Here is a 121896-nt window from a genome sequence, read left to right as displayed (position 1 = left end):
GTTTTCGTGTCACTCGATACTTGGAAGTCGAAGGGAAAGAAGAATGATCCTATCTATGGCTGGTAATGGAGGCTGTTACTTTGTTCCTCAGTTAACGCTGGACTTATTTTTAATAGTGATCGTAAAAAATTGCAACCTTAAATTAGGGGACGTAAAGTGCAGAGTTACCATCGCGGTCACCCCAGGAAACTATTGGCTCATAAACCCGCGTTGGGGGTTGAAATCGATGTACGTCGATGGTTAGTGGGTCGAAAATCGGCGTATTTAAACTCTTGACAGTCGAAAAGATCAAAGATACACCCGAGGATTTTCACCGGTCTCCAATGTTTCCACAAAATATCCCATACGACTGACCTCCCAGACGTATTATTATTATTATCTTATGCATTAGATGGCTATCCCATCTTTTTGTAATTGAGGTTCTGATCATAAGATATCGCAACAATTTAACTTCGGTCTGATACCGGTTTGAAATTGTAGCGGATCTAATGAATTATAGCTTTGTCACGTGTTTTAGAAACAGCTTGAGTTCAGATTGTGATATAAACGTCTTGATGTTTTTGTAGTTGACAAAATAAAGTTCGCTTTGATCAAATTACTTTCACTGTACAGATTTCGTTAATAATCATGAACCTGTCCCTCCGATGTCTTCGAATCCACTTCCAACATTTTGGTACAAAGTGTTGTAGGTATTCCGTTGCAGAAAATATCGAGCCACTTGAATCAAGCGGTTAAAAATTTCCAGTACATTATGTCTTGACGCGAACTATGCTAATGGAATCTTCTCTGATCGGCGTATCAATCTTTCTTCTCACTGCTTCTCGTCACCGTGAACACTGTTTGCTCTGTCGTAGACTTGTCCTCTCATAAAGCGTCCATTATTAGAAACTCCCGCCTGCTCGAGAGTATGTGTGTTTGATGTAGTACATGCCCGGCTCCGTCCGTCCGTAAGTAAACGCTACCATCAAAGTATTTTAAGTATACTTGTAGACCTCCATGTGGTAGCCAGTTGCAGCGTGAACGCGAACGGAGGAAGTGTAGCTTTGTGTAATTAACAGTGAATTGAAAATACGGCTTAACTTCAACGGCACATAACGTGTCGGTTGGATCATATCAAAAAAGTTTGATCGTTCGTAAATCGTTCTAGCAAAGTCGTTCGAATAATCGGTAAGATTGTAATTACTTCCAACTTCGCAAATGGGGCACGTAAATTACATCCACATTATTTTCATCTTCTGGTCGTTTGACAGTTTAAAATCGCAAAATCTCGACGATTTTTTAACGTCCATCGACCACATCCAGTCGTATAAAATCGTTTATCCAATAATTGAATCGCCGGAGGGACCGCGGGTAAAAAGGTCGAGTGTAGAGGCGAAGTCGTTGAGAATTTCCCTCGACGATTGGACTCTGGAGACGTCGTTAAACGAGCTCCTGATCATCTCACCCAGTTTTGTGGCACGGCGAATCCTTCCCCGCGGGAAGTTTCAAGGGCGACGAGACGCCGTCGACGAGGATCCGTTATCCTGCCAGGTCCGTCGTGGGTTTGTTATCGACCAGCCGGAGTCCCTGGTTGCGATAACCGTCTGCAATGGTCCCTGGATTTACGGCATCGTCAACGTGACTGGCGGGACGTTTTTCCTCCAACCGCTGTCAGACGGACGTCATCTTATTTACGAGTCAAGGAAGACTTTGAATATGGATTCGGCGAAGACGCATCCCTTCAATTCCACCGAAGGTATCGAGCCACTAAACAATGGCCTCGAGCATCTGCCTCGCGACGACTATCTTCGACCGAAAAATTTCAATACATCCAGTGCAAATGACATTTTCCTCGCCGCCTCGAGGCTCTCAGAGGCGGTGTGGTCCGGACCCGATTCAAGGTACAGGAGGGACGAAAAATTTTACATAAATTCAAACATGGAGCTCCCTCAGCCGAGAAACTCCTCATCCTCTTACCCCTCCGGCGTCAAGGAACGAGTCAAACGAAATTTGATGATCTGCAATACCCAGGAGTTCCATAATCTGACCGGGGATGTTATCGACCTTGAACCGAGGCTGCGGGCCGCTCAAGAACGGGATGATGAAAACTTTCAACTCCCTGTCGAGAAGGACTCGGAACATGTTGAATACTTCTACGACCGGGCCTGGGAGCGGAATAAATTGCCTAGTGAGTATCTTCGTAACACCGCCAAGTTATCATTGTGTTCCATTTCCGAATATTTTCTATTCACAAGTATCCGTTTTTATCTCTCTTAGAAAGAAAACCGATAACTAGGGAACCGCGTTCGCGATGGCTAGAGATTGGCATTGCTGCGGATTATTCGGTGATCGAATTCCATGGCTCAAGGGTTCAACAATACATTTTGGCTCTCTTCAATATCGTACGTATTCGTCCCACGCCATTGAGTAAATGAAATATCTGTAGATTGATATTTCTTATAGAGACTTTAATGTACATAAAAACAATCAAGTTTATAACGAACGAATGTTTTTGCAGTGATGTGCGACATGGCGCATTATATTCTATGTGATAATCTGAATAGAGTCGCTAAGTAATGAGCAAAGTTAAGCTAACTATAATATTTGGTCTTACTTTACTGGATCGCCACGAGCTCGCTTGATAATTAAACCGCCTTTAAAATTGTTCAACATGGGCGTAAAAACCGCGGTCACAAAATATTTCGCGGTCACTACCCTGAGCACTTATAATTTAACTCGTGTGTGACGAAGTAAATGTTTCGAACGTAGAAGCTTATGTTTAGACATCGAATAGTCGGTGATAAAATGACATCCTCCTTAATGGAAGCTCGTACGCTAATTTTCCTTCCAGTATCTCACTCTTTGTGTGTTCAGGTGAGCGCGATTTATAGAGATCCATCGTTGGAATCAAACATGAAGCTGGTGATAGTCCGCATGGTTTTGTACGCTGATAAGAAAGACGGTATGGTGAGTATATTTTGTAGTCGTTAGATGTTTTTCCTTAATCGAGTTACTATTCCATCTCGTCAGTTGGTATCCCGTTCGGTTCGTATTACAGGTTCGTCGAGGAAACGCTCGAAGGTCCTTGGAGAACGTGAATCGTTGGAATAGGAAATTTTTATTATCCTCAAAGAAGAGTCACGACGTCGCGGTTTGGCTGACACGTCTCGATCTTGGCGGTCCATCCGGCTACGCGCCTGTTTCCGGTGTGTGTGATCCTGCGAGATCTTGCGCGTTGAATCGTGACGAAGGTTTGACCAGCGCGTTCATAATTGCTCACGAGCTAGCGCACGTGTAAGTACTTTACTTCGGAACAATGATACTAGTAACAATCAGCCTGGTAACGACTGCCTCCTCAAAGTCATATTTTGTATATAAACAGCACCCACCTGTGCAATTACGGCAGTCATTACAGGCCCATATTACGACGACTCTTGTCCCAACTTGAACTGTTTGATTCGACGAGAGTTATAAATCAATCATGACGTTTAACACCCACGCATTTACATTATAACCGCATGTCGATTCATTTCTCACAGGCTGGGCTTAACTCACGACGGAGATGAGGCTGTAGGAAATTCTTGCGGAGATGAGGCCTGGAACGGAAGTGTCATGGCGCCCATGGTTGCGGCTACCTTCCACAGATTTCACTGGTCAACTTGTTCGAAGAAGGAATTCCATCACAGAGTCAAGTGAGTAACCTTTTAAAGTTGATATGAAACACAAGGTGGTCATGTTTGAAAAACGTTGTAGGCAATGGGAGTGCCTGCTGAACCAGCCCGACGACCACAACGCTACTCTCCTCAGAGCCACCATTCAGACGACGTTTACAATGGACGAGCAATGCAGAATGGAGTTTGGAGACGGGTAAAAAAAAAAAAAAAACTCCCGCAACAACAACCAGCGATCAATCACTATCAAACACTTCACCTTTTCCTTAATTTTTTTTCCAGCTACAGTCTTTGCAGGTCCCTTGACCTGCCCGAGCCGTGTTCTCATCTCTGGTGCGGTTACGGTAACACTTCCCAAATTTGCAAGACGAAAAAGGGTCCCCCTCTCGAAGGAACCGAGTGCGGTGAAGACAAGGTGAGGGTTGGGTCGACACTAGAGAAAAGTGAAATCGTTCAACGCTAACTTTCCCAAGCTCTCATCCTTCTTCCTTTAGTGGTGCATCAACGGCTACTGCGAACTCGTTGATCGACGACGTTTTGGCCTCGGTCCAGTTATCCACAACGTCAGAGACGGCGGCTGGAGCGGCTGGGGTCCCTGGGGGAAGTGTTCGAGGTCCTGCGGTGTCGGCGTTCAGTTTCGTTCGAGGAAATGTAGCGATCCAACGTGGGTCCAGTTGAAGGGGATGTTTAGCCCTTGTGTTTCTTTTTAAATTAAGAGAGAGAAAAAAAGATTCTGTAGCTTGCACAGCTTGATTGAACTACCCGACTGACCGGTTTGTGAACGCCCTTTGAACCGTGCATTCTGTTTTCCGTCACAGTCAAATCCAGTTTTTGGTAAAAGCGAGTTTTTCACCCTGCAAGCATAATTCTGTCAGTCTCAGACTCAGAGCTTTTTTAAATTTTTTAATTCGCAGTCCTGCCTACGGCGGTGCGGACTGCGAGGGGGACAGCGAGGAGTTCAAAATCTGTGAAATTATCCAGTGTTCAGAGCGGATTGACCTCAGAGCCCAACAGTGTGCTCGACTTGGTATACTTATGGGATTTCCGGTGCGCTCGCTGATGTACAATTCAACCTGGCTACCCTACGAACCCGAAGAGGATCACCTCAAGTGCCAATTAGTATGTCGAAGTCGGCAGACCGGGGAGATCTATTTCAGCGGTGAAAATCTTGTCGACGGAACACCCTGCACCTACGGAAGCTCAGATATTTGCGTCCAGGTAAACGTAATCAAAGTACGCGTAAAGTAACTTTTAAAAACGAAATGAGAATACGCGAACGAAGAAAAAACCGCGGGGAATTGTGATAAGCCAATTACAGCAGGAAAGTTCGTAGAAACAATTAAAGAATTTTAACGAGATGTTGATACTTCCTGCGCCCGAACGAATGTCAGCATCGTAATTGCCCAAGTCTTTGGCTAAAGACGTAGACTACTAAATAGTGAAGTTGATTCGTTAAATAGGCCCGAGGTGATTGATTTTGGTTCATAAAAATTGACATTTAGTCTACTCTTACACGGTACAAAAGAAATTAAATCGGAGAAATCGTCCTGGGATACCTTCCTTGTCACTGGCTGAATGATTTTAAAAAACGTGTCGTTATCATTTGTCCAGGGAAATTGCAGCAAAATGGGATGCGACAACGTGATGAACTCGACCGCACTGATCGATAATTGTGGCGAATGCGGGGGCCGGAACGAGAACTGCATCAACGTGACCAGCGGCTATCAGCGCAAGCTGCGAAGAGGTTTAAAGCCCATATCCGATAATCCGTTAATAACTGCCACGAGCATACATGCACTTCGGCACGATTACACCCCACACCCCAATAATCTCCCCAGGGATGACTCGGCTTGCGGTAATTCCTCGGTCAGCATACAACGTCAGGGTCGAGCTGACTCTCCCTCCCCTTGCTGTCGGGCAGCTCATCGACGTCGTGATAACGATACGCGACAGACGTCGACGGCGCAACGACATCGGGACCTTTGACACCTCGGGACGGGCCGACGTCCTCGTGGTAGAGGGCGCAGCTTTCCACCCCCAAAAGCTCGGCGACACTTACACGATATGGTCACGAGGCCCAGTTTTCACCGAGATCGTTATATCCGTAGGTCTTGTCAGACAAATCTCGTCTTGTCATATCCGAATTTCGCGCTTTCTTTCGCCCCCGAAACTCACCTCAATGGTACGCTTTCAGCTCGGCGTTCCCGACGATCTCCTTCGCCTTGGCCTCTCGCTTTTCATCTCTTCTCAGTACTTCGTCAATCGCCACGAGCAGAACGCCACCGTCGGATACTCTTGGCTTCCTGGAGGATGGGGTCCGTGCTCGGCGAGTTGCGGGGGCGGCACTCGCCATAAGACTATCGCCTGCAGGGACGATGTCACGGGGAAAATTGTCCCCAGGAGGAAGTGTTCCTTGACCGTCAAACCCTCGCTTGAAAGCGAAAGGTGCAACCTTCTCAGGTGATTTGCTTTTTATCAATCGGTATAACTGGAGTGAACATCGTTCATTAATCAACGTTTCAACATTTTCCTGAGACAAGGATGACTGTTCAGTTACCCGGTGTTCTCGTTTCTTCTAACGTTCATGCATCCGTGCGTCCAAGTTAACTTTTTCTTGTACAATCGCTGACTTAGAATTCGAATTAAGTTCTAAAAAGTACCAAGAACGAGATCGAATTAAGAAAGAAAACACATGTTTTTCAGATTGTTTGAACAGTCCACAACTTACGAACGAACTCTGTTATGCAAAGTCGGGAGAGAAATTAAAATACGGATTGAATCTCGGTACATTTCATTCCCGAGTTGTAGTTTATAACAAAGAAACATTGAAGAAAGGGTGTCGATGGTTCCTGACTCGGTATTTCCAAAAGCACAAAAGTAACTTGAGTAAATGGTGCCTAGTCTGACTTCTTTTGATACGAAAACCGTTCCGCTTCATTCAACGATATCAACGTTGAAAATGTTTTCAACATTTCAGCTGCGAGTTCAAATGGATTTCCGGTGAATGGGAAGAGTGTACAGCGACGTGCGGTTTGACCGGCATCCAACACAGGCAACTGTACTGCGTCCATGTGTCCGTGGACGTGACTACAGTCTCGAACGACACGGCGGCAATTATTTACAGGGATATGTTACCTCCGGATCGATGTGGACCACCACCCCAGGCGGAGAGGGAATGCAACAGAGTTCCGTGTCAGGGTCGCTGGCTTTTCAGCGCCGATTGGTCACCTGTAAGTCGTCAAAGCATAAGCAGGAAATTAGATCCAACGGTGTTATGACCTACCATAGAACGGAACATTTTGCGCTCTTTTATTCAGAAATTCATCATTAAATAGCGCTCTAATGGTAACTTGACACCAAAATTTGTCTCACAGTGATATTAATTTATTTACTTAACTGCGGGTAATCGATGCCGTTCAATTTTTTTTTCTTATTCTTCTTGTATTCTTCGATCTTGTTTTCACGTTCTTTTCACTTTCCAGTGTTCTCAGAGCTGTGGCCGTGGCATACAGACCCGTTTAGCTCGATGCGGACCAGATGAGCCGACGGATTCTTTGTTCGATTGCGGAATCGTAGCACCGTACGAATTTCGACCGTGTAAAACGCTCGACAAGCGGAATCCGATTTGTTTGGAGTCTTGCACAAGTGACAGTAGCGAGCACTGCTCACTTTCGGTTCTTCGTCGCTATTGCGAGGTCCCGGACTTCAAACGGAGATGCTGCTTAAGCTGTCAGCAGACGTGATTGAAGGTTACGGCACTGCGGGCAACAATTATTCGATTCAACAATACGATGTTAAACTTTGTACATTTTACAAATACATCTTTGATCGGATTTGAGATTGCTTGAATTTGTTGCTTCCAGTGTGAGCGATGAGTTTTTTCTTTTTTTTTTCTATTCTTCTTATAACTTAGCTATTAGCTTGATTATCAAACGAATGCCAGCTAGTTGTTTCACTGTAAAATTAATACCTGATATCAACTGTATAGACTAGGATTTTATTTTTATGTCAAGTGTACAGCGCATATTATTTTCAGATGTCATTATAGCGGTAATTAATAACAATACAATTGATAATATTATTGAATAAAACAATATTATATAAATTATTATTAAACATGCCAGGAGCCGAGTAGCGGAGACGGTGAATTTGTAAACAATACAAGGTGAAGTATTATTGCATATGTAAGCGTGTTCAAATTCAAATTTGATTACTTTCTGAAACAGAGGTGTTTTGTTTCCTGCTATCTCATGATTAACACACAATGCGATCACGTTAATAAATTGATTTTTCCTACTCCTCTGGTTAAAAAATTTAAACTGACGTGACGACGCGACTGGATGTGATTTATATTTTCTTTTAACTTCGATATGTTTCGAATTTATTTATATATTCGGCCTTTAAGCCAGTACGGTATTTAATCTACCGACTATAAGCAATTTCGTCTCGAAAATTTGTACAAGATTTACCGTATAAATGTAAGTTGGTACTTTATTATAGCCGTCCGATGCAGAGATCGTGATGAAATATGCACTTAGATGCAAATATTTCTCAACAACGTTGTAAACATGTATCTCCTTTTTATTCATATTACGTTTTTCGTTATCTTCATAGTATTGTCTTATTTTGAACTGGGTCGTTTTTTTTTTTTTTTTAATCTTTTTTTTTTCACCTACAACTTCTACATATATATATTCATACATCATATATAAATGTTTATACGTGTAAGAATGAGAATAATTTTCAACTGCGTTCGTGTTTCTATCATACCTATATTACACTGTCCGTATATTTTTTATGACTATATTATTATTGTAATAATTCGTAATTTAAGGTCATGTGATTTTCTTTTTTTTTTTTTACAATATAACATTGTGTGTGTGTGTTTTTTTAAACGACGTTAAGCGTGGGAAACTTGTTATTGTTCGTTCTACATATTTTGAAAGGTCACATTTTTCATTCATCTTATCGCTATTGTACGGATATATTACTACTAATATAAATCCGCGCCTAAAAATCTATATCATTATTGGTTTTTTTTTCTTCTTATTTCTTTTCTTCTGTCCTACGTCATGCAGTTGTTAAGTATATACTATATACTATATATATATATATATATATATATATATAGTATACATATTATACTCATTAGATATAAATAATTTTTACAAAAATATGTATTTTCGAAAGGTAAATTTTCAATCATATCGTGATATACAACATTTACCCTAAACTATCTATATTCAAGTAACGAAGACAGGCTTTAATTTCAACGTACAGATTAGAAAAATTTCAACTCAAGTTATTCTGCTATATATATTTGTTATTTATTCGCATATATTATTCATTTTCTCAAGCATTTCCGGAAACAGTTTCATTGAATGATCCTGATACCGTTAGCATAAAAACCGTGACAAAATGTCGTCGAATCGAACGAATTTATTGACAACGTTTTGTTAATCTTATTTCCTTATTTTTTAGTCTTGAGTTTTTTTTTTTTTTTATATGCTATCATAAATCTACGCGTGTCGGTAAACCTACGAATTTTTAATTCATCTGCAAAATTTTATTTCACCTGAACGATTGTTGTGATTAAATTTTTAATAATCAGGTAGGTGTAAAGGAATTACGTTTACGCTTATATTACGTATAAATTATCTTATCTCTTCGATAAAACAACTTTACAATAAGTATATTCATCGGTGCATATTTCATTTCAAAATAGGCTAATTTATTTCGATGGAAAATCTGTATATACGTGTATATTTGTAATATAATATACTCTCAGCGGTTTGATTAACGAGTGCTACGAACGTGTATAGTTTAATCTATCTTATCAGCGACTCTTCGAAAGCTCATAGGCATGATGTCCTATAACATACGTGTTTGTTACGCGTGAACTGGTTCAACGGAGTCGTACGTGATTATCATTACATCGTTAATAAATTTTTTTTAATAGTTACGCCGTCGTTATAGATTCCTGGCTATCGCTTTAATAAGTGTAATATATGTATGTATATACATATGACACTTGGGAATAACAACATTTATCGTGATGGGGTTACGCATTTATGTTCTTCAAAATATTGAACGACGCTTCGTCGACATAACTGTTTAATTCATTATTCCGACAGTAGACATAGCTTATATATAACGTATAAATATTTGATTTTTTCTTTTTTCTCAATAGATTTCTTTTTGTTCAACGGAAATAATTCTTTTAACATAGTGATTCAACACCTCGATCTCTGTTATAATTATGTATTTCGTATATTAATAAATTACTATCGTTATCATATACACTACTTACACGTTAAATTATAGCTTACACTTGGATATTTGCTTAAGAATACGTTATTTTTGGTAGATGCAAATTCTATTTGTGACGTTATACCCATTATTAGAATTCTGTAAACGTGTATAATAATCACGATGGTTTTCTATCGTCTTGTGATATTACACGATTATCGAGTATTCGTGTGTATTCGCTAGTATGTATAATATTATATTCATATGTATATATTACACTTATATAATATGCAATGATTGTTATATACATTATAGTGTTACTATAATATATATATATATATGGATATATTTATACGCGAATACGTGAACGATTTTGGGGAAGACTAATCATCGTCAAGATTTAATATAATGTATATGTATATAGATTTCTTATATTAATTCCATTATATCTATACATGTGTATGTGTATATTTGTATTTTTCTCTTACGATATTTTTTCTCTCAAGCGCACGCGATTTTTATTTCATAGAAGAAAAGAATTGAAGAAGAATAAATACCAAAATATAGATTGCAACAGGCGTTTGATTTTCATAAATTATACATTATAACTGGCACGGATCTAATCTTGCCACGAATTTTTCTTCTTTTTTGTCTGCAGTAAACGTCGCAATTGTGTTTTATTCATTGATCAAATCTGATTTACAGACGTACGACTCTTTATTTTTCATTTCGCGATAACGTTGACTTCGGTTTTCACAACCGCTCTACGTAGTTTCCGGGAAAGGTACCGAAGCATCCAGTTCTTTGACTCGATCCAACAAACCAACCGTCGTCACATTTCTCCATAACGTAAACCGTGTCTCCCTCCTTTAACTCTAATTCGTCGTCGTTTTGCGGCCTGTAATTGTACAGAGCCCGATATCTGTAAGAAGGGAAAAGGGTGCCGGTTGAAAATTAGCCAAGTCTCTTTTGTTTTTCTTCGCATTTTTTACTACCAATTTTCCAACGACTTTTAACCCTTACTCACCGAAGGGGTTCCGAATGGGTGTCAATATGAAGAGTTTCGTTGACCGGCGCCACGTGCAACTTCGATCCCCCCACGCGTGGCTGAAAACAAGGATATTTTCCGGTTGAAAGACGGGCCGAAAAGCTCACTTACATCCCTCATCTACCGTTGGTTGAATGACTCGATAAATAATCATAGAAACGGATATAAATCGTACAAATCGGTAAAGCCATGACTATTATACCTTTTTCCTGCTGGTAGCAAATTCACAAGAATTAATGGTTCTTGATAAGATCATAATTTTTATCGGATTATTATAATGTTTTGTTTGAAGAAACCATAAATTCCGATAAAAAAAAAAATCTTTCGAACAGAAATCCGATCGAAGTTGATAGAAAATGTTATCAATCGGTTTGAATTATTTTTTTTGTTATTTTTGTTCAATCAGGGAAGGGTATATCAATTTTTTTTTTAATTCTAATATCTCAGATTTAAATCAGAGACACTTTACCAACGAGTTGTAATGGGACTGTGACGCGTTCGTGTTCGTTGGCATAGACGGGGTGTAATGGTGAGGACCCATGCTGAGTTTTCCTCCAGCCGAACCATTTGATAATAGACTGTGCGCAGCCGGTGCGGCGACTGGTTTATTCTGAGCTGGCGTTTCTGCGGAGTGAAAGATTGCGCGGTTATTGCCATATAAAATTAGCGGCGTGAATTCGACGTTTTTTTTTTTTGGAAAACGGTTACCGATCAGCCTGCGGAACTGTTCAACAGTGAGTAAAATTGAAATCTTATTTCTCGATCTACCGCAATCGGTAGCGATCACTGACTTATATAAATTACCTGATCTTATTCCTGGCTCGACGAGAACTTCCACATAGGAAATTGGGAATATTCCTTTTCTATTCCCTATGCGACCCTCGTACCAATTCTCGTCCACTCTTCGCGTCAGAACCACCAAATCGCCTAAAAAACGTTTTTTCCGACGTTGTCAAATATCGTGGTATTGTTGTAAAATATCGTACGATTTAACAACGATGTTACCTTTTAGTAACGACAATTCGTGCGTTGTTTGTGCAACAAAGTTGAATTTAGCTCTGGCCTGTCCTTCGTACGGTTTCTTCGGTGTTGTGGTCGTCCTTATTCCATCGTATGGAAGAATCTGCAACGAGTCGTTAAATTTTGCCATCTTTCATTTTGATTACAAGTAAAGAGGAAGATCTGAGAATATGTTTTACTCTATTCTTTTTTCTATTTCATTTTTTACAACTATCAAAAAATTCTAGTAATATAGGTAACTTTGAATTTTTTGGTTATTACCTGGTTTGCTTAGGTTACAAATTTTATTCAGTAGAATAAGTTCATCGTTGCGCCGACATTGAATTATCGCGAAAAAATCGTACGAGTGATCATAATCATAAAAGATAGTGACCGATGCTAGATCTTTTGGTTACAAGTTTTATGCAATGTCATCCTCATTTTTCGGTTACAGTAAAAATTGATAATAAATTAAGACCGTACAGCAGCAATAATTGGAGGAGAGAATCAGAGGCGACTGAAAGTGTCGTTAAAAAAATAGTAATTATGCAGCGAAGAAAAAAGAGTTTTTCTCTTAATTTCTGACCGCAGACACTTTGGAAATGTCTCGCGACGAAGCGACTTTTAATTCCTCACCTCGACGTAGTTGAACGGAAATAGTCCGATCATGGCGTTGTGCTCACCCTCGTACCAATTCTTGTCGACCTGACGACGCACGAAAATAATGTCACCACGACGGAAAGTCAACTCCCGCGACGATTGCCCGACGAAATTATAAAGCGCCTTTGCAACGAGACGCGGCTCTGGCGTTTGTTCTTGCGAACGGCTTCTGTGGCTGAGATCGTCGACGAAATCATCGTATCGGTTCAACGGGATCGGTGACTTTTGGGAGGGCCTGTAAAAGGATTAGTGAAGTAAATATGTAATAAACACCTTTCGTCAAAATGAAGTCAAATATTATTTTTCTACTATTTCCTTAATTCTGCGTATCATAATTCAAATTTACTTGTCTGCATCATTTATGGGAAATCTTCGAACACGCGTTTGTGATTAAAATTGTTGGGAGATTTGGGATGGGGTTGATATTCCGAATTTTTCAGTGACAAAACTTAAAGTCGAGAAGTTAAACTTTGACGAAACATCAAATCCGTAAGGGAAAATTGCCGAAGGGGCGTAACTCCGACAAGTTAAAGTTCGGAAAGTGCGAAAATGAGAAAATTTGAAAATCTGAGACACCGAAATTCCGAATGATCGAGGACTTTCAGCTCTGCGAATTTCTGGCTTGGTGAAATTTCACCACTTTGATCTTTCTTTGTTTTGGATTGTCGATATTTGTACGCTCGGAATCCTGGTCATTCCGATTTTCAGTGTTTTGATTTTTTACGCCCACCCGTTGAGTAAACTACGCTGTGCGAGTATATTTCAATTTTTGGAATTTTCCACTAACGAAACTTTATTTTTCGTAATTTTTATCCGTCGGACTTCCGACCATTCGAAAATTTGTCGTTTCTTCAAAGTCTGATTTCTTTGCTTCAAGTTTCGCCACCAAATAATGCGGAATTAGGCGCTATCGGAACCCTTCAAATTCGGGTCTCCAACCCCGCCCCCAGATTTGAATCGAACGCAACAATGACGATTTACTATTTCCTGCACATATCAGTCAACAATTTATTCTGGCCACTGAACGATGTCGGTTTTAGGTTGGATAGCTCAAGTAACCAGCGCTATTGTCTATTTCCAGCGTTTGTGCCATCGTCACTGTTGAATTAATGTATGGTGCTCAGGTTGCGTGACACGAGAATCGCATCTACCTAGTTCGGACTTTTGTCGGGTCACAGAAGTGCACGTGTACCGTTGCACATCGGTATTATAAATTAAAAGAAAAAAAAAACTGGCGAGAAAAAAAACGACAAAACAAACGTGATATCAAGTTTAGAAAAAAAATGCCAAAACGTTCACGCGATACATCAGACAGAACAATTTATTCAAACTTTTAATTTTCTCCAAATGAAATGAGAAGCAACGATATGAGAAAAAAAAAAATTAACAAATTTACTAGAAAAACTGTAATTGGTAGATAATTGTGTAAAATAATGACCTGATATTTTACATCTCACCCTGCGCTAAATCGCATCGATCGTTGACATTATGAAACGACTGACATTTGAGGAGGATTAGTGGCTTTGACCTACTCAAGCCACGAGTGTTTTAGGTACCTAGAGAAGGAACTTCTGGTTTTCACATCTTTTCGGCAACTATAGAGGTATAGAAATGAACTTTCGAAGAAGATGTTGATTTTCTCGTGACTTTCAACACCGTTGGCACATTACGAATTATCGACATTCAATTCCCAAACATCTTACGTGAAATTATCGGTGTGACGACGCGAGTCGATGTCATGCAATTCCTGGAGATATTTCCGTCGACGTTCCTCCTGATAAACCCGGCGCATGTTTTCGGCGCTTCTTCGCGCCAATTCCGCCTCGCTAAGAACTTCTTTGGCCTCAGTGCGAACCGGGGAACGATAATGGATGGTCACCTCACCCTCCACATATCGCCTCGGCGACTCTGTCGAAAGAATCAAAATCAAACGTCAATTAATTAGTCGAATTGCCACGAAATCATTGCCTCGCGGTGTAAGTGACGAGAAAATTAGTAAAATGTTTTTTTTTTTTTTTAATAAAATAGATATAAAAGAAAAAACAAACAAAGCCTCTGATTAGCAAAGTTCGTAAGCCCAGTTTATTGACGTATCGGTGTGACATGTATTAGGGTCTTCGCTCTGCCGGTTAGATAATATGTCAATATACAATTAGGTATGTTTGTGTGTAATCATTATTGTTATTATTATTTCCTTTATCGTTGCCTTCGATTAATTACAGCATTAGCTAGTTAGACATAAGCACGCGAGCGATAGTCCGGGACAGATTGCGTGTTGTTAAAATTCATTCAGTCGAATAGACAGCGTACCGAATATCATGTATAGGTATAATATACACGTGTATACATGGTTGAGTGGCATACTTTAACGTGAAAACAGGAAATTTGTACTCGAGTTCATTCGCATCCGGGGTGATTAGCGGTGGGAAACCTTGACGAGACGTTGGTCGATTGTTCGTTATTAAAACAAAAAGAAAATGAATGAATAAAAAAAAAAAAAAAAAAAACAATAACACATTTACTTTGTGCGATGTTGTTGGACTGGAAACGGTTTAATCTTTCCGCGCACAGTTTTTAGATGAGTTTTTTTTCGTGAGATTCGATTCCGTTACGACCAGTCGGATTGTTATCTATAAAATTATTACACAAAGCCACGTGGGTGATCTGATAATTCTTATCGAATTTTAAGACACGACTTATTCAACGGGGATAAAGTTCACAAAGGCAATGATTCAAAAGTTTGCTGATGACGTATGATATGATTGATTGAATGAAAAGCAATTTGTAATTTTATTTCTACACGTACGTATAACTATTCCAGACACGTCGGAGTGAAAATGCGATCTCCGAAATCTTAGATCGACGGATTATTCACAATTTTTATCTGCGACATAGCTTTCACTCGATTTTTTTCGCTGCATGTTCGGGAAAAAGATAATGAGAAACGAACCAACTTATAGGAGAACGAATGTATAATTAATACACAGCAATAAGCGGGGGGAAAGATAATTGACTGCGCTCGTAATTAAACCCGAAATACACGCAAGATCGTTGCGCAACGTTCTGTCTCTATCTAGATCTAAACGCAATCTGATATTTGAAAGTGAAATTGAAAGCAAAAAAAAAAAAAAAAAAAATGATAAAAAACAAACAGGCATCTAACGTGAGTAATTTCCGGTTGTCGAAAGCGAAACAACTTTGTAAGAAAGATAAGTTTTATAAGCAATTTAGAAATTTTTCTTTTTAAAAAACGAGTCGGTGAACATATACATATAGCCTATGCAAAATATGCCGGGATGAATATTTTCAGACGTACAACAATTAGTTCGCATCTATAATTAACGCGTATTTGCGTCTGTTATCAATTTTGAGTTAAATCAGTTCACGAAGATTCCGAACTTTTGACCAACACAGATTCAACATGTAAACTCGGATGAAATTTATTGAGAAAAACAGAAAAGTAACTGAAATGAAAAATTGAATGAATTCGGCGAGTAGATGTTTATTCGAATAATTTTTATCGACTATTAGCAGAATGGAAACTCGATGTCGAATTTTTCCACCGCGAAGAACTGTCCGAAAATACAATCGAATCAATGCGTTATTCGCCACAACGACAAAACGCATAACTGTGACCGATTAATGAGATTCGTCCTACATTCCGTGCAGCTCGCACTTATTCGATTCATTCGACGTGAATTCTTATACGGCTTCGCGTTCGCTGCAATTTCACATCGCGTTCTTTTTCTTTAATTTAGTATCTAGGTGGGAAATATTCCGTATTCGAATCACTTCGCACCTTACGAACGTGTACCTCGTTTTTAGTAATTCCAACAATATTCGAACAGGTTTTTTAACGATACCTGTTTCACTCAATTTTTATAGTTACTGTAACAAATGAAATTTTTTTCAGTGTAATTTTATTTTATATAAATATCTTGCAAATTCTTACTTTTCTTTTTATAGGCCTTCTGGTATTCACTTCACCGAGCTGGTTGAGTATTGAAAATAAACATATTATGTGAGTCATTCGCGGATTGTTGCGCAACGAATCGTGATTATATGTATAGCTTTGGTATAAAATTACGCATCTCCCACCGGTCGAAATCGTCTTATTTTGCCGTTCATAACAAAATACTGGTTCTGTGTTTACTCTTTTCATCTCAAATTTTTTCTCTCTGCTATTAAATTCAGACCGGATTAAATATATTAAGAATTTCTTCGTCCCGGTAATTTAATTACTGTTTTTATGGGTCAGCGTTGTTTAGTTTAAAAAAAAAAAAAATTTTTTTTCTTGCACTTAATAACACAGAAAACTAATGTATAACAATTTTTCTTGCTGGTATATTAATAGAAACACAGATAGATTTTCATGAACCTTAATTGACGTTCCAGATCTCCTTCTGTAGTCCGGTCATAATTGGGGTCAATTAAATAGCTTACCCAGCTTATTACGCGAAGCTGAATTTCACGACGAACCTTCAGTGACATATATATAATAATTACGATCAACAAATATCAGTAAAAAATATCATCAATATTCGCTTTAGGAAAAATCGATGAATATTGTGAGGAAATATGGGAGAAGAAAAAAGAAAACACTGATAGACAAAAATTGCAAATATCTCGTAGATCGAACGCCTGATATTTTTCGTCACGTTTCAATTAAGATTTCAATCTTTTTATAGTATTAAGCCTCTATAGAGCTGCAGGTAGCGTTGGAAAAAATAATTAGATTGCGTGCGGTTATCGCATTAGGAACGATTGTACGCGTGAGTCGAATCAGCACGAGACACAGGTCTATAATATATGTTTGAAAATTAATTACGACGTACCGAAAATGTAAGAGCAAAAAAAGAAACGGCTCACAGGTAGCAGGTATAATTATAATCCAGTCGGAGACGAAGGTGGTTTTCCTCGCCACAGCGGAATAAAGTGGAAAAACTTGTGTCGAATGATGATACACGCGTAGCTGAGCGAAGATTCGACTGATACGAGAAATAGAGACCCGTAGGGACAGGAGGGGGAGGAAGAGGAGGAGGAGGAGGAGGAGGAGGAGGAGGAGGAGGAGGGACGTGACATGTCGGCGGGTGAATCCTGATTCGAATTAAAGCCGGGCGCATGCGTGGAACTCGTCGTAACTGAAAGCGAGGGAAACGAACCGAACGAGGCCGTTGTTCCAGTTTCACGGATCACGGGTGACGTATTTGTGCGCGAGTACGCGGATCATTTACACCGCGGTGTCGCGTCTTCATCGTCGATCGTCGAACCGCCGTTCCGCAATTTACACGTTCCGCGATTCCGAAATCACAGAGGGTGTTTCAGATTCCCTTGATTTTGGCGTTTCACGAAATCGAAACCCCTGAAGAGCTGAAATCGCTTTCTTAGCTACGGTCACTAGGATTAAAATAATCGATGCATCGATTAATCGAGTCGAAAAAAATAATCGAACACGACTTGATTCAATCGGTAAAAGTTAATCGATTATTTTGTATTTTTTTTTTAAACGGTGAATGTGAAACCAAAATTTCGTAAATTTCAGTATGTAGTCTTAGTAGCGAAAAAAGTATTTGGTAATTTATTGTTTCATTAAAAATTTTTTTCAGTTTCAGGTAAAGATATTCATTCATTTTTCGCTTGTTAAACGATATAGACAGTTAGTAAGTAAGACAATGATAGTAATTGATATTCTAATCACATGAATTGATATTGCATCGCGTCGTTCGCGGGAGTAAAAAACAGAAACTGATTGCGATTTATGGTCGTTCTTAGCTTTCTCAAAAGAGGAGCGCGACATCTAATTCTTTCACAAAAACTTTATCCCATATACCTAGTAATGATAAGTGGCCCGAGTAAAAGTTGGGGAATTCGACCCAAGCTGCAGTCGCAGTATTCGATTTTAGGCTGTGAAACGCGTTTCTTGTTTTCCGCCTCTGCTGACACAGTTTGACATCTCCGACAGAACGATGGTTCGAATTAACATAAAAAAAAAAGTAACCGGTTTTCTCGCAACTTTGCGAATAGAAAATTTTCCTTCACCCGTTGCTCTGAGATTGATATCTTCGCGTTTTTAGTACATATGTATTACCACGTGTAATTAGGCGAGGCTTAAACGTTGCACGCGTTGCGGAGCCGGATGGAACGGATTTGGCAACGCGTGAAAATCGTGCGCGGTACAACCTCGTGTATAATGCTCGAGATAAGAATATACGTACATACAGAGAGAGAGAGAGAGAGAGAGAGAGAGAGAGAGAGAGAGAGAGAGAGAGAGAGAGAGAGAGAGAGAAACGGATATCCCGGTGGAAAAATTACCACAATCTTTTTTAATTTTTTTTTTTTTTCTGTCACCGTAACGTCGTGTAACAGTGAAATTGGCAGGGACGACGCTTGTTAACGTCACCATGACTCTCCGGATGAGAGATGCGGATGATATAGATGCCGTATTTCTTTCGACGAAATTTTTACAAATTTAACCAAACGTCAAATTCACATTGCACTTTTCGATGTGAACAAAAATTGAAATTCGTCAAGAATATGCTGTTTCAAAGTATCGGATGTTTTTTTTTTTTACCGTAGTTTTATTTATATTAATGGTTTTGAATACATGTATAATGTATGTATATGCACGTGAAATAATAACGTGAATGCGTATCGAGCGATGTCGAAATTCTTTATTTTGTTTTTAAACGTCGCTGTGCTTTGGGTTCGAGTCACCAAATTTTCGTAACAATAACGGATAACGATTTTTCATTATCTTATCTCTGGCTAATCAGCCTTTCGACATTTAACGATCAAAAGTATTTGAACCACCTGCCACCGATATCGATAAAAACAGTCTTAATTCCAGTGCATGGAATTAAACTGAAGCCAAGAAAGAATTCCAATGATTCAAGATGAATCATAATCACTCTATCTTATCAAAATGACCGTGTTCAAAGTGTTTTTCCGAGCGCTCGAATCAAGCTATGGAAACTTTCCACCAACTTCAGCAATTTCACCGAGTTCGTATAATCTCGAAACCACCATATATTCGGTATTTCCGCAAATGAATTCTTTGCAACAACAAAGCCGAGACTCCCCCGGGAAAATTTCGAAACTTGTTTGATTATCTCACATTTTCTTTCGTCTCTCGATATGCTGAAAACGTTCTTTAAATCCCTCGAAGGAACAATGCTGCAATTACTTATCCAAACTCGTACTTACAATCCACAAAAACAAGCGTACGCACACACGAAACCCAGCGTATCGCGTTACCCATAAATCAGTCTCTGTACACCATTGAAATAGAAGAACAACAAGAACAACAAGAGTAATAACTCAACTCGAACATCTCCTACACGATGTAACAAAATCCGCCTATTAATAATAATACTGACTGTACGGTATCGGGGCGTAAACAGATGGAAAGACGTTTCCGGTTACGGGTCTGAGACTCCCGGTCGACTTCCGGTGTTCCAGGTTCATCCTCCTCGTCATCATCCGGTCGGTTTCCCGGTTCCCGAGGTCCTTGGCGGCGTCCTTTCCGTCACACCAGACAACAACGGAGCTCCTGAACCTGTTCGGTACCCCGGAAGAAGCTGTCGGACTAATTTCCTCGTCCTTCAGGATTTTCTCGGCACGAACGGGAACCGAAGGAGCGGAAGAACCGGCGTTCCGAGAATGGCCGATCAGGCTGGTAGCCGTTTCGAGGGTCGCTTGACCGGCCGAAGGTCGGGGCTTCCGAACCTCCGCACCCTCCATGACCGTCACCGTGCACTTGATCGGCTGCTGGTCGTTCAGCAACGGCGTCTCATCGAGGGAATAGTCCCTTAAAACGCGTCGGTCCCATCGCAGGTCTTCCCGTCTAAGGGCCTCGGAGACCTTGGAAAGGTCGAGAGGCGGCGGGATTCCCCGCCTCCGATCCCCGAGTCGGAGATTTTCAAGATCGACTCGAGTCGCCCGAATCTCCTCCGGTTCCCGACCGCGTTTCAAGGCCGCAGGACGAATCCTCTTATCGCTTAAATCGAGATCCATAGTCGAGCCGTTGATCGCAAGCCGCGAGATGGTCCCTGACTGTCGATTACTTCCGGTATGCGCGAGGTTAGGAAGGGACTTGTAGACTGTGTTGGACCGGCTAAAGATCGACGGTTGTTTCCGCTGCTCGATGCAGGCTTCGAATCTGTCCAGCATTTTCAGCCCCTCGGATTCCGGTTTGTATATCGATCGGTCGGCGTCGAATCTCCGACGATGAAAAGCCGACTGATCCGCGTCTTTTGACTCTCGAATCTCTAGCCGCTCTGGAGTATCCGGAAAATCACCGGAAATCAACGATTCATCCGCGGAAATAGAGGCGGGTGGTTCGGAGGTAGGCAGCGGAGGCGGCGGGCTATGATTTCCGTCGAAATCCAGACTTCCGTTACCAGAGGGCGTCGCGGCGCTGGATTCGAAGGCCTCGGATCGTCTCGTTCCGCGTCTAGGAAGACTGAAGTGTAGTTTTTCCCTCCGATCTCTAGCCGATCCCCCGAATTCCCGAAGACTCGAGGTCTGGTCGACGAGCGTCGCGTACTTTAAATTCCCGGTGTTCTTCCGCGCGGCCGCAGTCAGCTCAACGTTTCCACTTCCGGTCTCCGAGTGGTTGCTCTGGCTGGTGAGAGTTTCTACGCTGCCGTATCCGCTCCCAGCTTCCGGTTTTTCCTGCTTGAATTCAGGCAGCGGTACATCGGCGAAAAACTGCCGACGTAGATCCCGATTCCTGCGAAATATCTCGTGGAGTTTTTCCCGGCTTCCTCGATAAGCTTCCACCTCCTCGCAATCGCCTTTCCGCGTTCCGTTTCCCTCGCCTCGAGATCCGTAGCTCTCGTAGTTGTTATTGTCGTTGTCGTTGTTGTTGTTGTTATTGTTGTTGGAGTACAACAAGTAGCTCTTCTCCGAGGTTGAATTTCCCGCGCTGTCAGGCCTCCAGCTCCAACTATCGACGCTCTCGTCGTGGGAGTCCGAGCCGATGGGGAGGAAGTATTTCTCCGCATGGGTCCCGTAGTCCTCGGTATTCACGTCGACGTATATCATCGATGTCTGCTGGGGTTCCGGCATCGATCGCCGGTGCAGCATCCGCTTCCGGGGATCCGAGTCCTGCCGTTGCGTCCGCATCCTCGATCGCTCAAGGTCGTTTATGTCCGAGGCGAGACTCGTCCACTGCTGACTTCGTTCCAGGTCCGTCACCCTGGTAAGCCCGGGTGGGGAAATAACGCCTCCGATTCGCTCCATCGGGTTTCCGGATCGCGACGCGTACGCGCTTCTTCTTCTTTTCACCGACGTTCCGACAATGTGTGTATTTGCGTCTGTTTGTATACATAAACCTATGCAACGTGTAACAGCCGCAGGTTTTTATCCGCGTTCGTGTCGAGCTTCGCTTCCGCACTCCGGTCAGCCCCTCCGGATAATTCGTACACTTCTGATGGTTCTCGTGCTTCCGACACGCACCATAAGTCTTCTCCTTAAGCTCTGCAGATTCCCCTCCCCCGTATAAATCCCGTATCAAGTATATTTCACCTGTATCGTGGATATTGTTCGGAAACACGGTCACTAGCTGCAATGTATATCACCAAATTTATAATCGCGTTTATCATTTTTTCACTAGCGAGACGGTAAAAGCGACGATTAGAAGGCGGGAATCGCTCTCCGCGAGGAGAGACGCCGCCTCGCCTTCTTCGGTGACCCGACGCGCACTGCGGGGAACAGAGAGAATATGGAACACAATAAGGTCTACCGACTGGGGAACTTCTCCGCCGAGACGTCACGCTCCCTGACCTCGCACAGATTTCTTATCGTATCCCCATTCCAACGATCTTAATCGATGTGATTTCGTTTTTAATCCGTGGAATTCGATTCGGCGCTACCTGTTCGGTCACACGAGTAAAGCAATGTCTATCTTTTTTGAGAGAAATGAAAAAAATTTCCACGTCGTGGGTAAAAAAAAAAAAGAACAAACAAGTGCAGTTTTTATTCCTTTCAGCGATTCAGGTAGGCAATAATTACTTTTCATTCTCTGCGGTAAACCAAGTCGCTTGAAGTTGCGAACATATGTGTAAATACATATTGTTTTTATCGTTTTTAATAGTTAAATTCACGATTGGTAAAATTCGTTTCTTTTCTCTCCGACGTCTAGACACCGACTGTTATTAGATCGTATTTGGAGTGAAACCGAAACGTGGTAAATACGTCAAATGACGCAAGATCTACCCGTGTGTGTGGATAGCGGAATGAATTTGAATTGATATTTTCAACGGAGGAATTTGTTACAATTTGACTCGCGGCATCGTCGAGTCACGGGCGTTGACAATATCGATTCATAATCTGTTTTAATATCGTCGAACGAGCCGTATGAGTCATTGGAAAGATAACCGTGCAGCTACGTGTGGCATAGACGTTCGTTAAAAGAGTGTAAAAGTAGCGCACCTGTTACAGGGCTCAACACACATGCCTGCGAGTCCGATTGTAACGACTCTCTTGACTTTGCGTAGTTGAATTATCGCTGCGCGGTAGTCGCGAACTTAAAGACAATTAAGCCGTCTGATATTTTAACCGTGTATAATAAAATAATAAACAATTTTTACAGAAGTTTCGCGGAATTACGTAATCGCGGTCTCGGACATCGTTCGTATCACTGTATCCGTGACATATGACGTATTATCCTTCCGTGTGGATACGTGTGTGTGGATAAATTGATGCAGCTGTTACCGTCCAAGGTCAAACCGCGAATTGACCTTTGAAACCGAGTCCCACAATCAAGCGATCGCTCACCATTATATGTATACGGTAATTTTTTGGTCACGGTTCTGTGATCGGAAATCTTCGGTGGTCGCAGACATAAGCGTATGTGGGTTACGGTCTAATCGCGAGTTGAATATTATACGTAGAGCGATATCAATAAGCACGCTGGCGAACGAAGGCTAAGAGTTTACTGGAATCGATTTTCGATGAAACGGAACATCCAAACAATTCATTTCCAATTAAGTTAGAATCGTAAATTCAAAATTCCTGTTTAACTTTTACTTTTTTCCAAACACGTCTATCACTGAAAAAATAGTTTATTTACCGTTAACAAACGTGTATTTCAATTTGTTATTAAAATCAAATTTCCGTTCGGCCAAATAATGATCTATAGAATTTTGGCAATAATTAACAAAACGTATTTGGCTTGACTAAAGTTTCGTAATAATAACGAAACATTCATTTATACGCTATATTCAAGTATACATGTTTTAACGGTAAACAAACTATTTCCTCAATGCAGCGTTTTTCGATCGAGACTCGTCCGCGTCGCTCTTCACGCAAGCTCCGAAGCACCGCAGATATCGCGTGTTTTCAATATTTAGAATCCACGATTGAACGTCAACAGCTTTTGCGTAATATTTATTTAAAGCACACGCGACGCGAAACGTTATTCTCCCCCGCCCGCAAGCTTCTGCAATTCTCTGCACAATGTGTTAGCAAAATCCCCGGCAAAATTTATTCTGAAATTGTTAAAATAATGTGGTAAATTTCGGGGTCTGACGTCTTGCGGATCAGTTACGACAGCAGAGAGGAAACGCGTTTTCGTAAAAACTTTGCACATCCGTTACCGCCGAGCTTTCACTGCACTTTTCAATCCGCGAAAAAATCCGCACACACGAGTCGTTACCGGTGTTCCAACACCCGATATAGGCGAGTAGACGAAGCGTATAACGCGTTGATCGCGCACCAAGAGCATCGTCGAAACTGTCCGGACTCTCCGCCAATAAGTCAAGCCTGACTACGAGTTATCAGAGAGCACAGAGATTAGATAAAGGTTCGCGGCGTGAAAGACGTTGCACGATAATGGTTCTCCATTGTTCGCCAGGTTGCACTGCGGTGAAGACTTCGTCTTCGATTAGCGCAACCGCGAAAGCGCGGACATTCGGCATTTACCAATATTTGGATCAAGGTTGAGTCGGCGCTCACTCGTCTATTCGCCCTCTCTCCGATTCGCTGGTTTTTGGCGATCGCGAATCGCGGTGCGTTTCCCCCGCTTCTATCATTACGCTATCAAGGCTGCATCGTAGGCACGACGAGTGTTACGGCACGAGTAGATAGCTGGTTGAAAAGGATTGCCGAACGCTGCGTTGCGTGGAACTGAACTGACACTTAGTGAGCGCTTCGTTGTTATACACGGTAAATCGGCCGATTGCCGATTGCGCTGTAACGTCGGACCGAGCCAACCGTCATTCCCACAATCGCACAGCTCATCGGATTCGACGGAAAAACTTATCAGGAAGAGAAGACGAGGCTAGATTTCTAAGAGTCGCTTATCTTATTCAGGGGTCAAAAGTTGAGCGAACAGAATCCCCAAACAACAAAGTGTTTCATTTTGTTAATCAATTTTCTCGGAAATTAAAACCCTTCATTTTAACGATGATTGGAATTGCTTTCGAACTCGTACAACGAATTCCTTCATTAGCCTTTTTTTTTCATCCACATTTTATTTAGAAAATCGATGATGCGTTATTATTCATGCCGCCTGTATTAATCACCCGAATTTTAATATGAAATTATCTAGCCGCTGAGAAACGATGATGATTTCTGCACTCGGTTTAACCTCGACAAATTCAACTTACAAGTATTGTTTTTTCAGACGACATCACTGGACGAACGAAAATTGCATGGAGAAATATTGATTCAAGGTTATAACGAATAGTAAACGTGTATACGCTTCAACTATACATTAACACATTGTGAATTGATGAAATTGATGATGTGGAGTACGAATAAATAATCGAGATTGAAAAATGAGAACCGACGAAAAGACATCGGAAGCAAGCTTTGCACTAGCTGATTATTCACTAATACTAACGAACACGCGAATTGGATATATAAATGCAAACTTAATTTTTTACAAACAGAAGCACATATCAATATATTTAAAAATCCTAACCGTGCAGGCATTGACAGCGTATCATAACGTAGCCAGTCTACCATTTTGATATTCGAAAGTCATGCATCTGGTACTGCAATTTAGTGAGACAATTTAGTGTACATTATCATGACAAAGTAGATACAGCTGATGCGGCGTAAGCTATAATACATAAATCTATGCACTGTCAAGTAACACAAAGTAAAATACATGCAATTTTTGATGATGAAAATTTGTGTACTTGTATGCGTCCTTTTCTCTGAACAGACACGATTTTCGATTCCGTTTCTTGTCTTCATTTTTATACATTACATACAATATACATCTTCACGTTGAAGAGTGAAATTTGGGTAGTGAAAATTTTCCTCAGATATGATTGAGGCAGTTAAGGATTTGAGCTAGGCCTTAAATTATTGTTTTTTTTTTTTTTTTCGTTTCCCTCGGAATGTATACAGATACTATGTAATTATTATCAGCTAATAGCATTACCTTGGCGATCGCCTTTGTAGTGTGGAGCTTTTGGTGGCGGTGGGGGTGCAGTGGCGTACTCTATATTTCAGCGAAACAAAAATGAAAAGAAAGAAAGATAACAACAATGATAATTAGCCGAGCCGATCTATGGGTACTAACTAGAATATTAGAATGATCAAAGACAACATCCGTACAACGATAATGCAGTAAGATTATCTAATTCTGATTCAAACATACGTACGTGTGTATATAAATTACAAATATTAATCATACACATTGAAAAGCTTCGCTCTTTTCCTCTACCTAATCCGCGTGCCTTTGTTTATAAATCTATCGATATTGGTGCTGTGATATATTCGCAAGTCTCTGAACGGGCCAAGGAGGATCACTAGAACGAATTCAATAGCAGCCTCGCGTTATAGGATCGATCTCGGTGCTGCGTGCAAACGGTACTTCAAACTTGGGACGGTTTTATGCCTGAAAGTAGAAACCGTAGGTACACAAAAGACTGGTAAAACTAACGAAAATATCGCCGTGCAATTCGAGGATAGCGATCATCCTGGCCAGGGTAACTACAAGCCTCAGAGCGATGAAAATCTACAAGCTAGGTTCGGACAAAGATCGGACCAAATAGAGACCTTCGAAGGTGACGGTAGGCCGAGCAGTGTAGGTTGGAATCGGCGGCCACCAGGGAGTCGATTCCCTGTGGATGACTTTCGGCGGTGGCGGCTGGTACCTATACCTCGGCCTGTGTTTGCTGGGGTCAAAATGTTGGTTAGCGAAGGGATCCGTGGCGGTAAGCCTCGAGGACTGCTTCAATATCGAGGGTGGTCTGCGGGGTCGAACGGGCGACGAGGAGGTGGCGCGAGGTCTTCCGAAAGAGTTCCTCCCCGAATCCCCGCTGACCCGAGCAGGCCTCGTCGATGCTTTTTCTAACTCCGGCGAGGACAGCGAGCGCGCGTTGTCGCGACGGCTAGGAAACCTGTGCGCTACCCACTGACCGGCCAAATACGGTGCAATATCACGTAGCTCGTGAACGTTTGGTGCCGAAGTGAACATCTCACCTAGTATGGACACGTCGTCCACACCCTCCCTCTCGAATTTCTTTCGGATCCTCCCGACCGCCCGCCTAGCTTGGAGCTCGTCGGCCTCCGTCACCCTCGAGCGGCCCGTCGCGGAGGAAGCTCGCTGCCCCTTGAGCTCGGCGAGCTTACTGATCACGTGGATCCGCGGCATCCCCAAATCCTCCATGCGCAGAGGGACTCTCGGTATCGGTGGCGACGCTCCCCTCCTCCTGGCCCTCCCGGGTACCGGTTCGTACTTCCGTCGAAGCCAGTTGACGTCAGCGATTTCCTGCCCCTTGACCACCACCCTGTCGATCTCCCTCTTCAGCAAGTTCCTCGTCAGCTCCGGATCGCTCTGGAATCGCTTCGGAGCCGGTACTATCTTCACCCTTTCGCCGGTCAGTTCCTCGAGGCTTTCGTACTTTGCGCGAAGTCTCTTCACGGCCCCGCTTCGCACCAGCTTCAGGTAAGCTCGCCAGTACCTTTCCGGGTCCGGAGACTCGCTTCGCTTCCACAAGCTCTCGGTACTCGAGGCGTTTGACGTCGGTCGGTACGGACTGGCGCTCCTTGGTCGTTCCCGATCGTCGTCCTGAAATCGAGGGCGGCTTGACCGAGTTTTAACGTCTTCCGGAAGCACGGTGGGGCTTCTTCTAGGCGAAGTAGAACGCGGTCGTGACCCGTAGCTCGATGAGGTCCCGAACCTGGCGGATTCCGACTCGCCGAAGAGCTCTTTCAAGTCGGCGAAACTCTGCGAGAAGGTCGACCGTGCGTTCGAAGACCTTTGAAGACCATCGGGAGCAGAAGACTTGACATCCGTAATTCCGGTGTCTATCTTTTCGAAGAACTCAACTTTCCTGGAAACATCTTCCGCGCTTCCCTGTCCGATCACGGTCCTCACCGATGCCTCCGAGCTTTCGGTCGTGCTGTCAACCTCGCTGGTCGAACCGGGCCGTGGAGGCTTCCCCGTTTCGTCCGAAACGACCATCGCGATTTCCGGCTGCTTTTTCGACCACTGTTCAAGGACGTTTTCGACTCTGCGTTTGCTCTTTGGAGTTTCGTCGGTCGGCGTCAAGACCAGCAGGAAGTCGCTCTTGTCCTTTGACTTGGTTGTTCCCTCCTCGGACATCTCCAAAGAGTAGCAGGTCCGCGGTGAAGCGCTAGAAAAGCTCGGACTTGCGCTTGGCAAACTTGGCTTCGGCTGAGCCGAGGCGACGGCAATCGCGCCGCGAGTTTCGCGTGGAGAAATCGCCGTCTGCAGGGCCTTCTTCTGGGTGACTTTGTCCAGAACCTCCTTGCTCAGCGTCAAGGATAGCCGCTTCTTCTCGAGTTCGGACATCGGCGGGACGCCCGAAGACCTTTCGGACTGTGACCTTTCCACGCTTCTGCCCCGACTAATCGACCCGCTCCGCTTCAATGGCGACGTCTGCAGACGCTCTTCTTCGAGCTTGCTGTCCGCCTTTTCCGCCATTTTGCATATGTCGGGCGTCACCATGGAATGGCATCGTACGTGAAGCGTTTTGTTATCGTCCTGGAAATCCTCGCCGAACTCTTCCCGAGGCGGTACGACTATCTCGTAGTCTGTCTTCGACGTCGGCTTCGCTTTCTCGCTCTCCGGCTTTCCATTCTCGTTGCTGTATATTTCGTTCAGCTGGTTCTTCAACGCGTTCACCTGTTCCACGGACAAACTGCTCCAGAGCTTTCGACTGATGCCAAGGCTCTTCGAAGACTCAGGTCTTGCCGTACGATTCAGACTTTCGGACATCGTCGCTCGCTTGTCAAGCGTGTGAGCCACGCTGACTACCGAATTGCCACGCCAAAGTGGCTTGTAGACGTCCTTGCGAGCCGCCATATCTCGCCGACGTGCGGATTCCAGATCGCTCTCCTGGCTTTCGAGCCTTTGAAATTGTTCGCGGATATTCTCTACCGATTTTTCCTTGCACCTAAGACCGGAGTCTCCTTTCCACCTGAACTGCTCCACCTCCTTGGGTCGAAACAGGAAGTCCTTCTCTTTCTGTACGTTCTGCAATTTTCCATAAAGTACTTCAAGTTCCCGCTCGGCTCGCTCTTTGGATCGCACCTCCTTCCATCTATCGTAATCTATGATTTCCTCGTTTCGCAAGCGAGGTCTGAGATCACCGGTCGAAGTGGTTCGTTCCAATTCTCCCATTCGTTCCAAGCTCGCATAAAAATCGTGGAGGTCCTTGTACCTCTTCGATTTCCTCTTACAGTGCAACATCTCAAGAACGTACTGCTGGTACTCATCTCTGTCTATCTGCGAAAGATTAAGTGAGCTTGTACTTTTGCACAGAGACAAATTCGACCCCAATATCAGTTTTCTTCTCTGATCGACCTCCTCGGCACTTCTCGCTCTCGCCTTCCGCACTATCGTCATCCCTGGTGTGTCTTGTTGTCGTAGACTCTGTATCCTTCGACAAGCCGGAGATCTGATTGGCGACGGAGAAGCCGGTCTGGGTGGCACAACTCCATTCGTACAAATCTTTTCCTCATTCTCCGGAAGCACCTTCAACGGTGGTTCGCTGAGGCTTCTCTCTTTGTGACAGTCTCGGGTGATGTCAGGACTCCGTCCGCGGAACGATGAGACCGAGCCGAACTCCATGGCGTAATCGTCTATGCTCTGCAGGCTGTCAAATTTACTTATCTTTTGGTACACCGGACGACCCGGCCAGCTCACCCCGTAAGGGCTCGAACATCGGGAGGAAACGCTCTCGCGTTCCCAGTTCTTGAACTTTGAATTCGAAACCGGCTTCTTGCTTGTCAGGTAGATGTTCAAGGACCGAATCGACGGCTCCGACTTGAATGTGCCGCAGTTCTCGGCCTGGAATATCCTCGCTCTTTCCATCACCGAAGACGTCCTCATGACGCTGCTTTGAGACGGTGTCGGGGAGCCGGTGTTTCTCAGGAAGAGGTTCTGGAAGAACGTATCCGACTTCATGATCTCCTGATGCCGCTTTATTTGTTCTACCGTTAGTCTTTGGACGTTGGTTTGATCCCGATGATCCAGCTTCTTCAACTCCTTAGCGACCTCGTTTCCGGCGGCCTTGCCAAGCGCTTTTTTCGACCTCTTCTTCTCTCCGTCGTTCCGTTTACCGTTAGAAGACTTTTTGCTCTTCGAAGATTCGGAGTTTCTCTCTCTCCGCGATTTTCTCTTCTCCTCTCTCTTCTCCTTGCTGTCGGGATTCACGCAGATGGTTTCCGGCTTTCTAATCGGTGACTTTACGATCGTTTGCGGTCTTTCACGGGGCCGCTTCCTCTTATTATTTCCCTCGGCGGTTCCTGCGACCTCGGTATCAACGGTCGAAATCGACTTGACCGATTCCTTGCTCTCAAAAGACTTGGAGACCTTCGCCCTCGGACTCTCCACAGGCTCGGTAAAAGTCGTCTTACGACTGACAGTCGGCGAATTTTTACCTGAGGTCGAAGCCTCCGCAGTCCGACGCAGGAGTTCGCGACCCTTGGATGATATAGCAACGGTCACCTTGAGGGACTTGTCTTCCTGCGAACTCTGCTTCCCACCCCGAGCCGAGGAGTACAAGGTGGTCGAGCTCTTGACCACGGTTCCAGACGGCAGTAGTTTCGTTTGAACGTCCTTTTCGCGCTGCCTCTGAACGACTCTCCTCACTTCCTGCGGCGAAGCCAAGTCCGGTGACCTGCTCAATCTCTTGCACACTTCGTCCTGTTCCTTCCTCGTTCGCCTGGGTCTAGTCTGCTCCTTCCTCGTCGAAGCTTCCACGAGTTTCGACCGACTGCCGTGACTGCAGCTCCTTTCTGGGGAGTAAAGTCTGTCCACAGTTGACTCCCTCGAGCTGCAAGTTGACATCGGGCTCTTAGAAGGCACGCGTTTTATCGGCGGCTTATCCTCGAGCGGACGTTTGACTCCCAGGACCTTCTGCTCCTGGCCTCTGGATTGCCTGGACACTGGACTAGGCGACGTTAACGTTCTGGGTCTGTACCTGTCGGGCCCCGAACTGCTCCGAGTGATATTCCGTCCTGGAAAATCAGCTGTCACAGTTGAAGAGACCCTGGTCCTGGCCGCGACTGGGCTCGAAGAGAGTGTTCGGTGGATCCTGACTCTTTGCGCCTCCTCCTTGTCCCTCCGATGCTTTTCGAGGTTGCCGGAGAGCCTGTCCCGCAGGAAACGAATGTTGGACACACTGTCAGCGCTGAAGCATTGCTCGTGTCTTGGGTTTGTCGAGTGAGGGTTCTCCCCCACTTGCATCTTCGAGTACAGCCTGAGGGTCGTGTTGTTCCGGGATGACCTTCTTCGGGGTGGCGAAGGTGGCCGGCCGAAAGGAGACGTCACTCTGGAGGAAGGTCTTCCCGTCGCCGGTGACGGGACTCTAGACGACGTGGACTGCGAACGTCCGTCGAATACTGATCGGGACGACCTGGCTGGCAAAGTGGCCAGCGACGGAGCGGACCTTTTGTACTGGGAAAATATCATCGAGGGCGGAGGTGGTGGCGGAGGTTTTGGAATCGTGGACCGTGATCGAGGCAAAGAGTCTTTCGGTGCTGCGGTGGCGGAGGGGATCTTCTTGTGAACGCGAATTCGCGTCAAGGTCGGAGATATCGGGAAGTACTCGATCACCGAGCCGTCTTCGTCTGTGGACAGATTTTTTTCACACCCCCCCGATATTAGACGCTTTTAGAAATTCTTTTCACCCGATTTTGAACCCTTTCACCAAGGATATTGTAGAGATATATTGTTAAGCTGGTGGTCGCGTGTTTCAATTTCAGCGTGTAGTTTTTTTTTTTTTTTTTATACTTGTGTGGATTATGGTGGTAGTACTTGTCGCTTCCTCGACATCCGGTGCTCTTAAATTAGGTATACGTAGGTACATGAGATATAAATATAGAAACTTGTGCGAAGGCGGAGAAAACCTCTCGACTGCATTCCAATATCGATAGATTTCAAGGCAGCTGCTAGTGCGTAGAGCTTGAGAAAAAATATAATTGTAAAAAAAGTATTTTCTTACGTGCAAAGATTGTAATTTCTATATACTATATGTATATCGCTACTCTGTACTGTAGCTGCATAAATTCATACGCTTACTAATTTATTCATGCGCTATTCAATTTCTAAATATATTCGGATGCGAAAGCATGCTTGAGATAAACGAGAATGAAGGATTGCATATCAATGGGTTAGTTGTCGGTACCGCAAGCTCGATAATCTTGCGACTAATAAATTAATACGTATGCATAAATAAGTGCTAATTTAACGTGTGATAGATTTTTGCGCTTGGAATCCGTTTTTGAGTACCTATGAGTAAAAAAGGATTCCAAAGTAAAAAAAAACCAAACTTTTCCCCAATGTTACAACAGACTGATTATGGGTGGTGAAAAGTGAGGTGTAAGTTTATCGAAGGGTTAGAAAATCGAAGAAAATAGGGTGATTCGCGTGAGTGATTTATTCGCGAGCGAACAGCGAACGCATGAATACGAATATAAATGAAATAAGATAACGTGGTACGATAACGAAGGCTAGGTGAAAAAATGTTGAAAAAATATACGTGGAAGAAGGAGAATTTTGAAATTATCCCAAGAGCTTGACTCACCCTTTGGACGTTCTGGCGCTGGTTTGCGGAGGCCGTGAAGAGGGACGTCGCCTCCACGTTGGACAGTTTTATAGGCGAGCCTTTGCTCCAGGGGACTTAAAGGACTGGCGTCTTCGCGTCGACGGAAGACCAGAGTGGAGTCACTCTCGTAGCCGGACTCCTTCAGGGCACTGTGCGAGTAATTAATGGCTGTAATTGGCTATTATTGTTACCAATTGGTAATTCGAATGTGTATTAGATTACTTTTTAATTACGGTTTTCAGTTGTTCACGGAAGTGTGTTGCAAAAATAAATACTCACTGTGACATGTACGGTTTAGCTGTGTGGGTGCTGTGCTGCTCGAACGGCTGTAATCGAAATGATGAATTATTGTCCACCCGTAATTTGAAAAAACAGAATTTAAGTGAATTATTACGACAATCATAGACATGCGACGTGCATTGTTGTTATTTATATAGCATGGACTTCCGAAAAGACACACACACGTTTACGTATATATATATATTTTAGGCGTTATGAATACACAGATGGATCGGGTGAAGAGACAATTTCGGTTACTGTAATTAATTGTAATCGAATATACAATTGTCTTCTCCGCCCAGTATTATTATTGCACGTAATATGATGAGGTATACAGATGCACAAGGATGCTCGTATAGATTGATTGATTATAATTCCATTTATTATACTTGACAGAAGAATAGGAGAAAGAGAGACAGAGAGAAACGAAAATACCCATGCTTAACATCGAACTATAAGATATGAATGTGACACGTACGAACGGTGAACAATTAACCCATCGGGGTCGCACTTATTTGTCGTCCCATAATAAATACATGGTTTCTGGGGATCAGAATGACCCAGTGCAACCGGGAAGGGTTAAATGCACATGAAACAGATGAATGGTAAATGTATATTCGAGTATTGACGATGACGGATTTACCACAAAGCTACCGAACGTGAAAATGAGTAAAAGAAAAAAGTACGATGATGCCGGTCGAATCCAACGCACAGACGGGGAATCGTGAAAGCACCGCGTTCAACCATCACCCAAAAATACATCAACGGTATTATATTTCAGTGCGAAAACTGTTCGCTGGTTTCGTCCGGTCGCGAGAATACGGTGCTTGGGGTCGTAATGCATGGAATGATCTTGAAGGAAAAAACGTGAGTAGATGATCTGAGAGTAACGGATATAATAACAGAGAGATCGTGCCTAGGGAGACCGGTCTAACCCTCATTGTAAGTGCTGAAGAGGTGGTCTTAGCAGAAGAAGAAGAAGATGAAGAAGTTTGTGTCGGTGCCGCAGGTGGTCGAATGTTATGATTGGTGCCGAAGGTGGATCGACAGGGTGACGAGAGGCATTGCTGCAGGCGATGATTGTCAAGGCTTGTCATTTGCCGGTATTGGGAAGCGAACGTGACGCGATCGGACTTCTCGGCGTTACGAGCTAGTCGAGTCGGTCTTTTGGCGCGGACGGTCGGCACTGCGACATGATTGTCTCTGCTGCGTCGATCCGGGATGACGAAGCTCCTGGACTTTCCGTCCGGCAGGCTGTTCGTCCTTCCAAGGATGATCGAGTCCCCGCGACTCGCCGTTTCCACGTCGCTGAACGCCGAGGGTGAAATCTTTCCTACCTCGCGGTGATCGTCGTTCCTCGATGGATGAAACTTGGCGCGATTCAGATCGAGTACCGACCTGGACCTGGACTCTGGCCTGATCGTGTCCCGTTCGCGCCTCGGTTTGGCGGATGGCTCGACTCGCCGCGGCTTCGTCGCGTCCGTTTCGCAATAAATCACCGGCTGACTGTCGGCCCGGGCGAATCTCCCTAGCGAAAGTTTTTCGGGGCTCCTTCGGCGCGGCTTAGACGCGATTCCGGGACGTTTCGGACCTGAAGTACTTGCTGATGATAAGACTCTTACGCTTTGTTCGCTGCCGTCGTCCGGACGAAGCTTCGCCTCCATGTAGGACAGGCTTAACGGCTGACGCGAGGAGGACTCGGACAGCCGGCGATGATGAAGGCTCGATTTTTCCGACCAACAACGGTCCCGGGGCGCAGAGACGTTTTCGTCCAACCACTTCAGAGGCCGGCGTGCGAGGTATCGAGGATGACGAACGAGACGGCGGACGTCGAAAACGGGCGTCGCGACGCCCCCGCAACGAAACACGAGACCCACACACAAACGTCAAACATCGATCGAAATATACACATTTACAATTTTACAGCGAAGATTGTCATCTCACTGCTGCTTTTTATTTGCACTTGACGGAAGTCAGTGAAGTGGAAAAAATGAAAAGTGAAAGTGCGTCACGGTGCGGTGTGGCGGAGGTGGGGGGGGGGGCAAGTTACAAATTACTTTACTTTTTTGCCACCTTCTGCACACAACGGGAACACAGTGATCTAAGTATGCATTGATTCATTCGGTGATTTTACTTGGGGACGATTTACGTTATACGATCATCACATGACAGGCTGACAATGAAAGATTATTTTATATTATGCTGCATGAGAGGCGTGAGTTTGTATAACAGAGCCAATTAGTGAAATGCGTTTAAGACAATGTATAATAATTCGTTAGTCGATTCAGTATTATTCCCACCATCACCAAAATTATAAAACATCTAGACATATACTTATTGCTCAGTTTTGTTTTTCAACCGAACTGCGCAGCAGAATGCCGACGATGATCAGAGAAATGAAACAAAATTTAAATAGCGAGGCAAGGTAAGTATAATAAATTCACCCAAAACTTATAGACGTAAGGTGTGACGAGTTGTTAAACCCAGGAAAATTAACCTCGATCATTCACCCTAGTGTTCTACTTGTAGGAAGAATACCAGCGAATTTTATTTTCAATCTTTCGAATCAAGTGAACAACTGTTCTTCAATTTCAAACCTGTGGTTTTCCACTAAAGTATTCAGAGGGTGAACGATGACGTCTCGGAGGATAAGATTGAAAAGAAGTCTGAACAAAGGAGGGATCTTTTTTTTTGCCATTTTTTCTTGAGGATAGGCTTAATCTACGCTAATATAAAAATCTCGTACCCCGTCAAATATGTCCATGACCTCGTCCCACCACTAGAAAAATAGAATAAAAAAATAGCGTTATATGCCAGGCGTTTTAGGCGCGCTAATATGCGTGTACCTACCGCTCTGGAGGGTACATCAAGATATTGCGCTTTTTCACGGTATACAATAACATCGATATAATGACTATTTGTTGCGATTTTAATACGTGTAATACAAAAGGGCACACGATCTACTCGCGGTATACAAATATATGCATAAAATAAAAGTTATACATTCAGTCAGTTTCCGGCCGAACGCGTGCAAATGGAACAATTGATCGAACACGTTTGAATTCACCTTTATTCGAGGTTTGATTTTTTTCTTGTTTTTCATTTCGTTTAATCTGCAATCGTATCTATACAAAAACCGGCAAATTTCCGGTTACACTTAACGAACTACATGTTATCGCACTTTGTGCGATTAACCCATTTCCTATACGTTCGGGTGAAACGTAACGTGATTGTAATACAAAAATTATTCGAGGTATATTAATGGTAGAACGGGAATAACTACAAGCTGCACTACCGAAGCTGCTTAATGGAAATCGAAGGAGAGATAAAAACTAAAACAAAACGAAACGAAAGTTAAATAAATACCTATGAAATAAAAAAAAATTTAACTTATTTTTTTAATCGTGTATATGTATAGTATAGAGTGTGGATACGAATATAGCGACACTTTACGGCGATAGTAATTATACATGATAAATGAACGGTTAGGGAGTTGACTCGTGTATAAATATGCATAGTACAAACTGCGTAATATCTTGGACGAGGCAAATAATCTGCATTTTACTGCATAGATAATGAGATAATACAAAAATTGGCAAAGAAATTAAATTAACGATCAGTGATTTTGATATCATGTACTGGCAACATAAGTATAATAAATATTTGACGAATGTTTATATGTATATATATACATATATATATACACATATTGTATTGATATTTGAAACTCTTTAGGCGACGTATTAATTACCTTACGTCTTGTCCAAGTTACGTACGTTGGCTGGAATTAGCAAAGCTATTTCAATACAAACTATATCACGTTCGGTCACATGATGATATATGTTTGGGCATACCATATATAGAATTGAATCGTTAGAGGGAAGCTGATTCACAAACAATTGGGTAATTATTTTTGTACAATGTTGTTGTTGCTGTTATTTTTTTTCCTTCCTTTTTTTTTTTTTTTTTTTTCTCAACATCGTTTTGCAATTAGTGTAACATACAAACGTACATGTAGACGTAATGCCATATCGATATTATCCTACGGACAATCAAGATGCTGATTATTCGATTGTTATATCATATCGAGGCGGCTCTTGTTGCGTGTTAAGTATCGTTAATCTGGATACATATTATACGCGTACAAAAGTTACAGCTTGCAAATGCACGAACAGTGAAAAATCGGACAAAATATAACTATCCGAGTGATAGATATTAAGGCTCCCTTGTTTTTTCGCGGGTGATTCAAACAACCCTTCGACTGATGCGAACGAAGAAAACTTCATACTCGTGTATCAGGAATGTGAGAGAATAGAATTAACCCTGGTGACGCTAGTTTTCAGTTGGAAAATCGTTAGCCCAAGGATCGTTAACTCGCCTCGCTTTGATCCAGCTATGTTTTTTTTTTTTTTGTTTTTTATATTTCTTACTCGTGTCGCAGGCGTGTAAAAATCAACGGATGAGAATCAGAATGAAAGATAACGAAAAGCTGCCGAACTTACCTCCTTAGTTTCTTTGTCGGCTATCGAGGATCGGCCGGGTTCGTAATCCTCTATGCGTCCTGGCTGATTGCGATAAACTTCACCGGCGTGCTTGACTGTGGCTGGTCCGTTTCTGGAACGGATGTCACGATTTTTATTTATTCGTTATCGTCAAAATATTCGTCGAAACAAACTTTCGACACTTCGAGACCGATTGATTCTCACTTTCTGGGTATCGTTGATGTCGAAAAATCATTTTCCTTGTTCCTCTGTCTACGACGATTGTCCAACGTTGCACTTCGCTCGGTGTTACTTGCTCGCGGTTCCGGTTCGCTCAGATATCCACTCGCGCTTCCGTAACCATATCGGGTTCCTGAAATTTCATATGGATTTTTATTATAATTATTAGCCGTCACTTCTTCAGGCGTAGTTGTGATAGAAAATTTGATTTTTTAATTAGTCACAAACGATTTCGTTTTATTTATTTTTTTTCCAAATCGAGATTAGAAGTAATCGAGGGGTTAAACACTGTTGTAATCTGGCGTACACTGTTCATTGTAATCTCAAGTATTCTTTGTAATCTTATGCATTTTCTGTTATCTTTTAGCAATCTCTTTGTAATCCTTGTATTCTGCGGTAATCTTCCATAATCCCTGTAACCTTTTGAAATCCATGCAATTTTTATACATTTTTACGATCCTTGCATTTTCTGTAACTGTTTGTAATCTTACTGTAATCCCTGAAATGTTTTGTAATGCTTGTAATCTTTGCAGTCTCTGTAATCGATTGTAATCTTTGGTAATTCTACTGTAATTTTTGCAATCTTTCTGTAATCCCTGTAATCAGTTCGTGATCTTTGTAATTGTAAACAGTGTACACCATTTTTGCACCGTGATTAACCTCTCGGAAGTTATGTATTCGTGAGAAAATTAGTTAATTGAGTTGATGTGTTCTCGTGAAGGTAAAATCTTAACGCTTACGTTAATTGTTCATTTATTTATTTATTTCTTTTTTTTTTTTTTTTTGTTCAACATATTTCCGAAAAGCAACGCTTCGAAAGTTACCAGAGTCGAAAAATTGCTTGTAAATTCCAAGGAACCTTTCTTCGTGGTCTTGTTTTACGGTCAGTAAGGTTTTCGTTCACTTTTCGAGAGCACGGGAGCGGAAGTTGAATATCGATTCGTATTAAGGTTCAGGGTTTAATATGGAGGAAAGCAATAAGTTACGCAATAAAACCTAGAAATAAAAATCGATTAGTAATTGGTATTGTAGAGGAGGTTAGGAAATAAGTAATTACATGGACGGTGCACAGTAACCGGTTTCACACAGTAATTCGTTCAGATCTTTATTGTTAATTTAACGGTTGATCGAAGGGTTAATATATCGAACGATGAAGAGTGAACTTCCTCAAATTACAATTACGCGTAATGTTACGTATTTACAATATGAATATATTTGTACATCGTATGCTGGAAGAAATGTTTGTTAGATATTGATTATCATACGTACAAACTGTGTAAAGAAAACCAGTGAAAATAGAAATTATTTTTTCCTCAACCAATCAAACGACCTATTAGTCTTTTGTTAAAAAATTAAACAACAATCATCGTGCATGTCACAATAACTATCTTTAACAGCGTCTCGATCACTGCGAGTAAATAATCACCTCTTCGTGGTTTGTAGCGAATGGTAATATAGTCTTCTGAAATAAAAATTTTTGGCCCATGTTAATCGACATCAGATTTTATTTCTCATTGTGTGTATTATTTTCAAAATTTTATCACGGCTGGTAAGCCACTAAATTAGCCAACAAATATTTACAGATATAAATATAAGTATTAGGTAACTTTCGGGAAAACCGCTCCTGATTTGTAATCATTAAAAATTTGGGGGATTTGTAAATCGCTAATCAATGAATAAGCGGTTAGAATTAAGCTTCTGCATTTCGCTGCAGAAGTAATAACAGATGAATTATAATCAACGAACTAACCGTCATTCTCGGCGCGGTGAAGAGAATCGTACATTTTCTTATACCACTTAGCCTGATTGTTTTCCTTAACTTCCTGAAATGGAAATGTAATCTTTATATCCATACATAAATACACATATATTTTTCAATTAATACCACGGAAACTGTAATACGATAATTCAAGATCTTATTGTTGAATCATTCGCAAACATTGAACATTTATTAGATGCAGAAATTCACAGCTGAGCAGTGATTTCATCTTTTTCCGGAAAGTAACGAAATTTCAGAACGGCTTGAGCCGAGGCCAAAATCGTATTCCTCATTTTTCCATGGCATTACTGACTTACTGATCTCAAAACCAGCGGAATTCCCTCTTTGGTGATTGGTCCGATACCCTCGAATTTCCTGGGGCCAAGGTCCGCCATTTTTTTCGGCCGATCGTTCTCCGACTCCGGTTCACTCTCGTACTCTTTCTTAACTGTGTAAACTGGGCGAAGAATTGAAAACAGGCTTAGCAATCTCAGTGAATCCCATCGATCGATATCGTAAGTATAATATGTGTTGAGATATATTTATAAGGGTGAGTAACACTTACGATTAGACGCGTGAATCGATCCTCCGAGGTTTGTCGTAAAAGTACCTCGCGTTGAAAAAAACTTGTCAAAAAAACAATACATGTATGGATTCCGATTTTACTCCACCTCCGACTCGACATATCAACGGTGATAAAACGATCGTAAAAACCGCGTAAAAATTTGGTCAAGGAATTGGCTTGAATGGCCGGAAAGTGAGTAACGCAACGTGGATGCAGTCGATGAATTAAACTTGACTGTCATTTCACAATTCGACAAGCTCGTTCAGAGAAAAACGAAAAAGCTTCGCTTCGCCGGATAGCTTTGCAAATAACGACAAATATATTGAATCGTTATAGCTAATTAAGGGAATGAAAAATGTTTACAACCAGTTTATAATCCACTCACTTATTTCCCCCGGACTGATGACCGGCTTGTCGTCGTTTTTACTGGGTGGAGGGTGGTTGCCCTCTTCCAAATAAGCGGCCCCCTTGGGCAGTTGTCCCTCTGTAAAGAGAGCCTGAATTTGAGGAAACTGATCGTTGCAAGTATCATCGATCGATCGTGTTAGAAAGGATCGAGGAAAATCGGCAGTTCCTTTTTGCGGCCCGCGCCATTTTCATCCATCCCGGTAACATCGGTTATACTTCGTACCTCTGGCTTTCTGCAGCAAGGTGATTGTCGGATTTTGTGCCCGCGGTAAGCGTGGAAGACTGGCTAAGGTGTTCAACCCCTGACTCGGCGCCGAATGCGAATTCACGATACGCGTCGTTATCGTCTGCGACAGCACCTGGCTCGCCTCTTGTTTCTTGTACTCTTCACCCTCCCACGGGGGTGGCGCCTCCTCCGTCGAAGACTGCAATAAAGATGTAAAAAGTCCTTTCTTTACTCGAAAAAAACACCGATACGGAGAATAAACGTGAATATTAGACGGTGGGAATTTAGGGGTTGAAAAGTTCCGAAAGCGCCCAATACCGAATTATTCGCTCACCGTCGTTTTTCATTTTTTCTCGTTTTCTAACTTTTGACGCAGAAGAAGACGAGTCTCGTCGAACCTTAAAGCAGGGCTGCATCATCCGAGAAGAATTAGAAAAATTTTTAAAAACTCACCTGAGACTGAGGTTTGTTTTTTCGCCCTAAAACGGGGCTCTCGAAGGGTACAGGGCGAAATTCCTTTCGTTCAGCAACGGGGCTGGTGGTTGCACTGCTGGGAGTCCATACGGGAGGTATGCAAGCATCCTTGCCCGAGGTGGCGTCGGTTTCTTTGGTACGATCCGGGCTCGATTCCTTGTGAGGTTCGCTGCCGGGCGACCAAACTCCTGTCAGCAAAAGGAGGCAAGATTTTTTAGGATTCAGCTGGGGTATAATTCGCCCTTGGCGACGGTTCAAAGCATTGCTCAATAAGAGCTTGGCGAAGCTTTCTCTCTGTTTTTTTACCTTACGGTAGCGAGCCGTTGATTTATCACTGAAATTCGTTCATGGTTCTTATTGTTATTCCCCTAGGGGCAGGGAGAGAGAGAGAGAGAGAATTCTGTTTTGAAAAAATGACAGCACGAGCTGCGGGATATAAATGGTGGACAGCGGGAAAAGCACGATAATAAAAAAGAAAAGAAAGAAAATCACACTCGGTGATGAATTACGTGTATGTATAATAAACCCGCGGTATAACCGAGTGTCGGGATTTCCTGGCACAGAACTACTCAATGACTCACACCACACTCGTATTTCTCTCGCCTGCCAAATCAGGGTTACACATATAGGTACGTACAACCGGCCAGAGTAATACAATTATGTAATTCCACCTCACATTTACTAACCAAGCTGTAGGTATACATATTTGAATTTTTCTGTTACGTGACTGAACCAGAAGACTGAAGCTGTATTGGCGCAGAGTAGACGCAAACGGATGCAGTTAATGATACAAGTTCAAATTACACTGCTGGAAGACTGGCAAATTTGGTTGGACCAATCGACGAGCACCAAAGTTTGCAGACACAAAAGATGAACGGTACAATAGATTTGGAAGAGGCACAGAGTGACGCTGGTTAATTTTTATTTTGCCTCGAACGTCTTTCAAACCATGACAAAATTCAAGTTTTCAGAGTTAAATACGGGTAGATGAAATAACGGAGGACATATTTTCACACGTGCACCGGGAACGTCGCGGTATGTTTCAATGTTTACAAAGATGTTGCCTGCATGCATGTCTGACGAAACAAACACTGCTCGGTATTTAAGATATTGGAGAGACTGTATGTTAGACAGAGAAATAATTGAAAGAAATTTGGAAAAGATTGTAACAGGAGTCAGAAAAATTACAAATCCCGAGATCTCAGATTTTATTCAAGAATTACGTTGAAAGTGGAAGACCGTAAGTATTAGTTACGAATCAGTCACAGCCGTGTCTTAGTTAAGGCAAACATTTATATCGTATACTCGATTAGATTTACTTTATTACCCTTTTTTTTTATACACATGCAAACTTATACTCGGACTGATGCATTCTAGAAACATCGTCTTTTACACACTGCAGGGTGCAGGGTGTGGTTTAATTCGTGTCAAGAAAGATTTCAACAATCACAGCTGCTGTCTCTCAGCGTGAAGAGAACTGGAGAAAATATTTCCTTTAACTTTCTCCATCCAGACTACGATAAGTTTGAAATTGTTTTACAACCAACAATCGGTAATTTGTTGACAACAAAGTTGCTCTTCTGTTTTGTCTCAATAATCACGAGCAGAACATTTTCGCGAATCAGTGACTTTTGTACCATAACAATGAATTATATATCAGGTTTGAAAATTATTCTGCCAGAGTAAAAATTGGCGGCAAACGTAAAATTCATTGTAAGTCTCAGTGTGGAGTTGTGTAAAAATATTTTTTCAAGTCGCATGTTAATACAAAAAAAAAAAGTATTCATCGAGGACGTCACAAAGTTCACGTGACTATACGACGCGTTACAATATAAAAAATCGTATTATACGCATATGCCGTATAATGTGTACATAAAATAACAACATCGACACACTTCAAAAAAAAAGAAAAAAAAAAAAAAACACAAAGTACGCAGGATTTACCTGGTTTAGTTGCAGTCGCTTTAAACGAAGGTGCGAACATGTTGTTTTCTGTAACGACGAAATAAGCACTTTAAAAAATGCAGTTTTCTTTACACGTAATCGACTAACAAACAAAAAAAAAATAAAATGAAATAAAATAAAATATAAAACCTACTACTATAACACAACGTAGGCTGCAATTTATATTTAACTCTCAGAATCGGCGTCGTTTCGACGTATGTTTTTCTCTTTCTCTTTAGGCACACGTATGTATAATCGTATCGCAATATACAAGCGCGAATATGATTACTATACCTATTTAAAGATTTCCAAGGCAACGAAACGAGATGTTGTAAAAACAAGTCGGTGGAAAAGCGCGTTTATTTATTCAATCCAAACAATAGATGCAGAAGATCGCGCTCTTCGAATAAATTTTTTCTCAAAACATTTCTAATCTAAAATTATAGAGTCTGGCGAAATCGGTAGACCCACAAATCATAAATCGGGCGTTTCGCTATCAGATTATTTGTTGAAATCAATTGTTAATTGTTGAACCCCGTAGATTTGAGGGAAACTAAAATTGCGTGCGTGCAAAAAAACCACCGAAATTTCTCCCTTATTGCGGATATTTTGAGAAGCTGATACTTCAGAGAAAATCCGTGTCAGTTTTTCCTTTCGAAATTGCTCCCGCGGAGTTGAATAAACCGAAAGACTACGCGAGTCGAGGTCTTTCAAGACGTTGAAAAGAAAAATGAAAGAGGAAGTGGAAAAGGTTAGTAAAGACCGGAGGCAAAGCGCCGCTGCTGTTTGTAACACGCCGCTGTTTTCTGGTGTTCATTAATATAGAACCGTGGCTGATGAGGGCCGCAGCTCAGACGCGAGCTTTGCTAGGCTCGTTTTCTTACGTTAGTCATCAGATTTGGCCAGAGTTCCAGATCTCCGAGCCTAGAATACGAAAGCGAACAGGTGCCGCAGATGGAGACTCCGCGGGGAAATACGATCCGCATTTACAATTTAACCGGAAGCCGCCCGTTCCGTTGTGTATTTGCAAAATTAATTTCATACTCTTGCATATAATTACTCAGCTCTCACGGTAAATTGTTTACTCTTCGCTAGTTCCATACCTTTTTTTTTCCGCCAATTTCCTACATTGTATAATAAATAAAAATCACCAAATACGTGGTGCAAAAATTAATGAACATTTAATTTTAATTAACAAACTGCAATAGTTTAAGAGCTAGAACATCAAGTCTATTAATCAACGAAATATTTCTATTTCTTCGTGAAATTCAAAAAAATGAGACAATAATTGTGAAAATGAACTTCGAATCTTGTTTCTCATTTCCGAATAAAAAAACATTCTCACAGTACTTTGGAAATAATTTTTGCAATATTGATAGCATAGGTTTGCGACGATGATTTTGTTTTCCTTTTTTTTTCTTCCTCTTCTATAATTCTTTACGGCAACCACTCACTTTTGTTTTCCAACATAGTATCACGACTTTTAGATTTACTAAAATATTACGCCTAATTTCCAGGAAGTTTCGTGTTCACGTCGCGACGTCGGCTCGCTTGTGCAAGCTCAAAACATATCGCAAAGGCTGGTTCGTCGTCCGAACCGACCGATGGATGAGAACTGGGCGTCGCAACCGTGTTCCGCGCTTCTTGAACCCCACCGATTTCCACAACCGGAGCCAAAACCAACCACCTCGCTCATTTTTAGGAAGTAGCTTTCCGACCAAACTTCCGGACCAATTTCGCTTATGCTCCTGTGTCTCGAACTGGGGCAAAAATGCAGGAGAAGTTTTTAAAGTCAGACCTTGAAGTACCCGTATACTCGATTGATTTCATCAAACAAATTCATCTCTCTCCTGATTGATCAGCTAAAAGGAATCACCCTTTAGATATTTTATCTTCATTTCTCATCATTCACCAAAGCTGTGTTTAAAAAAAAATATTTCACGTTAAATTTTTATAACGGTGCTTTGATTTCCTTAACCTCTGCAAGTTCAGAAGTATATTACATGTATGAATATACATACATATTACGTATATATAAGTATATATATATATATGTCGACGGTACGTGATTTCTAGGCATCGCGTTATCAGGCCCCCTGCTACAAATTATTATGCAACGTGGCGTTATGGTCTCGTGTTTATGACTCGAGCACGCCAGGCTGCCATGCAGCTATACGGAGTAAATATATGTCGTTTATATACTATGCATTAAGATATACGTTTCTCGCTGAGGTAGGTAGCGAAAATAGAACGCTTCCTGATTTTGCGGTTGTTTATATTTTATTTCCTTATTTATTCTTTTGTTTTACTAATTGCTTAACATTAGGTAACACTTATGTACTGATAGAGTTACGTATTCGGCAAGTTCAGTATCGTTTCTGATAAGCGTATCTGAGTGTAAGAATAAAAAAAAGAAGAAAATAACAAGAACAACTTGATATCGTAAAAAGCCAAACCAAGTTACAACGAAACAGTTGTTTTAAAACGACACGCAATATACAAACCTGTAAATATTTTAAGTGGTAACCTTTTGTAATTCTCAGCTTGTAATTCGTTTAGATAATTTTCTGATGTTCCCTGAATTCTTCTGATGCAAACATGATTTATGGTTTGATGAAAGCACAACGCGCTAGTTTATCACCCTACAGGTAATTGCGTTAATTTATTTATTTATTTTTTTTTTTTTTTTTATTGAATAATCAGAAAATTATCGATCGTCGAATTATTACAAGATGGATCGATCCGAACGCACCTTCACCAAGCAGGAATCCTTTTCCAAATTTCAAAGCCTTATCAATCTCGTGCAGGAGGTCAGTCGCATTGTCTTTTCCTCGAGCTGCTGCAATACCATAGCCACACATTCGTTAACTACAAAGCATGCCCATAATGCGATAATAAATAACTCTGCCATGCATTATCTGCTAAGTGATGTTAGTCGTTAATTACAACCGAGTGCCGGTTGATTTGCAGTGGCTAAAAAATTAGAGGATGGTATAAAAAAAAACAAAAAAACAAGAAAACTAGTCTACGAGGTTATCTGGATAATGAAAAAGTTGTGTACATGTCAGTCGAATTAGTAACATGATCTGCTGTCGTCAATTATCGATAATTAATGAATAGAATGGCGTGAAGTGGAGACGGAATAGTTCGAATTTTATACATTCGTGAAACTGACAGTTTTGCGATAATGGCGGCCTGACGATAGACGCAAAAAGAAGAAACGGACTATGAATCGAAACAAAAACTTTATCGATACACTCCTGGTGTACGGAGTGCATGTAATATAATTTACATCGACACCAGCGGTCTTTTGCCTTAGATACGCCGTATCGTTTGCGTCGCGACGTCTGCAACGTCGGTGTTGCAACGCTCAGAAATAGCCGAATTGAAAGACGTCGACGACGACGGTGGCGGCATCGTAGCCGTTTCGTTGGTTATACGGGGTCTGCGGTGACGTCGGTTTGTTGGCCTATTTTTTTCCCTACCTCCGGAGGTTTAATTTTAGTCGAAAACTCTGCGTTATGAATCAGCATTCTAAACCAGCGGTAATTTTAAAATTACCAACAGTTACATGAAAATAAACTGAAATATACATAAATATATATGTAAATGTAGTTTTTTTCACACAGCTATATATGTGAATAAAATAGTGCAGTTGCCTGGCTACGATGATATCATCGGTGAAAAAGTTCACACTCGTTGCGCAATTCAAACGCAGAAAGCTTTAGCTTCTTTACTGCTAGAAGATGTAAACACAATAAAATTTTGAAGAATGACATATTTATGCATGATGTATGTGTATACCTAATACTGGATAATATGAATGAAGGAAACCGAGTTTATGCTAAAACGAAACAAACTTGACGCCGTATCTGCGTCGTTGATTTTTCCGCAAACTTAATTGGCGCAAAGTGCAGCGTTACGTTATGTAGCAATTATACGTGCGGGATATAATTGCGTTCTTTGCTCTTTCTTACAATTCATCTTCTTCTTTCTTTTCCATCACCTAAGCTCGTATACTTTAACTTGTCTATTATGCGGTTACCGCGAGTGGCCTAGACGTTCAAAAATATACGTGAAATTTATAAATAGTCCACACAGTATTTTTAGTCTTATTCTTAGCCGACGAGACGAGACAATGTTCACGTGTACCGAAAAAGTGATTAGACGCTTATTAACGGCAAGCTGATGCTGGATTAATTAGAAGAAGCTCAAGACGCATGCTTCGCATCCTCAAGAGGGCGGAGTAAATCTTTTCGCTCCTTGCAGTCCTGAGCTTCCGGTCGGAAGCTCGAAACTTAAAATTACACTCACAGTACATTCGGTTAGAGTGTGAAAGGGGTTCGTGAGTTTGGAATAGAAGAGTATAAAAGTATTTTTCAAGTTCCGAGTACTTTAACCCTTTGACTGCCATGTTTTAAAATATTTTCTTCAATTTCAATATAAAAATCCTGAAATAATTTGAAAAATAGTAACGCACTCTAAAGAAACTTTTCACCGAATAGTTTCATTTGAAAAATTATTTATGCATATATGAGATTTGGGAAACTCTATTTTGTTTGAGAAATATTTGAAGGTGTTGAGAGAAATTATTTTTTTCAACGAGAAAGAGGCTTTGCCGTAAAAGGGTTAAGGTCGAGTAGAATTGGGATTGACAAATTCGAAGAGCCACAACGATTCACAGACGTTGTTACACAGACAGACATCGACGTTACGCTAAATTAGGTATCAATTTGTTAACGAAACTCGCCAGTAAAATAGCCGTTGTTAAATTCTAAACATAAGTGTACGTTAGTAGGTACCAAGGTTGAAAAAACAATCTGAGCGCTAAACGTCCAATGAAATGAATAAATCTACGGTATACTTATGCACGGGGGCTTGATTAAACAGAACGTGATATTTAAACACGATAAAACAGTAAACGAACTGCGAAACACTAAAGAGCAAACGTCAATCCTCTCTCACACGACACGGACTCACCATCAGCATCCTCCTGGGAGGCTAGCCTCAAGAATTCCTGAAGATGTTTAGGCAACTTCTTGATATCGATAACCTCGTCACCGTCGATCACGTATCGGCTCGGTGTCTGATCGGCCCTGACCCTAGCTTCGCCAAAGTGACCTTCGGCCTCGGATTCGCTCTCGTCAAGCTTGATGCCAAATTTATCGAGTCTATTTTTCGCCCGTTCTATAAACTCGTTCTCTATGCTTCCGGCCCGGGCCCGATTCCCGCGTTCCTCGTCCCTCCTGGGTAGCTCCTTGTGGGAGCTTATCTTGACGACTTTGTGCTGCTTGCGTTCCTCCCGTTCCTGAACCTTGTTCACGTACTCGTTGTACATCTGTTCCCGAAACTTTTCACCACTCGTCGGTATCGCCGATATCGCGGATTTGGGCCGGTCCGTTTTCGCCGCGTTCTGAACCCGCGGTTGGACCCTCTCGACCACGTTCCCCGACCTCTTCGACAGGACGAACCTCTCCTCCCTGCTCTCAGAGCTCCTCGACTCTTCCTCGGTCCTGCACCCGTTCTCATTGGAGGTCTTCTTCGAGGCCTCAACGCGTCCGTCCTTCTTCATGAACTCCGACTTGTCCCGAGTCACGTTCTTCGACTCTTCGTGCCAGCTGTCCTTGTGCCTGTAACCGTTCTCGTCCTCCAGACGTTCCCTGGACATCCACGAGTCCGAACCGGAAGCCGACTGGCGATCGGTCAAGTTCACCGAAGGTCCGCCGATAACGCTGTGTGGTCTCGGCTTCATCCTGTCCACCTGCTGGACCACCTCCTCGAACGCCTTCTGCTCCTCCTCCTCGGCGATGATAACGTTCTTGAGCTGATCCTCGAGCTCCTCGATGTAGCTCAGCTGTCTGTCGAAGTATTCCTGTGGCAGAGAGAACCTCCGGCGATCGTCCATCTGCCGTTTCATGTCAGACTGAAGCTGCTTCAGGTTGTCCATGATCTCTATGGCGGTAAGTTTCTTCACCTTGTCTGCCTCCGGATGCCGTCGTTTCTCCAGGTGACTTCGCGGTGGGTTTTGGTCAAATATACTCGTGGTATCGATGCAGGATCGGTCGACGTTAACGGTCCTCTTCACCTTCGGCGGTACTTCCGGCTTGTCGTTTATCAGTGCCGAGTTCACGTTGTGCTTGGCGTCGTTTTTCCGCGGTACCGGCGTCCTCCTCTCGAACTCAAAGTTCGTCGCCGATTTGTCGATGATGGCACTGTTGCAAGATATCGGGTTCTTGCTGAACGGTGTGATCGGCCGGTCACGCGGCTTGTCTACATTCTCGATCAGCGCACTGTTAACCTGATGAACCGTGTCTCCGACTCCGGACTTCCGCGCCGTTCCCGGATTCGTCGTTTCGGAGCTTTTCACCGTGGTCACATTGCTCGTCGTTCTGTGTTCGACCCGCTCCTCTCTGGTGATATTAACCGACTTTGCACAGCCGCTGAAATTCCCCTCGGACGAACGTGGCGCGTTGTTAACAGCGTTCTTGTTTACTGCCCGCTGATCGCCGCCAACGCAGACGGGCTTATTATCAGTGGTTTCATGTTTACGCCTGGCGGATTCCTCTATTAATAAATTACCACTCATCTTCTGGGCGTTATTCGTATCATCGACCGAGTTTCGCCTCGCCAAGTTTAGCCAATCGGAAAGTCGCGTTGCTCTCAGCCTCTCCTGACTTTCTTCCAAAGAAGGAACCCGCGTCATTGTCTTGGCTGCTGTGCCCGATGCTGGACTCTTGTGACCTGCGACCGACCCGTTGCACTTGGCACCGTAGTAATTGTATATCGCGTCCCTGTTCCTCGGCACTATCGTCTCTTTTCCACGAGCTCCTGGACCGGCAACTGAGTTTTCCTTTATAATTTCCAACAGCCGATTGCCCGGCATCGGAATGTGCCAATCCCCACTCCAGCGCGTCGAGCAACCACCATTCCTGCCGTCATTCACACCCACGGACTCATAGGCCGAGCCAACAGTTTCGTTTTCACCGCGCACCTCGACGCCGCTTTGCCTCTTCGCACTCTTTCCATCCCTCTTATCGTCCTCGTGATAGCTTCGACGTTCGACAAACTTTCTGTGAAGGTCAAGCAAGTTATCGGCACTGACGTGGCTGCCTTTCGTCGTCTGCTGGGACGGCGAGAGACACACGAAAACCTGAGGGTTCTCCCTGGTTTGGACTCCTATCCAACTTCGCGGTCTCCGCTTGTCCATGTCCTCGGTCGTCGGATCCTCGACAGTTTTCGGTGCCTCGGGAACCTTTGGAATCGTATCCACGTCCTTCGCGTCGTTGACGGTGTCGTGAATGGTCTGTAAATTCTTGAATATATTGAATTTCGGAAGTGTTATCTCGTTGATGATATGTTCACCGTACGGTAGCGATAGAATTTTTCTGATGCACAAGTCCTTCAGTAGATCAGGTTTCGCATCCGTTAACCCTTCGGATTCTTCCACGTTCTTTCCAAACCGATCCGTCTGATAAAACTCCTCGACGGGAGAGTAGGGTATCGGTTGCGGGGAGTCCTGATCGTTCTTCGCGACTTCCTTGGGGTCTAGGTCCTCCTTGAGAAGCTTCAACTTCCGCTTTAATTGAGGTGAATTGTTGGAAGGATCTTCCGGATTCTCCTCGTCGCGAAGTATGGAGTTGATGTCGGTCAGCGATGACCTTTCAGGGTTGTATTTAGCCGTGCTCAGAGAAGCGGTGCTGCTCGACGAGTCCTGCTGAGTAAGAAATTCGGTAGGACTAAGAGCGCTCGAGGTGCACAAAGCCGTCTCAAACTCCTGTACCTCACTATTATTCCCACGCTTATCCGGCGCCGCTTCTGCAGCCTGAAGGTTATTCTTAGCCGCAAGTCGGGCAGCATCCACCGACGCGTCGATACAATCCGTCGTTGCTGTATGCGGTTTTTTTCCACCTCCTTCACCGCAAAAAGCTCCCTCGAACTCGTCCCCCGATTCCGCGACTCCGTTACCGACTTCCTCCGCCCGACCACCGTCCGCATACGAATGACTTTCACCCGACGAACGTTCGCCGTTCTCCTTCAACGTCGAATGACACGAGTTTGGCAATACCTTAGGAATTCCGTCACCTCGCTCATGCGCCGTTTCGGGGGTGGCGTCACCGCCGTCAGACCGCTGAGTAACAACAGCATTCTCGGAGTTTCGCGTCGCCTCGTTGCACTCGCTCTCGCTCGACGCCCTTGAACTGGGTTCCATAAGCTCGTCGATAATGTCCCTTATATTCTTCGGCAGCACCCCGAGATCGAACCCCTCAAGGAACCCCTGCACATCCTGATAAGTCGTGTTCCGCTGCGTAAGAACCGTCAGCAGCGTCTTTATGAAGTCGACGGTATTCTGCTCCGTCTTGACGTTCGACTGGCATACCCGCACCTTGTTTTTACCCGTCCTCGACTGCAGGCCGCAGGTGCTCCGCGTTAAGTTAACGTTTTCGTATATCGAGTCGGCGATGCAATCCTGGGAATGCCCGTCGTCGTTATCCCGCGATTTCGGCACGGGAGGTCGTTCCGGGATGACGATCGTCTCGTTCTCTTCGGCAAAGTGTACACTTTTCCTCCGCGCCGGTGGTGTCGGCGGTACTTTCGGCGCGGAATCAACGCTGACCGGCAGCGGCGGAACCACCGGTAGGTTCTCCGGGTAATCGACTTCCGGCGGAGTTGGTGGCCGCTGAGGAGCCGCTTCCGGCTCGCTGTTAAAACTCGACGATCTCTTGGGGGGGTTCGGTGCTCGCCTGGTTTCGACGTCGGGGTCGTTTACATGATTACCAGAGGTCGTGAAGGTCGGGGACTTTTGTGCGGGATTCTTCAGGTCCTCTACGACCGGCAATTCCCTAACGGTAGCGGTAACCTTGACGATTTCCGGTCGCTTGAATTCGACGTTCTCGTAGACGTTGTCGCTCTCCTTAGCCGTCGGAGAGTCTGGACCGTCATTGAGAAAGACGATCTCAGGAGCTTCGATCTTCACCTTGGTCTGACCCTCCCGAAATTCCTCAATATTTTCCCTCTGCCTGCGTTCCTCTCGCCTGTACTTGCTTATCTCCTCGTTAATGAAGTCTCTGATGTGCTGCTCGTCGTCTTCCGACAATTTTTCACCCTCCTCCTGTATAATACCGAGGAACCTGTTCGCTGCCTGGGTCTGAGCGAAATAGGATTCCAGGATCGCCCTCTTCCTCGCCTTCTTCGCAGCCTTGCTTTCCGCCGTCGTTTTCTCATCCTCGGCAAGCTGACACTCGTCCCTGGCCTCTTCCGGCGACGAGGGTAGATTCAGACCCTCGATAAAGGACCTCAGCTTCTCCTCGACGTCCTTCGACATCGGTGGTTCAGGCTTAAGGAGTTCCTCCTCCTCGGCGGTAAGCGGTGCCGGTGTCTCAACACCTTCCGCATCCTGTTTCAGACCGTCGTAGTACTTCTCGAGGCTCATATGCTCCTCGACACCGTCCACCGTTTTCACTTCCGGTATATTTTCGATCTGGACAATCTCACCGACCGGTTCCTTCTCGACGTCGGATTCCGCCTCTATCACTACGACCCTGCTGTTGTCGGGCTCGATGTCGCTGTCGCTGACCTCGTGAATGTCGAGGCTGTTGTTCTTCGCTAGTAGGGCCAGAGCGAAGTTGCGCTCACCAAGGGTGTTAACCTTCGACGTTACCGCCGAGGAGAGCGGTTCGATCGGCTCGACGACGGTCATGACGGGCTCGACGCCCTTCGTTATTCCCGTTTCGAGGATCCCGACGCCGGGAATGTGGTCGACCTTGGCCTCGCAGGGCGTGTTCCTGACGGTGGTGATCTCGCATATCCTGGTCCCGGTGTCCAGCGATCGTTTCTCGATTCGGCACCGATTCTTCGGCTTCTTCACAGAGAAATTCAAGTTTTCGTAAACGACGTCATCCTTCTCCGAGTCGACGTTTTCCGGCGTCGACCTGCCGTTCACCGTCGCGACTTCCGATTCATCATCACCGGCGGGCTTTTCGTCGATAATTGTTTCGTGCGTAGGCGGAGCGACATCCGAGGAGGCTTCGATGTCCGAGGTGCATTTCCCCCCGGTCGACGTTTGGTACCGTTTACGGTTCCTGTTTCTACGGTTCTTCCGCGATCGCGAATTGTTCGGCATTCTGCCGTAAGCTTCTTCCGCGTCTGTTGCGTAATCCAATTCCTCAAAATGATCCTCTATTCCTAAAGATTGTACATACAGCACCGGGTGAACGCGTTTCATCTAGCAAATAAATCGACCGAACGACTGACCGAAGCGGGCTTATTTTTATTTTATTTTACTTTCTTTGTTACTTTTTTTTTTTTTTTGTTTTTTGCAAAAGACGACGAAAGTTTGGTTAAATTCTTAAATCTACGGTCACTCGGCACAAAAATTCATTACGTAACACACTTGTACGTATGCGTGTCCATTTCTGATCCCATTATATCGTGTATATTCACGACGTCGTTGAATACAAACAATGCAAAACATACACACTTTTGCTAATAAAATTTATATCAATAATTACGATCGAATTCCGGTCATTTTAATCAGCGATTCGGTAGATTAATCACGAATGAGTGCGTAATCGATGTAAAAATGACGTGATAAGACGTCGCACGATTGCACGATCAGGATGAATAATGAACACGAGGTCGTAACAATTCATATTACGTGTATACGTATATCTATATATAGTTTAGGTATACATATAATGCAAAACATATTCACAAGCCACAGTTATTACAATTTCCACGAGCTATTAACGAGTTACATGTATATTTATTATTAATGTACGATCATGCCTCTGGCCACTCCGGTTTGAATCCAAACTGATCTCATCTGCACGCGAGAGCGATAAGTGAAATAATGGGGTATAGATGAGAATTGCGAAGTATAACGAAAAAAAAAAACAAACAAAAAGAGAAGAACAAAATAAACGCATAAAAAAATGTCGAAGGAAAAAGAACCGCAACAAACCGTCGTAAATCACTAACGAAAAAGATAGATCAAGTGGGAGGGAAAAAATGCGTCTCGCCATTCGCACACCGCCTCCAGCAACGACGAAGTCAGGCAAGTAACTGTCAAAACCGTGTGTAAAATTCACCAGCGCGGATCCACCTTGCGTTGATAAGAAACGATAAGAATGAGATCACGGGCAGCGTGTCGCGGAGCAACCGAGATGACAGCTGCGATCGTAACACCGATAATACAGGTGTGTATGTTCGATTAGAATACTACACGTATACCTGGCTTTATACGTGCATGCTAACATTGGTGGTCTTTATTGCTTGGGCGAGATAAAAGTTAAGTAGGTAAGTAACAGATATGTACTCCGGATTTTTCACTAACCACGTGACCCGAGAGTCATCGGTGCCTGTTGTACATGTCGCGTCGTGTCTCGCAATCAACCTGTTTGCGCGCGTGTGCGTGTGTGTGTTTTTTATGTCCGCAAACATTTGAGCAGCCGTGTTATCGCTTCGTGTACCTTGCGTAGCTGTACGAGGTAGAGGTGGGATAATATCTACGTGGTTGTAATTTGGGAGGTAAAAAAGCAGCCGGTACGTTTGCACGGATCCCGTTGTTGTTATTGGCGTCATGCAGTCTCTTCGTGCATCGATACGTTTTATATTACATCGAGAGAGTGATAAGTTCGGAGATGATTTTCGTTAGTATACAGTTTTTATATATCGGGGAAAAAAATTGTTAGATCTACCGCAATATTTTTGTGCAGGTTTTGTAATTAAGTCAAAGGGGGAAACTCACTTTTGACGTCACCGTTGCTCTGATTCGTCGATGTGTTCAGGCCACCGTTTTGATTGATATATACTTTGTCATTTTTCGTATCATCTGAAACATTGGGAAACAGAAATTGTACAAGTTTGGTAAAACGTCGATCGATTATGCATATTAATATAATAATAGCAATGCAGACGGTATCCGAGTTTTCGTCATTCATTTTGTTTGGAAATTTTTATGAAATTTCACCTCGCAAAGCTGCAATTCCATTCCCTAGTTTAATCGTCAGTCATTCAATACTTCCTGTCATAAACCAGACAAAAAAAAAGGTGATATTAAAGAAAAACCGAAATTAATAACCGGGGTTAAACATCGGTGCGTGAGCATTTTTGACCGAAGTATAACAATTTCGATCGTCGAAGCGATAACGCGAGCCGGAAGTTCATATTTGTACGCGAGTAACGCAATACGTTCGAAGTTGGGTTTTCGGCTCACCTGATGAAACCGCGCGATCCAAACGGCACTAGATCACTGAAACGCAGACTGAAATCGACACAATTTCCACCGAGTTCTTGCCGGCGATGAACGAAATGAATTCCGCACAATATTCCACGTAAATTTGAAGAAATTTTCTTATTACCGACGGCCCAATGTTACGCGTTTGAAGCCGACCCACCGAGTACCGAGTGTGGAAATGCACGCAAACCGAGGTGAGCTTTCCGCCGTGATTTTAGCCGCATCCCCACCTATGAGGCCCTCCGATCACGCATCGCGACATTTCCGAGCCCCACTTCCTTCCGTCTCTCTATATTCATCCCTCTTCGTCCATTTTCCCCTCTCGATACCTCCCGCTGCCTACTCGCTTCATTACGCCAGCATGCCTGATCATATTTTATCACACATATTCATGTATCGGTAAATTCACACGTAATCTGCACAAAGGACAGGAAAATCGGAATCGAGATAAACGACGGTCGGGGTTTCGTTAAACTTCGTTTTTAGGTCGATTTCGATATCGCTCCACAACATCTGAGGCTAATCGACCAGCCTAATTTTCTCCAATTAATTCAATACACCACGACCTATAACCTAGGACTTCGTGTACACGTTACCTTAATTTTTAGTCAATAATAATAGGTCAGAGATCTTCAATCAACTCTCACCTTAATCATTCTTTGTCTGTTATGTACTCCCAGTCTTATTTTACAGTAATTTGTTTAGTCGTTATAAGATTCTCTAACCAATTTTATACTATTCAGAAGCAAGTACACCGTTATTTTTCATAATAATAACTATTCATAACAAAATCAGGCTTTTGCATTTTTTTTTTTTTTTTTATTTATAACAAAAATGCGTAAATGAAAGATTCTAATTAGCTCTCGCAAGCGGCTCTCGAACTGAGTCTAAGAAATAGGCTTGAAAATAAAGTCTTGCGATATGGAAAAAAAAAAAAAAATGACCATTTTCTTCTCTACAGATAGACCGCGGTAGCATGATATTCTGATCGAGCGTGACAAAACGTAGAATTAGGTCGTAGGGTTGGATCGGATTGCATAATTGCATTACGCACAGACGCATATCATTCTCCTCAAATCTAAACGCGTTACACATATTTGACCGTGGCGCTAAAATGGGAGCGGAGCACAAAAAGGCGGCGGAAGGGGGGAAGAAAGGGAAGCGAAGAGGGGGGTGATAAAAGGGGCCCGGTGAACCGACCATGCGGAAGATGGATGACGACTTGCGGAAGCGAGGGCTTGGCGGATTTGGCCCGTGACGACGCACCCATCTGCATGACGGTGCCCCATGGAACCCCGTACGAATCTATGGGATACTCGGCGTAAAACGTTTTTATTGATATGCCGACGTGTCCGAGCGTTTAACATGCATTGGCCGATAATCGCGCTTATACAATAACGGGCGAATTACACAACGAATTGATATTTCGGTGGGAAATGGGTTTTCCAATTTTTCATGACATTCTTTTTTGACCACATTATTTTTCTTCTCTTTGGTAGCCAATCGAATTCTTGCAAACAAAACGTACACTGCACGCGTCAAATCGTCGTCACTTAAGTTTCTCGCAAACTTAATATATATATATGTATGTTAATATATATACACATATGTTATGCATATCGATCACGTCATTGGGATTGATCTATTCTTGGCATTTTTTACGCCGCTGATGATATCGATTTGAAATAACTACTGGTATCGGTTGCGTAAGTCGTACCTAATGTCCGGTGATCAATTGTCGAGTATTATAAACCTCGCGCCCACGGTGTTCGGAATTATGCACGGTCAAGTTGTACAATATTATCGAAATTATCATTATTATTACCAATTTGTTCTTTGTCTTCCTCGGATGATTTAGGAATATTTCTTGTACGATTTAGAATAGAATTTTCGAAAAAATGGAACGAAAATCGAAACTGATCTTACCGAACAATTTCATTGATTCAAGATCGTGTCTTAAAATCCATTGAAACGTTGAATTTGTCGCATTTTTCTCAATTGAAAAAAAAAATGTACAAGTCAATTGAAAGACTTTACTTTGAATCGGTGTATTTCACTTCGAACGAACGAATATAAAGATGAATTGACCCGAATGAAACACGATGCTTGACCCACGAGAATTCAGTCGGAAAGAAGGAAGGGCAATGAAAAGTTTGCGACCGAGATGAGATTACCGCAAAGTTTACGCGCTAATAAGTTCAGGATATGATAAAATTCCCGAGTCATTGTTGTCACATGATCCACTTTGACACAGGGATCCTTTGTAAAGCAAACTCGGATGCTACCCGAGTTACTTGATCGATAAAGGAACAATTTCCTGTATCGTTTCAAACGGTTGAAACGTAGGTACGCGACGGGCATAGAACGCGACGGAAAATAACAACAAGAGCAACAACAACGACAACAACGGAGATAGCTATTTCCGGGAAGCATTGTTCGACCGAGAATACTGTATAAATGCGCGCATCTCCGTAGGCAGAACGCTTTGATGAGCTTGACCGGTTGTCAGCCAGCGAGGTTTGGTGTGTCCTTTAGTCATTGCTCTCCATTAATCACTCGCTGATGTATTATTTCATCCGCGAAAGAAGGCGCGGCCGACCTGATACTTCGTAAGAATATAATTACCGTCGTAATCACGAGCGATAAGGGAAACAAATTATTGGTTCGTGAAAATTTCGTACTTCGGATCGATTGGAACAAATAAAATCCTTTTTCCTAATATCAGAATTTTTACCTCTCTTCTACCGGATTCTCAGTTACATCTTAGCTTTGTTCGACAAATGAAAGATTTTTGAAACGACGAAAGGACCTCTCCAATTTTTTTTTCCAAAGATCGACATTCCATTCCGTACAGAAATCAAGACCAAACCAGATCCAAGGATGATCGTTTCTCCCTGAATCGAGACCCGAGTACAAACACGTACCTATCAATGTTCTGACATCCAACGGACGGAGGATTTCGTTACATAAATCGATATCCGTAACCGCGATGAGATTATCGATACTCATGGACTTCTTGATGGCAATCGCCTTGTTCATATCCTCGGCTTCCCGTTGCACGTTCCGTAGACTATCGACAACGATTCTCTCGCACTCGTTATCCTGTTCCTCTTGTTCCTCCACCTGAACATTGAATCGTACAGACTTTCCCTCTCGTTTCGTGTTCGGGGACTGTTTCGTCTTATCGTACAGATTCCTCTTCAGAATCGATTCGTTGTTACCGAACAAGTTGATCATCGCTCTTTCGATCTTTACCTGTTCCTGTATCGTTTCGTCCAACGGTTCTAGGCAAAATTCGCTTGATATCCCGACGGTGTTCATTTTTCTGAAATCCAAGGTGCTCAGTTTGCTCTCGAATCCGCGGTTCGCATCGTTCGTTTTCTCATATTCCGGCACTGCGATCGTGTTCATCCGTTCGAGATCCTGTCCGTTAAGCCCGTCGTTAGCATAATCACTCGCATCCTTGTGATAATCCTTGAAACGGGGCGGTGGATCGATGAAAAATCTGAGAGCCTCTAAGTGCTTGTAATACTCGTCTTCGAGATCATTCACCTTCTCGTTTTTCCGCGCGGGATTTCCGCCGATCGTCTCCTCCGATCTCCGATTGTTCAAAATCTTGATCCTCTCGATATGCTCCGGCGACAAGGGCTCGAGATAAAATTTACTCGACTCGTCGCTGGATCTTTTCCAAGATTTATCATTCGGGTCGTTGTGTAATAAAACGCCTCCGGATTTTTCCCCCCTTAGCAGATCGCGCTTCTTTACCCTTCGCCGGGTTTCAACGAGTTTCTCCTTTGGCTTAGACTTCCTCGATTTCCACGGAGCTGCGAAAGCTCGAAATACTCTTGGCAGCGATCTTTTCGAAGGGAAGGACGACTTCTTCGGGGAATTCATAACAGGTCGCTTTGTTATTATCAACGGATTTGCGATCTCGTTTGAGCCGAGGCGTCGCGACGATCCCGGATGATCCTGATCGACGCTTGATAAGCACTGAGAACAGGCGAGCAGCTTCATTTCTTCCACCCAAGGTTCAAGCTTGATATTTGGCTCTTTTCTCCGACCGAAATTTTCATTACTGTTCAATAATTGCACAACGTTTAATCAGCTGTTTAAATTTCACATGAAATTTCATTTCCCTCATCTCGGATTTATTGTTCACGGATTTAGCGGGAAGGTAAAAAGCCTGTCGCTAGATCAGGCTCAATGTCAAATTTCACCGTTGACTAATTAACGTCCTCAATAAATGTCCGTGAGGATAATCGAGACGTCAAGGGGGGAACGGTGTGCAGGTTATTCTTTCATTTTTCGATTAGTTTCGATTTCTATTTGAAATCTTATCTCATGAAACGTTGTCAATGATTTTTTTATCGGCAAAGTTTGCACACCGCAGTTCGGCTCGACGCATCAATAATTAAAACACGTCCCGAAGTTTCACGTTGCATCGTGACGTCCCATGATTCAACACGTGGTTTGTCATATTATTTCCATATATACATACAGATATATATATGTGTATATAAAAACCCACATGCGTGAAACATAAAGTATTGAATTACATTTGAACGGCACCAAGCGTAATCAATAATTAAAACAATCCGAGGGTGAAATATTAATTAAACGTAATTTCACTTGTAAATTAGTAAAAAAAAAACGCGGTCAATTTCATATTTACTATTCGTATATTCACAGCACAAACTTCAGTAGGTACGTCACAATTATTACGAAGCAGAACGTCACGTGTTTAAAAGACACGTGCTGCTTGATCGATTCCTCTTTCGAATCCGTGCGAAATTCGAAGTGTGCAGATCGAGGAGAAAAATTTGTCACTACGAATAAACGAGACCGATCCGACAATCGGTTCGTCGAGAAGGTGAAAAAGATCGAATGAACGATGCGCGGGTCTTGGTAAAAGTGAAAGAAGTTCGTAAGTACGATCGCTTTGGCCGGTAGTCGGAGAACGTCTAGTATAAGCGAGAAAGGGTGCGCCAAGAGTATAACGATGGGAAACCACGGGTCCGTGACGTCGGGTAATTTCGTTCCTAAGATATCCGATCGTCCCAACTTCGCGTAGGCATTAAAAGAGAGAAGGAAGCACAACAAAGCCGGCCCAATTGGCAGCCGCCTATGGGACCAAGACAAAGTTTCGGGCCCCGCTTCGAAAGTCCACCGATCAACGATCGGGGATCCTCATTCGTTAGTTTCGAGGCATTCCGTTCTGTAATTTGGCAATTTTAAGCGTGGGCTGTCTCCTCGTCATCGTCGTCTTGCCTTTTTCGGGGAGACTGCACGCTTATATTTATTTATTTATTTTTGCTCGCTTGTCTTGGTATTCATTTTCTCCAACCGTTAGGTAAGTCTTGCCGGACGGCAATAGTGGCCAATCGTAATTTTGTGCCCATTGAGAAATCTATTGAAATCTTTCTCAGCCTTAATTCGTCTTGTAAACACAAGTACGTACGTTGCAAGTGTTCGTGAAATTTGATATTTTGCAACATTTTCGAATAGATTTATCTTCCACTAAATTTTACCCTGTTACGCACGAATTATTATAAAATCATAATGAAACGTGTTTATGACGATGTAACGATAAATTTTTGGACAGAGAGAAACAAGAGTATTAAAAATTTCCAAAATGAAATTGAAACTATTTACACAGCTCAGAAGCTGAGCTCGTATCGACAACATTGAGAACAAGTAATTATTGAAAAACGACCCACGTGTACGTTGAATGGTTGCAGCATTGAAAGGAGCCGCGCATAGAATAAGATTATAATTGAATTCTACGACCCGTCTGTAATGAACAGCCGTAATTTGATTTCAATTATTCAAGTACAATCAAACCAAGCTCCCCAATTGCGAAATCTGTAAGCTACAACCAATGGATTCAACCGAAATTGTTTTATCACCGAAATGCCCGAGCAATTTCTGGGCCTGATAGATTTTCGACTTTATCTAAATTGCCACGGGAGTTTCGGGACTCTATGTAATATAATACATCGGACGGAACGATGCAGAGTACGTAGATTTGAAGGAAATCAGAGATAACAAGGACCGACGATCAGCATAATTTATTCAAAATCGGTCCAAGCTCACCTTTCCGCCCCTCGCGGAATTCCGGTTATCGGAGAAAAGGGGCCTTTGTCGAAATAAATATCGGCTTTCGATTACCACTGAGTTTCGCTCGAGTTCAACACTCTAACTCGAGTTTAAGGAAACTCACCCTCGACTATAATCGGTTGATGGTATTTCTAATTCAACCTCTGACTGCGCCTAATTCGTTTTAGCCTTGAAGTTAAACAGCTCGACCCGCGAATTTTCGCACTGCAGAAACTCGTAGGGAAATTTATTAATATCACTCACCCGATCGGTTGGTCTTGACTTCCGATGTAAGTAGCCGGGTGTTTGAACTGATTGTCTTGGTTGTGATCCCTAGAATACAAAATTTCAAAATATTACCTAAATCTTGTGAAAGTCAAATTGTTGATCAGTGTAATTATATTGATTAAATCAGTTTAAGAAATTTTTATTGCTGAAAAAAAATATTTGACAGAAAAAAACATATCACATCATGAAACAAAATGCATGGATTGGAAAGTCTTGATTCGTATAATCGTTACTTTGTTTCGTTATTTGTTTTAAAAAAAATTAATTATACTCCAAATAAAATAAAGAAAATTTCACAACGTTATGAACAAATTATTATTTCGTTACTACTTACGCTTCAAAGTCTCCGTGGACGTGTTTTCCTGCAGACTGCTCTTGTATATCCGCCGTTTGGGCGAGCTAGTGCCTTCTCTGTAAGACGAAAGAAAAAAACAAATAACAATCTTAAATTGATTCAATGAAATGAAAATTAAATTAAAACGTTGCGCAAGGCTTGGACTTGTATAAATGCACCAAATGTTATCTTTACTTCACAGAGTAAGAATATTAGTTAAAAATTATTTGCTCCTTGAATATACGCTGCACAAATGCACGATTAAAAGACTGCAGTCGCACGATTAAATTGATCAAATTCGGCATGCGGGATGATCAGAATATCTAACGCGGAGTCAGTCGATGACTACATGTCGAACAGTGATTATACCGATAGATATTGTACAGAGACGAGAATGAATAATCCATTGAATACAATTGAAAATACAAGTGTACCGAAAAAGAACGAAGGAAAGAGAGAGAGAGAGAGAGAGAGAGGGAACAAAAAAAAAAGAAAAGAAATAAAGGGGGAAAAAAGAAAAACGGCGCTCCCCTCTGACGTCACGTGACCTCACTGTCTGTCGGCGTGTTTCCGGCTTCCATCAGTCTATCTGTGCCCATTGTGCGACACTTTTATTATGGTAGGCATACGACATTTTATTCCTCTTGAGATCCTCGCATGGATCTCAACTCGGATTTACAAATTTCATCTCTTTTTCGTCTGCGCGTTCACTTATTTATTTTTATTCTTCATTCGCGATTTCATAAGTATATCCTCTTTTTGGAATCTCCAATAGTTTTTGGGGATATTTAAAGATGGTAAGAAACTGTAATTATAGCCAATATCTCTTTGTTAAAATTACGCTACAAATGTTCACAGACGTATCGGGCGATTTGTCGATATTGGGAGAAATTGGCAAATAATTGTAGAATACAACTAATGATAAATTGAACCACTTCTGTACACTGATTTATAACGTAATTCGTAATTTAAACTCGAAGTGATTATATACACCGCAAATGCGGAAAGCTTTTTCACGTAAAATCACGATTCAACAAACAGCATCGTAATATCAACGCAAACACGCAGCGATGTTTTGTGCGTTACAAGTGCTAATCTTTTTAATTGCGTATCTGCACCAGCCGTTCGTGAATCATCGACGATTAGCGAACAAGCTCTTATTGTTGAAATTAACGGTGAAACTGTATCCCTGTCACATACATGCATGCGTACATATCCAAGTCCAGTTTGAGCGAAATATGCAATTGAAATAATCACTGTTCCTGTTCAGGGCTTGTGCAAGACTTATTTTCCGACAACACTCCGTGATGCGATTTCATGGAACACCCGGATTTAATATCATTGATAAGAGACGAGAAATTCTGTCTGCACGATGTATAATTATAATATGGGTAGAATGCCTTACCGAGAGAAAAGAGAGAAGAAAAAACAACTTTCAAACGTACAGAGAAAATGTAGTTTATTTAACAGGTTTAACTTGCTGCATGGGAAAAAATAGCTGCAAATCGTGTATTCGCGCAATTTCGCGAGGAAGTTTTGAATCGATAATCCATTAGGACTGCCATGATGTTTGATTACGCACAAGATCGAGGTGATGGAAAAAATGTCGCGGCTTATACGATTTATGCGGTAGGTGTTGAAGAAAATTTTTTGAGTTATCGGAGAACGGACGTTGAATTCGAGACAAGAATGAAACCGAGAGAGAAAACTTGCATAGGTGCTCAGAAGTGTGATGATAATGAGGAAAATCTTATTTGAAGAAACTTAATAAACAATGCAATTTCGCGGATTACGCGGTCTTGAATTATGATGAATCTTACTCTTGGGATTAAAAAACTTTATGTACATAAAGAGGAAGAGAGGGAGAGAGAGATTGCAAATCACTCGTAGGCGTATTTTTCGCGGTGTAATTCGTTTATCGCATCGTCTGGCACTGACTCGTACAAAATTATCGCCAGTCGCGTTTCACGGCTTATTTGAATTTCTTTCCCTGAATATTTCTCTTCGTCGGGTTTAAAATTCAATGTGAAAGGAAAGGAATAAAAAAGAAAAAAAAAAAAAGAATCAAGAGCATAGATTTCAAGCCTCGAATAAACACATATAAATACACACGTGATAAAAAATACAAATAATAAAATAAACGTTGAACATTTTTTACGGCAAATACTCACTGGTTTAAACCGAGGGTCAGTTGCTCCCCGGTGCTTCGAAGTAGATCGTGAGATTCGCTGTTTGTGAGATTTCGCGTCAGTTTACCGTTTATGCTGCTTATCAAATCGCCCTCTCGAACGCCTTGCTGCGCAGCTTTGCTGCCTGGATTTACCTGTAACAAAAAATACCTTTCAATACGAACCGAGCCGGGAGAGATTCTGCGCAACGTTGAAAAGTTTCGTGAAATTACGCGGAACGAATATATACTTGTAGCGAAAAATGATCACTGTAAAAAGTCGAAAACCTGATAAAACACAGCTATTGCAGTTACCATCGCGTTCTTCTCCGATGCCGCGTGATCGATAATGCATGTCATTAAAGGTATCGCAGCCCCTCGTATATTATACATATATATGCACTTAACAGCTACGGTAAATTACGATGCGGGGATAAAAAGTGGATCAAAAGTTTCATAGACACGCGATGCTTCGATGCATTTATACATGTTACACAGATGTGAGAATCGGGAAGCGCGGTTTAAATTACAATTCCTGTTTAACGTTTTTTAATAACATTATGTCGACAGAATTCCAGGGGTACAAGTATTTTTTTTTGTACATGGTTATGATAACTATCCCTGTACGGAAAATTTGAACTTGAATTACAATTATCGAGTTGATAAAGAATGAAAATAATTTTAAAAAAGATAACATTTTTTCGCAGACGATCGACTATTCAAAATTCTATGAAAGACTGATTGATTGATTAATTTCATCCAATTGAATAAGATTTCGTTTCGAAGATTGAGTTGTACCGTGATTTTTTCCGACTTTGGTTTATTTTTGTGTCGCGGTTTGTTTAAATACCGTGATTATTTGTCGACGGCAACTAAACACGACGATTAGGTCACTTCACGCCTGTCGAACCGCCACCGAGTATACACGAATGTTAGCCGGGCTGCGTTCTCCAGTTTACACTAAGCTCTAATATTAGATAGCGCCTTGGCTGCTTTTCTGCTATCGACACGTGGCCCGCTATATGTATACGCGTACGATATCGTAAAAGTGTTGCAACAAATTTGTAGGTCGAACTTTTCCACGTTCGTACGGTAAGAAGTGGTAGAAAAATTATCACCACAGTTATAAACATTCGTGCATGCAGGCAACGTACCGAATAAATCGGTACCATTAAAACGGATACGAAGTGAAGCGGGAAAATCGAACTCGTTCGATAACGACGCTGGTATTAAGGGAGCTTTCCAGTGTGAAATTTTCAAAAAATCGATTTTTTTTTTTTTGCTTTATCGAATAGTATACACTCTTCCGAATATTCCCTGAAATTTTCATGCCGAAATTCAGATTATTTCGGTTACTGTACAGCATTTTTTGGAAGAAGGCAACGGAGCGCTACAGCTGCCGCGTCGGCCGTCTGCCCGTGCGACTGTTATTTCTATTGTCTCGTTCCTACCTGCACGTACATGAACTTGGCTCGCCAATTGTCGAAAATGTGAATTCGGACTATTGCATAATTTGCCGTTAATTAGCCGTAAATTAGTCGCGCGACTTATTTTTTTGTCGCACTCAATTTTCAAAAAAAAAGCGGATCGCGTGCTAATTTTTCAAAAACTCAGCCCCAAAGCACGTATTCTGCGGCAAGCAGATAGTAGAAATCGCTACGCAGTGTGCTGTGTGCACCTTCAATGAAGGTTACGACCCAATTTTAAAAATTTTGAAGACGATGTGATGCACGATAGGGCCGAGCGCCGCAGATTTCGCCGCTAAGTACAAGAATGCGCGCATCATCCAAGCAAACCGCCGGGCGTCCCTGGATAGCGAAGAGGCGAGGACAGCTCGTCGGACTAAACAATCCATTGAGCACGATCTTTTCGAAGAAGCAGAAGGGATATTGTACGGACCTGGCATCGCTGATTGACCGTAAGTAAACGATTTACCTAAAATTTCCTCACTTGAAACTTTGAACGCGTTTTTCTCGAAACAGCATTTTTCAAAACGGTGTCCAACTTGGAGGGCAGAGTTTTAAAGCTATCGAGTTGAATTTTTTACACAATATTCTTAACGTCATTGTTTATCGTGCTATGGAAGCTTTTTTTTTTTTTTTGACATCTTCCTATTTTTTTGTAAAAAAAACTGCCAAAAAAAAATGCTAAAATCTATACTTTTTGTTCAAACCGGCGCCATTTTTGCAAAAAAAAAAAAAAAGAAAAAAGCCTCCATAGCACGAAAGCCAATTATATACCGATCAATAATCTTTTTGTGTTTTTTGTTTCAGATCAAAATTGTGACCCCCAACGTGGACACCACATCCAAGTGCATTTTCTGCAACAATTGTTTCATCATTTTTATAGATATTAATTAATAAATAAATCGATCTTTAAAAAATTGTTTTGCATTCTTCAATACCCAATTAATATACAAAAAAAAACCAGACCGATTAGATTATTTTTTCTTTAAAAAAAAAAATCGCGAAAAACGGCGATTTTTCGGGCTGTCACACTGGAAAGCTCCCTTAAATGATGATGAAAATTTAATATTCTCAACTAATTCTCACCGTTGCGTTACGCCGCCGTCCGCTGGGTGAGCAAAATTTCAACATCTCGATAACTTGGGAAATTTTTCGTATTAGTTCGGTTAAAATGTAATCACTGTTCAATCAAATTTTAAATATATCTTCGTCTTAGCGAGAAGCTACAACGAAAAACATACGAATGAAAAACCTCAACAACAAATAGAATCCACTCAATTATGTGAAATATTTTCTACACTGCACTGCGATATTTGCACTTCTTCACTTCAACCTTGTTTTCTTCAACGTTAAATAAATTGTTATCGAAATTGGCGGTGTCGGTGTTTTTATCGTTTCGTATCGTTTAGCAAAAATCATGAAACTCGAAGAAAAATAAGCTTTTGCCAAATTGTAACAATGTTTACCGCACTTTGTGCATATACTGCATTGGACTGTGGAAATACTGCCGGCGACCCACTTCGCCTCGAGATAGATTAAAACGTACGTATCTCGATTCGGTGCCAGTGAATTCAGAGATCAAAGTGTCATCTGATTTCTCGTTTTAAATCGCCTCAGTTCACTCTCTGCATCTTCAGCAGAGTAATAGGTGCAGGCGCATCAAATATCCAGTTAATTTCTAAACAAAAATTCAACAACGTCACAATCAGGCATTTTTTCTCTCAGTATAAATAAAAATTAATTTTCCAAAAACTCTACCATCTTCGAATTCTGATAAATTATTCCATTTAGGTACAATAGAACCGACACCGAATTTCGATACCGTTTTCTGAATTCTTCACCGCTCACCGATCACCCCGCAGTAATTATTACAAGTCGTCAAAAATTCGGATTAAAAAAAAACTGTCACCGTGTCACGGAGAGTGATTAAAAAACCAACAAATACGACGGTTTCGTTGAAGCTAGCGAGTAGAAAAATCAAAGAAATTTCGGAAAAACCCTGGCGGCGGTTTATAATTCGACAACTGAATAATTCCGTGCAAATAACCTCCTTGATCAGTCGTAACAAACAGTCGTGATGACCGTATTGGATTCGAATAAAAATCCCCGAGTCCCTAGACTGCACGACCCGCGCCTAAGTAGGTGAACGAGAGGACTGAAGTCCGACGGAATTCCCTGGCCATAGAGATGGCGCAAGGCCTGGGGGTGCATCTCCCATCTCTAGAGAATGACTCAACACGCAAGTCTTTCTAGGTGATCCACCCTCCGAGTCCCCTCGGCTCGACCGCGTTCCACGTTGGCTCTTATACGTAAACCGGAAGTGATTTCCGTACAACAATATCGCTGTTATCGTTCGTTGTAAGAACCTCGACCCGCCCTCGCGTTATTTATTTTTTTTCTTATCAAAATTTCCTCGAACGAAAAAAAAAAAGAAATCTCGCTCACTGCGGACCGTTGGAATAAATTTTCATCCGAGGCTATGGACGATTTCCTTTCACGTATTTTTTTTTTTTTTCTTATTTTCACTCAGACTCCTGTCCCCCGATTTACGAAAGAGAAAAAAAAAATGGTCAAAGATGAAGTCGAAACGTGGATGAAATTTTTATGAGCTCCGGCACCTCGGCGTTTCCGTATTTTTTAGCTTTCAGGGAAAAATACCGAGACCTAAATTCCCAATTCCTTTTCCACCCTGCAGCAGCTTTTCCGAGCCCGAGTCTCCTGGCTGTTTGTTCTCTCGACCGGACTCGACGCCGTCTCCCCCGAGTCTTACAACAACTAGAGCCGGCTCTCGGCTTGTCTCCTCTGGCTTTCAGCGATGCGATCAATGCGGGTGTTCCTTCAAGACTGACCCTGAGTCAGCTCCCACTATGCGGTTCTACCTGGGCGCGGTGAAATCATTAAATAGCCATGAGTGACCCCGCATCCGGCGTGCAGGAGTAAAAAATTTTAATCCCTGATTTTTCACCACCGAGTCCACAAACCCCGTGACGACTATATATTGCTTTCGACTTTCGGGCTAGGTGCATCCGTTTGCTGCAGCGAGCCGTGCAGTGCAGGTATAATAGACGCGAGATAAAAAGCTGCATTCCTTTCAGGAATTCCAGGCAGGTAAACGTGCAGGCTTCGGGTTGACACGAAATCCTTTACCGAATTTCAATTCGATGAAAGCGATGTGCGGAATGCCTTTATGAAAAATTAGAATCTCTGCATTTTTCTGCAATCATTTACAAAATTTTATTCCACAATTTTGCGAGTGACACAGAGAGTGAGGAGAAAATAATTTAGCGAATTAACAATGAAGATGATACCGTGACGGGAGTAGAAGAATATTTTACTCAAAAAGAATAAATGATTCTAATGGAAAAATTCTCTCTGATGTGAAAATTGAGAAAAAAAAATATTACGTAATGGATATTATCTTCGTGGAAAACGAAACGGATGTCATTTACGAGTAAACTTATTCCACAACCAGCCGTAGAGTCGACAACCCTGGAGGTACCTACTGGAGGCGTAATTGTTATTCAATTCACGGCCTTGCCTCATCCTTCTGTTCGCCTCGCTGTATACGAAACGAAAATCTTGCGAGGGAGTCGTGAAAGAAAGTGGATAATTTATAATACCAAGGAAACGACAAAGTTTACGTATACATCTAGCAGCACTCAATATTATAATAAACGTTTGGAATAATTCATGAAGCCGATTGATGGTTTTGATTTAACGCAGCGTTTAGCGCTCGAAGAGCGTAAAATCATATCGTAATCAAGTTCGGCTACGATGACACTGCGGATAATATAGGTTCGAGGGGCGAATTGTTTGATGGTATTGTAAGTTTTCGAACAACTTGTCTTTAGGTGATCCCAGATCTTTGGCAGCTTTCGCGCTTTATTAGCCGGCTGCAAAACGTTCCAAAAAAATCCCAGAATCGTTGATAAAAAGGTATAAAATTCTAATGAAACGAGCACAGCGTGATTGTTAAATTATGAAAAAAGAAAGAGGCCTTTTGCGCTATGGCAAAAACCGCGCGGAATGCTTACGTGCAAAGTTGAGTAATTTTGCGATCCGCGCAATGGACCAGAAGCCGGTAAAGATCGCGTGAGATTGCGGTGAAGAAAAAAGAATACAGAGAGTTGATTATAGGTACGGGGACGAAAAAATGCATGCAGAAAACATTTTATTCCAGCGGGAGCGTGGAAGCACAGGTGAAAAATTGAAGTCGCATGCCGCCACTGGCAATCTTCTAGCCGCACAAAAGCCATCAATCATCATTAAAGCTCTGTCAATGATTATTATATTGAAAAAAAAAATCTGCAACACTATTCAGCACGCGCCGGGCATTAAACCAATTATCGAATTACACGAAACTGGGGCTTTACAGAGCTTTATATCCACGATCAACTTTTCAAGAGGAAATGTTTCCTCCTGTTTTCCGCCCAGCCGCGCAGCGAATTTCCACTTGAAAGCTGGCTGTCTAGACCCCTAAACTCATAGACTCACAGAAAAGGAGGTTGTAGGTGAGATGAAAAGTGAGCGGAAACTGTAACCGAGTGTTTTACCGTTTATACATCTTTGAAACCGCGTTACGCAGAAATGATAGTTGTAGTAAAAATAGAAGATGATTAGAAAATAGGGTTTCATCAAAGCGTCTTCAAAATGAAGAAATAGTTCAATTTATAGAATGACGAAATTGGATAAGAACATATCTATCAATCGCCAAGATTAATTTTCTGTTATATTCTGACGTTTCTACATTTTAAATTTCGATTATTTCTACACTTTTAAATGCTACGAAACAGATTATCTCGTCTTTGTAAAAATTCCATATTGCCCCCCTTCCATCTTCTTATCTATTTACATTTTTACTCGCATCCCGCGGCAAAAACGTTTCCTGGATCGTTTACCTGTACGTACAAACCGCAGCAGAAGCCACCGTCGACTTTTCGCGATACGTATGTACGTATAAGCGGCACTTTGCACTCAGCATTTGTTAGCCAAGGCACCTTGCGGGTTTCTCTATGCTTCGCCTGCAGTTGACGACAGGTAGGTAAAGCCGGCGTTACAGCCTAGTAAACTATTACATGTATACTCGTCGGGTCATTGTTCCGGTGATAAAATTTTTACGTTGCTTGAGAAAATAAACTGCTACAAGAAGCTGCATTTTTTCTTCACCGCATTTCCTCGCGGCGAGGAAATGTGCGAAACGTTTAGACTTTCGGGAATAATTTGTCCACCCTGAAATTAAGCTTCGCGATTTGTATAAAGCATACAATATTATTATCGGCTTGTTCAACACTTGATTAAAACTTTCTTCGAACGTTGCGAAATCGAACAATCGGTGAAAAAAAAAAGTACGGAAACCGTATAACGAGGTTCATTTTAACCATGGAAAACTACATTCGTTCCAACGATAAACCACAATTATCTAAATCATTTTTGATGAAGTCAAAATTGAGCGTTCCAACCACGTAGTATAACCTTGCGATAGGCGTAAGTACGCGATCATTTTGACCCAGTTGTAACACGTAGGTACTTGGGAAGATCTATACGTTACAGTCCAGTTTAGTTTTACGGCTACAACGACGTAATGAGGCAAAATCGCTCCATCAATTAACTTCGCACGTTACATCTATACTGTACATTTATGTATTCGAGAGGGCAGATTGCGCGTGTTGAAGAGCCTGATGGAAAACGCCTACATAAGACCGGGTATATTCCATGCTGGATAAAAAGCGTTAACATCGTTGCAAGTTGCTTAGCTACATTAATCCGTTGGGTTTAGCTAAGCTAGTTATAGAGCGATGGTAATTATTAAGTCGGTCAAAAATTATTATATTTTTCTCGGGGATAGAAAATGGCGCTTTAAGTTTACGCGTACTTTCCGACCGAGAAATAATGGAAGTAGGTACGTAAATACGTACGGCAAGACGAACGTAACTTAGTACAGAACGGTACGTAACGAAGAGATGATATCGGTGCTCGGCTTTTTGCTGGTGAAAAATTGTTCGTTCCGCTATAAGTAAAAGCGGATGGTAACTGGAGCTCCTCTACGAGCAAGAAACAAGTGGGATGTTTCCTTTGACGGGTAACGCGGTATGTATGCGTCGACTAGTTGTGTGTTATGTACGTACGTATGGATATGGATATGGATACATGCAGGCGAGAAATCCGCGAAGCGTGAAAAGCCAACAACTTTTTTTGCTAAGCCGAACGCCTCGACTCGCCTTATCTCTCGAGTCTCTTGGATGCTCATCCTCGACTCGAGGAGATGATTTTCCACACTTCAATTCACTATTTAAATGTATTAGGAGTGCGCAAATAGTGTTCGAGTCGAATTTCTCAAACACATTACGAATATTTCGAATCATTCTGTTCAAATTTCGAATTCACAATTGTTTTTCCTGTTTTCAAAGTATTCGACTAATTGTCAGTCGTACCTACGAAAGGCAAAATACTTTTCGTCAAAAATTTTAATACACTTTTCGAAGATTCATAAGTAAACTTTAAGTTAGAGGATCGGTAAAATCTAACGGTTGCCAAATTTCATAAATCAGAGATACTGTGAAATAATAATCAACTCGATGGAACAGTAATTTAAAAAATCGCATATTTCAGATTCCGCTAGATTGATGTATTCGAAAGATATTTTGTCGCGATATTTAAAATACGGATCGTATGATTGAAAAAATTGCGATTATCCAAACTCGAATGAAATCGCTCGAAAAATTCAAGTTATCCGCAGACCCGTAAAAATGAGTGTTTGGATCCTTCGAGGATAAAGTATAAGTACAAATTCCAGGGAATATTAATTACGTAAAATCCAAAAGGAGGGGAAGAAAATTCGATTTCCCGAGGGTTGTTCCACCCCCGCAGCTGGGGCTAGTTATTAATTCACCGATCTTCGCTGCAATTAAAGATCGTCCCTCGTCTCGGCGCAGGACGTCGGTTAGGCAAGGATAATGCATAATGCAGCGGACGTCGGCAGGCTTCCACCCCCGCGTCCCGACGCCTCTCGGCACGTATAACGACGCCTGTTACATCCAACGACGTGTTCCTCGTCCCCCGTTGGGACAAGCGATCGTGCCACAACTCGGTAACGACGTACACACCGCCTAGATTTTCCTCCCTATTTTTATTTCTCAGCTCTCGCACGCCACTCGATTCAACGGTTTTACCGCCCCTGAAGACTCCGGGATTGCTGGCGACGAGAAACCCGCGAGTAGAAATTCCCAAATGAAAAGAGAAGGTACAGTTTAAATTTTCTTATTTCCTTATGATAAACACTGCATCAGAAATCGTACGTCAATTGCTTCAATTCTACTAATTTTTTCCTCTCCATTCACCAAATAATGATGCATATTTTCTCTTCGTATAATATTTTATAGCTTCGAACAAGTTTTGGAAGCAAACTCGGAAGGGAGATTTCTTCTTGCGTTAGTTAAAAATTAAGAATTCAAACTCGGGTATCAAGGGTTGATCAATCGTCGAAGGAAAGAACGTTTCAACCATCTGACGAAAAATCATCAAATCTCATGATTTGCGCCAACTGTAATTACATTCTTTAACCCGATATTCATTCTGAGACGTTGCGGGAGCCGAGAGTGAACAATGCCACCGCATTGTGAGGATCTTCTCATCCGTATTTGAAGAATCGATATATCTTGTCTGAGATAGTGAGAAAGAGAGAGAGAGAGAGAGAAAGAGGCGGTTTAATCCACGCGGAGTTATTTCAAGCCGACAATGGGTTGTGACGAAGGGTTACGTGCAGGCAATGAGATAAATCTCATGGAGCAAAGAGCTCGGATCGGTTAACGACGGTTGCTTTGGTCCCGGGAAGTTAATGTCGCGTCTCGAACTCCCGGATTCCTGTCTAAAAAAAGGGATGAAGTAGACGGCGATCATCATCCTGCGAATAGTTAGGCTTGAAAGCTGTTTTATTGTACCGAATTCGAGGGTTCGAAGTTGATCGGAAGATCCGCGTGGCAGCTGGCAAAGTAGGAGAAGAAACGGCAAGATTATAATTCTGCGAAGCAATCGGATCGAGATATTTGACAAAAATTTTCACACCCCGCACTGTAATACAATTTCTTTCTTTTTCCGACTTTTCACTCTCTGTTTGTACAGATCCCGCTTCCGTGATGCGCGGAGTTCACCACTGAACTGATCTTTCGAACGAGAAATTTCTGTTATCGTATATCAAACGAAACTCGACACTGAAACGCCCATCGATTTATCTCAAAGCCAACTGCATCACCGTTTTAAAATAATCAGAACTAAGGCTGTTTCATTAATTTTTTTATTCACGCTTTTGAACTTGGTTTATTTTTTTCAGTGTCGAATGTCTCGATATAGTTTATCAAAATCGAGGTAAAAGTACTCCCATATATTTATTTATTTATTTTTTTTGCTTAGCTTACAAGCTGAATGCGTAAGAGTTGAGTGTTATTTCGTTGCAGTCATAATTTGACTTATCTGTGCTTCTCGCAACGCGAGAAAATCTCGAGTGAAAAAGAGTGACTTTAAACACGCTTTTTACGATGTTGTTTTTTTTTTTTAATACGGAAAGCGCGTGTCTTATCAGCGACTGGGTTAGTCAGCTCGTAAAAAATGTTTTTTGCGGCGCGCGTGAATTTTCATCGGCCTAATTTTATTTTTATTCACATTTTCATTCGTTGCAGGTATTTTTTATTTTTTTTTTTTTATCAAGATCGAGGCATCGTCGCTATTTTCTCGACAGGAAGGCTTAAATGTCGCTGCAATGGCTCGGCGTCAACATTGGCGCTTCGGCAGGAAATGATGTAAAAATAACCCCAGACTGAAACCACTCGGTTACCGTTTGATTCTGCGCCGATCTGCTCTGCGATTATACGTTATATATGTCTCATTGGCGATGAGCACAAAATGCACGGCCGTAATGCAATTGTGTCAAATGCCTGAATCCGTGTATAAAATTTCCAATAGCCGAAGTACTTTCGACACCGCAAAAGCTCTCCAGATGTATTTTTATACAATAAAACCGCCCCGCTTTCGCTCAACTTGATTCCGATTCTGGGCCAAGGTGAGCCTGTATTAAAATCGAAACTCGATCGAAAAACAAACTTATAGCGTCCGAGTATCCATTCAGACGTTAACATCTCCGGGGTTAGAAAAAACCGGGATCAAGGGTTCGCCAATTCATTACTGCAGAAGCACGCGATACACTTTTGCTGGATAATTTGCTCATCGAGTTGCTCACGAAACCCGAACTTCACTTCGGAGATTACAAGAAATCCGGGAGAAATATCAGCGACGGGGGGTTGTTTTTTTTTTTTTTTATTCTTTCTCTTCCTCGATCGCGTGATCGAACTAACTGAAAAATCCCGTCCAGTTAAAGTAGATTTAGAACAGATCGGAGAATTGTAAGGTGCAAGTGTTCGAATATGTACCTTGCACGTAATGCGTGCAGTCAGAGAGATGAAGACTTTGAATAAGAAAAGAATATTGACTGACGGTGGCTGGTTATGTTATAAAAAAAAAAAAAAAAATTAATGTACGTGCAGGCTAAAACTAGTTATATAATTTGATAGTTTACGTTGAGTTTTCTGCAAAATAGAAGATGAGCTAAGACGCGTACGCCGAGAGAAGCTGGTGTAGGTATCTATAGGTAAGTGTATATTTAAAAATAAACCGGTTAAACCCCGCGCTGACTACCGTCATATTATCATGCTTGCGGAGCAGTATTATAATTTTCCGAGACCTCGTTGATTTCAATGAAACATTCTGACATCGCGGCTGCCGATTTGCTTCGCTTCCATACCGCATTGATGAATGAGAATCGCGAACAAAAACGGTCGCAGCGCTGATGGCGAATATTCGCGATGTCATTCGTGATTCAATATTTAAACGCTAGAATGATCCGATGATCCACAGGATCCTTGATCATGTTCAAATGCCAGCGTCCCAGGATGAGTGTTAAATTTTCGAAACGCGTCACCTTGGAGAAACGAAATTTATTCCCGCTGTAAGTTTTATTTGTCAGGGATAGCCGGTTTCCAGTGTATTTATTTATACATGCTGCGCACAAATATTGAGTAACAAGCAAAATAGCAGTGGAACAAATAATATGTAAGCGATAAAGTCACACTCGCACCTAGCTGAGATTAAAATCTCACAACACTGCGGAGACAAATATTAGGTATAAGTTATTTGTCAGGTAAAATCGATGGAATAATTTCTCTTCCACCGACTCCAAAACGTCAAATTGTAAAAATTCACATCGGACAAACTGAATGAGAATAACAGAAGCACGGCACGTAGTCACAAAAAATTTTCTAGATGCACGATGCGTTGTTCACTTGAATAAAACGAGCTATTTTGCACACTGTAGGTTATTGGAAATTAGAAACTTCAAAGGTGGCTGAAAGCTTATACGAGTCAAACTTACGATAGGAAATAATTCTCCCGAATTGCACTTTTGAATATGTATGTACGTTGAAATTAGGTTTCGACTCGTTGAATTCTGCTCCGGAACGACGCCTGGAGTTTTGTAGCCAGGTATTTTTCCATCGGTTTTTCAATGAACCCGTGAATTTCTCGCAGCACTTCAGGCGACCTGGCGGCGTTTCGACGGCCACTGTGCTGCCGGGTCGACCGGACCAGCGTCCACGCGAACATCGCCGGTCTGCCTAGGACAATATTAGACATCGTATGTGCATGCGTCGGTCTCATCGTCCGTTGGCACTTGGCACCGGGTCCGCGTGTCCGGGGGTATTTTTTAATAACGGTGAAAGCGAGTTTGAAAAATAAGAAAATTGTGCTCTTGCCTATATCTGCGATTTCGAAGTTGCATTCCGTCCATAGTTAAAAACGAGGGGCGAGGATTACTCCAAGTTTCGCCACCAAATAATTCGGGATCAGGCGTTTTCGAAGCTTGTAAAATTCGGAAAATCAACGTCGCCCTTAATAACGACTACAAATATGGTAAAATCTTGCGATAATCCTTCGAAACAGTTAATCCAAATCAGATGATAAATTTTCCCAAAGTATACAATTTGCAAGTTCACAAACTAAACCACTATCAATTTTTCCGCGAGCATGAAAGGCAATTTTTTTATTTTTTTTTTTTTTTCCTCCTTACAAGCGAAGCAGAGATCGTCGCGTTGATTTACGGTTGTTTCCAACTAATAGCCCGATGCATAGCTTAAGACACTGCAGGACGTTCGAGAAGAATCGCGGCAGTCCGAGTTGGTCGTTATTAATGAGCTGCGGCGTATATATGGTTCTGAAATTTCAGGCAAGGCGATTCCTCCGATTCTCGAGGACACGATGCGTACTGTAAAAATTGAAGTCTTAAGGTTGACCACAAGCATTCAGGCAAATAATCCATGGATCGAGCGGCGCAAAGATTGTGGGTCACGAATGTCGAATAATTGCCCGTAACGCCTCGCGGGCTGAAGTCATTATCATTTTATTAGCATAAACGTATACGCCGAAAGGTGAGCTGTTTATTCGGTACGCGATTCGAGTTTATACAGCTTGGCCCGCGTGTAAGAATTCATTCTTCCATTAAAATAATTCCCTCGCGGTCTTGTGTCAGCCTTAGAGTAGATCGAACGTTGGTCCGAAAGACGTGACACCCGCACGAATGGAGGGAATGATTAGAATGAAAATAAGAATAAATGAAGGAGCGGTAATGGGTCGCCCATTGTCCCCGCTTGTTGGCTATTTTTCTCTCCCACCCGAGTGTAGTTGAGTCGTTGAAATATACGATGATAAAACTGCCGTGACTCGTACACCTACTCTGCATATAACTGTATTGTCGTATAATATACCTTACATTGTTACAAGTTGCAAGGTAAAAGCGGAATGGGAAATATCATGTCCGAGCAACAACGATCCAGGTGATTGTCACAATTCGTTCGACGGAGTGCTTTACGACCGATGATTACGGTTCTGAGATACCGTCGATAATGACCAAAGGAATCTATTGGACTTCCGTTAACAACGAATCTTTCACGTCATCGGCCAAATGTATTACGAATCCGACGTAAACGCGGCGTGAAAATCACCTTTCTCCACCTTGACATAACCGCAATTACGTTCGTAATGTTGCACGGTCTATCAGCTGTCATCGATCAGGGAATGACGTCACGATCGGTATTATCTATCGTCGGATCGGTGACTGCGGCAATTATCAGCGTCAGGAATTCTGGCAGGCCGGTATGCGACATGAAATAGCGCCAGCTGTTGGAAGTACCTCACTTGATTCCAGAATTTGGAAAAAAAATCAAGCAGTGATCAACGTTGTCGATCAACGGAGATCAGCCGAACGCCGGTTACTCAGGGGGCATCGGACTCCGGACGGGAAATCAATTATACGTGCCACCGGCTGTATTGCCCGATCGCTAATTCCACCGATTCTCCATTACATGGATCATTTCGCGATCAAGGCGGTATTTCGAAAATGAAAGTCTTCGAGTTTGTTATTGCCTTGGCCTCGAGAATTCCGGGTACAAGAATGCCGAAGGAAATCCACCGTTTCGCCTTCAGATCCGTCATCGTGTTGCGAGAGAGTCCGACTGCACGGGGAACGATGAATTTTGCCTACTCGGGGCGAAAATCGTGGGCAAATAAAAACTGAAATCTAAATTTTCTAAAATATGGACGTTAATTGCTTCGAGAATTTTGTTTTTTTTTCGATCAGATATAATCTCCAAGAGCAGACTTTCGATAAATCACGAAGAAAGTTTATAAAATTTCTAAATTAGGTAGTATCCGTAAAAGCGATTCGAGCGTTTCGCGTCGAGTTTCAAGACGGAGAAACCAGAAATGAAATAACGTACCGCGCAGCTAAACCTTGCAGCTAGAGTTGAAACTGCATTGCCTGTTCCAGTCTCTCGAACACTGAGTAATAAACTTAAGTGCTTGGCAGTCTATAGCGTGTGGATAGGGCAAGTGAAACGAGGGCTGGAGGTCGAAGGGAACCGTTCCTTTCAACGAGTCAGAATCCACCGATTCAAGTTCGTTCGCCAAGGCAGCGGCGACAAGTTCGAAAGCGGTTTAAAATTCAGTGCTCAAAGTTATGCGGAAAACGAGAGCGGGAATCGTAAGTGCGATTAGCTTTTTACAAACCTTGTTCCGATAAGTGCTCGGCAAGCAAGCCCACTGCGCGTAGCTCATGTGGACCATGCTTGAGTCGACTTCCGGCCGAGGAGATGAAAATTGATAAAGCACTGCGAGCTTTTCGATTCACTTCACGCCGCACCAACCGCGGTTCGAAAAATCGAAACGCGTGTTTTATCGCGGTGCCAATGGTCCGGGCGTCGAAACCCGACTGACAGTTGAGTTAGACCTCAGTTTGCGTCTCTCCTTCGACTTAGCGACGTTTGTTGCTCGCCTTACGTAGGAAAACGAAACATGAATGTCGGGGCCTTATCGCGCGATTACGTGGCAAGGACTTTGCGTACGTTTTAAGCACGTTTTGTTAGACGGCTGTCAAGCCGGCCTGACAAACGGCCATGATAAGGATCCTCCGACACCGACGCGCGACTAGAAACGCTCTCGTCAAACTACAACCGCGCCTTTCGGACTACGACTTGACGCTCTTCACCCACCCAACTCGTCTACTGCATGCCCGGTGTATAACTGCTGCGAGAAATGACGCAGCCCAGCGACGAACCGATCCTAAGTGGTTGTGTATGAAAGAATGCCTGCACAGGGTACGACGCTCATGACACGGGGCTGCCAGGGGCGGAACGAAAACGCGGGTTCCACGACTTGTTAAACGCGCCGCAAGCTCCTCCAAGAGTGACTTGAAGTAACTAGACAAACAAATATGAAGACAGATACCGATCGTTTCGATACAATATTCTGAGAAAGTATTCTAACTCGAAATTGTTAGACCAGACTGATATTTTGTCGACAAGTTGACGGAAATCAATTCGACCGTACAGTTTTTTTTTTTTTTTTTTTTTTTTTTTTTAGGGTAAAAGTTCAATGAACATTGGAATATCTAAACGTGATCGATATTTACTTACTGGCTGGCTCGTCAGGACCTACAAGGTGATTTAAAAAAGGGTTCCTTGTTATTTGCGCTTGATCAATGAGATAAAAGAAGCTAGTAAAATTTAAAATAGATTTAAAATAGATTTAAAAAATCTTCTATTACGTAAGCGAGATAAGCCGCTTGCAGGAGACGATAAGGATCGCGATTCGTTGGACAGTTGAGAATAAAGCAGACACGATTTTTCGATAAGCGGTGTTTAAGCTGTTATCTGTGTAATACAAGATACATGTATTACACCTTTGTGGACGTTCGAGATTATTTTTAAATAAACAAGAGATGGAAGACGTTTCAAGTTCAATCTACACGTTCAATGTCGGATTGAGATAAGAGGAAGATGAGTTTCTGAAAAAGGCCCCCGGACTTCGAGGGGCGCACCTTCGACTTTCGTTACGTCCCTGTGCTCGGCGAAGCCTAATGCTTGTAAGCACTGGCTCGAACCACATGCTGTACAGTTGTATACTCTAGACTCATATGTGGGTCCCGGAGCAGGAACGCGGGCGTAAGTGAACGAAAGGGCTTGGGAATGCAGGCAGGGCTCGAAACGTGACTCCTCCCTCCTCCACTGGCACGGCCATGCACGTTATCGACTCGAGCAGTGCGTATTATCATCGTTGAGATAAAAAAAAAAAAAATTCAATCAGCCATGGACGAATTACAAAATAAATTTGTTCAATGGATGAATAAATATCAGTGTATGACGTGTGGAGATATTGGACTGAATTATTTTGATCGTATATTACAAAGGTCAGCTCAAATCTTGAGTCTTGGTTCTAGATGCGAAATTTTGATTTCTTCCACGTAATTAATAAAAGAACAAATACTTTTGTTTGATAAAGTTCGCTTTTTATTTCAACGTGCTGCGTATACTATCAACCAAAAACTTCAAGGCTTACTTATCAACGTAAAAAAGTAATAAATGATGATTTTGGTTATTATTCAATGCATAGAATCAAAATTTGTTCGTTTAAATATTCACTCGAAAAAAAAATAAATAAATTTCTGTTAACCTGAGTTATTTGTACATATTTGGAAGTGTTTTTGGTAATTGGTAAAAGGCTCGTTCTCTGTCATCGAACTCAACGCTGCGTTGTCGTTTGCCTGTGTGATTAAATTTTCGGAATCTTATTTCTGTCGAGCGTGATATGTGGCATGGTATCAGAATCGCGATTTCCTGTAACCAGAATCCCTCGTATCGCGTTGCGGTATTTCTTTTTTGGATGGGTGTACAAGTTGCCGCAACAGTTGAGTCTTACCATCTTGACGACCTCGAAGTGAGCGCGTGTTCGGGATATAAAGAAAGAATAAACAAGGTGTAATAATTATATCAGCTGATTCAGGCTAGCGAAACCACAGTTGGCAAATCCTGGCTCAATGGGATCTACGGTTACAAAGGCATGGATATATGTACATATATATATATTTATATTTGTAGACACTTCTAGCGTACGTGTCTAATGAAACACGATTCCACCCGCACATTGCAGACACTTCTCTCTGACCATGCTGAGTGAAAATAATGATAAAATAACGCAGGTGGAAGAAAACAGAGATGCTAAAATCGACGTTATAGAATTAGGGAGATTAAGATGAATTTGAATATTGGCAACGAGCGGTCTTTCGCTGAAAAAAGATTTGCCTTTTGTCGCGTGACAAATATTTTCTATGAGAAAACTCGCTTGTACAACTTGGATTAGAAATTGCGTAATAAGAATCGGCAATCGTTATCGATTTTACGGTTACCACATTCCGATGGAAATATGCAATTCTGTGCGACGCACAGGAAAATGTAGGGCGAGAAGCAGAGCAGCTTTTCTATGCATTTTTTATATTCCATACAGCAGACGCGATTTTGTCTAGTTACAATCCTACGCACGATTCGCAGCAGAGCATTGGAGCTCGGCCAATAACGGAAAAGCCTGTTTCTATGCAACCGGCAAAACATTTCTGTGTACTTAAACTCAGCTGACCAGGCGCTTATGGCGATTTCGGTACCAAAGAAAAACGTGATTAGTAAACTTTGGAAAGTTCGGAAAATTCAGACTTGCCTATGACGTGTGATTATTTCATGGTGCGGTTGATTTTCCGCTCCGGAAAAAATTTCATTGATTTCATTCGACAATTTCGAATCACTTTGTTCCATTGATTATCAGGAATTGACGATAATCTGCATGTGGAATGATTGAAATTTTCATTTTTCGACAAAATCTGACCAGCTGGTCTATGTTAAATTTTGCAAAAAATGAATAAATTTTTAATTCCAATCAATAATGACCGAACACAAATGCAATGACTTTTCCACAAGTTTAAGTCTCCTCCACCTATTCTGATTTTGTAAGAAAAACAATCACAGCTCGACTACGGTTTCCATTTGTCAAAATCAGTTCACGCTTGTACATTCCGAGCATGATCGATGACGAAAGAGAGAGAGAGAGAGAGAGAGCGAGCGAGAGAAGGAGGGAGGGAGAATTAATGACGTTTTTCAACTCAAGCATCCAGCCCGTCTGATTTCTTGTGTAAATTTTCATCGGGACAAAGATTCGTGGAGAAGAGGAGAATACCTCTTGTGTTCAAAGCTTTTCTTCGCGATCCACGGAACACCGGGGTTATCTTGAAGCCTGAAATAGGAAGATTGGCACCTCCGATATTATATCGTTAACGTCAGTAAGACGGCGGTACCAACAATAAACTGGTAGCAGCTTTTGTGGGAATGGTGGGCCATTCTTCGCGAGAGCTTGGAAGGCAGCGTTTCATTTCATGCCGAATGCCAGGGCGTGTAATAGGCACAATTCTTCCTCGCAAGAGCGAACGTGAACATAAGGGAATTCGAGGAATCCCTTAGGGATATAACGAAGCCAGACGGACGCGCATCGCGGCGCCTTTCTCGCTACCGGAGTATATTTTTAACTCAAAAATAAACCGAAGGGCGGACCACCGCGGAAAATATTATCCTGTTTTGACAAGGAACTTACGTTTCATACGTTTTAACATTTGTTTTGCGTTCCCGTACGATAAACTTTTTTCTCCGTAATTGACGACCGGTGTCAGAATGAATCCGCTCCGATTCTCAAACGAGCCTGTCAATCTCCGCGCACTTTGAACACATGCAGGATTTCAATCGTCGACGTTCTCACTCCTTCCAACTATAATAACAACACACCGAGGTGGCGTAGGTATTGATTTCATCCTCGTTACCGGCACGAGACGCTGTTAAATTTAATTAAAGTAAATTCAAGTGGGCTGCCATCGCCTCTCTACCTACTTCCAGAAATTCTACGTCGGAGAATTCCCCGCAACGGATCGCCGCTTCAGCTCGTTTCAACTAACCCGAACAAAGTTTTGTCACATATAAAATACACTTCCTCATATATACCGTGTACAACTCGCCGTTCAGAACTTTGTTGGAAACCACTTGAGTTATACTCATCACGAATATAATTCACGCATTCGAAAGCCAAAGTTACGTAACAAGCTATTTCGTGGAAATGTCACGTAAGCGTTTTAACACAGGGTAGATCCGCCTACATTTTTGCAAATTAAAATACATTCGCGCGTAACCCGCTTGCGTGTCGACAACTAGGATCACAGTTGTGCTGAATTCACCCTGAATTCCATAGATGCGGGCGGATTTACGTTGTCGCAAATTGACCACATGATGGGCACGTTTCCAACGAAACAACGCGGTATGTAAAATCGCTCTGCGTCTCGGGTTAAGAGCGAGAAACCGAGCTCAAGCTGCAAGTTCAAAGTTTCTAATACAATTCCGGAATCAAACTTCAGGCTGGGAATTCTGCTCCGGTTTTCAGGAACAAACACTTGCCCTGGCTCCTAATTTCTTAGTGTGGATCATATCGCTGCCCGGGGCGGAAATCGTTACGCGTTTTCACAGCTCGCGTAGAGAATTGAACATTGCTCTCCTGAGCACTTCGAGTCTGCTAGGATTCAACACGAAAACACGTGTAAAAAAAGCGAGATCCGGTCTCCGTGACAACGTCGTCCACTCTGACAGCTGCCAAATACGTCAGTCATCAGGATCAACGGACGGTTGTCACAAGATGCGCAAATAGACGTCTTGCTTGATTTCAAGGGGGAGTTGAAATGGCCAGAAGAATCAGGCGCAGGGAGGGTCCGAAACGCTCACGGAGAATCAGGAGGGTCAAGATCCCGTTCCTCGTTGTTTCGGCGGTGAAAAATTTGCGAAATTCGAACGGATCCACGCCAACAAGAATCCTCAAGTACGTGGCTAAGGTTTCCGACGTTTCCAAATCTGCTGCCAAACGTCGGGTGAGATAATGACTTCAATATAAAAGTAATCTTTCCGCCAGGGTATTTCGTTTGGGAGCGACATTTTTTCTTTTACGCTTTTATCCGCGAAACTTGTCTCAAAAAATGGATTCAAGCGGAGGGGAATTTTTTTGATTAAGTTTTGAAAGGTCGAACTCGCATTTCTAGGTTTTCCTATTTAAATAACTTTCGGAAGAAACAATTTTGTTTAAATATGCTACCACTCGACTGCATTTCACGATATGGACTTGATACTGAAAAGATTTTTCACGGAATTACATTCTCCACCAAAGTGTCGTTCGACTGAAATCCGTAACTCAACTGATCAAAAGTTATAGGCTTCAGCTCGAAAGTTAATTTTATGATGCAGCTTCAACATATCACAAGCTGTTGTTTTGAAAATAAATTTAATGTTTAAGGATTCTTTCTCAACCATACTCAGTGTCTAAAGTATTGGTATTAGAACAAATTTCGAAAGGATTATTTTGTAGAGAGTTCAATTGTACTAAGTGGAGACAGCTTGCAAAGAAAAAAAAAAAAAAAATTAAAAATAATAATAATAATTATAATTTTTTCTCTTGTTATGTAAATGAGAAGACGTTGGTTTCCGAGAGCGACCTTTAAAAATTTGATTTGAGAGATGCCCTCTGGCGAGGATTTCTTTTTTGCTACGAAAAACAAGTTTTTCAGGTAGAAACGAAAAGAAACATTGCTACCTACTAGCGATGGCCACTAAGTTCAAAATAATCTATCGTACTCGATTAATCGGGAAAGAATAATCGATTATTTTTTTTTATTCTTACTATCTACTGTCAGTTTTGGCGCTTGCGTTATAGTTCAAAGATTCACGGATCTCATCCTCTTACCAGGTGGAAGCTGCGTTGAAACGGGGCGTGAATTGCGGCGTCCTGAAACGACAGCGTGGTCGCTACTCGTTGGACGTGGACTCGCCCTTCATAAATTCGGCAAAATTTCAAACCGGCTCATCCTCACCGAGGAGGAGCAAAAGGAAACGAAGAAGAGAATCGACGCAGCGCGAGTCAACCTCGGTGAAAAAGAGCAAAAAGGGTGTAAATCGACGTAGGGTCGATCTACTTTCCATGGTGGTGAGAAAGCCGCTTCTCTCCACCCTTCGCAAGCGGTCGAAAAAAGCTCGGAGTCAATCCTCGCCCCATCAGCTGTCCGACATGTATTGTAACCCGAGCTACAAGGCCTCGACTGATTCCTCGATCGCTTCGAGCAAAAGTTCCGAACAGCTTCAACAGATGTCAAGCAACGATCTCCGGGATGTGAATTTATAGCGCGAAATTATCGAATCAGAATAAAAATTCCCGTTTATTTCCGTACGAATAATCTCGTCAGGTACCTATACTCGAATTTCGTCGGTTCTTACGATTATCAGTGATCCAATCTCCGTTCGGTCTCGAGGTATAATTGGTTACCGTGAAAAAACCGCGGGTCGGTCGGGCATTAGCATGAATCGAAAGTGCCTATTTGACCCTCGGTGCGCTGTCGAAAGGTCAATTTTCGAAGCGTTTAATAGCCTCTTATGTCAAGTCCCGCGCAAAGAGCGAACGATGGCAAAGTCTTCGAATGAATTATTTGTCGACTGCGCTCCTCGCGAGATTTTATATCGCAGTAACAAGAACTCGTCGCTATTGCATGGCTTTGCCGAGTGTCGACCAATTAGAAAGCCAATTAACGACGCACCGCTCACTTGTGACCCTGCGGATGCGCCGCAGCAGCTGGACCCTCGCCCTCATGATAATCCGATATAATTAAGCCTTCCTTTTGATGCATACAATTGGACGGATGGAACGAGAACTCGTCGCGCCGAAGCTGAAGCAACGGTGACGTCAAAAATTATAGAACGATATTTTCGACGATTTCAGCGAAATGAAAGTGTCCCAATACGATGGCAAAAAAAAAAAATAAAAAATTCCCCAAAAAAACCATACGAAGCACAATTACCGTCATAAAATGACTGTATAATTGAATTTGCAGAGGTTTAAAAAGCTTGCTTCGAACTTGTGAAAGTAGCGATTATACCAAAAGTTTTTTCAAACGCAACGCGACGCGATTAGCCAGTAAACGAGCTTTTTTGTATCGATAGATTATCAGTGTCTTTTCGTTGTCAATCGATTGTTCACGCGTATAGCCGAACGATGCATCATAAAGTCATATTCAGAGCATGTTTTCTTCCCCTCCTCCTAATCTCCATGATGATTTGACAAGGCGTGGAATCCGCCCTTTCATTTCGTGCCTCGAACCGATCGATCGAGGTGGGAGGTTAGAGAGTGAGGGCTGCAGCTGTTTTATTGAAAGATCACTGGTCGACCGGTGATATAACGCGATGCTTTATGGCCAGGGCGTGTCAGTCCGGGTCAGGTTAGACTCACTACATAGTAAGTAATTGATTGCTGCGAGAGTTAGGGCCAAGGCACTATTCTCGGGTACTCGTTACGCTGCTCATACGCCGGGACAGGGCTGCACTTATCGGTACAACCGATATAGAAGCGGCCTAAAATTCAGAGAAAGAAAGGCGAACACGAGAGAAAGTATCTGTCCTCTATCAAGAACAGAAGAAAAGAGCCGTCAAAGACCGTTCGAATATGAAACCGTGGGAATGATGCAAATGACAATTGGTTTCAAAAATTTTTACCTAGAATCGGGGAATTAATTACGCTGATCTTTCGACGAAGGTCGAACGAAGTCAGAAATCGACACCAAAGCGCGACAACAAGGTCGATACTTTTAGTTTTCCCGTTCAAAAATGGATGATCCAGATTTAGCAAGTAGACTTCTGAAAATGTGGCATAAATTGTTGAACGAACATTGAGACAAATACATAATCTAGAGGCAGTCGAATTTTGTATAGAAAAATCTGTGCATTTGAAACTTTGAGTCACTTTAATTTTTTAATTACTTTAAAATTCCATGTATAATAAAAAAAATTCCTCCGGCTATTCTGTAGGAAATTTAACGCTCGACGAAAAAAGTATCTCGTAAAATTTTCATAAATCGAATATTTATCACCGTTATCAGCGAAGATCAGTTTTGATTATTTTCATAGAGCATTAAATTTCCTGCAGAATAGCCAGATGAATTTTTTCTTCATAATACATAGTTTTAAAGTGATCAACAATTTTCTATATGAAATATCAAACGCACGCACTTTTCCATATAAAATTCGACCGCTTGGCGGGGCGTGTTAAAGTTATCGGAAGTTTTTTTTTTTCTTTGGATTTAGCCTGATTTGAGTGGGAAAAAATCCCAAAATAACCCAAACAAGAACCATGCTACCGATTATACACAGAAACCCGTCTCGGAAATGAGCCAACTCTTTAGCCCGTTTGGCATTGACTTTTTGCTCTCGGAGGTTGGATATGATGTGTGCGTGAACAGACGCGATGTAAATGTGGTAACAACTTATGATCTAGGTCGTGTCAAGGTCTCCCGATCGCGGATACCAACGGCACTGCAGGTAGAGAGACGCGAACAATATGCACCGTGATTACCCAACTGTTATGCAACGAGTTCATCACGACAAGAGACTACGACTATGGTTCTCTGTTCCGACAATTAACACCGCATCTATTGTTCCGCCGCTGCAGTTAACGTTCCAGACGCGTGCATAAATCAGACGCAGATGCATCGTGCGGTACGAACCGCCGATTACGCATCGTTCGATCATTCGTTAATTATCATAACCGCGAACGTCTGGATCCGGATGAAAATTATCGTACGCGTGAGGAGAAACGAAGCTGAGATCCGTGTTCGAGTTTCCCAAGTTCATGAATCAGCGAATTTACCCGAAACTTATTTCCCTCCTGAAAATTTCCGCACCGTTTGCTAATTTCCCAACATAAGATTACCGCGTGCTCTCTGTAATATCGCGACAACGGTCAACCAGCGACCGCCAGCCATCATCACCTATGATTCGAGTGTCTATTTCAGTTCAGCTCTCAGATGAACCGTCATCGCCAAAGTTAGCGCCGGCGTTTGATATACGTTATAGACCGCCGCGGTAGATTCGGCCGAAATAGACGCCTACGTTGCACGACGACTACGTGAAAAAATTTTACAGCTACCTATCGCCGATGGAACACGTGCGTAGGTACGGTAGTTATTTTTTTTTTTTAAAGGTTTACGGCTGCAGGATTGTCTACATAATATATGCGTTTCGCTTTCGACCGGAACTTTGCCGTTATTATCGTCATCGCTGATAATTTATGACAGCGATGCCAGCCAAAATATATTAATCAAAAAGTCAAATTGATAAAAATAGGAAAGACGTGAAAATAGTCACAGAATTTATAACTTAATACGTGTCATAAGTTTTTGTTTGTTTTATTTTTATTTTTTTTTCTATTTTGTGCAACCATTACACTCAAAATAAATTCAACAAAAAAATGACAAAAATCACTCAAATCTTCGTTTGAATTCTACGCAAAAGTGTTTTTTTTTTTTTATTTTTTTTTCGCAAAATTGAGTTCTCTATCCAATTCAATCGAAACGTGGAGAGACCAGCGAAGGCATGGAAAGCGCGAAGAGACTTTAGTTTGCAATATCTGGATGGTCTCCGGCCCGCAAAATGCGGCAGTATGAATTCTTCCCCCGCATGCATAGGTATCTGAAAGGGTTTTGCATGAAAAATTCCCGGGGGGAATATTCGGTGTGCAGAAAAGATCGCTTTATAGATATATAAAGCATACATATATACATACGGGAAAAATGAACGAAAAGTCTGTCTTTTCTATCGAAAACCTGCAGCAGCTACTCTATTTTACATACTTCGTACGAGCATGTTATATATATATATGTGTGTGTGTGTGTGTGTGTGTGTTTTAGTGTAAGGTAGATATTTCTAACCTCTGACATGCGATACACTCGTATAATTGTAAAAATCGCAAGCTCATACCAACTTCCTTCGGCAATAAAGCTTGAGAAGCTGTGAGTAGGCGGGAAGGCAGGCATTATTATTACAGTACTCTTAGCATTATGTATATACCTATCAGACGCGAATGAATGGGGAGGTAAAAATAAATTGCTACAATATATTCGGTGTCCGGAAAAAGTATCTTTACGTGTGCGGTCTGGTGCTTGAAAATCGGGGATCAAAGAATGGTGAAATTGAGATGTTGTCCCGCAACGGTGGGAAAAAATAAGAAAAATTAGAAGACAGCTGATGTTGCGGGTGAAGTAGATCTATTGTGAAATGAATTTTGCCTCACTCAGATACCTGTACACATAGTTGCGAAAATGTGTAAATATGCACTTAATTAGAGAGAAATCCGTCGTCGAGCACGGTTTGAATAGCAGAAATATTCGAGACTTGATCGACTTTTGTCAACACTGATAAATACGTTGCAGAATAAAACGGGACTTGCACAAGCAACGAAAATATTCCCGATTCGCATGCCCACGTATAACAGAGCGTAATAACGGTTCTGCAACATTTGAGCGTAGGAATTACGTCGAGTACGGTTAAACAGCGTCTACTTGGCGTTGAATGAAATCAACTCGCTGAATCTAATGGACAATGTTACGTAATTCGGTACAGTCACGAAGCGACTCTCGGTAAATCTCGCAGAACTAGCAAAAAGTTTGGCCGAAATTCCATGCAGACGCGCCGACGAAATAGAAAGGATAAGTATTAAGGGGGGAAATCACTTGGGTCGTTATTTTCGCGAAAAATAACTTGAAAAAATTTGTAAACGTAATTCAAAATATCAATGAAATACTGTCAAAGTCAAATCAAATTCGAATTAATTCTTCCCACTCAAAAGAATTCGTATAGAAAAAAAAAACGCCTGAAAATCAGCCTTCTAATGTCGTTTCCATCTTAATAATATCGGTACAGTAGAGAGATCAGCAGCGTCTCATCTCCCTCTAATTCACTTTGTTAATCGTGTTTATTTTCTTTCTGTAACGAAAGCGTTTTCGCTTCGCGAGCTGAATGGGTGAAAACAAATCACTAGAAGAATCTACGGTCAGACGGTTGAGACTAATCGGATTTATCGGTAGCTTTGTACTCGCGAAAAGGATGGTGAAAAAAAAAGAAGAGAAAATAACGTATAGAAACGTTGCAGGTGCTCCTGGTTTCTTGAGATTAACGAAATCGATTTCGGACTGCGCCTGAAGTGGAAAGAAACGGGATAAGAAATCCTGTCGGAAATCGAGAGAGCGAGAGAGAGAGAGACACGCCGAGTGTCACGTTTATATCGCAATCACGTACTGCGGTAGTGCAAAAATTGTGCAATGGGGAAATCAACTGTCTCGGAATATCGATTGTGAAAAGCGGTACAAAGCTGAAACGAGTAATCAATTCGATCGTAAATGCGAGATTTGGTTCTTCGTCGCTTAATTTCTTTGCATTTTTATTCCCCTTTTTAGATATCTCTCCTGGAATTGTGTCATTGAATGAAAATCAATGAAAAGCGATAGACGCCGGATGCGTTCAATTCCCGTACGTTCATGACTGCTGGTGGAAAAAGAAACGGAAATAGAGAGTTGCTGTGCTGTTTGAAAAGCAAATAATGCTCGCTTGTCCCGTCGCCAGTCAATGAACGCGTTTATATTTACTTCGCATACTCGGCTGCACATTTACTTTGACGGATACTTTAGCGGCAGGTCGCCAACTTAACGATTTACGCAGAGAAAATATAATGAAAGACTCGTATTTAGTAGGAAACTGACGACCTGCGGCCAGTGATAAAGGCTCGACTTGGTCCGCCTCACAACAAACCGAACAGCTGTTTATAAATTGCGTGCAAAACTGGAAACTCTGAACTTCTGTATCCTCGATAACGATAGACCGTCAGGAATTATTTCAGACCTGCGGGCTATTATGCAGTAAAAAATTAACAAATCAATATTCACCATATCTTCAGTACGACAAAGATTGTTAATTAGCGAACTTCAAAGCCAGAACTTCAATTCCACCAATAATTATCAACGGATCGAGTTAGAAGTGTAATTCTCCTAAATTAGACAGATAATACGATTTTAGAATATCAGAAATCGGATGATAATGTGATCAGAGGGTCGATTATGTAATTTCTCTTCTCACAATTCTTACCATCCAAGCATTCTGATTGGTTGGCAAGGTTTAGTCAACCCAGATAAGTAAAATGACGTAACCGACACCCAAATGATGTTGTAATACCCGACTTTCTTGAATTGAAATTCTCCCTATTGCAAATTTTTTCTGTCACCAAAATGCTGCTTCGTTGTTAATTCAATTTACGAAAGCTGCAACAGTTCGAATGTCTTGAAAATTTTTGCTTATAATAGATATTTTATTTCGTCGCATTTTAAACGAGGTTTAAAGTCTGGTACATCGTTGTCAGAATGCAATTTCAAGCGGGTTCATCGAATCTCAATTCATCGATCGTTTCCAACGCGTCTCATGTCTTGTCGAACCGTGGACCAGAATCACTATGGTAGGGTTTTTGGAAGCGCGGAATTCCGCGGTGCACCGGAATGCGCTCGATGCATCGCATTCCCGATGCATTCCTCTGGCGTACGTGCAGCATGGATCCGGATGCATACTCGCAATAAGGACGATTGCACGAGAGAAAATTTTGCACCGATAAAACATATCTCGTTCGTGTTAAAACGAACAAAAACCGTGAAACCATGTGGTGGTGGTCAAAGCTTGGAAGGATCGATATTTGGAATGGCCGACATATCAAAATTTTAATCGGGTGAAAATAAAATAACGGAAGATGAATCGATTGTTTTTGTTGAAAGATGAATCATCTCAATGTCAAGATTTCGAACATTTCATCTTTCGTTATTTTATTTTCGCGTGTCTGAAATTTCGATATATCAGCCATTCCAAGTATTGATCCTTCCAAGCTTCCACCCCCAACCCAACCATGCACAAAAATGATATCAAATCGAGTATATAGCAATATTAAAAATTGATTATGATCCATCGATAATATTCAAAAGACATTTTTCAACTTGACCGTATAAATCGCAAGTTTTTACTCGCTTGGTGAGACGGAAATGTTCCCAAAGTACTCGTACGTCCGTTCATTTACTCCGAATTAAAAATATATGCTTACGGATTCAATCGGATCCTCTTAAACGAACGGCTCGTCAGTAATTTTTATTCTTCAGTTCGGGTTGATTTCGCATGCAACCGAGCAAACTTGACCTTGTTGCGCTTCGGAGCGGATATGCGCGTTGCATAGCCTAGTGTTTGAACACGTGAGCACATTTTATACCTCGCAACGAAACAACCAGGTGCATTCGTTCCGCGTGGCAAACAGCTAGACGTTGTCAAGCCCATTTGCGTACCCGCAGTCGTTATGCTTCAACGGGAATACATGCCGAGGGTATGAGGGAGGAGGAAAACACCTGGGAAAATTAATCGGTAGAATAAATCGAAGAGGTGCGAGTCGATTGCGACAATTTCGGCCTCGCCCCTGTGCGAAGATTGCATGCGCGTTATGCAACTTCCGATATGTCAGTGTCAGAGTTATTTGCTCGCAGCCTTGGAAGAAGAAGGATCGTCTTAAAAAAATTTCCAGAATCGTTTCTGGTCGGATTGGCAGAAGACAAGAAAATTAAGAACATGGTTCGAGGACGGAAGAATTACTTTCATAATTGTATTCCCGACCGATCTTTTCTTTTCATCAGAAATTGATACGTTTTTTTGGATGCGTTAAAAAATGTAACTGAACACACATTTTCCGAATTGTTAAAGTCAACTCGAGGCGGTTCTGATCAAATTTATCATCAATTAGAGACAACTTGACTCCGTCGGCTTGAAAACTAGAGAGGTCAAGTAATTGATTTTTTGGGGCCGAATTCATCTTGGCGGTGAAATAAAAGGAAACGATTAGGTTGAGCTTGGCACCAAGTATAACCCGCATCCCGTACCCATAACATAATACATATACCTACACGTAATATCCATTATCACGGTATTTCGCTTATCCCAGCCTATTCGACAACCTCTGATCACCATTCCGTAAAACTTGACTCGTCTCGTTCATTCCGAGAAGATCTCATAGTCGATATAATGATAATGCATTCCTGGGTGAGGTTGAAATTACGAATTTTCAAGTTTCGCCAGGAAATAAATCGAAATTTGGCACTTTCGGAACTTTTTAAATTCGGAATTTCAACCCCATCCTTAGATTCTCGAGAAAAATTTTCCAAGTAATATTCAAATTATGGTCTACTTCTGGCCCTCAACGTAAACGATTCGATGCCCCTGAGAAAATCAGACAAATTGCTTGAACGCGTTCCAAAAAATTATTGCGGTGTGGATTTGGCCTGGAAATTTCTGTAAAAATCCGCACGAAGTCCTCGAATCCGTGATTGCAAAAATGCAGTTCAGTTTCATCCTCGTAATTCTATAAAAGCATTGAAGGTTCAAGATATTTCACAAAATTCTGGCTGCTGGCTTCGATTTCGTAACTCGGGTAGCATGTTCCTAAAGATTGACAGAAATGATAAAAGATTGATAAATTTTGCGAACCGACTTGTAGCCGTCATTCAAAAAAGAAACAAAAAAAACTTCACGGCTCATTGTTAGCAGCAAGAATTTCGTTATAAACCCTTTTTTTCAAATAACATGAATCTGCAGTTTTCTCTAACGAGATCAGAGTTAGATTAGAGTTCGATCGAAAGAGAAATTAGGTACGACGATCTTCCGTATAATTACCCAAGAGTTGCGACGTCACGGGACTGAAATTCAAGGTCACTGCGACGGACTGCTTTCTAAATTACCGAAGTGGACGATAGCTTCGAAATTGGGCGCGTCGACTGCCTGCACAAAACATGATAATCCCAAGGCAGCTTCGTATCGATAGTGTTCCAGAGCTTTGAAAATAGTTGTTGATTAACGAAACCTCTCTCTGTGATTCGTGATTAATTTTTTATTTCGAGTGTGCAACGAAGAAGATGAATGAAATAAGAAAGACTTACGATAACCTCGATTTTGAGAAGCCGAAATAACTCGGGACTTGAAATTTGACTCTCGAGTATTAAGCAGGGAATGATGATAATCGATCTGTGCTCGCCACGTGGCCACACTTTCGCCATCTTTAAAGCCTTCAATTTATCTATCTAAAATTTCTCTACACTTGATGAAACAGACTAAAGTTATTTAAATAATCCCTAATGACCTCTCAGTTAGTCTAATTGAATTTTGAATTTAATCAAGCCCCAAATGCGTTAATGAAAATAAATTCGTCGGACAAATTCACGTGAGCGTGATGAATAATAGCAGAAACTAAAAAAAAACCACTTGATTCCAAACAAAGCAAGAATCTGCATTATTTCCTGCGAATGAATAAATATTGGTGAAACTGCGATGCCAAAGAAAGCCAGCAACAAGGTAGAAATTCCCTCTTGCTATAATAAAACTCTGCGGTCAGAAGCCAAGCGTAATTTTGAAACCACAAACTTAAACGAGCAGTGTACCTCCACCAATAATTGGCTCGACACTTAAAAGGGCCGAGGCTGATAAAGATTCGCTGCTAAAATCCGTTGTACTCGTTCAAAGAGTACGTAACATAACACCGCGATGCAGGATCACAGCGAGTTTGTTTAAGAGAACACCCGCGCTTTTAGAACACCTACATGATTATGATTTCATCTAATATTAGACGCTCTCGTAGTAAGAATATTCGCGGAGATCTAGTAACAGATATTGTAACAGACTTGTGATATTCGCTGTAAATAAGTTTCGGTCGCTGTTTGTGAAAATTTTCACAATACTCCGAGAGATTGAGAATGCAAAATTTCTCAGCCTAGCTTTTAATACCTACGCGCAAGCGCAGCTGATCTTTCTAAGCTTATTTCGGGAGATATGTACTGTTATTACAGCTAGAAGCCATGTGAAGCGGATTCCTGATCGCGAAAAATCCACCGATCGTGGCGAGTGGCCAGATAAACATTTTTACTTTTCTATTTTCATTTCCTTATCTACGTTAATCGTAAATCGAAATAGGTCAGAATTTACAGCCCACGACTGGCCGAAGAACAACGGTCCTTGTCCTTCGGTTCGAGAAAAGTCTTTGGGCTGAAATAAATTTTGATTTGTATACAAATGGCGCGATATACGCGGATATATATTCATATATACGCAGGTTTCAGGCTTGAGATAAATTGAGAGAAATATCGACACTACGTGTTCCTCCGAATCAGACCTCAGCTTTAACGCAATTCGCTTCACTGTATAGGCGACTTATACGCACACCCTTTAATCTGATAAGGACAATGGTTTACTTGCTCCCAGCTGCAAAGGTTGGAAGTCACGATCTTATCATACCTGCAATGCCGCCGGTTAATCGATCGTGCGCGTTTCCTCTGACACGCCCGAAATTAAAATTCGACCATGGAAACCAGCCCCGTTGATCGAAAAGTTCCGCAAGAAATTCCGACAGATTAGCATAACGGGAGCTTTTTGAATTCTGTTCATTATCATGGTACAAGCTGATTACAGGTAAGTGATTCGCATTAATGATTATCAATTTTCTCATGTTAATTGGCAGATTGTTTTGCTCGTTATCGTACTATCTTTTTTTTTTTTTTTGAAATCTTATTACTACATCAGATGAAAGATATTCTTCATCCGTGTAATCTGACAGCAAATTTTCGCGCTGAATGATAACAAAGAGGGGCTACAATTGGCGGAAAATTAGTCGCAGTTGCGCGAAGCCGCAGGTGTAAGAATAATTGAGTTGAGGCAATTCGAGATAGCTGGGGAGATTTAAATAACGGCGACATTGCACGAGAATCCAGTGTCCAGATGCTTATCTTACCGCAAACGAAAACTAAGTGGCTGTCTCGGGTTGTGGAAATTTTTTTTTTTTTTTCACCCCCTCAACCGTCGAGTTTTAATTTTTTCTCCTTCATTTCTCCTCCTCGCTTTGCGTATATTTTCTTCCCCGGAGTTCTTCCTTGAATTCAGAGGCATTTCCCGCAGACAGTGATTTTTCACATTTATATAACATCTATGTATACATTATGTAATAAACATATTTATTTTCCGACCCATTCGTATTACATTTGCGGCTCGCTTTTCAACTTTATCCAAGCGTTAAATTGCCACGCAACAAATGACTTTTATTATTAAACGAAACTGACAAGACGGCGAAGAATTCATATTCGGAATTTAATTATCATTCCTACTTGTAAATAAAATTAGACAAAGATTACGTGGGTATAGCGATCGTTTCTGCTTTGCTAACTCGTTCCAATCACTGCAGCTCGTTTCGAAAAACTTGAACTCGTTTCGGTTCAATTATTATACGATTTTGAGTAGTCGCGTTGCGCCCCGATGATCTATGATTTTATCTCAACGAAACGAAGTGCGGGAAAAATGTCTAACAAAATAATTTCGAATCCAGAGATGGATTCCATGCGACAGGTTGCGCTCTAGTTTATTCCCCACCACGGCAGCAATTATGAGAGCGGCCTAATTAGAGGGAACGACAAGTGGTAGAAATTTCAGTCAAACGACATAACCCAGAAAAACTTGGTGAACTCCGTCAGGGTCGGCGCCGATTTCTAACGCGATAATTGAGCAGGACTTATCGATGAAGAAAATGAAAATTGTGCTGCGAGAGGTTGAGTGATTGATTATTTTACCAGTAGATCGGATGGCTAAGGTTGTAAAATTTCAATGTCAACGAATCGGAGTAGGAAGCTAACGAATTTCTTTTCATTTCGTAAAATATATAAATACCCATGATTATACGAGCAACTGAAGCGATTAATTTTTTATTTCCGACAGTCCATTTGAGTGTAATTTTTCTTTGAAGATTTTAACGCGGTTGTAGATCGCCGTGTTTTCGTACCAGGAAGAGTAACCGATATAAATATATACTTATATCAACGTACAGCTGTTTTGTGGCAATAAGCAGACGTCGATGAGGAAATTTTTGCAAATTTATACGTCGGCGAATAGTATCCGTTAATCATCTGGTCAAAAATACACGCTTAGGCGGTAGATTTTTGGCTCGGCGATGTTTAAAATCGAGAAATCGTACGGTTTATTTTACCGTGTGTTTATTCGCCCGGTTTTCAATTCAAACAAACTAGTTCACGTCTCGCGTGCGTTGATATACGCTACGCGCCGCAAAAGCTTACTACGAGCTTGCGCGACGCGTGCTTTCTCACGGAATCGTTAAACGTCGCGTCAATAATCGAATATGGAGATGATAAAAATTGCATATTTTCAAGCTCCTCGGCTTCCTCGCCACGACTTAGTTGGGAAAATTGCACAATTTTCTCTCGTCCATTGCGTGAAACAGCTGACCAACTGACCGCTCGAGTCCTTTATAATGCGCGAGGTTTAACGGTAAACTTGATTCAATGATATGAATTTAAATGGTTAAACAGGTGAATGATGTCACTGCGAGTTACACAGGCACCGAACCATTATTCTGTCCTTGGATCGCGGAAAAAAACACACATATCTACACAAGCTTCTCTCATTCCTGTATAGTGTGTTAAAATTTCTTTCGATACATACATCGTATTCATATATATACATATATACCTACGATAACCGATCCTCGGACTTGGATTTACGTAATCGATGACCAGGTGAGGCGGCGTGATGCGAACCGTCATTAATTTATCAATTTACATACGTTGTTGTAATATACATGCTGAACGATTCAACCGTAAGCTTTCCATTCATTGTACGTCTCTGTCTTAAAATTCATCACTATCACGATCTATTCTTGTCACTGATGTCTGCTCATTAGTTCCTGTTTTGTTTTTTTTCAACCATTGCAGCTAGCTCGAAACGATTGTTTATTTTTAATTCTTTTTAGAACGTCAAAAATAAAAATAATTCGATGAATAAAGCAGCGAAAGAATGTTTTTATACACCGGCTATCCGATTCCCGAATCATCCCGTGACCGCAAAATTTATCATTCTTTCAGGATCGAGCGAGGAAGATCAATTCACTGGTTTGGAATTCGGAATACGTAAACTAAAATCCATCCGTTTCTCAGTGTGAAAAACAGTACAAGATAGTTTGGCAGTAAGAAACAAAGGCAATAAACAAAGTCGTGTTTCATATTGCAGTGGAAAAGGTTGTGAGAAACGGGGAAATCCGCGGGGAATCATTCGGGAAGGCGAGAGATTGTTCGGTGAAAATTATAGCCGAAGTTAAACGGAGGGCGAATGTATTACGATTCGCACGGTACAGTTTAAACTTTAAGTAAGCTCACTCTGCTCGATAGCTTTGGAACGGAGTGATTTTTTTCACCCCATTTTGATATATATTATACAATACGCGAATACACGCTCTTGCTAATATCGCCAGCCAGATTCTACGGCTCCAAAATACCTTCGATCAAAATGCGGAGCAAATTTTATAGAATTGGTGATAAATTCGTACCCCCGATTCTCAAGCCACGTGCGCCTAATGTGATTGCTCTCTGATTCGAAACACCTGAATCTGCGTTGTGCGTAATAGGAGAAATTTTGAGTAGAAAAAAGTAAAAGTACAGGGTTCTAAACTATTTTCGTTTCTTATCATAACGGAAGAATATACGGGGATGAGTATAAAATGAAAATGAATAGTTGGCATCGAAGCTGTATAGCTAGAAAATCTAGTATGCATCTGATACTGTTATTTTTTGATTACGTTTACTTGTGTACTAAATTTTCCTGCACGTACAGCTATTTCGTTGATTTAACGTTGACGCAACAGTAAATGGATGTCAAAGCTTTGTTTGATTGAAGAAAATATGTATAGCAATGCGAACAAACAGAGATTCACACGTATCAATGACCAGAAAATTTATTATCAAAAACTGTAATCGCCTTAAAACACGTTTCTCTCTCCCTCTCTCTCTCTTAAATATTCCAAAAGTCATTGAAGAATTATTACAACGCCACCCATTGAACCGGAAATTTCCGGTGACCGGTTTGAAATTTTGAAAAAAACCTCCCTCTACTCACCCTGGATATGCGCAGGGGTTGATGAAGATCGCTGCCACCGTGCATGCGGAATCCCCAAGGGGATCCACCGAGTAGGACAACTTCGCGCGCGCTCATCTCGCACTCTCCCGTATCTTCCGGTCCGCCCCTTAACTCTGGGATGGGGAAGGGCAGCAAGGTGGAGGTGTCGCGTTATTAACCGGAAGTCGCGAAAATTGCGCGTCCTCCTCCTCGCAGCCTGCACCGCACTCCGCAGCGGTTCGCTCCGCACTAACACAAACCTGGCCCCTTCCGCCGGTACGGCGCTACGCCCTCGCTCAAAGCCACGCCAACGCCAATCAGCTGATCCACGCTACACACAGCGATCGGCGCAGCCTCGGGGGGAGAGAGAGAGAGAGAGAGAGAGGGAGCGAGGGAGAGAGAGGGAGAGAGGCTATACTCGTGCCAGATCGCGGCGCCCTCCTCCAGGTGTGTAAGAGAGGTGCGATTTGTGCCAGCGTTTCTTGTGTCATGTGTGGGTGCTACACTTGTCCCCCCCCCCCTCCCTCTATCCCCCTACCGGTCCTTTCGCCTCATCATCTTCGAAAACAAATATCGTTTTAATGTATACACGCGTAGAATGCACGATGTGCCGCCGTAGTTGTCAATCCTCCTCCTTCTCCTTCTCTCCCACCCCCCCATTTCCACCGTTCACCCACTCACAATCGGCACACTTTCGGAAAAGTTGAACGTACATGTAATTGTACGCTAAAAGATATGCATGGATGTATATACCTGCGGCGTATCTGACCGATTAACTTGGATTCTTCGTTATTTTTTTTTTTTGGAAGCGGAGGGAAGGAGGGGATCTTCCGTTTTTGTTTATAAGATTTATTTTTGTACGCTTTCACCTACGTCCGGCGCACGTCGCACGTGCTCGCTCAACAGGATTACACCTGTATATTTATACGATGCTTAGGAAGGTACGGAACGATTGGCGGATGAGACGCGAGTAATTATTGTAGTGCTTTTGATCTCAATGCGTTTCATCCTCGATACGGATTTTTTATTTTTTTTTTTTTTCTAATCATTGTCTCTTATTTTGATCCGTATTATTATTCTGCTTTTGAACCTTTAGCTATAGTCAAATAATTTGAATGTAGGTTGTTTGAATATAGAGTAAAATCACCGACGGTCTAAAGGTTGAAAGTGTTCTGTTACTGCGCATATACACTCCTTATAAAATATATTTTTATTTTTTATCGTAACTGAAATGGAAGGAATATAGTTTAACCAAACAATTTGCCGATTCAATCTTGCAATAATCAAAAAATCTAGTATTGACAAACATAATTGTACTAAATTGCCGATTGTATTATACTAGGCTCGTTTGTGATTCTAAGAATATTTAAACCATCGTTTCAACGATATCCATTTTAGATTAGAACATTTTACAATAATTATAAGTGACGAAATTTCTCGTTCATCGTTAATATTTGAATGAATAATTTTTTGACGGATTCGACATGCCCGAAATTGATTATTATCGCAGTTATCGTTCGAACTTCCGTTGCGAAATTCGCGTTCACTGACATTTTCACCGCAAATTTACTCCCGAATATTTTTATACCGTGTAAGCTTTAAAGCGCTGCTCTGTATGATCTTCACTTCACTAGCTTTTATTACACCCAGCACTCCGTGCTATTTCACCAGCTCCTACGTAGCGCCACTATTTTTCCACTTCTCTCTCTCTCTCTCTCTTTCTCCCTCTCTCACTCTCTTTCTTCGTATAAGCTTCTCATTCTTTATCCCTTGCACGAAGGAGTCTGAGAGGGTACGTGTGTGCCTTAAAATAGTGTATTTTCTTCCTTTTTCAGGAACTCGGGGCTGTCCGGTGGGCATATATTCTAGGGCAACGTTATTTCGACTTTAGACTCTGGTTATGTAAGGATTTCAAACTAAACTACAACCGGACAAGGCCGAAGCTGCTCGTCAATTTATAACCGCTCTTTAGATTTCAGATCTTAGATTTCCTAATCTCTGATCGTTAACTAAAGCATAATGTTCCAACTATGACCAACTGATAATATCTTATCTCTCAACGCGAATGAAATTCAGATCCCAAAAATGACAAAACTTTAAGCCGATCGATATTTCTGTGCATGTGGAATTATTTGAGGCCAAATTTGCAGAGAAAAAAATCTAATCGATGTTACTTTCCGACATCGTTTGGTCTTCCCTTCTAGCCTCTGTTTCTCCATTCTTCTAAATTCATACTAATTGATTCGTCTCGAGTTTATTTTCGTTGGATCGTCTGTTTAGCTCATCTCGAAAATAATTCACACACGTCGTTACGGCTATTGCGCAAAGCTGACTGTCATAACCCGCTGACTTACAGACAGAGAAGTGAGTAGCGGTTTAACAGCCAGACGACAGCTGATCGGAGGGACTCGAGAGTCGGTCAGTGGGGAAACCGGCGACCCGTTAAACGGTTTCGAACGTGATCCTAGACCAACCGTCACTTCGTGACACTTGACGCCTGAAAGAGAGGGAGAGAGAGAGAGAGAGGGGGGGGGGGGAGAGAGAGAGAGAGATAAATAGATGGATAGTTTATTTGCCCTGCGACAGGTTCCCTCAGGCAGCATAAAGAAAGCTCACAGAAACAGATTATATGCACAAGGATTAAGCGCAATAAAGCTAACAACAAATTAACATGCATCAAAATTCAGGTTCTCAAATAATGAAAAATAATGAAAAATAATTACTAGACAAGGAGATAAAAAATAGATAAAAGTAAATAGAGCGAGAAAGATTTAGGAACTCGATCAGACGCGTTGCCTAAGGTTTCGATGTTGATTTTTCTCTTTCCAGACGCGACCGTCTCGTTAAAGGAGCCGCAAGAATTCCAAGTTCAAATTGTGAATTCTGGAAGGGAAGTCGGGAGAAGAATTCGATGAGGATTTATCGGGTTATTTACAAAAACACGAAGGGATGTAAAAGCGAAGGACCATCGAAGCTATTCTCTTTATCCCGGATCTCGAGATTGGATTATGATCTTAACTCTTGAAACCACTGAAATAAATCTTATCGGTTAACGTGTCTATCGGAATAACCATCCGCCGAACTCTCGACACATCATCGACGGATGGATACGGATGGATGGTTTTGGACGGAGTGCTGAATTACAGTTACAATACATGCGATAAGGAATGTCGAATACAATTTACGAGAGTGAGAGTGATTGGTTTATGCCAAATCGATGCTGGATTGAACTTGTCACTTCTGTGTTGACCAGGGAATAATGATGACTGGATGATTCCAGTCGTGAGAAACTTTTTAAACTAAGAAATGCACGATTCGTTGAAATAAACGCAAAACTGTGAGTTTCGGTTTTTGGACGAAAATGAAAAAATTGAATTCGAGACAATTTTTTCGCACTATCTAGTTACATCATTGCTAAGATGCGTTTAGTAGAAGAAAAATTCTATGATTTCAATGTCCAATCTACTCATTTGATAAACTCATGGAACTTGCATCGTATTAAATTTTCCCAACACGATCAAGAATGTTTCACCGAATTGCACTTACAATTAATCGACTTGAACGGTTTCATCGGCGTTAAAATTTATCGATCTATTCGCAGACTCCCTCGTATAAAGGTTAAAAGTAACGAGTACTTAGCCGTTAAGGTGACGGGAACACATCCCGGATTAAGAAAGTCACTGACGATCCGTCACAGGCATTGCATCACAACGTATAGCGAACATTTACAATATATACCTGAATGCAAAATGTATGAATCTGTGAGATGCTTTTATAGCGACTTGTTATTGAAACAAATATAACATACCGAGAGAAAAGCTCTTGCCGGAAATTGGATCGTTGGAGTAACATTTTCTTTTCATTATACCTCAAGAATCGACGCGTACGACGAATGGAAAAGCCTGATGGGATCAGCGCCGCAATGTGCGTGATACTTTACGGGGCTTCGAAATATCGAGATAAAAAGGAAAATTGGGAAAGTTTATACGTAGATTAATGCATGGGGTGTCTGTGATTAGGGTTGGAATGACGTTCACGCAGAGGGTATAATACAGAGTTTTTCGTCAAATATCAAATACGTCCAATTGAACTCGGCAGCCGTCACAGCAAAATGAGTTAAATTCCTACGTCTCCATAAATATGGATTATATTTTTTTTAGGTGACAGAAGGGGGTGAATTTCGGCGAACCTAAATCTAGGGGAAGCTTGAATTCCAACGAATCCGACGAACCGAGTTTTGTTTCAGAGACGTTCTCCAAAAAAATGACAACGATTGGTTGAATTTCATTACCTGCTACCCTTTTCCTGGTTTCCCAAATTCCTCCGCAGATGGAGTCACCTTAGTTTCCAATCGCGCCGCGCACATGATTGACTTCGGCTTGAATTAGCCACCCGGAAGTGAACGTGAGGAGGATTTCTAATCGGTATTCAATGGGCGGCCCTCCCCCAAAACTGGAGATATTTATACCGTGTTTGATAAGTGACGTTTTTCACCGTGTAATATTGAGCCACCATTTTCCGCGCGCATGCGACTTCGCGACGAGGGAAATGCAGTGTGATCTGATGCGATTTTCCGCAACGTTCCAGCCGCGATCCTCCGATACCTGCGAAGGGTGGCGCAGCCCCCAATTTATCCGAAAGCTCGAGCTTTTACACTTGTTGTATGCGACGGTGGAACTTTTATCGACTGCCGCGCAACCCTATCGATCGCTTAGCCAACCGTGGTAAACTCCTGGCTTTGTGCTTTTCGTCGACAAGGTATCTGCCTTTGGTTACGCGTGGCCTAAGTTTTCCTCAACGGGTATTGAGGGTTTTTTTTTTTTTCTAGTCATAGAACTCGAAAAGATTCAACGCGCTCAACATTCGAATGTTGTTCAATTATTCGGTAGAACTTTGAATTTTTTTTTTCTTTTGTTCATCGCTTTGGAATCAATTTTAACAACGGGGAAGAGAGAACTTTTAATCGGGTAATTACGATAAATTTGATTATGGGAGAGAGAAACGTGTGGATGGTTTTTTTTTTTTTTAAATCTCTTATTACATATTTTTGCGAAAAAACTCGGTTACATGTGTAAAATAGCGTGTTGATTCGGGCATTAAGATTGAATTATTATAAGATCCCGTATATTCCTATTGAATAATGGTAATAATGCAATTAGTATGTCTAACTTAGTAACTAAACGCGATTATCGTTTGAATACTAATATCTAACTTACGAAATACCGATATTATAAGATTATGGAAAGTATCGTGAAACGTGTTATAATTGTAAAATTAAGGCACTGCGGTGAAAACCAAGTATAAAAGATAGACTACGTTACTTACTAACTTAAACACTCCGATTTCATTTGAAGATTTGAAAACGTCATCAATCAATCAGGGGGCTCAAAAATCTGAACCCAGGCCAGCGAGGAAAGGAATGAGAATAAAATGATCTTCGCTACTATTCGTGGTACAGATTTTTGAGCCTTGTAAACAACGAGTATCGATACTGCATCTGTATTCGGTAGTTTGTTGTCAATTTGTTTTAGCAAACAAGGATAAAGTGGAGTCTGCGAAACTGATGGTAGAATTTTGGAAAATACAAGTATGCGTCGATCGAAATAAATTTGGTGTACAATCTACGTTTGACAGTTGCAGGATTGAAATACCCGTACTTATTAATATAATATGCATGTATAACAGTTAAGAGGTAACATAGGTAATTAATATGCAACTTGTAACAACAAACAATCGTTGCCATAGATTAAACAAACTACGGCATAAAATCGAAAGACAATATATTTATACTGTCGGTAATAACTCGTCGAAAAAGGAGAAAATTTTGGCGATGAACATTGATGCCAGTTGATTGATTAACAAATTGTCAGGCAATTGGATTCGATCATTTTGAACCGTAATTTTTTCGGTTGTGCGTTTTTATAGTCAATTTTTTTTTTCTGAGTAACAAATAACTTCAACCGTAACTTACACATGTAATAAAAAGTAATCAAACCGTAATAACATTTCGTTACAATGTGAGAGAACGATGAAAATATGGTACAAAGTTTTCCAATATAAAAATACGTGGCAGCCAAATTGTGTCAACAGTGATTTGAACCGAAATATAACGTATCGCGCGTCAGCTGTTTGTAAGAAAAATTTTGAACACATGTCAGGCAGATGAAATTGAAGAGTTGAAGAAATTTTGTTACATTTGTTTGTTTGTTTATTTTTTTTTCAATTTTGAAGTCTCTAGTTTCGAAGACGTTGTGGCCCATGTTTGTTTTCATCTCCAGCTTTCACATGTTAACAGGTTTACATAAAGTGAACTAGAAACGTAATATTTTGAAACGTGCGAGATAAATAACGGTGATAATTTTTGAAACAAGAAACTTAAATTTGAAGTGTCAAACATATAAAGAAAACTTAATGATTAAAGAGATATCGAACAAGTACGTATAACAACCGGATGAAACATTGAAAAATCAAAGAAACCAAAACAGTAACATACATTATTGTTAGAACGAATAACTTCAACCGTACCTATAAAGTCAACTTCTTTTATAACCATCTAAGAATAATTCAATGAAAAATCTTTATAATAACATGCGTTTAGTATACGTGCGTAACAATTCAACGGAGTTGCATAACGTAAACTGCATAGAAGTTTTAAAATGGGTCAAAAACTTAATCATCGTTTCGTACATTAAATCAACAAGTCGTATAACTTTTCAGTGGGTATATTTTACGGTATCGTGAATATACGAATCCATATAAGCCAGTAGATAAAAATTTTGATGCTCGGTTGGAAACCTGTGAGCGTAATTAGAGTCGATTCAACTAATTGACAGTTGGCGCATAATGAGAATTTTTCTTTCCGAGAATATGCAGCAGTTAATATTTGAGTCGAAGATTAATGTTCCAAACAGAAGACGGTAGAAATAATTGAATATACAGATCTTGAAAGCAGAAATTTTGAGGTCTCGATATTTTTTATGTTAGAGGTAAATTTTTAAGATCGAAACTGTGGAAAGAGATTGTTAACAAGAACAGTAATTTGATTAAACTTAACGTCAACGTGAATCGTTAAAATTTTATAAAGAATATAACTGAAAAATAACATGCAGAAAGTAATGTTATAAATCAACTTTTCAATAATAACGCGGCAACAGATGTTCAACGATAAAAACTTAACACAAGTTAATCGCGGGGATGATTTTTCTTCAAAACGGTAAAACTGTGAAAAATCTCTCCAAAACAATTATAATTTTGAAACTTAAAGGGAACAACCGAACGATGAATTTGAATGAGCGATTTTACCGTAAATGTTTAACGTTTTAACAATGACAATAAAAATATATTGTTAAAAAAAAAAAAAACTCCCTCGGAACATGCGAACGTCACGTTAACAAATTAACAACAAACTGCGTTATAAATTGACTCAATGTCGGAGAAAATCTAATAAAGTGTAAGTAACAGCAGTTAACTTTGAAAACGAGAAAGCGAAAGCGATGAGAAATCAGGTTAGAGATCTGACAGCCCAGAAATTTTTTCTATAAAATTAACAAATTTTCAGATAATCCATTCGAAATAGCAATCCAAAATTACAGGATGATTTAACACCAACGTTTCACCGAATACTTTCCGTAATTCTACGCTAATCTAACTTTTTACGAATTATCCCTAGCTATTTAAGTATTATTTATTTATTTTTTTTCTTTCTTTTTTTTTTCACCTTTTTCATTCACTCTTTTATATCCTAGTTAAGTGCAGCACGCGTCAAACTAGTGATCTAACTCATACCCGTGAAGCGAATACATACCCTATTACTAAATTAAATTCAACTGCAAGAATACTCCGTTAGACAAAAAGAGTTAATATTAACGATTGGAAAACTGTTGATTCTATTCGAAAGAAGCTTGAATTATTCGAATTGATATTATTGATTAACACTCAAGCGAGGATCGAAACTATCCTAGACGAATGTAACCTGGGTAAATAAAGAAAATAAACTATTCTAAAAATAAAAATTGACCTACATTATAATCGGTAAATGAGAAACACACAAAGGCTATACGTAAATCTTCAATACACGCGAAAAAAACTTTGTCCTAATGCTAACCTATCCTACGCCTAATCAAATGAAAATATGATAAAATTAACCTAACCCCCGTCGTTTCCAGAAGTTTTCGGTACTTTTCATTTCATTTTTCCATTTTTTTTTTTCCTTCAAATTTTTCACCGGGGTACTCATCCTCTTATTGTCATTGCGTCGGTGCAAATGAACATGAAATATAAACTAGTGGTTAAATTAAAAATACGACGATGAGGAATACTTGACGAGGTCGAAAAGCTCGCTGATCCGATATACCGAACTGAATGAAAAGAATCAAAAGAATAATTTGAAAAGAAATTTTCGACAAGGCATGGATTCGTATCCAGGAAGGGTTAAAAAAAAAAAAAAATTAAAAATTGCTTGCTCACTGCCAGCAGTGAGAAACTTCTTGAATTTTGATAATTTTGCTTTTGTTAGAAGAATAAAACTGGAATAACGAACATTGAAATGATATCGGCTCAACGAGCTTCGACGCGTAGTCGAAATGCAAAATAATATAAACGAAATCAGAAAAAACAAGCTATCTTACAGATGCAAGAAGAGTATACTGATAACGAAAAGTAAAACTAAATAAAACGGAAAATAAAAAATAAATGATAATGGTTACAAATAAATAAAATATAATAATAATAATCAACCAAAACAGGTGCGTTATAAAAATTATAATCGTCAACTCTTTGAATCGGATATTATTTTTGATCGTTCAAAAAGCGTTTAATTATAATAGATTATACAGCGTGCGTTGTCGGAAACCTTATACAGAAAATTTCGCCAAATCACGTGTCTCCGTGTAATTTAATTTCCTTTTGAAAAAAACCTTTGCCCAACAAAGTAAGCCTGTGATATAATTTACGCAATGTCAAACCATCGCTGAGAACTCCAGCAATGCTTGTGTATCGGCTGTACACTGTAAATTATCTATTGCGGTTTTTTGTGAAGGTGTTATTTGAAAATGAAAAAGTGAAGCGAAGATTGGATTCCGCGCGATTTCGTGAAATTAACCCTTCTTAACATATTTCAAAGAACGCACGCACTGGGTAACAAAATTCTAAACAACTACATAACAATGTTTTTTGTTAAAATCGACGTATAGAAATTTAACAGTCAATTTTTAATAACCGAAATTTGCTTCTCGAACCGGATTATGTACAAACGGACAATTTTCATGCGTTTTAATGAAATATAAAAAAAAATTTCAATTGGTACGTAACGTCAAACCGCCTAAAACGGTTTGAACGGCATCGTAAATTTATCTATCGATGCGTTTCTTTGTCGGTGTGTATTTTTGTTTACTTTTTCCCCTTCCCGTTCCCGTTTCTCTTGCTGTCTATTCCTTTTCTTTTTTTTTTTTTGGGGTTTTTCCAATTTTTTTACTCATGTATTTTTATTTCAAATAAAATAACCAAAAAAGTCGAAAAGAAACCAAGTGAAACCATAAAATCAAACTGAAGAAAAATTCCATCTGTAAAACTGTCACAATGTTCGTTGAATTTCGAAAATTTAATTCAGCAAAATGATCATTGAGCGCGAACGAATCGAATCGAATTGAATTGAGTTCTGAACTTTGCGACGGTGTTTCAGGTGTCTAAAAATTGAACAAACTAAACAACGAAAGTGAAATTGCGAAAAAAAAGAAAAAAAACGATAATCGAAACGAATGAAATAATAATATAACGGTAAAAGAAAGTTGTTAAAATAAATAATAAACCTAAGAGTATGATGAAATAAACCTAACTTATGACGTATACACTAAACAGCCGTGTGAATTTTAAGCCAGTCTCAGATCTCAATGGTAATGTAAGTGAAAAAAAAAGGTAAAATGAAAGAAATAGTTATAATACAATTATGACAATGAACCCTGTATGATCGTCGGTGAAATTTGACAATTGTGCCGAATCATTTGGAAATCCTCGTTGTCCAAATATGTCTGAACTATTCCAGTTGTTCAAATGTACTTAAGATGTCCGTAAAACAATAATAATAATGATAATAATAAGGTATTTTACGTCGGCTGTGCTATTAATTATGCTACAAATAATACGATATATATAAGCGTTATACAACTACATGTATTAAAGTATTGAAACAAAAGATATTACTTTTTTTTGTTGTTGTTGTTGTTGTTGCGTGTTGATTTCTCAGCTCTGTGGTTAGATCATGTTTGATTGTTCCACGACGATGCCTCGATGTTGCCCTCGAAGAGAAGAAAGCTCCCTCGGTGAATAAAAATGCCCAAGTGATTGGCTTCGATATATAATTCGAAGTTTAAACTCTCCTGTGAACCTGCGTTCATCCATTCTATATGATCTATCAAATTGTTAATTATCAAATGATCAGCGGTTCATCCGCCTCGATCAGCCTTCGTGAAGAACGTTGCGTTTCTTTGGATTTGGTTTGATTATTCGCGTTGATTTAATGTGGATTTCTCGGATATGTCTTGCTGTGTAAAATCGGCGATTTTAGCTGCTGATGTTTTTTCCCTCGTTTTTCGTGCGTCTTCTTTCTCCCTCCACGTTTCAATTGCGTGCCCAGATGAATGAATTTGACTCTCAGTTTTCCTCTTCTTTTCTATTTCGTATAATTTTATCACCCATTCAAGTGGTTTGCCTTAATTTGTTGAGGTTGCGAAAGACCGTGAATATCGTCAATACGCGTCAGCTTGAACGCAGATGATAAATTTTTTCGTCGGAAAGTAGTTTCGGATTTTTAACAGTATTCAGAAATTATTGAACCTCGTGTGTATTCTTACCTGCATTCGTAAAACTAATCAATGAAAGTAAATCGTTTTGCCGGTCGAACTGTTCTGTGATATTGCATTTCAGTGATCGGATTTTTCGGGTCAAATGGCTTGCCGCTCGTCATGCTTCTCGACGATTTTCTTGGGCCTGTTTCGTATTCAGATTCTTTAGATTTCGGGCCGATAATATTATATTTTACAACGTAAACTTAAGAACTACGACACGTATTTTAGAAATTTTCGGCTGTCGCTTGACAAATCCTTCGTGGCCTTGATCACGCACCGTGAATTTTGGATTTGTAACATCGTCGTCTTGAATCCGGTCACTTTTTTTTTATCGTTAAAAAATGTCCTTTCCATTTAAACAATAATTTTCTCGCCACGTCGATGAGGCGTCATTTTTTTAATACGGTTAGCTTGGTTGATTTGCAGAAAAGTTTTTCCCCCATTCTTGACGAAGAACACCGAATTTTGGGAACTGGACAGAATCGGACTGAATTTTATTGTCTATCCTTAATATATAGTGCGACGAACTTGTTTCGTATAAATCGATTGATAAAATTCAGTGATGAGAAGAATTAGACCAAATGAATAACAAACTTCCCAAATTATTTTTTATCAAACAGCAGCGCCGTGTGTTGAGAATATTTGTAGTATATTCTTGTCGTTACGTTTCACTCGTTGTGTAAATTTGGTGCTTTTGTAATTCAAGTAAGAGTTCTCGATTTAATTTTTCAAGCGTCGGAACCGTCAATTTTTAATCAGATCAATCGATCAATCCCTCGCGTTAAATCGTTCTCTCAGAGAACAATCGGATTCGGTGAGTCTGTGTTTAGTCCTGATGTGCGAAACGACAGGTTCAGGGTTGAAGTGCTTGTAACTGAACGTGCGATAATTGACAGGTCGTGAATTGGCTGGCTGACCAATTTTTTTTCTACTTTGCCCGGTTATCACGAATCAAAAAATAATTCTGAAACAGCGATTTTGCAAAGATCGTTCTGTCCATTCTCGAATGATTTTAAACGTGTTATCTAGTTTGCTCAAAGTGATATGATTTTTTCATTACCAGCCGTGTCATCTCCGATTTAGCATTACCAATTGTCCAATGATAATAATTGTCGTCTATGAAGCCGCGGGAGCAGATTACCGATTTTGAATTTGATTCTCGAATCATCCCACGGTATTTACCGAAATGCAGAAACTTTGAGCTTCTTCTTCACCTGTATTCTGGTATATTCACGTCGTTTGGCCGGCATGGAAATTGTCGCGAAGATCAGTCTTCGCTCTTCTTAGTAAGAGAAAAAAAAAAGCTGCATGGAGTATTAACAGAATTCCATGGTATAATTCCGGTCGATGATCAAAGCCGATGAGAGTTACTTTTAATCGATGAACAAGATTCCTTTTGTCTGTTTAAACCCTCTCATCAAAAAAACTGCCTGGTTTCGGATTATTAGCGAATTGATTCGATTTGGATTTGAATTTGGTTATTCCTTGGCTCAGGTTTCGCCTCGCGTCGGATCATTTCGGACGCAAACGAACTGATTTCCTCCCTTCGGTCATTCCATTCATCCAAGGTGATGATCCTTCCTCTCCGGGACACCGATGACCCAAGTTTTTCCCCGTTGAACGAGCGTCCAGCTTCTTCTTCTTCTTCCGGTACCTGGGGAGGTGTGAGTGTTAGCTACAAAGCGATAAGATTCGAAACTGGGATACGAGGGAAACTACGGGTTGGCGAATATTGTGCATTGAACGAGACTTGGTCAGGCACGTTGCGAAAACTGCTGAATAATAACCGAGTGTGAAAAGAAACCGAAGGGACACAAGGACGATACATTTTCACGCCCAGAGCGTAATTTTTTCTAACCTTTTCTCTTTGTATGAGATATTTGCGGCTGTTTATAATAATGTACACTGAGAGAAATTTTTAATTCCGGTTACCGCTCGGTCCTTAACTATTTTCATTTTTTACCACAATCGAAAAATATAGTTTCAGGTACAAAATGAAAATTATTTTCGTAGCTGTTGCCAGAAAGTCTAATATCCGTTACTGTTCTTTTTCATTACGATCATTGTTGCTATATTTTCCTGCAACTGTTGCAAAAATTTAATGCTTGCGCAACAATAAATCGACGTTAAAGCCTTGTTTAACTAAAAAATCAGATTGAACCAAAGAAACTGATTTTGCGTTGCAATTGCCAAAAAAAGATCTACAATAGCGCAAAATGGTTACACGTACCTCGTTTTTCGTAATTCCAACAATATTCAAACAGTTTTTCTTAACGATACCTGTTTTACTGAATTTTTCTAGCTACTATAACAAATGAAATTTTTCTCAGTGTAACATACTGTGACACCGGAGTGAGACAAAACTGTGCTATTGTATTCGAAATTGTAAAATTGCGCAAGGTTTGTCACTGGGCTCTAGAATTAAGGGTGGTGGGTTCAAATCGTACAATGGGCCCTGAAAGGTTGAATAAGGAAAGTCTCCCGGGGTGGTAAGTCAAGCTTTTTGTCGTTATTTATTTCGCCGGGATCTCGCTATAGGCTCTCCGTTTATATAGGTAGGTGCCTATTGTTATTTTCAAGTCGAGTTTACTGCTTTGGAAACTCCGAAGTGAGAAGAGGAGGAAAAAGAGAAAGAGAGAGGGATCGGATTTCCAACGTGTTTCCACTTCGTCACGGTCTCAGGATAATTCGGTCTCTCGGGTAAGATTCACGCTGGGTAAAATTTTCGAAACTATACGACAAAGAATCGAAATTTTCACTGTTAGGCACCAAAAAGAAAACTTTCTACTCGGATTCAGACAAAATTTCAAACATTTTTTCTGCCTTTTTTCTGAGTTCAATTTTCCGAATTTATTCTCTTCTCTTTCTAGAAATCGTAATAAATGATATTGAAATAGTGGAAACGTGTTTTACTCATTCACAGTTCTACAACTAATCACCGCCTACTATTAATAACTAACTAAATTTTTTTCGACTTTTTAAAAAAAACTCATTACAGCCTAGATCATGCTTTTAGTTAGTAAAATTCCAAGAGTCTGATTGAAGTACAGCCGATGCTTTTTTGCTCGCATCGGACGACTTGGTAGGTTTTCACTTTATTATTCTCGTATCATTCCGTGATTCAAACCTCACTGTAACTTCAATTGAAGGTAGAATTTGTAAGTGCAAACTGAACAAAGAAATGAAATCTTTGATAGAATTCAAGTTCTTTAGATAATATTAGGAAAATTCTTTCCTCGAAAGATTGCAACACTTGTCACTTTTCAATCACAAATTTTAAAGCCGTGCGCGAAAACCGAGACAGAAACATTGAATTTATTTTTCAGAGGGTTCGAGGCAAGACTCGAACATCAAAATGTCTAAAACGAAGTAGGTACGATAATTTCAGGGAATAAAATACTACCCCAATTTCGCTTTCACTTTATCGATGAATCGTTAATAATTTCTAGTCCGATGTTTTATTTGTTTGTATTCATCTTCGTTCTATATATTCCAAATAAGTTAAGCTAGAGGTAATTTAATACGCTATTCACAGCCAGCCCGGGGTTCGTGGTATTTTTTAATATTTCCTCGCTGCCGACTCAATTAACCAAATGGCGTTAATTATACGTTCTGTCAGTGGTAAGAAACGAACAATCCTGTTTTAAATTAACGAAATTCGCGTCGGAAGCAAACGTATTTGAATACGTTACGTAGAATAGGGGAGGTTCCATATTTGAATCACCTGATGCATGGAGTTTAACTTATGAAAGGAAACAGGTCGGCCACCGCTTGGTGGAATATCGGGGCGTGTAAAAGAGGGTGCATACATTGCTTCCCAATTTCACGCGAATGAACAGAAAGAGGGGCTGTCATTTCCGGAACACCGTCGGGCTGCGCCGGAAGTTGCACTTGTCGAACGCGATATTATAATAGTAAAAAAGAGAACTTGCTACGAATTGAACGTCGAAAAATGGCAGTCGTTGTATCCAAATATCAACCTTTTTATTGCGAAAATTTTAATTTGAATAACTTTCAGATTTTATCATTTCCTTGTCTTTTTTTCTTGTTCGTTATAAAATCCGGGTTTAATTTTGGAATTTATTTCAATTAATGTACCGACACGCCGACAAATTGGAATCTGCTCGACTAATGGATATAATTAAGCGATCTTTTTACTTTCGTTATTGTACGGTACTGTGTGATCCAAAAGTAGAAATAAAACTTTAGTTCTAAACGGCTTAGATCAGTTTATTCGACAAACGAATTTTTCAAATACCACCAAACGATTTGTAAATTTATCCATGCGATAGGGATTCGTTGATTAAGTACTTAAGACGACACGGGCTACGATCTACAAAAGTATTTTGAAAATGTAATTTATCTAGAAAAATTTGCAAACATCTAAATCTCACTTTACTAATCGAAATCTAAACTATTTTCGATCGATTCATCTGCAGGCGTACGAAGAGATGCGGATTTTCAGTTACTCGAGTTGTTTCAAATACGGTATAACGAGCGTTTGTTTGAACTACAATTTATACAGCTATGCAAATAACGTAGAGTAAACAATAGTACGATGTATCTAGTACGTGTCAATGTATTTATCTATTCTATAATAACTAATCGACAAGTGGTCACACAGATGTGAAATACTGTTTGAAAAGAAGACTGATATAACACAATCATCAGGTGTTTCTACTAGTTACTCTGAGGTTCATACAAGTGTTGTAAAACATATAAACAACTACCGGGAGAAAAACATTAAATGAATTTTCAAGGATCGCAGGCAAGAAGTTTTATAAATATAACGCAAACTAAAACGATAATTGAAATGAACAAAAACGTAGAGAAATAAAAAAATGGAAACGAATAATTCGCATCAAAAATTTTTACCACTTGATCTTGGTGCCTGGATAAAGTACCGTCTAAAATCATGAGCCGCATGCGAAACTTCGAAGAATATCTTTCGATACGTGGTTTAAAAAAATCGCTCGATCATTTCTTCCGATCCAAATACGAGTTTGCAACAAATTTCAAATATGTTCTATCCAAGCACCAAGAGTCTGCGTAGACACACTTGAAATACAAAGTATGTAAAAAACGATTAAAAAAAAAAAAGATAAAATTTCTCTCTCAACAGAGCAAAGCCGAAACTAATCTCACCACGATATCGTCGAAACGTCCAGCGTCGATCTGCGACAGAAAAGCAGGAGCACTTCCGGTTAATTCACTGACGTTACGTGAAACGAAACTCGGCGACGAAATTAAAGCTCGTAGATTTCTCCTCGCCACGTGAGATCCAAGGCCCGGGCCAGCCGGACCCAGAATCTCCACGCGATCCTCTCGCCGGCACTGTCGCTTGTGTTCTGTGCCGTTTTGGGGCCGGCGGGCCCCTTTTATACGCCGAACCTCGGCCCCCGTCCCTTCCGATGAGCGAGCAGGCCTGGGGAAGGTCCTGGGAAAATGTTCGGCACAATAAGGCAGCAGCGAACCCCTTGAAGGATCCGAGCTGAGGGTCGCCGGACAAGACAGCTCTCCGTGAGATTTGCTCCTTCTCGCTATTGGCGGTTAATCTTTCCGGGGACCGTTGCGCTGCGAAGCAGACGCTCGCATTCTTTCATCTATTATTGCGTTCCCTCTTCGCCGAGGGGTTCGAAGATCCTCCGGCCCTCGGCCATGTACAACCATGGGAATTTTTGTCCAGGTGACGTTTCTACGTATTATTTGCGGGACGCGATAGAAGCGGTTGGATTAATTGTAAATTTCTTTTTCCAAGTAACGGAAGAATTGAAAATTTTATGCGCTTATATTACATATGCGCTGAGAGAAATTTTTACTTCCGGTTACCGATCGGTACTTAACTATTTTCATTTTTTACCACAATCAAAAAATGTAGTTCTAGGTAGAAAATGAAAATTAGCTTTCTAGCTGTTACCGGAAAGTCCAGTATCCGTTACGGTTCTTTCTCATTACGATCACTCTTACTATATTTTCTTGTAACTGTTGCGAAAATTTAATGCTTGTGCAACAATAAATTGACTTTAAAGCCTGGTTTAACTAACAAAGTAGAGTAAACCTCACAAACTGATTTTGCGTTGCGATTACCAGAAAAGGATCGACGATAGCGCAAAATGGTTAGGCGTACCTCATTTTTCGTAATTCCAACAATATTCAAACAGATTTATTAACGATACCTGTTTTACAGAGTTTGTCTAGTTAACGTAACAAATGAAATTTTTCTCAGTGTGAGTAATTTTATCCAAAAGTTTTTCGCTAATACGCGTACGAAAATTTCACGATTTATTCGACGTGTGCCTTAATTCGGGCATTCATTCTCTTTGTTAATTAGCGCTGACGGATAGGTTTAAATTACACAAGCTCAGCTCATTTTGCCGATGAATTTCCTCCGCCGTGGCAGCGGTATAACAGACTTCATGATCCGTGCTCGATTAGATTTCATTACAGACACGGATTTAATCCGAATTACGTATTTCGGAAGGCACTCACGGTCTGAAAATCCTTAACAAAAGCACAGCGGTCAATTTATTCTTTTTTTTTCGCCTCGCGTCGGGAAATGTGTACCAGTGAAAATCGCGACGGACTGAAAGCTCTGAGAACCCTTCGAACGATTTTGATATCAAAATTTGGGCAGGCGAAAGTTTGTGTCAGCGATCCGTTGGAAGAATCAGCAACAGGTGTTCGATCCACGCTGCGTGCAGAACGAGAATGGTATTTCTTTTCCGCAAGCTCGCGCTTTGCTCGCTATTTTTTCTGCAATTTTCAACGGGATTATAATTTAGTCGATTTTTGTTATTAGTCAACGGTGACATCGCAGCCTCTGGTTCAGTTTCCGGACCGAGATAACGAGGTAATTAAATCCTGATGACGACACCGATGGAAAAGACTCTGATTTAAACCGAGCGCTAATTTAAGTCGGTGAAAATTGCCGCGGCTCGTTTATCCAACACCTTATAATCCGCACTATCGAGTTAATTCAGCCTTCGTATAATAACTCCCCGTTAAATCAAACCCAGCATTTTTTTATCGCTCATTTCGTTGACCGAGGTTCTTGCGTTGAAGCGATCGCAGCTGCATTGATCGAGCTTTAATCGACGTAGCGATTTATCGCTTCGGATTATTGATCGCGATTAGAAATTTCGCCGGCGTAAAGACGAGGAGAAATTGAAGGATCTCGGGATTCCGAAACACCTGCGAAGCCGCGGAAGAAAATTGAAAGCGAAAAATAAAGAGAGTAAAACCGATTCGGATCGATCAGCTCGAGGTTTTCCTCCTGTAACTTTTTATCCTCATTTTCTCTCTCATTCTTCGAACCGGCTCTTCGCCATTAAATTCTGGTATTACGTTATCGATTCCCTGCAGACTGCCGCGCGAATAATACGTTGGAAGGAAACGCTGTATGCAGATTAAAACCGAACCCGGAGGTCGTTACGATGTTTGTCAAGTTTTTCAGCGCAGGCCAGATCCAGTTTCACCGGCGTATCTGCGTCGTTTCTACGACCGTTAACCGTTTCTCATGATTCATCCCCGATGCTCGGCATTCACTTGAGTGAATCCAGTGCCAAATTTTGCATGACAATATAAATTGCAAAGAAAAATATATGCAACATTCCGTTTTCGAAATAAACTTACAATCAGTTACGCGTTCCAGCTTTGAAAATTCCTTATCGTCAACTAATATCGTATTCTCAAAAATGGAGAGTATTCCTCAAATGAACTTTCAGACTTCGAACAATGGATGTTAAAAAATCGTAGACAAAAGTTGTGCAATACCTGGCGAAGCTTCGTAGTGTTTGTAAATTCCTCCTCGGTTTTTACGATCCACTAAATGCCGCGTTGCGTCTACAAATTCGTGTTAAATGAGAATATTTGTGAATTTTCGGTAGTTGGGTTTTGTTTTTGTACGTTTTATTGTTGAAGAGATTTTCACCGACTATTTATGGTCCTAAACCGTTGTAACAACTCTACGATACCATCCAGTACACACTCGTCTGTAATATACGTTATTGGTTTATTGAAGGACCCGCAACGGTACGACATTTAAATTTGCACTACCCCTAATCAAGTTTTCCCTGTAATCGTGTATTTTTCTAAACATGATTTACGGCGTCCAGGCTTTAATTGTTGCTGCGAAAATTCTGGCAATAAATGAAAAGAGCCTTAATTGGTCTCGCAAATATTCTGCCGAACCATTCGATAATTTTTAATTTCGTTTTCAAGATGCGATTCATTGATCGCTTGGAATTTCCTTAAAGATATCTGGATTAATTTTTATCCAGTTGGTTATGTCGAGCACATCTTATTTGCGTTGAGGTCACCCTGAGCAATTCGAAAAACCGGCTTAGGAACAACTCGCGTGACTTGGCCAGGATTGAAAAGAGATATAGGACTGCAACGGTTAGAAATTGCGTATCAAGGATCTTAACAATCTTCTTGCTCTTCGTTTATCGAATTTACTCTCTGCGGTTGGTTTTTACATTTTAAAGTTGCCGAATTAGCATTTGAAACCAGTGCAGCTAAAAATAAAAATAAGCTTAATCTTCTAGTTGGTTTCTTTGAAATCCAAACGTTGACGCGAAACGATCGCGTTGAATTTCGAAAATTCAATAACTCAAGATGATTTGATCAAATTTTCGTCGCACCGAATTTCGGGGTAATTATAACGCGGTAAAAAAGAGTTGATTAATAAAATTCGACAGTTGGCTATCCGACGTGGGATCAACGGGGGCGGATTATCTCGACACGATTAAGGGGGCAGTTATAGGTTAAACGAGAATTGATTTTGTGCCATGGGTTTTATCGAAAATTTAGCGCATGATTCACGCCGGGTCAGGAGGCGGCTAGACAAATTCTTGGCTGCGTATTCATCCCCGAACCATGATGCGGGTAGCCATTAGAGCTCGTTGTTTGTTATACTCGTTGACGTGAATTCATGGGAGATAATTGGGTAATGACTTTAGTCAGGGCATTAATGATTCCACGATTTGAATTAACGTCATTTCAAAAAGGCCCTTATTCGTTGATCCCGTGAAACTTCGATTCTCTAATAAAATAACCTGAATCTTATTGAAAGATCAGTCGAGCTGATGAAAATACTCGTCGCGATAATGGTCAGAAGAATGTTTGTTTTTATATCTCACAATCAGTGTTATCGAGATAAATAATTATGTATAAGGCATTCCATCCCAAATCAACCTACGCCCGTGGCTCACCGTCGGCGATTTTATTTTATCTTCAAGTACATATTTCACAGAGTTTAAAAATTTTTCAACCTCAGATTTGATTTTTACTGCTCCCAATAACCCGAAAACCCAATTTTCAAATAAATAGCCGCAATCGATTAGTTTTAAATCTTTTCTAAAATTTTGAAACCGAGATCGAAGTGTGCAAGATTTTGGCTTAGAAGCTGAAATCGAAACGAGTAATTAAAAAGTGGGTTAACGCGTATTGAATATGAATTTAAAAAATACAAATCAACATTTAACTCGTCTTTTCTCTCTTTTCAATTACTTGTTGCACTTATAGCTTCCAAACCAAAAGTGCAAGAGTCCGAAAAATCGAATTAAATATAAATTTGTATTACTTAAGTTCCTACTCGATTCGATTTTCCTTGGAAAACTTTGGCGGATGTGGACGTTTCACCGGACTTGGCTTTGTCTTTACCGTGGAAAGAGAAGCAGGTCCGACAATTAGACGGAGCGGACCCTCGGTCAATGGGTTAAAAACGGCCGAGCGGTCTCTGTTTGCTCTTCTGGACCCAGTTAGCTTAATCTTCCGCAAGGCTTCGTCCTTCTCCTCCCTGCCGCCTGCAACAGTCACCGAACCAGGTATCCCTTCTCGTCTAGATTTCTTGGGGCGCTTGCATCTGTCCAAATTCTCACGACCAGTTCCGACTATCCGGTAGTTCCTTGACGGCCATTTTGTCGAGCCTAATCTTATTCGCGTGAAATAGGAGAAATATATTGGTGAAATCTATTCGCTCACTCTAGGCTCAGGTGCGACAGGCGACAGAGAAGCCCTTCGGATTTATCGAGATCTTTGCTAAATCGCTTTAATCTCATTTATCTGCAAATAAGAAAACTTGGGCGAATGGTTTTCATGATCGAAGGATCAAAATTTTAAATGCTGTTGATTCGTTTTTAATTTGTTTATCTGAAAGAGAAAAAGACTTCACTCGCAACCTTTTAGCTATGTTTAAACATATTCACCGTCTCATATATATATATATATGTATCAGCAAACACCTTGCTCGTATAAATTTATCTCACTGACAACGTTCTGCTCTCTCAATCTACGTAAACTATCGAATCCCTCAATTTTATTAGATAAACCATTTCCTTTGTCACGTATTATTTTTAATCACATTCTCGCTCATCGTTTTATATTTTTATTTATACCTGTGTTTGTTCTTTGTTATTTATTCGCGTGTGTGGTTAAACTGACAAGCTAGGTTTGTTAGTCCTGCGACTCGTAGGGTAACTTTCATAGTGTATGAGAAAAAGAATGACTTCGATTCCTCGTGAGTAAATAAAAGGAATAAAAAATATAACTCCCAAAATTACATAAAATACTCAATTTCATTGGTGTTTGATTTCCCGTCTTCGTGTATTTACTTGATTTTGTCTCGTAAATTTTAGAGTCACCTAAAATCTTCACAAATTGACCGCTGCTCCGTAATTGTATTCCAATTTAGCCTCTTTCGAGAATAATCGACGATCGGTGTTCTTTGTCACGTTTTTGAGATTCGAACCTGCCGAAGAAGATACGGTTCTATTTCGATACCGTAGTTGCCTCAGGGTTCAAAACAGCGGGATGCTTGGCTACGGTGCAGGGTGGAGGGCGTTACCTCGAAGGGCAGGGACCGATCTTAGGGCCCCGGGTCTAATCTTTTTTAAGATATTTTGGTCAGGGCGCATCGGGCTCTCAGCCGAAGCTTACGTCCGAATTTTCTCTGTTTAGAAACCTTTGTCGTACGTAATATTTTGTCTCTGAAAAAACTTTATGCAAAAGGTTCCCAGGTCTTGTAAAATTTAATTATTACGGGCTGTCCTACCAAAAATCCCTCGTTTACTTTTCCCCCCTCTTCCTGCCTTTATACACAGCGAACAGGAAACTCTGGAGCCTCTGCCGGGTCCTTTATTGCGCCTGAATGAACAAGGCTGCAAAATCCGTTACGCATGAAAATATTATAGCACGCACAGGGAACGCGCCCCTCGTACAATACTTTGCTTTGCTCATATCCGCATGAATCAAGACAAGGAAAAAAAAATGAGAAGGAAGAAGGAGAAAGGTCGCGATAAAGGTATAAAACTCACAATGAGAACCCTTGTTCTAAAAATCAGGATCTGGAGGGGCCTTTTTGTCCATCCTACGGGAATTGGGAGTTAACGAGTGTTTCGGGGAACAAGTGTACCGACCTTTTCTTCCCGGTTTTTGGAAACCACTCAGTTTATCCTGAGTGGAGCTGATCTGTCTTCACCCAGTGATTTTCTTTTTCTTACGCTGAGAAATACTTCATTTGTTATAGTAACTAGAAAAATTCAGTGAAACAGGTATCGTTAAAAAACCTGTTTGAATATTGTTGGAATTACGAAAAACGAGGTACGCCTAACCATTTTGCTCTATTGTCGATCTCTTTTTTTTTGGTAAGTACAACGCAAAATCAGTTTGTGAGGCTTACTCTACCTTGTTAGTTAAACAAGGTTTTAACATAAATTTATTATTGCTAAAAGCATTAAATTTTCGCAACAGTTACAAGAAAATGTATTAACAGTGATCGTAATGAGAAAGAATAGTAACGGATACCAGACTTTCCGGTAACAGCTGGAACACTAATTTTCATTCGGTACCTAGAATTATATTTTTCGATTGTGGTAAAAAATGAAAATAGTTAAGGACCGAGCGGTAACCGGAACTAAAAATTTCTCTCAGAGTAATTTTCTTCAATTCTTTTTTAGTTAATCACAGCAAATTTGGATCCGCAAAGAAAAAACAATCACGCACGCCTTAATACAGAAGTATTGAATCATCAAAGAATCGATTACGATACAAATTCGAAGAAAAATAATCGAGACAGATTTCTGGCATTATAAAAATCCCCGAACACACGAGACGTTTAATTTCTCGCACCCTTGACGTCGCGGCGTCGGGGCGTTTGGATCTGGATCGTTCTCACGTTC

General features: G+C 41.3%; 2 protein-coding genes across 2 annotated transcripts; one reads left to right on the top strand and one right to left on the bottom strand.

Moving 5' to 3' along the window:
* The first annotated feature begins 993 nt into the window (after positions 1–993).
* On the top strand, positions 994–7948 carry LOC124183854 (A disintegrin and metalloproteinase with thrombospondin motifs 3-like). Its single transcript, XM_046572946.1, has 14 exons — positions 994–2167; positions 2257–2381; positions 2854–2946; positions 3038–3273; positions 3519–3671; positions 3733–3846; positions 3933–4065; positions 4145–4314; positions 4565–4868; positions 5262–5394; positions 5489–5754; positions 5845–6110; positions 6628–6880; positions 7133–7948. The coding sequence occupies exons 1-14, from the start codon at positions 1198–1200 to the stop codon at positions 7391–7393; spliced, it is 3477 nt and encodes a 1158-aa protein (XP_046428902.1). The 5' UTR covers positions 994–1197; the 3' UTR covers positions 7394–7948.
* Positions 7949–8271: 323 nt separating this feature from the next.
* LOC124183851 lies at positions 8272–79221 on the bottom strand. The gene is made up of 29 exons (XM_046572932.1): positions 78712–79221; positions 64146–64297; positions 61975–62051; positions 61617–61685; positions 54768–54851; positions 48002–53203; positions 45774–45860; positions 43022–43069; positions 41057–41265; positions 40601–40802; positions 40355–40453; positions 39722–39861; positions 39396–39468; positions 39072–39107; positions 37631–37778; positions 37427–37538; positions 35671–35703; positions 34547–34702; positions 32925–32971; positions 32625–32794; positions 26623–31668; positions 26003–26062; positions 14310–14514; positions 12583–12841; positions 11953–12070; positions 11752–11874; positions 11417–11571; positions 10927–11006; positions 8272–10821 (listed from the first exon to the last, which is right to left on the bottom strand). The coding sequence occupies exons 1-29, from the start codon at positions 78766–78768 to the stop codon at positions 10653–10655; spliced, it is 13416 nt and encodes a 4471-aa protein (XP_046428888.1). The 5' UTR covers positions 78769–79221; the 3' UTR covers positions 8272–10652.
* Positions 79222–121896: the final 42675 nt, after the last annotated feature.

This window comes from Neodiprion fabricii, chromosome 1, assembly GCF_021155785.1.
Source record: "Neodiprion fabricii isolate iyNeoFabr1 chromosome 1, iyNeoFabr1.1, whole genome shotgun sequence".
Classification (NCBI taxonomy): domain Eukaryota; kingdom Metazoa; phylum Arthropoda; class Insecta; order Hymenoptera; family Diprionidae; genus Neodiprion; species Neodiprion fabricii.
This window is presented reverse-complemented; position numbering and strand designations above follow the sequence as displayed.

Excerpts from the sequence above, each read along its gene's own strand:
- LOC124183851 (XM_046572932.1), bottom strand. The coding sequence starts at position 78,768 with ATGGTCCACATGAGCTACGCGCAGTGGGCTTGCTTGCCGAGCACTTAT. Across the intron at positions 39,108-39,395 it reads TCACCGCGCCGAGAATGACG|AAGACTATATTACCATTCGC; the intron begins GTTAGTTCGTTG and ends TTTTTATTTCAG. Across the intron at positions 12,071-12,582 it reads TTCCGTTCAACTACGTCGAG|ATTCTTCCATACGATGGAAT; the intron begins GTGAGGAATTAA and ends GACTCGTTGCAG.
- LOC124183854 (XM_046572946.1), top strand. The coding sequence starts at position 1,198 with ATGGGGCACGTAAATTACATCCACATTATTTTCATCTTCTGGTCGTTT. Across the intron at positions 5,395-5,488 it reads TCAGCGCAAGCTGCGAAGAG|GGATGACTCGGCTTGCGGTA; the intron begins GTTTAAAGCCCA and ends TAATCTCCCCAG. Across the intron at positions 5,755-5,844 it reads TCACCGAGATCGTTATATCC|CTCGGCGTTCCCGACGATCT; the intron begins GTAGGTCTTGTC and ends GTACGCTTTCAG.